This window comes from Ornithorhynchus anatinus, chromosome 8, assembly GCF_004115215.2.
Source record: "Ornithorhynchus anatinus isolate Pmale09 chromosome 8, mOrnAna1.pri.v4, whole genome shotgun sequence".
NCBI classification, from domain to species: domain Eukaryota; kingdom Metazoa; phylum Chordata; class Mammalia; order Monotremata; family Ornithorhynchidae; genus Ornithorhynchus; species Ornithorhynchus anatinus.
In genome coordinates, this window is record NC_041735.1 from 58350783 (window position 1) to 58494961 (window position 144179).

The following is a 144179-nucleotide window of genomic DNA, read 5'->3' on the forward strand; positions in this document are numbered from 1 at the left end:
TATTGTAGAGGTGAAACCGGCAGGTCTTGGTAACGGATAGGATGTGTGGGGTGAACGAGAGGGACGAGTCAAGGATGACACCGAGATCGCGGGCCTGCGGGACGGGAAGGATGGTCGTGCCATCCACGGTGACGGAGAAGTCTGGGAGCGGACCGGGCTTGGGAGGGAAGATGAGGAGCTCAGTCTTGCTCATGTTGAGTTTTAGGTGGCGGGCCGACATCCAGGTGGAGACGTCCCGGAGGCAGGAGGAGATGCGAGCCTGAAGGGAGGGGGAGAGGACAGGGGCGGAGATGTAGATCTGCGTGTCATCTGCGTAGAGATGGTAGTCAAAGCCGTGAGAGCGGATGAGTTCACCGAGGGAGTGAGTGTAAATGGAGAACAGAAGAGGGCCAAGAACTGACCCTTGAGGAACTCCAACAGTTAAAGGATGGGAGGGGGAGGAGGCTCCAGCGTAGGAGACCGAGAATGATCGGCCAGAGAGGTAAGAGGAGAACCAGGAGAGGACAGAGTCCGTGAAGCCAAGGTGAGATAAGGTATGGAGGAGGAGGGGATGGTCGACAGTGTCAAAGGCAGCAGAGAGGTCAAGGAGGATCAGAATGGAGTAGGAGCCATTGGATTTGGCAAGAAGGAGGTCATGGGTGACCTTAGAGAGAGCAGTCTCGGTAGAGTGGAGGGGACGGAAGCCAGGTAGATCCCAACTGAAGTTCTGGACCAGCATATAGTAAGACTAGTACTAATAATAGTATTTACTAAGCACCTTCTATGCAGAGAGCACTTTGCTAAGCACTGGGCTCAGTTCAGAAACGGTTCCTGCCCCACTTGGCCTCGTCATCTAAGAAAGGTGGAAAACAGGTATTTTATCCCTGTATTTTATTTTGGGGAAACAGCATGGCCAAGTGGATGGAGCCAAGTTCTGAGATTCAGAAGGAAAATCCTGGCTCTGCCACTTGTGTGCTGCGTGACCTTGGGTAAGTCACGTCACTTCTCTGGGCCTCAGTTACCTCAATTGTAAATGGGGATTAAGACCATGAGTCCCATGTGGGTCAGGAACTGTGTTCAACTTGATTAGCCTGTGTCACCCCAACACTTAGAATAGTACTTGACATATAATAAGGGCTTACCAAATACCATCATCATCATCTCCATTTTACAAATGAGTAAACCGAGGCGCAGAGGAGTTAAATGACTGGCTCAGGGTGACCCATCAGGCAAGCGATGGAAGTTGCTGTGGTGGTGATCTGAAACTCCCCTCAAAAGTTGCATCTATCTGCTGTCAGTTTCATCAGGTCACCTGTGAACCTTTTGTGGGCACTTAGAACAGTGCTTGGCACATTGTAAGCGCTTAACAAATAACATTAAAAAAATGATAAAGGTAGGAAGGATCCCAAATGGTGAGGCGCTTCACCAGGCAGTCGACCTATACTGAGTGGGCCATGTGGCCAGCATGGAGGCCCGTAGGGGAGTATTCAGGTAGCTGCCGGGTGGCCAGATAAAATGAGGCACAGCCCACGGAGAAAGCAGAACAACCTTTAAACGACTTCAGAAGCAGACTCAAGCAATATAGCGGGGCATTGTGAGCTGGCCCGAGTCAGGAGATGTGTGGCTGTCCTGAAGCACGGGCCTCGGGAAGATCAGAACGGAAGGGGGTAATAGCATCAGGGTATCAAAGGGCTGTTCTTACTGCTCACCCTGTGGTAGAGTGTCAGTGCTGATGGACTTTTCAGTCCTGTGTGTATGTATGGGTAGAATTTCACCCCATTTCCCGTATACCAAGACTACAACTACGACTATTACTACACCCCATCCACACACACCCCAACCCACATTCTGTCTCTCTGGCCCTCTTGCTTTCTCTTTTGTGCTCCAAGTACTTGAGCTTTCAGGCCTGTGTGATGGATGGGGGTCTCCTCAGCCATTCTCCAGGCTGAAATAGCTCTCGGGTCACCTAAGAGCCTCTTGATGATATATGCAGGGTTTGAAAGCCCTCCAGTTTTACCTTCCAGGAGCTTACAAAAGTTAGAGAGCCTCTCAACAAGCAAATCCCATTTCTGTACTTGTTAAGCCAATTCCATTGTCCCATAGCTGCCAGATGTGCACTTAGCCTGTGAGCCTCAGTGAGCCTGGGATTGTGTGTCCCAATGGACTAACATATCTACCCCAGTGCTTAGAACAGCACTTAATAAAGATCCTAAAAAATCACCCAGGATTGCAAGAGGGTCATTTGGAGTCCAGCCAGCCAAGGGAACTTTTGAAGTTGGCAGAAGGAAGCATGGAGGGGTCTTATCTTCCTTTCCCTCCTTTGGCTTTCCAGGCATCTGTTTCCCTCTAAAACAGAGTATTTATTATGAAAATGGAACAGATAAGAGTTAAGTATCAAAAATAAAAATCCCCTTATCCAGAAGCATCTTTCCCTTTCCTCTTACACATTTTCTTCCCTCCCAAGGACTCTTTCTACTTTCTTACAAACATATATCTGTAATTTACTTATTTATATTAATGCCTGTCTCCCCCTCTAGACTATGAGCTCGTTATGGGCAGGAATGTGTCCATTTGTTGTTGTATTCTCCCAAGTGCTTAATACAGTGCTTTGAGTAAGTACTCAGTAAATACGATTGAATGAAGGATTGAATAAATCCTTGTGCACACATTCCTCCAGTCCTTTCCCCTCAGCCTCTCTCAGGAAATCTCAGATTTCCAGTTACCCCCTCCAGATCCTTCCCTTTCGGATATTAGGGTGAAACTGCTGCCAATCAACACAATGGTTTATCCCACTCAGGACAAAGCACTTAGTACAGTGCTCTGCACAGAGTAAATGCTCAATAAGTACCATTAATTACTACTGCACTGCCATGGGCATTACCCTTCCCTACAAGTGATCTCAAATGGAGACAAATTTTAAAACCTTTTTTTTTCCTTTTTAACAAGAAAAGTAAAACGGGGTCATGGGTGGAGCTGATCGGGGGAGATTTCCAGAAAGAGCTGAAGTGATATGGAGGGACTTTTTGAAGGGTTCTTAGCTGGAGTCTTCTCTGGAGTCTTGGCTGTTGGTTTTTTTGAAATCGTCTCTGCATTTGGCTGCTTTTGCCGCCACTGCCAGCGGCCCTCCCTTCTGGGGCTGCAAAGCTGAGGGACTGGAGGTGAACCTGGGCGGGCTGCGGATGGGGACATTGGTGATGGGGAGGAGGGGAGCTGCACGACACCCCCCGCAGCCGCTGCTGCTTCCATCGCCACTGGTGATGGCAGGAAAGGAAGGGGGAGGAGGCTTCTTTTTCAGGGATCCTAGTCCCTGGACCCAGACCTGGAGAACCTTTCTCTTGGGTCCCATCCCTAGAAGCTCTCAGTCCTAACTCTTAAAATGCCAGAGAGGCTTCTTCTCCCCAGTGTATTAGCCCCCTCATCTTTGTCTTTTCCCACTGAATCCCTGTGGAGCCACCAGCCAAGTACCTGGTATTTAAGCAGATGAAAGGCCCCTCTGGGAGGGTGTCCTCAGTAGTGCATTTCTGTCTGACCTAGCAGGGTCTGTTTCCCCCAACCCCACGTCCACCTCGGGCGGGGTAGCTTGTGAGTCCCTCACAGCCTGTTATAATTTGTGTCATATAATATTCCCCCTCTAAACTGTAAGCTTGTTGTGGGCAGGGAGTTGTGTCTGTTATATTGCACTCTCCCAAGTGCTTAGTGCAGTGGTCTGCACACAGTAAGTGCTCAATATATATGATTGATTGAATGTCTGGTGCATATTGCCTCAATGAATTAAATTATCACAAAAATGAGTAGTTCTCAATTTTTTATAATTTATTTTATTATTATTATTATTTTTAAATTAGGCTGTCTTATTTTTTTGGCTTAACCCACTCACGCTTCCCGGCTCAGATGGTCAGCCCCAGACTGGGGTATTTCATGGGAGGCGAACCACGACAGACAGAGGTGGCGGATCCGATCTGCCCGCCATGACCTATCTCCCCCAGACTTCAAAATTTAATCTTAAATTTGTTAAATATATGTTACCCACCTCTGAGGAATTTGTTTCTGCTATAGTCCAGTTTGGGAAAATTGATAAATCAATTTTGACTGAGTAAAAATGTTTTTCTGGTATCAAAATACATTTGTTGTGGAAAAATTTCTCCTCTTTTTCTACCCCAGCTATTTTCTTACACAAAGAAATAATGGTACTCATTAATGATTTAAAGGTTCAGTGAAGCACAACTTCAACCATGCAGCACAGCTTTTTCTATTGGGAAACAACAGTGATAGACCAACCAGGCATGTGACAGAGTGGGGCGACTCTCCATAATCAGAGGCTTAGGGAAGATTCCAGCAGGACGGATTTGACAGGACCAGGCTAAAGCTCTGGTGTCTGTAGCAGGGCAGAGGAAGCCTTTTGAAAAATAATTGTGGTATTTGTTAAGTGCTTACTCTGGGCCGAGCACTGACCTCTCAGCATGGGGTAGATATGAAATGATCAGGTCACAGTCCCTGTTCCACAAGGAGCTCACAGCCTAATGGGATCCTCCTCCATCCCAAGTGTACCTCCTTTCTCCGTGTCCCAAACATGCACACATTGTGTTTATATAATAATTATCATCAGTAATGATGATGATTATGGTACTTGTTAAGCGCTTACTATGTGCCAACCACTCTTTTAAGCACTGAGGTAGATACAAATTCACCAAATTGGACACAGTCCCTGTCCCACATGGGACTCACACTTTTAATCCCCATTTTATAGATGAGGTGACTGAGGCCCAGAGAAGTTAAGTGACTGGCCCAAGGTCATACAGCAGAAAATGGCAGATCTGGGATTAGAACTCAGGTCCTTCTGATTCCCAAGCCCGTGCTCTATCCACTATAGATGGATGGCATGGCTGCCACTATAATAACTGTGGTATTTAAGTGCTGACTCTCTGCCAAACACTGGATGACAGGATCATCGGATCTAGACACATGCTCCTTCCCTGACACTGCTGGGTGGGGAGTAGGGTTAGAGGGAGTACTTTTTAGAAGTAATAATAATGATGGTATTTGTTAAAGCGCTTACTATGTGCCAAGCCCTGTTCTAAGCACTGGGGTAGAATACAAGGTAATCGGGTTGTATTAATAAGCACTTGCTGTGTTTAGAGTGCTTCACGGTCCCTGCCCTTCGGGAGCTCGCAATCCTGCAGTGGCCACTATTGAGCTAAGTAAGCGCTCAATAAATAGGACTGACTGACTGCCTGACTGGAGGGGAGAGGGTAGCAGTTGATGAGAAGCAGCGTGGCCTAGTGGCTAAGAGCACGGGCTTGGGAGTCAGAAAGGACCTGAGTTCTAATCCCAGCTCTGCCACTTGTCTGCTGTGTGACTTTGGGCAAATCTCTGGGCTTTAGTTACCTCATCTGTAAAACGGGGATTAAGATTGTGAACCCTAAAAGGGGCAGGGACTGTGTCGAACCCAGTTACCTTCTATCTACTCCAGTGCTTAGTGCAGTTCCTGGCACTGTATTGTACTTTCCCAAACGCTTAATACAGTGCTCTGCACATAATAAGTATGATCGAATGAATAATCCATGAAATACCATAATTATTATTATTAGTCGATGTTACTAAGATGTAGTTGGCCCTTCTATTGTAATTATTATAGTTTGTTGGGTGCTTTCGGGCAGGGACAAGAGCGTGTAACTGCACAAGCCTCTAGCTCTCTTTTCTGTTCCTCTGTGCAGGTTCTCTGTCCCGAAGCCTCAGAACTGAGTGTCATCCGTCAGTCCTGATGGGAGACTCCATTCATTCATTCGTCCATTTTGTGGAGGGCACTCGGGAAAGGGAGGTGCGGAATATTTCAGCTATGGCCCCTTGCCCACATCGAGCTCCCGACCTAAAAATGGGGGGGATTGATAACCCAAAAAAGTAAAGGACATGACAAACATGAGAAGCAGTGTGTCCTAGTGGAAAAAGCATGGGCCTGGGAGTCAGAGGACCTGGGTTCTAATCCTGGCTCTGCCAATTGCTTGTGGCGTGACTTTGGGCAAGTCACTTCCCTTATGTACCTCAGCTTCTTCAATCCCCAAATGGGCATTCAATACTTGTTCTCCCTCTTACTCAGACTGTGAGCCCCATGCAGGACAGGGACTGTGTCCAGCCCAATTAACTTGTACTTGCCCCAGTACTTGGAACAGTGTCTGACCCAGAGTAAATGCTTAACAAATACCTTAAAACACCCCACAGCAAAAACAATAAATGAACAACAACGAGCGCTGCAGTACATTCCTAGAAGTCAGAGGCCATAGGTTCTAATCCTGACTTTGCCTCTTGTCTGCTTTGTGACCTTGGGCAAATTGCTTCGCTTCTCTGTGCCTCAGTTACCTCATCTGTAAAATGGGGATTAAGAGTACGAGCCCCATGTGGAATAACGTTCTGGTTCTTTATGCTCCAGCAGGGTTAATCCAATTCCAACAGCTTTGACCTTTCCTGCTTTCTAAGAGTCGGGAAGGCAGGCTTCTGCCCATCCAGCTCCAACAGGAGGGGGGCCCGGTTGGGAGATGGAGCCACTCCGTGCCTCGGATGAACTGGGGGCCTCACTGAAGGCCCTGGCCTGAGAACAACCGTCTATCTCCCGCTCAGGGATTCAAATGGCCCTCAGAGTTCAAAACAACACCAGGTGCTGCAGAGAGTGGTTGCAGCCAACCACAGACCTTAGGGCAGTCCTTCCTCGTTCACAGAGTGGAACTGACAGCTAATCTCATCGCATTCTTTTCAACAGCAGCAGTAGCAGCATCCTGTCACATGTATAGACATAATCGTCAGAGGCAACTTCTTCAAATGTGAAGGACAGTAGTTTCACTACCTTTCTTAGTGGGATGTGGATATTGCTTTTGCCCAGACCTGCTTTTTCCTAGCGCTCAGAGATATAAATCAGCATGTCTCTGAGCTACAGATGAACTCATTATCCTCCTTATCTAAGGCTGGACTTTTCTGGGACTGAAGGAGAACTACAGATTCAAAGCTGGAGGGATAATGTCTTGGTCTCATTCTTGTCTTTCGTGCCATGGAACCTCCTGTATTTCCTCTTGTGAGCCCCTGCTCCCTTTGAGCTGTTGCTAGCGTGCCCTGTTAGAGCTTCCGCCTAATCAGATCTCCGTGTGATCTCGAGAGCCTGGGGGTCCTAGGCCAAGCCTGCGTGTCTGGATGGGTCAAATTCCCGTCTGAACCCAATAAGCTTGGGTCTGCTTCAGACGGTTCCCTTCACTTGCCCCAAACTAAACATTTAGGTAACCCCCAATTTAATTAACTGTCTTTCAAGATGGTGGCTCACTGTAGTTTGGGACTGTACTGTGAGGGAGAGTTGGGTGGTTCTCTTAGTGCTGTGGAGGTGACAGTGCATTCTGGGCCTTGAAAAAGAGCCTATACTTGAGCAAATGAACCAACCTGACTGATATATACAGTAGAGATTCTTGGCAGCCATTTAAAGGCAGTTCTTTTAAAAAGAAACTGGTCATTTTACTTGAGTAGGTCTTCTAAAAATGTGCGATAGGGCAGGTCAGACTCCCAAATCTTATCAAGTTAGTTTAATTCGGGTTGAGACCAGACCTGAGTCAAATCTTGAAAATTTAACCTGTACAGAAGGTCCGTCCATATCCTTTTTACCACCTCTCCATTTCTTCCTAATGTTTTTAATTGAGATTAAGACTTGAGGGAGAGAATTCCCAGGAGGAAGCAGCATGGCCTAGTGGGGAGAGTCCAGGCTTGGGAATCAGAGGGCCTGGGTTCCAATCTGGGGTCCTCCACTTGTCTGCTGAAAGACCTTGGGCAAGTCACTTGACTTCTCTGGGCCTCAGTTTTCTCATCTGTAAAATGGGGATTAAGATGCCATGTTCCCTGTATTCTTATTCAATCAATCATTGATATTTATTGAATGCTTACTGTGTGCAGAGTACCCAGTACTTGTGAGAGTACAGTACTAGAAGTTGGTAAACACTTTCCCTGCTCACAACGAACTTACAGTGTACAGGAGGAGGGAGACATTAATATAAATACATATTTGGCACCCTGCTTTGTCAGATGCTAAACCTAAGAAAGACTACTAGTTGTTTAAATCTGCCCAGCTTTAACTGCAGTACTACTCTTCCATCTGGGTTGTGTTTGGGAATGCTCCGAAAATTCTCCAGTCCTGGGATGAGTTGGTTAAAAACACTTCTCTTAGTTATTCACACCACCAAAATTTCATCTGCTGTTATCCCAGCCATGTTAGAACTGAAGCTGAGTTTAGTTGGTTTAGTTGGTTGTGCGAAACTTTAAATGGGAATTTTACCTTTAACCAAGAAAGATTATCCTAAGGTAAAGATTTAGATTTAGTTTCACGTACAGAATCCTTGCTTGGAAAGGCTAAAGCACTGTGACATTCTCTTCATTAGTAGATCTAGCACCTTATTTTGAACAACAAAATAGAATGAGATTTTTCTCAAGAAGAAAGCAAAACATATTTATAGTTTAACCATCCTAAGACACCATCATATCCTAGGTGTAGTTGAGCAAGTATATTGAGAAGCCGCAGTTTCACTGATTGACAGTATGAATTCTTTCGTTTCATGACATCGTGCTACTAAAAAATCCATTAAGTGGGGTTTCTTGACCAGAAATTTTCATTTTGTTGTGGAAGCCACAGTTTGCATTCTTTGTCATAAGTAGCTTAGAATTATTTAGGGACTAAATGAGCCTTTTGTGCTTTATGCAAAATCATTTTGTAGCATCTAAGTGCTTTTCAAATTTCCTAAGTGTTATTTCTACATCAAACATCTCAAAGATGTCAGAGACAGATAATAATGATGAATCAAAAAGTATTCAAGAGTTCAAGTGCATTATCTCCTGTGACAGCCAAGAAAATTCAGGGATCGCTGAAATTTCTTTGCTCAGGGAGCAGCAACCTTGTCTCTGTTTCGTGGACAAATTTCAGGATGCTTTTTTGGGAATTTTCTCCAAGGCAGTGCTCAGCATTTTCACATTAAATGTACAATTAGAGAGCTGAGAAACTCTCTCTCCGGCACTGTTAGCTGCCCTGGTGGGAAGATAAGTTTGAGTTGCTCTGCCCTGGGTGATTTGTCACAATCCAATAATCCACTGGATGTGACTTCTCCTCCAGGAAAGCTATCCATCAGCTGTCATAAAGAAAATGCCCTGAAATGTAAGTGAAAAATCTTGTCACATAAAATTTGGGAAGTGATTTGATCCCGTGCTCAGAGACAGGACAGTATGAATTGTGAGATGGAAACCCTTACCATTAGGAACAGGACAAGACAGCTCCTTGTTTGCAGGGATCCTGACTACCAACTTCTATTGTTATTGCACTCTCCAAGTGCTCAGTGCCGAGTTCTGCACACCAGAAGTGATAGATAAATACTGTTAATTGATTGACAAGCCTCCCAACTCACAAACCTTTTTCAAAAACCTTCGCTCCTTCGCAAAGGTCCCCTGTTGCCAACTCCAACACCACCTCCCTCCCTAATACCCGGTGATCTCACCAGGTATTTTATTGGTGAAATTGAAATGTTCACGAATGAACTTTCCAAAATTATCCCTCACAACTCTACAGCTGCTTCTTTCTCTGGCTTTCCAATTGTTCTCAAGAGAAGGCCTCCTGCTTGCTTGTTAAACAGACTCCTTCAACTTGAGCAATCTCACCTTATCCTCTCTTGCCTTTTAAAAATCACTTACTTCCACACTCCCTCCCCTCCCTCACTGCTCTTTTCATCCTCTCAACCTCTGATGGCTTCCTCCCCTCTGGCTTCAAACATGGCCAAATCTTCCCCATATATAAAAACTCTCTCTATCCCATGACCCCCTGCATCCATCATCCTATCTCCCTTCTTTCATTCCTCCAAACTCCTGGATTTAGTACACTTGCTGCTTTAATTTTTTCTCCACCAATTCTCTTCATGACCCATTTACTGTTCACTAAGCCTGCCCCTTTTGTATGGTCACCTCCTCTCTGCGGCTGCTACTTTTGACACTGTGACGCACTCCCTCTTCTTCACAACAGTATTATATCAGGACTTTGTTTTACTGACCCACTGCCAACCTGGGTCTCTGCTTAGATTGTTAGCTACTTCTGGGCAGGGATCATGTCTACCAACTCCATTGAACTCTCTCAAGTGTTGGTAAGCGTTCAGTAAATGCCACTGATTGATAGATTGACTCATCTCTCTGACAGGTTGGCTCCTCTTCTGCCTCTCATTCTCATACTGTCTGGGTCCCCTACTATATTTTCTCTGTATTCACTCTCTCAAAGAGCTCAGTTACTCACATGTTTTCAGCTAACCCATCTGTGTGAATAACCAATTCTCTCCTTGCCCCCTCCAATCTGGCTTCAATGCCCTTCACTCCACAGAAACCACCTTCTCAAAGGTCACAAATTATCTCCCTTCTGCCAAATCCAATGCCTCTATTTTGTCCTAATCCTTTTCGACCTCTCAGCTGCATTTGATGGTGTACCGCCCCCTTCTCTTGGAAACATTATCCAACCTGGGCTTCACAGACCCTGTTCTCTCCTGGTTCGCCATCTATCTCTCTGGCCACTCATTCTCAGTCTGTTTCACAGACTCCTCCTCTACCTCCAACTCCCTGACCCTCAATCTTCAGTTCTGGGTCCCCCTCTATTCTCCATCTACATCCACTCCCTTGGAGAGATCGTTCGCTCCCATGGCTTCAACTACCACTTCTATGCGGATGATAACCAAATCCACAGTACAGTCAGTACCGTCAGTTCACCATTGTTCCCAATTACTGTTGTTCATCCAGAGCTGCCAAAAGGGCCTTTCCAGTAGCTTGGTGGTACCAAAGAATGAAAGTGTACAGTACAGTGTTTCTGTTCCACGATACTATACTGATCAGCAAAGATGTGGGGTGTTCTTGTAGTCGCCTCTAGACAGAATGGTGGTAGGACCAGAATTGGGCTAGTGGTCAGGAGAGGAGGTCTTAGAACAAAGTTTTTGCTGCTGAGGAGAAAGTCAATCAGTCAATGACCTTCCTCAAGGTGTTCTGACAGCAATGAAGTGTAGAACTGCTGGGTGGTGGGGAGGAGGTGGCTTCTTGGCCACCCTAAGCTATTCTGAGAGCAGGAAAATAATAGAAACATCATGGAGTTTCTGTCCTGCCAGGTAGCAGAGATGGTAGTATTTGGGATCCCCGTCTCCTGGAACTGGGGTGGGTGGTGGGCGGGGGTGGAACTTTAGGGCCAGGACAAGGAGGATGGTGGCATAGCAATGGGCCATGAGGATGGGCCCAGTGCTTCAGGTAACAGAACCGGTGGTTTGGGGCCCCTAAGGCTGGGCTGTTGTGGGTAGGGCCAGGTGGTTCATGGCTCACGATGGGTGGATGACTCGGTGGCTCCAAGAGGCCTGAGGTGGCGCAGCTGTGTTGCTGTCGGCCCTCGGAATCTCCCAGGCCCCGGGGAGTGGTTTTGGGGCAGCCGTAGTTAGCTGGGATCTAGGTGGGCTTTCTCTGGGAGCAGGAGTGAGCAGCACACTGAGCACACTCACTCCTCTTCGTGGCCCTGGCACTCACGGGTCCTCCCACCTCTGGCTTTACATAAGTCGTGGCTGCCGCAGCTAGGGCCCCAAGATGGTAAGACCGCACCATTTCCTTCCCTAGGGAGATGACTGGGCCTCCCTGACCCACAGCACTTATGTACATACCTGTAATTTTATTTCTTTGTAATGATGTCTGTCATTGTTGTCAGTATTGTTGTGCCGTACTTTCCCACGCCCTTAGTACAGTGCTCTGCACACAGTAAGCACTCAAATATGATTGAATGAATAAATGAACCTGCAACTCCAGCCCTGATCTCTTTCTCTCTCTGCAGTCTTGTATTTCCTCCGGCCTTCAAGACTTCTCTACTTGGATGTCCTCCCGTCACCTCAAACTTAACATGTCTAAAACTGAACTTCTTATCTTCCCACCCACACTCTGTCCTCCCTGTGACTTTCCCATTTCTGTAGTCAGCACCACCATCCTTCCTGTCTCACAAGTCCATTAACTTGGCGTTATCCTTGACTCGTCTCTCTTACTCAACCCACATATTCAATCCATCACTAAATTCTGTCGGTCCCACCTTCACAACATCGCTTAAAAGCTGCCCTCTCCTCTCCATCCAAACCGCTACCACATTAATCCAATCACTTATCCTGTCCCGCCTTCATTACTCTATGAGCCTCCTTGCTGACCTCACATTCTCCTGTCTCTCCCCCCTCCAGTCCATACTTCACTCTGCTCCCCAGGTAATTTTTCTACAAAAACATTCAGGATGTGCTTCCCCACTCCTGAAGAAGCTCCAGTGGTTGCCCGTTCTCCTCTGCATCAGAGAAACTCCTCACCTTTGGCTTTAAAGCACTCAGTCACCCTATCCCCTCGTACCTCACCTCGCTACACTCTTACTACAACCAAGTCTGCACTCTTCACTCTTCTAGTGGTAACCTTCTCACTACCTCAATCTCATCTATCTCATGGCTGACCTCATGCCTCATCCTGCCTCTGGCCTGGAACGCCCTCCTTCCTCATATCCAACCAACAATTACTCTTTCCTGCTTCAAAGCGTTAAAGAAGGCACATTTCCTGCAAGAGACCTTCCCTGACTAAGCCATCTTTTCCTTTCTTCAACTCCCTCTTGACTTGCTCCCTTTATTCATCCCCCCTTCACAGCTCCACCGCACGTATGTTCATATGTGTAACATATTAATGACTGTCTCCCCCTGTAAACTGTAAACTTGTTGTGGACAGAGAATGGGTCTGTTATATTGTACCCTCCTAAGTGTTTAGTACAGTAATCTGCACATAGTAAGCTCTCAGTAAATCCAAATGATGACTAACTTACCAAATCTAGCTCTCAAGTCCTGACCTCACATCTAGCATGCAATCCTGCATCTCCTCTTAGGTCCAAGTCATCTTCACTTCTATGGCCCTCTGACCCCTCAAGCTCAATATGTCTAAAACAGGTCTATTCATCTCTTGGGCCAAAACCAACTCTGTCTCCTAACTTTCCCAACTCAGTCGATAACAATACCACCCTCCCTGTCCCTGAAGCCCACAACTTTGGGGTCATTTTTGACTTTGTCTTTTAACTCACAACATTTGACATACTGCTAAATTCTGCTGGCTCTTTGGATACAACTGTCCTAAGATATCATTCTTCCTCTCCTCCGAGCAGCTACCGTCTTGGTAGGAGCTATGGTCATGTCTTAGGTAGACCACTGTATCATCCTCCTCACTGTTGTCGTGGCTCCAACTTCTCTCCCTCCAGTCTGTACTGCCAGCTACTTCTTCTTGAAATGTCCTTCAACAACCATCTCTACAGTCTTCAAAACCTTCTACTTCAAACAAAAGCACCTCACAGTGGCCTTCAAACCTCTCCACAAACTCACCCCTCTATATGTACCTGCTTTTTGCACCCACTACTCCCTACCTCACTTCATTGGTTCATTCATTCAATCATATTTATTGAGTGCTTACTGTATGCAGAGCACTTTACTAAGCGCTTGGGAAAGTACCATATAGCAATAAACAGACACATTCCCTGCCCACAACAAGCTTACAGTCTAGATGGGGGAGACATGCATCAATACAAATAAATAAATTACACATATGTACATAAGTGCTGTGGGATTGGGAAGGGGGTAGAACAAAAGGAGTAAGTTAGGTTGATGCAGAAGGGAGTGGGAGAAGAAGAAAGGGGAGGGCCTAGTCTGGGAAGGCCTCTTGGAGGAGATGTCCTTTCACTAAGGCTTTGAAGGGGTTGTGGGGAATAATGGACAGGGTTCATTTGTTCCTTCCAAACTAACCTTCTAACTGTCCCTTGTTTTGGAATCTCCCACCTCCCGTCCCATTATTCATTTTATTTTCCTGGCTAGGAACTCCCTCGCTCCCCAAATTCATTCACTGGTATTTATTGAGCACTTAACTGTGTAGAGCACTATACTAAGTGCTTGGGAGAGTACAATGTAAGAATAAACAGACATATTCCCTGCCCACAGCGAGTTTACAGTCTAGAGGATGAGCTTGCAATCTAGAGGATGGGCTTACAGTCTCTGAAAGACCTCAGCCCTCCCCATATTCAGAGTCCTCCTGAACTCTCACCTCCTCCAATAAGCCTTCCCTGATTAACTCGCAACACCCTAAACTATATAAACCAATCAGTATCTTTAGCACATGAGTATTTATATCCATTCTCAGCACTTGTGTATGCCCATTCAGTTGTGCATTCCGTGATTTATTTTGACTGCTCTCTTTGTAACTATTTTCTGTATTCCCCATTAGAGTCTAAGCTTCTTAAGGGTGGGAAAGCAGTCATTTCTTTGTTTTGTACGCCAAGCACTCAATAAATACGGTGCACCACCCGTCTGTTTCTACTACCTTTGCCCAACTGAGGGTACGAGGCTAATCTGGAAAATATCATTAGCAGTTATTTACGTGAGCACAGTGAATAACAACGTGTCTTCTGCTTGTCTTCTATTCTGCTTCAGGCACCTTGAAGGGCAATGCCAAATCCAGGTCAGCTCGCCTTTTTACCAACTGTATTAGCATGAAGATTGCAGTCCCCCATCACATCTCTGCACCGTGTCAGCAGCAGGTGGCTTTTATTTGCTAGAGCTCTCATTAAGGTGGGTTATGGGTTTTTCCTTCATTCCACCTACCTCCCTCAACCTTGTCAGAGAGGCAGCAAGAATGATAAGAATGAGAAGAAGCGTGGCCTTGTGGCAGGAGCACGGGCTTGGGAGTCAGAGGACCTGGGTTCTCAACCCGGCTCTGCCACTTGTCAGCTTTGTGACCTTGGGCAAGTCACTTAACTTCTCTGTGCCTCAGTTACCTCATCTGAAAAATGGGGATTAACACTGTGAGCCCCACTTGGGACAACCTGATTACCTTCTATCTACCCACTGCTTAAAACAGTGCTTGGCACATAGTAAGCACTTAACAAATACCTTAATTATTGTTATTATTATTAGTATTATTATAAGGCTGGTACCTTTGCACCAACCAGATGCCTTGAGCCCAAAGAAGGGCATAAGGTAAAGGAATCTGGGGAGGAGGTTGGATTTACACCCTTTATTCACCCTACCCTTAGCCCCCACAGTAGTTATGTACATATCCATAATTTATATTAATGACTGTCTCCCCCTCTAGACTGTAAGCTCCTTGTGGCCAGGGAACGTGTCTACCAACTCTTTTATATTCTCCCAAGTGCTTAGTACAGTGCTCTGCACATAGTAAGGGCTCGAATGCGATTGATTGATTGATTGATTGAGTACTGCTTGCTGGGATGGCTAGTCCAGGCTCTGGACATTAAGGAATCATTTCATATTATCACCCAAGTCTTTGTTTCAGTAAAGATAGTTCTGCTGTTCCTCCTCTCTGCTCTACCAGAAAGAGACCTTGGCTCTATGATGATTAGTTAATATGTGTATGTGTGTATGTGTGTGTGTGTGTGTGTGTGTGTGTGTGTCTGGCACATAGCGCTTAAATACCATAATTATTATTATGTGCTGGCAGGAAGGTGTACAAAGGTATATCTAGACTGTGAGCTCATTGTGAGCACGAATGTGTCTGTTGTTTATTGTACTCTCCCAAGCACTTAGTATAGTGCTTTGCACACAGTAAGCACTTAATAAATACAATTGAATGAGTTAATTAATTAATATCTATGGGAGAGTGGGGATGGGGAGCTATGTGGGAGGGAGGCCTGGGTAAGAAGCAGCATTACCTACTAGATACAGCATGAACCCAGCAGTCAGAAAGACCTAGGTTTTAGTCCCGGGTCTGCCACTTGTCTGCTGTGTGACCTTGGGCAAGTCACTTCACTTCTCTGTGCCTCATCCTTAAAATGGAGATGGTTGGCCTGGGTCTAACCTTATTAGCTTGTATCCACCCCAGATGTTAATACAGTGCCTGGCACATAGTAAGTGCTTAACAGATGGCATTAAAAAAAAGTGGGGAGGAACATAGGGGGTAGTACAGTGTTCTGCACACAATAAGCACTTGATGAATACCGTTGATTAGTTGATTAGAAGTTGAAGTCTTGAAACTGCAGGGATATAGTTTAAAAACTTGAAACTCCTTTTTAATAATGATGGCATTCTGTAGAGCAAGGGATCAGACAATCCAGGAACAGTGAATTTATTGTGTTAAAAGCAGCCATATGAGAAAAGAAGATAAGTTCATAGGTCCCTTTGTAAGTCCAAAATATTATTATTATTATTTTTACTTTTTTGAGGTCATTCTGGGTACACTGTCTCTGTTAACTCCTCCTTTTATGATAGCCCGTGACAATTGGATGTGAGTTTGAGGTTAGGAAGAAGGGATCCTAGGGGAGTGGTGGATATTGTTGATATTAAATCTTTTCAAAGATGCTTATGAGGAGTTTTGCCTTTTTGAAATGCTAATCAGTGCACATCACTCCCTCTAAATCTCTAATGGTTACTGATTACTTCTAATAAAGAACCCAAATCAAGGTTAATTAGACTGCCCCTATAATCCTCTGTGTAATTAGCAAACATTTAGCCTGAGGTAGAGCATTTTGAGAGGCGGCATCAAAGAAATGGAAAAGAACAGGGGGTGCAGTGGCCTGCAGAGGCATTGATTGTGTTGAGCCTGGGAACCTCATTGCCCTAGCCGGCCCTGCCAGTGGGTAACTTGGGCTTGTCCCTGGGGTCTGAGACTACCTCTCTCCCTCCTTCCTTTCTTCTCCCTCTCCCCTCTCCCCCTATCCTCCTCCCCAGCAACTTCCACCAGGCCCTGGGCAGGGAGCTGAAGTGCAGCGTGGTGGTTAGGGAGGTGAGGAAAGAGAGATTTGGAGTTCTGTGGTACAGGGCGCAGAGAAAAGTTGAAAGGATTGTCTTCTTTGGAATCAATCGATGGTATTTATTGAGCACTTACTGTGTGCAGAGCACTATTCTAAGTGACTGGGAGAGTACAGTTGAACAGTTAGATACAGTTCTCGTCAGAAGCTTATGTTGTAGCCGGGGAGATGGCTATTAAAATAAATTGCAGATGGGGGAAAACAAGAGTATCATATGTAGGGAAGTGCTGTGGGAGTGAAGTGCATATGGAAGTAGAAGGGGCATGGATTTAAAGGATTAGATGATTCCATTTCTTCCCTCTTTACACGGCTGCACTCAGGTTGACTGTCCTACATCCTCTCTCCTTTACCCTCTCCTGCTGTCCCCCTGCTGTATCACTGCCCCCGGAACCCCAGTATTAGCCAGGGGCCTGGAGTAGTGGATGGTTGCAAATTTGGAGTGGGTGAATGATCTGATTAGCCCCACCTTCCTCATCGTGTCAGTCATTCCCTCGGCCATTCTGGCCATCCGTGGGTATACCTGTTTGTAAGTGATTTAATTATTTACTTTGGAAACAAAGCTTAATAATAATACTAATAATGGTGTAGGTTAAGCGTTTACTATGTGCCAGGCACTATACTAAGCACTGGGGTGGATACAATCAAATCAGGTTAGGCACAGTTCCTTGTTCCACTTGGGGTTCACAGCCTCAATCATCATTTTACAGATGAGGGAACTGGAGCACAGAATAGTGAAGTGACTTGCCCTAGGTCACACAGCAGACATGTGGCGGAACTGGGATTAGAACCCATGACCTTCTGAATCCCAGGCCAGTGCTCTATCCACTATGCCATGCTGCTTCTCCTGTGCATACATTAGGCCCGTGCCTGGAACATACATTGGGCCAGCTGGAACTGCTGTTTTACTCTATTATACTGTAGGCTCTCTAGTGCCTAGTATAGAGAGGTGTGTTGAGTCAGTGGTTTCGGGGATGAGTCGGTGAACCCCTTTTTTCCCCAAAGGAGCCAGTAGGAGTGATGCGCTCCTTACCTTGAAAATTGTGAGAAAATAGAGGCAAAGCACCCAATTGATGGGGATGCGTAAAAATGAGAAAATACTTGAAGAATCCGGATGCCGTAGGTGGCCATAGCTGTCAGTGGGTTAAGAGACTAATGTAAAGTGAGTCACCCGGGGGTGTGGTTGGCAGCTGTACAGAGTCACTTGCCAAGTGGAGTGCTAGAACATGCTAGACAGAAAAGGTTTTTTAATCACTGTTTCTATTTTGTATTAAACACTCTATTCACCCCGCTTCTTGTTCCTTCTGCTGCTATTGAAGGTTTTAATCATGCAGTTACACTCATCCTGAAGCGTAGGATCGCTAGGAAGAAATTTTCTGCAACAAATTAGCGTGAAGCTGCGTGGTTAATAAAAAAAAAAAAGACGCTGATAATCTACGAGCAGATATCTCTTACATTGTAGAATACTTTGATTTGGGGTATTAACCTTCTTAAAATGTTCTCATGGAAAGTTTTCACGGTGAGACTTTAAATTTTGAAGTCGCCTGGTGCCTATGAATTTCCATTGCTCCCCAAAAGAAATTCTCTGTTAAGTTTAGTAAAAATCTTAAAGGTTTTTTGAACTTATTTATTATTGCCTAATGGTAGTGTACCTATTAAAGTCATCCTTCCGTGCACTTCCTATCAGTGACTCAGTAGTAGACACTAAGGGCTATTTTTTTACCTTATTTCAAGCTAATTGTATTATTTGTTTTATAGAAATAATTTTGCATTGTTCCAGAAATTCTGAGTCATTGAAACCTCATCTGGAAAACATTGTATGTGTGTTGCAATACCTTTAAAAATGAGGAAAAATAATCCTTCAGATACAAATTTTACTTCAGTTTAGTTATTTTATTTCCTTTAAATTTCAGTGAAATCGTCATTCATTGAAAGTGGCAGCACATTTATTTACTTCTTACTTTTCCATTTTAAATAGAAGGGCAACTATTGCAGAAAAAGTACATTGAATTCTTTTCTAAATGAGTATCTTTGTCACTTCAGCTGGCTTTGGGAAGAGGGGCGGGGCATAAAGAAAGATAATGTACTCCACAAGTCACCAAAAAAGCCCACACAGAATCGAATATTCTGAAAGTGTTCAAATGGCTGCTTTACATTTCCTTATTTAGTATGGTATGTGATACACTCTTAAGTCAACCTTTTCAGTACATTAGAAATGATAGACACTTTAGGAGACTGAATAAAAAGATTTTCTGGAACTGGGATGGGACAGTTACTTTTAGAGCTGATGGATTTTTTTTGTTTGTTTGGATTAGCTTGAAGTTTTTGGAAAGTGCTTTTAGTCTCTGCACTAGTTCAGTGTGCTTGGCTCATTGTAATGTACTTCCAAGTGATCAGGATAACATTATGACTGTACACTTGGTAAATAATAATAATTATGGTATTTATTAAGGGCTTACTATAGAACAGGCACTGTTCTAAGCTTTGGGGTAGATAGATGATAATTGGGTTGGACACAGTCGCTGTCCCACATGGGGCACCCAGTCTTAATCCCCATTTTACAGATGAGGGAACTGAAGCACAGAGAAGTTAAATGACTTGCCCAAGGTCACACAACAGAGAAGTGGCGGAGCCAGGATTTGAACCCATGACTTTCTGACTTCGAAACCTATGCTCTATCCACTAGGCCAAATGCACCTTGAAATTAGAATTCCCAGTTGCACGCTAGAGATTTGGAAATGAAGATTCAGCATATAAACCTGCTTTTACTTGGGGTTGCCATTTTCAGCCACTGGGACTCCCTCCGAAGCAGCTGGAGCTAGGGTGCCTGGCCTGGTATGGCCCAGTTGATTGTAAACTCACTGTGGGCAGGAAACATTTCCGTTATATCGGACTCTCCCAAGTGCTTATTACAGTGCTATGCACACAGTAGGCACTTAATAAATATGATTTGCTGACTGACAGATATGTTTGCTGCTGCTGCTCAGGTGGTAGTTTTGGAGGGAGCCCCTGGCTCTGTACCCAAGTCCTACCGAGTCTGGGTTCAGAAACTGCCGGGCTAACTCCCATGTCCCGGACTCTTTAGGGCCCACTTGCAGGGCACCATCTCTTCCTCCCCAGCACTCCTCCCTCCATGGTCCCTGCCTTCCGACACCCTTCACTTCTCTTCTTCCCAAATCCTTTCGTGTTTGCTGATGTGGGTCTACTTTCCTCTCGTCACCCGATCCATTGACGTACCTAGGTGTACCTCACCAGCCATTTTGGTTTTGTTTGTTTGTTTAAGGAACGGCAACTGGGTAAACTTTGGTTTTTCGACATCAAAATATGTTCACACACTCCTTAAAGATTAGTAGTGGGACTGGCCCTAAAGTTTCAGAGCTTTCCAGTCAGAATTGGCTCGTCTGCTCCCCATATTTGTGGTGCTCATGAGAACTTTTGTTCCTTATGGTTGTGCCTTTCCTCTATGGTCTACCCTGTTGACATCCAGGAGAGTGACGGTAGTGGCACTGGCCTTGGAAGCTGTGTTGAGAGTGATGGGTGCCTGTGTCCCCTTAAAAAAGCAGGTTAGGAAGAGGCATGCAATGGTACCCCTGATGTTATACAAAGGGTTTTTGTTATATCCTTAGAATGGCTTTGTGAAAACTTATTAATACAAAAAGACTTTATTTCACTCTAATTTTAATAGTAGCTGTTAATTCCCTATTGCATGGAAAGCACTGTACTAAGCATTGGGAAAAAGTACAAAAGGGGGAATTTGAGCCAGTCCCTGACCCCCAGAGGGGTTCACAATCCAAGACTAAGGTTGGTGGGTGGTAGAGGTAGTAGGAGAAGCAGCGTGGCTTAGTGGGTAGAACCCGGGCCTGGGAGTCAGAAGGACCTGAGTTCTAATCCTGCCTCTGCCATTTGAGTGCTGTGACCCTGGGCAAGCCACTTCACTTCTTTGGACCTCATTTACCTCAGCTGTAAAATGGAGATTGAGACTGTGAGCTCCATGTGAGACTGGGATTGTGTCTAACCTGATTAACTCGCATCTACTCCAGCTCTAAGAACAGTCATTAACACATAATAAGTGCTTAACAAATACCATCATTATTATTATTAAAGGGACAGACCCACAAGGAAAGGTAAAACAATAAAAGCATCAACACTACATATTAAATGAAGATATGTTTTTCATTTCCAATGAGATTATATTGTACTGGGGAATTCTTAGGATCCCGGCTCTACAACTTGTCAGCTGTGTGACTGTGGGCAAGTCACTTAACTTCTCTGTGCCTCAGTTACCTCATCTGCAAAATGGGGATTAAGACTGTGAGCCTCACATGGGACAACCTGATGATCCTCTATCTACCCCAGCGCTTAGAACAGTGCTCTGCACATAGTAAGCGCTTAACAAATACCAACGTTATACTTATTATTAAACTTAGCACTGACACTGTGAAAATTACTCCAAGGGAATAAAGCACTTTTGGAAATGGCATGAGCTCTTTTCAGGCCTCTAGACTAGAAGCATAAAAGCAGGCTCCTGGTGATTGGAAAGAGTTAACCAAATTCTAAATTGCCTAATTTACTCTGAGCTTTTGTACACTGGCTCATAACGTAGGAAGTTGGTTGTTAGTTCTAAGAACTCTTGACTTAAATTGGATTTTAAAACTGAAAGTGAAGAGACATCCTCCTGGAGGAAGAAAAGTACACATAGCCGACCAGTCTACATAGGCCACCAGAAAAACTTGAGTAGGGATGGAAGGAGTTCAAATCAGGTTCCTTCTCCCTCCCTCCCCCAATTTGGTTTACTGAGAACTTGAATTTTGACTTTGGTGTAATTTATATTTCCTCGAACGTCTGTATTTCATAACCAGCAGCCTGGCTGGTTCCCTGGAAAGACCTCTGCCCTTAGAATCAGAAGCTCTGTCATGACCCTGCCTGTTGGGGCGATGTCTCAGTGGTGACCAAGTGCTTCACAGTGCTTTGCACACAGTAAGTGTTCAATAAATACAATTGTGTGAATGAATGAATGAAAGTTTCTAACCAAAGAACCAACTAGGGATCTCAAGGCAATCTCTGGGTTATGATACTGCAGGACAGGATCAGACACTACGTTTTGGCCACAAAAGGGCCCTTCACTGAAAAGGCCTTAGTGGGCACCATGCCATGTATTGCTTCTCTGCCCACCTAAATTCTCTTGGCACCCTGGGCCCCGGCAGGAAGAAAACTAAAAGGGAAGAGCAAGTGTGCCCGTGGCATTGTGTAAATCACTAGCACAAAAATCAATTCCTCTGCACAGGTTCCTGGTCCTTAAGTCTAAGGATGAAACCTCCTCCATTATTTCCAATGGGAAGCTTCATCCTCATCATCATTTCCGAGGCTGTGTATGAAGCTTCTTCATGTCCAGTTTGTAAAAACCCTTGCTGTAATGGTGCCAAAGCCCTATGTCATTCTTCTCCAGAGATGATTGGCGAGGCCAAGCTGAAAGGTAACAGTGGCAGCACAGTGTCAGGGCCGATAACCTAGAGAGGAAAACTGGATCTTGAAAGCTAATTGTTTTTGCTTCAACTCGACTGTAAAGCAGTGACAGATTGGTGAATTGCTTTGCAAGTGGGTTGATGTTAGCAGAGTGGACGGAAGGAACACTTCGAGAGGTGTTGAAGAGACAGCGTGGCATTTGGGTCCTTCGCCTTGAAGGGGGACTGTGGAACCGTGAGAGAGCAGGCGTGACCTTCAAGCTGTCATCCATCTAGGAGTCGGAGTTTGTGAGGGCTCGAGGGAGGGAGTGGACACAAGATAAGCTATTCCCAATTTTTTCAGTTAGTTTCCTTTTGCATAATATATTTAATCAAAATATGTGGTTTCAAAGCTGTCATATTTTTCAAGTTCCAGATAGCTTGCAACAAATCAAGACCCTTCGGTTAAAGGACTCTTCCCAGGAGTCGATCATTTTTTAGAAGGGGGCACTGCTTCCTAATTCAGAATTTAAAATTTGAAATTTCCATTAGTGCCTAATTCTCAGTGAATTTAAAAACACTCTTCATACAGATGGTCAGGGCTCCTAAGTTCATTTTAAGAATTTCCTCCTTGTCTTTTATTTAATTTAAAACCAGTGACTATACTTATGCCTTGGGGGTTGGGAGGCCCCCTCTAGACTGTAAGGTCCTTGGGTTCAGGGATTGTGTGTGACCAACTCTACTGTACTTTCCCAACCACTTAGTACAATGCTGTACACCCATAAGTGCTCAAATACCATCGACTGATTGATAATAACTTCTTTTAAAGAATCAGGTCCACAGTCCCACTCCTCCTATAATTATGCCCTATGTTTTTTCACCCAGGCTGGCAACTTTTTTCTTAATATCCTTAAGACCTGCTAGTGTTTTGATGAGAAATTGCTAGACAGCTTTTTGTTATTTCAAATATTTCCTTTTTTGGTTTTATAATAATCCCTTCCGAGAATTTTACCTTTTAGCTTCTTTGAGTTGTGTAATTCTCTGGGAATTTATATAGCTCCACTTGCCAAATGAAACAAAAGAAAGTGGCAAATACAATTTAGTACATTTCTGATTAATAAAATGACTGTTCTTTGCATTTGTATGTTTTTAAATCTATCTTGATTTTTTTCCCCACACATTAAGTTCTTGGTAATTTTCAGTGTCCTTTCAAGAATTTATTGTTTTTGGCCAGTGTGTGAACTGCACATTATCTTTCCCTCTTGTGAATGTTAAAAATTATTTATTGGATTGTGGTTTATCTAGGTCGATTGTCACTGAGTTAAGAATTGAAAAAATGGGTCAGATCTCCTTGAGGCCCCTTCTAAATTAACTTTAAATGAGCATGACTTGTTCGTTTTTTCATCCTGTGCATTTATGGTCCTAGGAGTTTTGGCTTCGGCTTGTTAATGCACGCTGATCTTATTAAAAGTTAAACAGATTATGTTTGATATTTGGCCTAGTAGTATTTTAGCTGTAAGTAGGCTATTTGCATTTACAAGAGTACTTCTTTCTTTTAAATTTAGGTTGAAGGGTAAGAACAGATGCTGGAAGATGTTCACGTTGGACAAAAGGGATTGTGGGAGGAGTGGCTCTCAGAGTTCAAGGTAACATTTATTGTTTAATAGGAACCCAGCTTCAGCATTGAATGTTTTGCTCTCAATATAACCCTTTGAAAAGATATGTGTAGTATGACTCGTCTTGTCTTATGCTGTCAAGTCGTCTCCACCCACGGCAACGCGTGGACACCTCTCTCAGAACGCCTAACTCAACTGCAGTCATTCTGGTAGTGTAGCCATAGAGTTTTTCCTAATAAAAATATGGAAGGGGTTAAAATTGCCTTCTTCTGCGCAGTAAACTTGAGTCCTCACCCCTACTCTCTCCCATGTCGCTGCTTGCCCATCCACAGGTGAGTTTTGACTTATAGCAGATTGCCTTCCACTCGCTAGCCACTGCCCAAACTAGAATGGAGTGGATATGCCTCTGCTTGACTCTTCCTCCTGTAGTCGCGACCAGTAGAATACTGGAATCACTCCAGGTGCGACCCTGAGAGGGGCGTAAGTATGACAGTTCACAGAAAATTCTAGTCTGGATGGGTTTTACAAATGGCATTCCTTTTGATAGGCAACCTTTTAGTCTGCTAAAGTGGTCTGCTAAGAGTTTCTTTCTCATTCCTTTTCTCTTCCAATCATATTTTTCCTTTCCTGGGAGCCAAAAAAAGGCTTTGAGCCTTGCATCATATGGAGGGAGGAAATCTTGTCTTATGCGTCGAGTGTTCTGACCCATAGCGATACCACGGACACATCTCTCCCAGAACACCCACTCTCCATCTGCAGTCATTCTGGTAGTGGATCCATAGAGTTTTCTTGGTAAAAATACGGAAGTGGTTTACCACTGCCGCCTTCCACGCAGTAAACTTAAGTCTCCGCCCTTGACTTTCTCCCGCGCCACTGCTGCCCAGCACGGGTGAGGTTTTGACTTGTAGCAGATTGCTGTCTACTTGCTAGCCACTGCCCAACCAAGATTGGAATGGGTAGTCCTTTGCTTGACTCTCCCTCCCCATAGCAAGGACTGGTAGAGTCCCTGAAAACTCTCCAGGTGTGACCTGAGAGGGTGGGGAAATAAGAGAAAATTACGGGGGGGGGGCGTGCCTAGCAAGGCAAGGAGATGGTGGAGCACCATCCTAAATTTGGCTGGTTGCCGAACTTCTCTCCCCTCTGGCCCCAAATACTTTTCTTTAATGGCATTTGTTAAGCACTTACTATGTGCCAGGCACTGTCTGGGATTGATACAAGCTATTCAGGTTGGACAAAGACCATGTCTCCCATGGATACATAGTCTTAGCCACCATTTGCTGATGAGATCACTGAGGCACAGAGAAGTGAAAGTGACTTGTCTAAGTCACATACCAGGTAAGTGGCGGAGTCCGGATTAGAACCCAGGTACTTCTGACTCCCAGGCCTGTGCTGTTTATCCACTAGGCGGGCTGTTTGGCTGGTACCACTCTGTGGGCCCCTTCGCCAGTGCTGCTGCCTGCTTACCCTTGGCAGAGGCAAAGGAGCAGCCATGTTTCAGTTGTGGACCTTTTGAATTTTTTTGCTAGCATTTTGGCTGCATAGTTTTATACTTTGAAATGCTTTCTTTCTTTGTCATTTTAATCAAGCATATCTCTAAGGAGAATTAGAGACTTAAACTAAAAATAAGTATTTCAATGTTATCTCTAAAGAAAAGTAGTTATGCCTTAAAATTTTTGGGGGGGGAAATATTATTTTTACTTCCATGTCTCTCTCAGATTACCTGTAGTGGTGTATATTGGGCTTAGTTAGAAAAGGGCCCATCCTGCTCATTCTTTCTGATTGCTAGGAAATCTGTGAATCAATTCAGTGGTATTTGTTGAGCACTAACTGTGTGCAGAGCACTGTATTAAGCACAGAGCCGGCAGGTACGACCCTTGCCTATAAGGAGCTTTATTCTACAGGGAAGACAGACATGTAAAGTAGGTTAGTGATGGGGATAGTTTATACACCTGTTATATAAGCGATTTAAAATGAATACAATTATACAATGAGGGTGATTGGCGGTTGGTTTGTTTTATTTGTTTATTCTCTCTCCAAATTCCCACTCTGGTTAAATGCCAATTCTCCTTTAACCATCTGTCAAATGAAACTCTAACTTGAAACATCTGGTTTCCTTTTCATGTGTTGCACCACATGGTTTCTTATCATTACTTTTAAGATTTCTTATTTAGTCTTCTGAACCTCGAGAGGGAAAAAATGGTGAGTTTGTGTGAAAGATCAGTACAGTATAGGCGAACAGAGGTGCCAGGAATATTGAATGTGCTGTAATTGTTTTAAATTGGCAAAATGTAGTAAAATTTCAAAGTACAGTGAGCCTTTTTATATTTCATTCCCCTGTAGTAACATGGGAAAGATCATTGTCTCTTTTTATTAAGATCATTTGTCTCTTTTATTAATGAGGACCTGGCATTAAGAACTGATGTGATATGCCCAATTCAGAATGCTAGTCAGGAATGGCAAGGAAGTAGAGTCCTTTCATTCAGCAGGAAGGCCCAAGTTCTGCCTGTCAAGAAAGTTGTGCCTTTGTCTTTGGTTATTATTTTTTCAAAAATACTTTCCCATCAAGATGACTTTTACTATTATAAACTGAATACAAGAGGGTGATGCCAATTGAGTTGACATTGTGCATAAAAGTATTATAATATTTGTTCCACTTACAAATCAGATTTCAAATGCTCTAATCACATTTGATTTAGAGTTGGCATTCAGTTTGTTAGCACATTTTCAAATTCAAGGATTAGGATTATGCTGATACTTCTATTTTTATTTGACAATCAGTCTCTTTCAATAAACTCATTCATTCCATTGTATTGAGTGCTTACTGTGTGCAGAGCACTGTACTAAGCGCTTCGAAAGTACAATTTAGCAATAGAGACAATCCTGCCCACAACGGGCTCACGGTCTGTGTTCCCTGGGTTACGGTACTGTGTTGATTAGATCGTTAAATGAAATCCAGTTTAGTGATCTTTTGTTACGTGCTTTGAAATATTTGACAAGTGCTAATCTCCACCTTTTGTAAACATTACCCATTAAAACTTCTTTTTTGTTGCTGGGTATGTTGTGGAATGACTCAGATTACCTAGTATTCTGGTAAACAAATTCTGCTCAAGAAGATGTTAAAAAATCCCACCCTTCTCTGTAATGAGAAATATGTGGTATTTTATTTGCCAGTTGAAGTTGTGATGGCAGTTACTTCATTGTATATTAGGTAAATAGCCTCTCGTGGGACAGGGACTTGTGTCCAAACCTGATTTGCTTGAATAAGAATAATGAATAATATGGTACTTGTTAAGCGCTTACTGTGTGCCACTGGTTCTAACTGGTAGGGTAGATTTAAGTTTATCAGACTGGATGCAGTCCCTTTCCCTCATGGGTCACCAGTCTTAATCCCCATTTATACGATGAGGTAATTAGGCACAGAGAAGAGAAGTGACTGCCCAAAGGCCACACCGCAGGCAAGTGGCAGAGCTGGAATTTGAACCCACATCTGACTCCCAGGCCCATGCTCTACCGCTAAGCACGCTGCTTCTCTACCCACCCCACCCAGTGTCTGTACCCACACCAGGGCTTATTACAGTGCCTGACACATAGTAAGAGCTTAACAAATGCCATAATATATCTCACTGTTCATCAAAACAAATGAATGAAAGACTATTTTTTGATGAAAATTAAGGTTCTCCAAAAGTTGGGGAAAACCATGCTCTCTCTAGCCACAAATATGTAGAAGCACATCTCTGTAAAAGAAATGGAAAAGACCATTGTCCTAGCATTTAGAGTGGCTGCAGATCATCAGTAAGGGCTGGGGAATGTTCCTCCCTTGGAATACTGCAAGTTCCATAGCAGAGGCAACCCAAGCCTTCTATTTTAAAAAGAAATGAAATTCAGAGCCATTTTTCTAACCAAGGTAGAAAGATGGGAGATTAGCTCATGTGGCATAGCTCTACACCTTTAGAGAACCTGAATTGTTGGTAAGCAATCCAGCAATTCTTCAATATGGGTAAGAATTATGCCATTTAATTTTGGTAGAATCCTGAGATATTCCTGGGATTCAGGGAACTGCAGGCAACATCTTAGCTGTCCTACTTACTGAAAACCAACAGCTGTAGAATCAGACCTCTCCTCTCCATCCAATTGCTCTCAAGCTGCTCCAAGCACTTATCATATCTCACAGTGACTCTTGCGTCAGCCTCCTGCTGACCTCCTTACTTCTTTTCTTTCCCTTCTGCAGTCCCTATTTCATGTGCTGCCTGGATCATTTTTCTAAAAAAAAAAAAAGTTCACACCATATCTCCCCATCCACAAAAACCTCCGGTGGTTGCCCACTGAACTCCACATCAAACAGACGCTCCTTACCATAGGCATTGTCCCTCAATCAGCACTCTACCTCATACCTTATCTTGCTGATCTACTACAACCAAACTGCACATTTTGCTTCTCTAACAACCACCTCTCTGTACCTCGATCTCATCTATTCCACCATTGGCTCCTTGCCCACATCTTCCTTGGCTTTAAAGTCCACTAAAATCATATCTCTTCCAAGATACCTTCCCTTCTAAGCCGTATTTTCCCCTACCACCCTTCCCCTCTGCGTATCTTACCTTAAGCACTCAGATGCTTACCACTTAAATGTTGATATTCGTTCCGCACTGAGCACAGCACTTACGTATTTAGACTTACACTCTACCATTTTTTCTATCTGTAATATATTTTAATGTCTGTGGTCCCCTCTGGATTGTAAATTCCTTGGGAACAGGGATCCTTCCTACCAACTCTATTTTACAGTACTCTCCTAAATGCTTAGAGCAGTGCTCTGTACAAAATAGATGCTCCAAAAAATACCATTGATTGAATAGAGAAGCTATTACCAAGGTCTTTAAAAATCCTGCAAAATGCTGTATGTCTTCTTCATGAGCAACTTCACCCTTTTTTCTTGTCTGGAGAAGATTTGTTCCAACCCTTGTCAAAGGGAATAAATAAGATAACCTAAGGACAGGGAAGCAGCATGGTCTAGTGGGAAGAGCATAGGCCTGGGAGTCATAAAGACCTGGCTTCTAATCTTGGCTCTGTCAGTTGCTTGCTGTGTGACCTAGGGCAAGCCACCTAACTTTTCTGCACCTCAGTTACCTCATCTGTAAAATGGGCATTAAATCCAGCTTGCTCCAAATTAGACTGTGAGTCCCATGTGGGACAGGGACTGTGTCCAACCTGATAAACTAGTATCTACCTCAGTGCTTAGAACAGTACTTGACACTTAAAAAATACCGTGAAAAAAGGAAGCTGTGCACTTTACATGCTTCCCAAGCAGAGATATGGCTAATTGTAACCTTGTTGTGATTTGAAGGTGATGGCATCAAGTTACCTAAACCTAAATAGTTGAATTTCAGCAAAGATTATTGAAGGCCTTGGTGCCTACATTCACTCTTATCCCAGAAGCCTTAGATGCAATCAGACTTACTATTCAAGACCCCTAGGAAATCCCACGCAATTCCCACAGTTCTACATAAATGTTTAAGTGCAACTGGAAGGACAAGACTTAGAGTCAATTTAAGAAGGCCTAGTGACATTTTGAAGGAAGAATAGATTCTGTTTTGACAAGGGAAGAGGAAAAGGGTATTCAGTGAGGGAAATGGCATCGCCAAAGGCACAGATATAGAAGCGTAATAAGGTCTGTCCTATAGTGTGTGTTTTCACTGCACATTTTTTATAGAAGTTGTTATGGCATTAGGGAATGCCCCTTTGACAAGTTACTTCTGGTAGAAAAAACAGGATCGTGACCAAGTGGATAGAGCACAGGCTTGGGAGTTAGAAGGATCTGGATTCTAATTCTGCCTGTACCACTTGTCTGCCATTTGACCTTGGGCAAGTCGCTTAAATTCTCTGTGCCTCTGTTACCTCGTGGGGATTATTAATAACAATAATAATAATAATAATGTTGGTATTTAAGCGCTTACCACGTGCAGAGCACTGTTCTAAGTGCTGGGGTAGATACAGGGTAATTAGGTTGTCCCACATGAGGCTCACAGTCTTAATCCCCATTTTACAGATGAGGTAACTGAGGCCCAGAGAAGTTAAGTGACTTGCCCACAGTCACACAGCTGCCAAGTGGCAGAGCCGGGATTCAAACCCATGACCTCTGACTCCCAAGCCTGTGCTCTTTCTACTGAGCCACACTGCTTCTCTAAGATTGTGAGCCCCGTGTGGGTCAGAGACTGCGTCCAACCCAATTTGCTCGTATCCACCCCAGCACTTAGAAGAGTGCTAGCAACATAGTAAGCGCTTAACAAATACCACAGTTATCATTACGTGCTGTTGGAAGAAACTGTTATGCACATGCATATCGTGTTGGGTAAGGTGCAAATATTATAATGTGTGTTTTCCTTCAGAAGAGGTTCTTCAAGAGCACAATCACCCTGTTATAGAAGAAGGGAATTTGCCTGTTACACTGTTGTGTCATACTCTCCCAAGTGCTTAGTTCAGTGCTCTGCACACAGTAAGCACTCAGTAAATGCAATCGATTGACTGAAGAACTGTCTATTAACTTGGTTAGGAGTGCAAAGCATAAAAGGGAGAGCCATAGGAAAAAAGTGAGGGACAGTTGGGGAAGGGAGCCCATTTGGTGGATGGCTTTGAAGCGACTGATTGGGAATGTCTACTTCATCTACCTTGGTAGGTGATTATCTCAATTACTCATTCTATCCTCAGAATAATTTGAAGGCTTGAATAGGAGAAGGGAGTGCATGGAAGAGGCAGTCAGTGTTGGTGAGAATGTGTGGCAGCGGTATTCACTGGAGGAGGGTTTTCCATTCAGTTGAGAACATAGCACACCCCCAATTACGACCACTCTGCCGTATGTGGAACTTGGGGATGTGTCCCGGGCTGTTTGCCATCTTATCCCAATGTGTCTAAGTTCCACCCTGCTGTCAGTTTGCTCTCTGTCTGCATTTCCCCTCCCCCTTCCTCGCCCTCCCCTATTTCTGGCAGGCATTTTATTCAGCGTGGTATTTTGGTTCTTTCACATTTCATGCTAATGTTTGTAGCCGCCACAGCAGCTGCCACCACCACCGCCCCGCCTCCCCCGACTGCCTGCTGCTTAGCCCTGAATGCCCAGCATGGCTAAAGCTGTGGGACAGAGACAAGGACAGACTGGAGCTGGGTGGTCAGGAGAGGGGTTGGGGTGCGGGGAGAGAGTGGGAGTCTGCTGCCCCCTCCCTCTCCACATCCAGGCCTAGGCTTTCCTCATCTCTGCCCTCTAGACGTAAGGTCCTCTAATGCTGTCTCTCTACCTCGAACTCGACTCTCTCGCCATGGACCTCTCATCCACATCCCGCCTCCTGCCTGGAACGCCGTCCCTGCTCATATCCGACAGACAGTGACTCTCCCCCACTTCAAAGCCTTACTGAAGGCACATCTCTCCAAGAGGCCTTCCCTGACTAAGCCTTCCTTTCCTTTTCTCCCACTCCCTTCTGCATCACCCCAACTTGCTCCCTCTATTCATCCCCCACCCTCAGCCCCACAGCACTTATGTACATATCTCTAATTTATTTATATTGATTTATTTTAATGTCTGTCTCACCCTCTAGCCTGTAAGCTCATTGTGGGCGGGGAATATGTCTGTTATTGTTATGTTGTACTCTCCCAAGCACATAGTACAATGCTCTGCACACAGTATGTGCTCAATCTATACGCCTGAAGTGAAGTGAAATGACTGTAAACTTTGTCACATCTTCTCCGAGAGGCCTTCCTCGATTAAGCACTCTTATCCCCCAGGTCTCTCTCCCTTCTGCATCATCTATGCACTTTGATCTGTGACCTTTGGGCATTTAATAACTGCCCCACCTTCAACCCCACAGCCCTTACATGCATGCCTTTAAATTATATATTATAAATTATTTTTGTATATTGATGTCTTCCTCCTTGTTAACTGTAGCTCATTGTGGGCAGGGAATATCTGCCAACTCTTTTGTACTCTCTCAATTGCTTAGTACAGTACTCTGCACATAGTAAGCGCCAAATATATAGCATTGATTGATTGCCCCTGTGGCTTTGGCAAAGGAGAAACAGCAAGGTGGAGGTTGGGTGGGCAGAAGTAGGGGGTGGAAGCTGTTGTCATGGTGTTGGGAGAAAGAACCAAAATATTGTACTGAACATTAAAATTTAGTACAGAGGGATTATTGGGGATGGGGGCAGGGAGGGAGGAATAAATTCAAGTTTTGGAGAGGAAAATAGAAAAGCTGTCAGAAACAGAGGTTTGGTAAAGAGTGGGAAGGGGAAAATGGGAGTGGTGCTCTGCACACAGCAAATGCTCACTAAATACCATTCATTCATTCATTCAGTTATATTTATTGAGCACTTACTGTGCGTAGTAGTTGATTAATTGCACTCATCAGGTCTGGAAGCTCATCTCAAACAGTGTATTTCACCTGGTTAGCGCAGGGAGAGTTACTGAGCTAATCAATAGTATTTATTGAGTGCTGACTGTGTGCAGGGCACCATATTAAGCACTTGGAAGAATACATCAAAACAGAGTTGGTAGACTCATTCATTCCCTGCCCACAAGCATCTACTAACTCCTTCACCTCAGGGCAAGCATTAGGGTTGGTACTCTGTGTTTTCTTGTTATGCGTTGTGATATCTTAGTATTTTAATAATTTTGAGGGAATTTCTTTTCAAGAGTTTGTGAAAGAAAAATGTAATATTAATATTGTGATTTTATTCTTTTAATTCCTTTAACAAAGATTAAACAATATTTTAGCTAAATTTGCTGTTTCAGTTGATAGCATATAAAAGAATTTCATATGATTTTTTTTTCCAGTGGTTCTTGAACAGATCCTTATTTATAGCATGTAAATACATGGGAAAATGAACCATGTGATACACTCATTAAATGCCATCGATTGATACAGCCGTTCACTCTACAGTCACATTTCCGAAGACCATAAACACATTGTCTTCCCATATTTTTCCGTAGATTATGGATCCTTCTGGTCAAGATCCCATTTGCCATCTGGAAGTGGATGCCCTTTGGGTATTTTGAATTTGCCAGTCCATTTTTTTAAATGCTTATGGTGGCCACAGCTTAAGTGTGGTAATAGAAGAGCTGCCCTTTCTTCGAAGAGAATGTTCCCTAGTTCTGGGAAGTCTGTATTTTGTCTCATACTCAGAATAGCAGAAAAGACAGATTCTGGGCATGACAGAAGGCTTTTATATATGCACGTTCATTTGAGAAATTGAAATTATGAAATGAGTGGTTGGCCATTGATCACATACTTAGCTAACATGTTATGTGCCCATCTTCTCTTAAAATGGAATGGGTTGTGTATCTGGAAAGATAATGTAAAAGTTGTGATGTCTCTTTTTCACTTGAGACTTTTTTCCTTTTTCTCTTACCAAGGCAAGACTAAAAATAAAGCAGCATTAACATGCCAGATTTTGTTTTCAGTCACAACAGCTTATCTAAGATGAGGTTAACAATTATACATTTTCTGTTTGTTTTTAGACACTACCGGAAACCTCTGTATCAAACTATGCCAACAATTTGAAAGATAAGAATTCTTTGGTTCCGTCTTTATATAAAGTTATCCAGGAGCCACACAGTGAAGTAAGTATACTGGCTACTGTAAAAAAAATTCAAGTCCCCTTGGGCCTCAGATCATATGTACTTTCAGATGGAATTGTGATCCGAGTTAGACCTCCCAGGGGGCATTTGGCTGCAGTTTTCCTGGTGGAAGAATTGTAGGGTGGGAGGATTGCAAGGGAGACTAGCTTCAAGTTACACTTCTCTCCTAATGCGGACCCTATTTACCTAATACGATCACAGGGTACATTCACTATTTCTTAGAGGTTGCATTCTACTTAGGCATTCTGTTCAGTGACCCAGGATCCTGGAAATCTGCCTGAACTACTAGGTAATCCTTTTTGGTTTTGAGGTTAATGATGATGCTATGGATCAAATTTAAATTTTAAATAGCACTTTTTGGTCCTTATATTTCTTTCCCCATTCTTCTCACACGAACATAAGCAATACCGAAGACCATGTGCCCCAATGAGACAATGGAATGGAATCTTGTGTCATTTACCAGTTAGTTCCCATTTTTCAGTGAGAGCTTCTGGGTTCAATTTGAGTTTTTTGGGGGCCATCACTTCTTGAGGGATTTTTTTCCCCCTGTTTATAGATGTTAAAATCTCTTTGGGTCGTCATACTTCATGAAGACTACTTTGTCTATCCAATGAAATCTTCTTTGCATTTTGTTGTTTTGGGGAGATGATGGGTATTTTGAAAGATTATGCTTCACTGTGAAACCCTTGTGCCTTTTCATATGTGTTCTGATTTGCTTCCTTTGATATAAACGCCACTTTTCTGGATATGACTAAGCGCTCAATAAATACAATTGAATGAATTCTTTAAAAAAAACCCTGAATTATGCATGAGAAGTATCTTTACAGTTAAAATGATTTCCAGAAATATTTGAAGACCTGAAGCAAACCGTCATAAATATCGGAACTTCTTTAGATACCACATAAACCGAGGAGTCATTTTATGGTTCAAATATAACAGATTCCCTCTATGTTGTGATATATCCTTCCTGTGTGCTTTAAAAGAATGCATGTATGAGTATGAGAGCACCCCCTAGGGGTCGATGAATATCATTGTTGATCTTCTGACTTTTTTAAATTCAAGGAATTGACTCTAGTGATTATTAATAATGATAATGATGGTATTTGTTAAGCACTTACTATGTGCAAAGTACTGTTCTAAGCACTGGGGTAGATACAAAGTTGTCCCACATGGGACTTACAGTCTTCATCCCCATTTTACAGATGAGGTAACTGAGATACAGAGATGTTAAGTCACTTGACCAAAGTCAAACAGTTTCCACATGGCGGAGCCGGGATTAGAACCCACGACCTCTGTCTCTCGAGCCCATGGTCTTTCCATTAAGGCAGGCTGCCTCTCGCCTCCTTAATTCTGTTGATAGTACTGTTGTTAAGACAGTCTGATCACTAGTGCTTAAGGAGACACCATTTTTAAAATCTGGGTTTAGGAGTAGATTTATAGCACAACTCAGTTCTTTTCTGCCTCTCACTACTTTCTAAGCAATCTCTTAAAACATAAGGAGAGATGATGGACAGGAGGTAGAAGCTCCACCGGTAAGATGATATAGGCACAGCCTCCAAAGTGGCGGGTCAGGGATTGTGGTGAAGTCCCTTTTGTATGTGAGGGGAAAAAAAGTGACTATTCTAAAAATTTTTGAAATCCCGAAAGTCTCACAGAAAAAGATTGGCAATAAACTTACATACTGTAGCAGGGTCTTAAAAGAAAGTAAAGAGCAGTTGAAGGAATAATGATTATAGAAATCACTGAAACTTCATTTTAAACTTTTATAAATATTGTTGCTAAGCCCAAAAAATAATTTGTTGTTCTGTCAAAGCAGCATATCGACTGTGGTTTAATTATTAGTCTGATGCTTAACTACATACTGTTGTTTTCCCTGGTTCTATATATTTCTGTCAAGGATTATAATCAAAGCTTGTTTGGACTTGTTTTGAGGAGAGTAGCGACAACTACGCACATAATACCATAAACAGAAACAACTCAGAATAATCAAGTCAGTTTTCCAATGTTTAGTGATTGACAGTCCAATACAGTACAGAGTCCAATCATTAAATGCAACATTTGCCTTTATTACTTCACTACCCTAATATTTTGCCCTGATCTAATTGAGGGTAGCTGACAGGTTGATATAACTTAGGAAAAAGAAGGTTAAACTGGTAGTTAAGCTTTTTTTGATTGCCATTTTGACTGAAGTTAGAAATGAGCGATTCAGCAAGATAGTTGGAAGCTGAACTGTGATATTAAAGGATATGAAATAATGTATTGCAGTTGAGTTGTCCCTCTTTATCCCATGCGGGGTAACCTATTCAACTTGGCTTTTTTCCAAACAGAATGAAATTCCTCTATTTGAGAGCATGGGACTGTTACCATTCAAAGAGATTAGAGGTGAAGTGAAATGGGCTGAGAAACTGAGAAATTAAAAAGGAGCTAAGGAGGGAGTGAGGGTCCATGAATGTGTTAATTTGAAATGTTAAAAGTTTATTTTGGGAGATAATTTTGTATTTGGGATGTGGAGTGGAGCAGGCTGAAAATCTGGAGTTCATAATTTGTTGTCCTAACTGTACCGATTCTAGGTCTTTTCATGAACCCTTTGGAAACAAATTATCATTAATTCATTTAGTTCATTCAGTAATATTTATTGCGTGCTTTACTGTGTGCAGAGCACTCTACTAAGCTTTGGGATGTCATACAACAATAAACATACCATTCCTCCCAAATGAGCTCACAGTCTAAAGAGGGAAAAAGAGTTATACCAGACTGACCCTTATCCTAACTGGACATAATAAAGTCATTTTTAGACTTTTCAGAAAAGGGAGGGAACTGGATCTCCCCATCATGCTTGCCTCCCCACACTCCATAGGCTCAATAGGTGAGTTAGGTGAGTCAAGAAGGAGTGGAGGGAAGGAGTGGCAGTTCAGTGACTGGCCTTTAGTGAAAGTGGAAATCAATAAAGGAGATCTTAACTGTGCTTTGCCACAGAACTTTAATGTCTCCTTTAAGTGTTGGGGTTTTTATGCATTGGCTTTTTTTCCTCCTCAAATTTCGTCACTATTGAATATGTATTTGGCGTATTTTTTATTTCCAGAAGTATCAAGCACTTTCAAGTAATCATTTTGTTCAATTTATTTCATTTTATTTTTCAGGCATAACTGGTGTTATGCCATTCTGATGTGTTGTTCTTCATTTGTGTAATAGTAATATTGTTATAATATTGTTGTAAATAACCTAAACGTGGGGTAGATTGAACATATTCGAAAAAATTAGAGTGTTCAAAGCAGGCCAGTCACCTGATACTCCAGCTAAGAATGATAGATAGGACCCAGTCCCTATTTTGTTGTTTTTGGAACTGGGGCCATGATTAAGAGGGATGGCCAGGGCAGTCATATGTCGCAGTAGAGGTGAAATTCTTGGACTGGCGCAAGATGGAAGCGTGTGAAGTGGAAAGGAAGCATGAGTTCTAATTATAACTGCTGTATGACCTTGGGTAAAAATATGTGCTAATTACCTTATCTGTAAAATGGGAATTAAGTGTGAGCCCATGTGGGACATCCTGATTACCTTGTCTCTACTCCAGCACTTAGAACAGTGCTTGGCACATAGTAAATGCTTAAATATCATTATTATTATTATTATTGATTTATTTGATCCTCATGTTACTAATGTGAGATCTCCATTTCACAGGTGAGGAAATTGAGTCACAGATTGGTTAAGTGACTTACTCAAAGACACAGAGCAGGCCAATAGCAGAACTGGGAATAGAACTTGGTTTCCTGATTCCCTCTCCTTTAATTGTTCCATGATACCACATTATCTCCTTAATCATTCGTATAAACTTGTATTAAGATAAATCACCTCTTCCCTTTCAACTCTGTTTCCATCTGACATCATTCTTGACTATGGTCTCGCAACTGATTTTAAGTCCCTGTGTGTTTAATTCAAATTGGTGCATGTACTTTCATTTGATAAATTTGCAATTACAATTTTACAGGATCTGGAATCAAATATTTGACTAATGTCCAAAAAATACATATCAGCTGGATTTGGTCATTGATAATCAAAGCTTTCTTTTGCCCACGGATAAAACACTAAGGAAGTTAATGTCCTAATATGTTTGGCTTCCCTCGGGATTAAATAATTAGAAATTGAATTGAGACAGAAAGACATAACCTTTCAAATTCAAATATTTTCAACATTGCAAAAAAATTCCCAAAATATTATTGACCCTGACCTCAAAAATGGCAATTCTTACTTTCTTATGCACTGTATTGTGTAGTGTAGCCTTCCAGTGGAGATTTTGCAGTGCCTAAAAGCAAAAAAAAAAAATCACCTGTGATTGAGCAGTTACAGTTGCTTTGCCTCAAAAACTGCACTCTTTCGATTTCTTAGGTACTCACAAAGCAAGGAAGCCTTTTCTCCTTAAACATTGTCAATGAAATAAGTATGTGATGTTTGTGTTTAAAATGTTTTTCTTTCAGCTGCTTGAACCTGTCTGTCACCAGCTATTTGAGTTCTATCGCAGTGGGGAGGAACAGCTACTGAGATTTACACTGCAGTTTCTACCTGAATTGATATGGTGCTACCTCGCAGTTTCAGCCAGCCGAGATATGCAGAGTAGTGGATGCATCGAGGCTCTTCTTCTGGGTGTTTACAATTTGGTTTGTATAAATCATAAACATACGTTGGACAGAGAAAATAATTCACCTATTGAAGAGGAAAAGAGACTTCCCTGAAAATTTTAATATAGCCATCAGCCATGTAGCCACTCTCTGTCATAGTCATCCCCTGTTTTTGAAGAGGAAATAAAAGATTGTTTTTGTAAGCACTAATGGCTTGTGCCAGGTTAAGAAGAGGAGGAGGATCAGGATGTGTTAATGCTGTGTGTGAGGTAGTTTCTTCTTTCAAATTGGGGAGCACCAGAGCAGTAAGAGAAGGGTCAGGAAGCACAGATAGACCTGACTGCAGATAGAGGCGCTCACAAGGAAAGTATCTTCACTGGAACTGTGGGAAGGAAGGAAAGAAAGGCATGGTGGTGGTGAATTTTGTCCAGTGCTTATAGGTGCAGGACTTGGGAGAGTGCAGGAGAGGTAAGCCGGGCAGTCCAAGTACCTGCTTACCTCTCTTTTCCATTGCTTCTGTTTTTCTCCTGCTCCTCATAAGTACTAGATTTATTTCCCTATGTAGTAGCCTTTCCCGTGTTTTGGGTTGCAAAAGTATGCAAAAAAAGTGAGGCAATTTTGCAGGTAAATTTTGTATCTACTTTTAACACGGTGAATGTGGATAAATCCCGTCTTTGGTGGATTGGTTCAGGGGGAATAAACTTAGAAAATGGAGACAAAGATTAAATAAGGCAAAGGGGATTTGGAATTTTTTTCTTTGGGTTTATGTAAATTTCAAATAAATATTAACAGTTCATAAAGCTCTTTCCTGTATTTGATTCAGAGCAGATTTAAACCAAACACATTTGAAACCCATGCAACAAATGGGAAAACCCCCAGTTTTAGGCAATAAATCGATATTTCAGTAAAGCTAGAAAATTAACCTAAGTTTCAAATACAAATGGATTAATTATTAAGAGTTTCAGGTCAGTAGGATGAAAATTCAAAGTGTTTCAGATTTTCCATTTTGACCACACAGGGATGTTAAAACATGATTTCACTATCTGGGACTTTTTCTTATGAAGTGGGATTTCTAAAATGTATTTACAGAGTATAATTGAATACACAAGTAGCAGGGGATAAAGACTAACCACATGTTTGAAAGTATTCTTTCCCTTTTTTAATAGGAGATTGTTGACAACAGGGTCATAGCAAAGTGCTGAGCTTTACGATCCCTTCCTTATCAAACATCAGTATATCATGAAGTAAGTAATGGTTATAAAATAAAGGCTGTTGGTGTAGTGTGATCTAGTAGAAGGAGCAGGGACCTGGGACTCAGAGGATCTGGGTGGCTCAGTGGAAAGTGCATGGGCTTTGGAGTCAGGACTCATGAGTTTCGAATCCCAGTCTTGCCACTTGTCAGCTGTGTGGACTGTGGGCAAGTCACTTCACTTCTCTGGGCCTCAGTTCCCTCATCTGTAAAATGGGGATTAAGACTGTGAGCCCCACGTGGGACAACCTGATTCCCTGTGTCTACCCCAGCGCTTAGAACAGTGCTCGGCACATAGTAAGCGCTTAACAAATACCAATATTAATCCCATTTTTGCCAATCGCCTTCTGTGTGACCTTGGGTAAGTCACTTAACTTCCCTGAGCTTCAGTTTCCTCATCTTGTAAAATGGAGATTAAGGCTATGAGCCTCATGTGCTCAGTAAATTCTATTGATTGATAGGGCAGAAAGGGACACTGGAAACAAAATAAGCACCGGTGTGCCATTCCTGGCTTCAGTTATTTCAAAGTGGATAATAGTAATAATTAATAACTGTGGTATTTATTAACCGCTTACTCTGTGCCAAGCATTATACTAAACATTGGGATAGAGAGAAGATAATCAGATCAGACACAGTCTTGCTCCACATGGGGCTCATAGTCTTGATCCCTATTTTACGAATGAGGTAACTAAGGCCCAGATAAGTGAAGTGACTTGCCCAAGGTCGCACAGCAGACAAGTAGTGGAGCTGGAATTAGAACCGAGACCCCTCTGACTCCCAGGCCTGTGTCTATCCACTAAGCCACCCTGGCTTCTGACCTGGGGCCCTGTGGGATACCTCTGGGCTGCACTGGGGGAACACAGTCCACATTGGGCTGCAGTAGGAGCCAGAGACTTGCTACTGCAGCTCTGGTTGAAATGCTTGGCTCATCCCTTCTCTCTTCTAGACTATAGAGTCGTCGTGGTAGGGAATGAGTCTACCAACTCTGTTATATTGTACTTTCCTAAGTGCTTAGTACAGTGCTCGGCACACAGTAATCCATCATTGGTATTTATTGAGTATTACTATGTGCAGAGCACTGTACTAGGTTCTCAGGAGAGCACAATACAACAGAATTAGCGCTCAGTCAATGCAGATTGATTGATTGGTTCTCTCTACCCCACCTACACGCATCGGCTCATCCTTTCAGAAACTTTCAGCGCCTTGCCCTGGGCCCAATCTGTGTCAGTTTGAGTCAGTTTTTACTTTAGCCTTGCCTAAATACTACCTTGCTGCAGAGATTTTCTTTAGGATGCTCCTCCACAGTAGTATTTGAATTCCATACCGTATCATGGGTTGCTTTTTTTTTTTTAAGTAGTAGTCTTGAGAAATCCAATCATGCTCGGTCTTTTCCGTAGCCTTCCAGCATCGGCTCCATGGCTCTGACTGAGGGCGCTTTATCCCAGCATGGTTTGTCAAAAGTTGTGTACAGTGGACCACATCCTCAAAGGGAAATGTTAACAGCGCAGAACAGGTAAAGAACAAAGTGTTTGCCTAAACCTTAAAGCAATGAATTCTTTATGTGTAGATGTACAAATCATTTGTCAAGCATCTTGTGTAATAGGGCTCCCTTTAGTAGATGATAATTCATGTAAGGACAATTCTGAGGTATAGCTTCAGAGGCCTCGTACTTGACTTTGTCTTGCCTTAAATTTAGGTAGAATCAAGTTTTATAAATATCGAAAGTTATGGATAGCTGTTATTTTGCAAGAATTTCAGTGCAGAAATTATATGAATGTTCTATACTGACTTATTTTCTTCCTTTAATTTTGAGTATAGATGAGTGCCTATTATGTTGTCACCTTAAACCAAGATCTTTGTGGTTTATTTTTAGATTTGAAGTATTGACGTTCCTCTTGTTATGTTACAATGCTGCCTTGACCTATATGCCTGATGTTTCTCTTCAGTCCCTGTGCCAAATATGCTCAAGGTAATTAAAAGTTGAAAGTTTCCGTTGTCGAAATATTTGAATTTGGGATTACAAATTTGGCATTTCTCAAAATCTAAATTAACCCAGCACTTTGTGTAATTTTCTCTTTCTTTTCAAATCGGTAACTTCTTAGCGTACTACATCCAATCAGTACTATTTATTGAGTGCTTACTGTGTTGAGAGCACTATACTAAGCACTGGGACAATATAATTCAATAGATCCCTGTCTACAAGGAGTTTTCAAGCTAATATTATATCATTGTATTTATTAAGTGCTACTATGTGTTAAACACTGCTGTAAGCACTGGGATAGATCCAAGTTAATTGGGTTGACACCTCTGTCTATGGGGATATATGTCCATCTCTTCTGGATCCCGTTTTATTCTCCATCATTCACTCCCATAGTTTCAACTACCATCTCTACACAGATGAGTCCCAATCTACATCTCCAGCCCCGACCTCTCCTCCTTCTAGATCTTCTGTAGACTTCCATTTCCTCCTGCCTCAGGACATCTCTAATTGGGTGTTTTTGCCAACACCTCAAACTTTAAAATGTCCATGTTCTCGCCCAAACCCTGTGCCTCCCCTTGACTTTTCCCCAATACTTTAGGCAACTCCACCATCTTCCCTGTTTTATAAGCCTGTAACTCACTCACATTCAACCACATATTAATCTGTCCACCAATTCATGTTGATTCTACCTTCACATCATCTCTAGAATAGATCCTTTCCTATCTATCGAAAGTACTACCAAGCACATCTAAGCACTTCTGATCTCCATGCCTTCTGCCTCTCTTTATTCTAGTCCACACGTCACTCTGCTGCCTGGGTCATTTTTCTTAAAAAAAAAAAAAAATACCAAACAAAACAAGAAATATTCAGCCTATATCTTCCTCCTTTTTCAAAAACCTCCAATGGCCACCCATTCCACTTCTGCACCAAACATAAACTCTTTATCATAAGCTTTTAAAGCCCTCAATCCAGCTCTTTCTCTTAACTCACCTTGCTGATCTGCCTTTCCTTTCTACCCATCACAGGCTGCTCTTCTCTGGTCAAAGGAGTGGGGTGAAGAGAGCAGTGGGAGGGGAGGCTAAGCAAAAACTAAAACTGTTTTTCCTTTTATCCTTCAATCCGTAAGATAGATAACAAATGACAATTGTTGCCACCCATCTCCCCATGCACTGACAGTGGGATGAAATGCTCCATATATATGTGTGAGGAGGTTGACAAAAGAAAGGGAGAGAGGAAAGAGGATGAGAGCGAGGGAGAGAAGAGACTTTGCCTTTAAGCAGGATGCCATGATGGAGAGATCCAGTCCTGAGCCTTGGATTCTTCCTTTTGAAATGTAAATCAGTTTTCTAAACCGTCTAAAACCTCAACCAGACTGAGGATTGGACCAGCTAGTCACCTAAGTTACACAAAGAACAGTGCTATGTATAGCATTCCTGTCTTCCGAGGCATTAGCAAATATTCCGCAAGTAGATGGGAACATTCCATTACTCAAAGCACTTTGCAGGAAAAGCCCTAACAAATCATAAACAAATAAATAAAAAGAACTTGCTGTTTGTGGTAGCGCTGGGGAATAACACCTCCTCCCCAGTGGCCCCTAGCCAGTACAAACATGTCTTTTTTTTTTTTTCCCAAGCGCTCTCCAGGCACAGGGTATTGCTGCCAAGCACCTGAGTTTCTGCTTAGCCTAAAGTCAGGCACATACCAATGTTAAAGGGCAGGATTCTCTGAGACTTAGTCGAGTCGCTATATTGCATTGAGCACGCTCTGGTTCTCGCCAATCCTATTTCCTCTCAGCTACTTGTTTCCAGGAGTGGGGAAAGGAGGACAGGACCTCTCCCCTGGATAACAAGACTGGGTTGTTAGCAAGGGTTGGGACAGGTCGCCCTTTGCAGCTGGCTTAGCAGCTGGCTTTAACAGCCGTTCAGGCTCCCCAAGGCCACTCCAACTCCCTGGCAAAGAGCCGTCTGGTGGACAAGTGGTCATCTGCATGCTGGGAAAGTTCGTCATTCCTCAAGGGCCTGTGTTTGGGCCTCAGTCCCAGGCCACTACAACAGGAGAGAGCTGGGGATAGTTTGGGTCCTCCACTCGGGGCTCATCCCAGCTACCGATCAATCTTATTTATTGAGCATTTACTATGTGCAAAGAAGTAGAACCCAGATAGAACCCACTAGAACGCAAATGCATCAACAATGACTGCCTGCTTTTGTCATTAAGTAAGTACTCCAAGTGCCTGCATTTGGGGGAAGAGCGAGCGCTAGAAGTTTAGTGAACACTAGGATTTTTACAATAATGATTTAATTGTTCTCAACAGCTTGTTAGATTTACTTTGATAGCTCTTAATTAGCCATAATGTTATCTACACAAGATGATGTCACATTTTACAAGCAACATTCACAATGACTGATGTTTTGCAAGCCTGCTTTCCTGTGTGGTTAAAAAAAATCCTGTGAATATTTTTACAACACAATTTAATATATTTTGTTGTTTTTCCCTTGTGTTCTCTTACTGATTACAAAAAGATAAGGAACTGCTATTCTTTTTCTCTTACATCCCAGTAAAAGGAGTATATTAAATATCCAAATAAGATATCCACATCTTATTTGACTAGAAAATAATAGCTAGAAAGTATTTCATAGCTTCTGTGAGCTCGTTGTGGGCAGGGAATGTCACTTTTTATTGTTGTATTGTACTTTCCCAACTGCTTAGTACAGTGCTCTGCACACAGTAAGTGCTTAATAAATATGATTGAATAAATGAATGAATAAACCATGTTTCAATAAAAAATGAGTTTATGTACTTTTTTACCCATTGGCAGGGAGGATGGAAGAATGACTTTGGATTTTTAGCAAAATTAGAGACCAGAACAAGTTTATACTTTTAAAACAATTTTGACTGAAGCAGTTGAAAGCCTAGTTAGTTGAAACTCATTTGCCTGTTAGGAATTAGAACCAAAGCTGATCAGACATTTTCACTGAAACAGCACTGCATGTTCTTGAAAGCAAACAGCAGCAGGTGAAGGAGGTGGGTGGAGGGAGGGAATCTGGGAGACTCTGAAACTGGGTCGAGGAAGCTGAGGTGAGGCCTCTCTCCTCTGCCTGTCTCTTGGCTTCCCCCTTTGCTTCTCTTTCCACTCTTCCTTACTTTCCCCACTCCCGCTTCTTCCCTTCTCTATGGAAATTGAGCCGTCAGCTGGGGTCCCAATCACCAGTGGTATTTATTAAGTGCTTACTGAGTGCAACACATTGTACTAAATTCTGTACTAATGGAGTAGTTAGATACAGCAGAGTTCCTGTATAGCCAAGCGTACGCATACCTTCACTAGCTGTATCTAACTCCTCCATCAAGTGGTGAGTGCAAAGGATGGGCGGAGAGCAGAGTGGGAGAAAGGAAAATTGTTTGATGGGGGAAACCACATTGGCCCTGGAGCAAGAAGTCTCCACTAGCCTGGGAGAATGGTGCAGGAGAGGCAACAAAACCTCCTTCTCACCAGACCAGCCATTTCCGGGCCCTTTTCATTTCACGAGAGCCGAATGCCAGCCTCTTCCAGGTTAATTAAATTCAGCACTGTATTAGACCCTAGGTTCTCAGGGAAAGGCAAATGCCTGGTGAATATAGTAGCCCAACAGCCCAGCACTTCTGTACATATCCGTTGTTTTATTTGTATTAATGTCTGTCTCCCTGCCTCTAGACTGTAAGCTCGTTGTGGGCAGGGAATGTCATTGTTTATTGTTGTACTTTCCCACATGCTTAGTACAGTGCTCGACACATGTAAGTGCTCAGTAAATATGATTGAATGATGGAATGAATCAACCTTAGCTATTTCTTCATCATTTTTCTGCTAAAAGAGAAGCAGTCCTTGTGCCTCAGTTTAGCACCGTGCCCGCAAACCCCCCCACCCAACAAACACACATAAAGTGGGTCCTCGATCTATTCTCTGGATCTGTAGGATCTGCTTTCCAGAACCTGACGTTCAGTGAAATTTGTTTCCACCGGGGTGTATCCCTCTATGGGAAATGGAACCGCAAGGATAGAAGATTCCCTTAATCATCCGAGATGATTCCCAACAAGGAACTAAGGCAGCTCCATAAGAATGACTGGGAATGTGGCATTGATATTGACCTTATCTTACCATTTGATGTAAAGACTAGCTTAAAGATATTGAAAAACTTCTGAGACGCTCAGGGAGTTGGACTTTATATTGGAGAACTGCTGATTGACTACAATTGTAGAATCGTGGAGGAACTGGTAAAATAACCAGTCTGGGATGAAGTTGAACTGTGTCGAGTTGCTCCAGCAGCTGCTGTCTGTTTCTTTAAGCAGTGTCCCTTTCCTCACCCACTTTTTTGCTGTTAGCACCCTGTCTTTTTTCTTTCTCCTTGTCTATCCAAGCTTTGCTGGAAACCAAGGAACAAAGAAAGGCAGTAAAACGGTAACGTGGCACCCAGAGTGATTACCAAGTATATCCGTGATAGACCATTTTGCCCAAAAAATCTGAGGATAGTTCAAGTTGCTATGTTTACCTTGGCTCAGTCTAGTGTGCCAGTATCTATTGCTGGAAAAGTCCAGCCAACAATATGGCAAGAGGAGTGACCAGAACCTAGGGAGATGCCAATGCCATCGGTAGTGGCTCCTCCCAGATCCAAATACTATTATTATAATAATTATGGTGTTTAAGAGCTTACTATGTGCCAGGCACTGTATGAAGCGTTGGAGTAGATACAAGATAATCAGATTGGACGGTCCCTGTCCCTCATGGAGCTCACAGTCTTCATCCCCAATTTCCAGGTAAGATAACTGAGGCCCAGAGAAGTGAAGTGACTTGCCCAGCATCACACAACAGACAAGTAGTGGAGCCAGGATTAGAATCTATGACCTTTGACTCCCAGGCCTGTGCTCTATCCAGTACGCCATGCTGCTTCTTTATATGACAAAGGTGGCAAGGTGGAATCCCTGCAAGTGAACCTCCTGTGATATAACTCCTACCACCGTGAGATTGATTATTGAAGGACAAATTCTAATTTTGCACAGTCATGTGGGTTTTTTGGAATTCTTAGAGAGTCTGGTGGTTTTGGCAACTTTACTGCTGGGCACCTACTCCACTGACATACAAGGGCCAGGATTTGATGTGTGCTGAATCTCCCTTTGGCTGTAGCATTATCAATAAATAGGTGTGAGTCAACCCTCTATCTTAGAGAATGAATCGTTTTTTGTGGAGCCTGTGAGGAACTATAGGAGAAAAGGAATCTACTTCCAGGGAACCATTGACAGCAGAGAAGACTAGTTTAGTTACCTAGTGGAAAAATAATAAACAAAAAACCAGGAGGCCAAGGGGAGAAAGGAAGAAAAGCACTGAAGAGGGAGAGATTAGAGTTTCCACTTTGAAGATTAGTGAATTCCATTTAGATTCTTCACAATTTACCCCCAAGTGGAAATAAAACTCAACTAAAATTCCAAATGAAATTTGAAGAGGGAGCTACTCTGAGTTTATGTAACATTGATGCCTCTATCTGTTGGTCAGGTGCCAAACATACTGACAATCACCGAGTAGCATTTTCTCTCTTTTTTTCAACACGGCAAGGAAATTAGCTAGGTAAAAGGGATACCCACTCTAAACACAGTATCGTGCTATTCGAGCCTATATTTTAAATGGGTGGTTTTTGTGCATTTCAAGAAATTTAGGACAAGTGTCGGTCAATCCAATGACCTTTGAGAGATAAAAAGTAAAAGTAGTGGTTATCTGTATTCTCAGATTAACACGGAAAAATTAATCTCAAGCAATGTCTTGGCAAATACATTACCCTCCAAAGGAGTTGTTTTTCACATGTTTTTGAGAATCTCAGGGACAGCTGTGGGGGAGCACACTGTGAATTTAATGCAGATGCTCATGTTTTTGCATTCATACGACTAGGGCCTTATGTTTGGATTTTTCAAGAAAAGTCAGACGGCTCTAGGGGAGAGCATAAGGGAGAAACAAAGTAGTCAGGCAGGGCCATTTGGCTGAGACTAGTGAGTCCCATGTGTGACTGGAACTATCCCACCTGATTACTTTGTATCTACACCAGGGTTTAGAACAATGAAATACATGTACATATTTTTTGTTCTCTTTATTTTATTAATGATTAATATATATCTATAATTCTATTTATACTGATGCTATTGATTCCTATTTGTTTTGTCTTGTTGTCTGTCTCCCCCTCTTCTAGACTGTGAGCCTTTTGTTGCGTAGGGATCGTCTCTATCTGTTGCTGAATTGTACTTTCCAACCACTTAGTACAGTACTCTGCATACAGTAAGCGCTCGATAAATACAATTGAATTAATAGAAATAGAAATTATAGAAATCACTTAAATACCACAGTTATTGTCATTGTTGTTATTACTCTTCACTTTATGGTTATCCCGCTCCTTCTGCTCGTAAACTGTGTGCCCCTAGAGGGGCAGGAGCTGTGTCTAATTCTCATGTGTGTATTTCTTTTTCTCAGCATTTAATACAGTGCTCTGCACCCGGTAGGTGCTTAATACTACCACTAAAGTACTCATATACATATCCATTTCCCCTACTGTAATTTATTTTAATGTCTGCCACCCTGCTAGAGTATTAACTCCTTGAAGACTTCAAGGGCTGAGGTTGTTTGTGTCTACTAACTCTATTGCACGCTCCCATTCAGTCATATTTATTGAGCGCTTACTGTGTGCAAAGCACTGTACTAAGCCCTTGGGAGAGTACAATGTAACAACAAGCAGACACATTCCAGCCCACAGTGAGCTCACAGTCTAGAGGATAAATTCACAAGCTCATAGTTCAGTGTTCTGCTGGGATTATGCACTCAGTAAGTACGACCGACTGGTCAACACGTTATTTCTTCTTGGGGCCAGCCTACTGGTAGGTCCAAAAAATGTGAAAGAAAGCACCTGTTTCTTTACGACAGTGAAGATGTCTGATTTGTCAGTAGCCAGTATTAGAGGTTTTGATACATATATCTTCTGCTACAATTCCACAAGGAAGGACTGGAAAGTGATAAATTGAAGTTGTGGAGCATAGTCTTAGAAGTAACATTTATTAAGCACCCACTGGGCACAGTGCACTGTACTAGGTGCTTGGGAAGTACAGATTAACAAAATGACCCATTTATTTCCCTTAAGAAGCTTACATCCTATTAGGGAAGAAAACATAAAAATATTACCAAGACTGTCAAATTGAGCGGACATAGGTACCTAAGTACAAAGGAATGTGTAAATAAGTTGTAAGTGCTAGAGATGGCTGATGTACCTTGAGAGCAAGATACACCTAGAAGCTGTATTGAGAAGCAGCGTGATATAGTGAATAGAGCATGGGTCAGGGAGCCAGAAGGTCATGGGTTCTAATTTCGGTTCTCTCACTTGTCTGCTGTGTGGCCTTGGGCAAGTCACTTCACTTCTCTGTGCCTCACTTCCCTGATCTGGAAAATGGGAAATAAGAGTGTAAGCTCCATGTGAGACAGGGATTGTGTCCATCCTGATTTGATTGTAACAACAAAGCACTTAGTAGAGTGCCTGGCACATAGTAAATTGCTTAGCAAATGACACAATTATTATTATTAATAATAAGGATGGGTTGGGCAATAACAGTATTTCATTGTCATATTTATTGAGCGATTCCTCTGTGCAGAGCACTGTACTAAACTATTGGGAGAGTACAATATAACAATAGACACATCCCCTTCCCACAACAAGCTTACAGTCTAGAGGAGGAGACAGACATTAATGTAAACAAATATATACTATTTGTTAAGCGCTCACTATGTGTCTAGCACTCTTCTAAGCTCTGGGGTAGATACAAGCTAATCAAGTTGGACACAGACCTTGTCCCACATGGGGCTCCCAGTCTTAATCCCCATTTTACAGATGAGGGAACAAAGGTCCAGAGAAGTTATGTGACTTGCTCAAGGTCACACAACAGGCAAGTGGCAGTGATGGGATTAGAACCCAGGCCCTTCTGACTCCCAGGCCTATGTTCTATCCACTAGGCCATGCTGCTTCTCTAGATTGCAGACAGTAAGGTAGAGGAATCATGGTCAAAGAGAGCAGATAGGTAAGGTGGTGCCAGATGATGGAGAGCCTTGAAGTGTATTTATTATGAGTTGTTTTTGTTTGAGCTGGAGGTGCAGGAAGCTAATAGAATGTTTTGAGGAAAGATGTGGGCAGAGCAGGAAGATAGTCCTTGTGATATGATATGGGTAAGAGGGGCAAGTGGGCTGGAGTCTGGGAGAGGAGCAAAGAGTGGGAAGAGTAAGCAAAGACTTCCTGTTGCCTTTTAAAAAAGTTTAGCAATAATGATGATGTTGATGATGATGTGTTCAGATGACTAACAGCTTTGAGTGACCAAAGGCCATATTACTTTCAGTCTGATTCTACGTCAAGGTTGTGAGATTTTTATTGCTAGAATAGCTTTTAAATTGAAAATGCAGTGCATTATCTCTGAACTCGAGGGAATTATAGGCAACATAGCATCCTCTGACATATTTTAATTTTCCTTTTAGAATTTTAATTCTGCCATTCCTCACTGAGAAATATGCTGTGTGCCAATTATTCTTTTAGAAGTATCAGTATATTTGAGCACCTACTCAAGTATTTTGAGTATATTCAGTATATTTGAGCACCTACTGTGTGCAAAGCACTGTAGGAAGCACTGGGGAAGAAAACAAGTATGGTAAATTAGGCATGGTCCTGGCTAATAGGGAGCTCACAATCTAAGAATAAAGGAGAGGGCGGAGTTGGCAGTGGACAAAGAAAGATTGAGATGAAACACTGGGGCCTAGTGAATAGAACACAGTCCTGGACGTCAGGAGGACCTGGGTTCTAATCCTGGCTCTGGCACTTGTCTGCTGTGTGACCTTGGGCAAGTCGCTTCACTTTTCTGTGCCTCAGTTACCGCATCTGTAAAATGGTGATTAAGACCGGGACAGGGACTATGTCCAACCTGATTAGCTTGATGTACCCTAGGGCTTAGTACAGTGTCTAGGACATAGTAAATGCTTAAAAACCCCCAGAATTATTATAAAGCTGGTCAGTGTTTCTACCCAGTGGCTTTATAGCCTGCATTGGTTAGGCAGTACACACAACAGACTTGGATGAGCGTGGTGACTTTTTGGCTTTGAGTAATCGAGAGTATATTTCGAGCAGTATTTGACTCCTGGGAACAAGATGGGTTGACCTGTTAGCTCATTGTGGGCAGGGAATGTGTCCATTACATTGTTATAGTGTACTCTTCCAAGTGCTTAGTACAGTGCTCTGCACCAAGTAAGCGCTCAGTAAATACGATTGACTGACGGACTAACCCACCAAGATGAGTTGTTTTCTGCCTAGGGATCAGCATTTCAGGAGATCCAGGATCATTCTGGACTACATAGACCCAAACTTCGAGTTGGTCTTAGAGAAAGTTCCTGGAGTATATGTAGCCCCCAACAAAGAACATAATAATAATAATAATGTTGGTATTTGTTAAGTGCTTACTATGTGCAGAACACTGTTCTAAGTACTGGGGTAGACACAGGGTAATCAGATTGCCCCTCGTGAGGCTCACGGTCTTAATCCCCATTTTGCAGATGAAGGAACTGAGGCACAGAGAAGTTAAGTGACTTGCCCACAGTCACATAGCTGACAAGTGGCAGAGCAGGGATTCGAACCCACGACCTCTGACTCCCAAGCCTGGGCTCTTTCCACTGAGCCTTGCTGCTTCTCTATCTTCGGTTTACCTTTCTTCAGTTCTCTCTCTAACATCTGGCTAATCTCTCTGCTCTGTTTTCTCTATCTGTCTCGCTCATCTGCCACTTTATCTCTGTTGCTCTCTCCTGACTTTCTATGTCTCACCTTCTCCCATCTGACCTCTCTCCTTTCTCACATCTTACACTTCCCAAGCTACTGCATTCTGGCCTCTTTCTGGGATTCGATGTTTGAAGCTGTCCCGAAGGTGTAGTGTGACACCCCGCCTGACACCGGTACCTGTCTCAAGGAAAGGTATATCCTGTACACAGATAACTTGTCCCCTTTGGAAATGACATCCCGACATGTGGAATCCCATAGGGCTAGAAACACTTCCGGAATGAATTCAAAGTGTAGGCAAGGGTGGTTAACAGTCTGAAGTAGGAGGTTCAGTAGAGGTAACATGAAAATGATCAGCTCCTTCACTATTTCTTTCACTAATCATACATGTAACACCACAGAACTCACCATTCAGTAGGTAGCAAATATAAGCTGGATGTCTTCAGGTTTTAACCTAAGTGGTTTTTATATAGCCAAGCTGTTTCTTTTCCTTTAGTGTATTTAACAGAATGACTCAGATTCTGCGATAGACTATTTCGAATCATTTGTGCTTGCATTTTTTTCAATCTGATTAAAATTGTGAAGAACATGAATTTGGACAAGGATGGCAACTAAAGAGAATGGCTGCTTTGTGAATTTTTGGTTTCTGATAAAAACATTAAAAGTAATTATTTGCTGAAAAATGTTACAGGATTGATTATCTAAATCGCCAAGACTGTTAACACAGTGTCTTGATCTCTCTAGAATTTGTGTCTGTGGATATCCGCGGCAGAGTGTAAGAAAATACAAAGGTGTCAACAGCAGGATACCAATTTCTTCAGAATTCATGGTGCAGATGTTAACAGGGATTTATTTCTCTTTGTAAGTGTGTCATGAATGCAAACTGTTTAGAATCTTTGATACTTTTTTGAAAGCTTGGTCTGTTATAATTCATAAGTAGAAGACTTCTTTTGAGGGTAATATCTTATGTGTTAAATATTACTGAATGTGAAGAGTTACGAAATTTACTTTGATCACTGTTTTCATCTTCAAAAAAGTTTTTACCATGTATGAATAATGTGACTGTCAAAAGGAGGGATTATCAAAGTCAGATTTGTATCAACTTGAGTTTTATCTTGCTTCATCCACACTCAGTGTAACAACAGAATAAGGTTTAAATATATGTATATATATTTTTCCATTCTGCTGGCTTTTTCCACAGTCCCAAAGAGTACCAAATGTTTACCTGATTCAGAAAACCTTAGCTTTTCCTGTCTGAACCTCCTTGCTTCTCAGAAAAGGAAAAAAAATACTGAAATTTTTTAACATGCAAAAGAATATCATTCATTTACAATAAAGTAAAAAGAGTGAATTTCTAATTGGGCTAAGATTAGGGCTGATTTTCCACTGCATAAGGATGATAGTGAACATCAGACTTATGAGTGTATAATGACAAGCTCTGAATATTTATCTTTCCTCTTTGACTCCCCTTGTATTCTTTGGATTTGGACTGTTACGTGCCATTTGAGCAAGTGAACGCTGAGAAGCTTAATTAGGCTTTAAATATTGCCATTCCTCTTTACCAGTGATAAAACCCTGTCAACCTTAGTAACAAGTTCAAGCTCATTTTTCACAGTGGCTGTATTGGAACTAATCAGTCCAACTGACAAGAACACCAGTGGTTTAGAAAATCTTCTAATGGTTTGTTTTTCTTTGCTATGGGCATTTATTATACTTCAGGCAGGAGAAAAAGAACTGTCTAAAGAGCCCAAGGTGAAAAATGGTTCTGTTCTTGTGCCTCCTCCACTTCCTAGAATTAGGAGAATTTACTGGAATCCCTCCTTGTAGGAGCATAGCAACTATTTTGATTTGGTTTCATAGTTCAACTGTGGCACCGCCTGGTTATCGATCAGTCAATCAGCACTTTCTTGAGCACTTACTGCATGTAAAGCACTGTACTAAAGCACTTGGGAGAGGACAGAGAGATAATGAAAATGAGATTGTGGAGACATGCTGTATAGCTACAGGTTGGTAGTTAACCCAAAGTCTCCTTAGCTCCCAAGCCTATCCCAGTTCTGCTCTCCAGCTCTAAGATGGTACAGGAAATGAAGCTATCCCAAATGTAGAGTTTCAGTAGTAGTTGTTATAGTTCATTCATTCATTCAGTCGTATTCATTGAGTGCTTATTGGGTGCAGAGCACTGCACTATTGAACGCTTGGAAGAGTACAATACAACAATAAACATTCACATTCCTGCCCTCAAGGAGCTTACAGTCCGATGGGGGCGAGTAGCATTTATTGAGTATCCAATGGGTGAAATATGTCAATCAGCTCACCCCCTACGTCTTACCTCACTGATTTCCTCCTACAGCTCAGCCTGCACAGTTCACTCTTCTAGCACCAACCTACTCACTGAACCTTGGTCTTGTTTATCTCCCCACTGAACTTGTGTCCATGTCCTCTGGCCTGGAACTCCCTCTCCCTCCACATACAACTACTGACCACCACTCTCCCCACATTCAAAGCCTTATTAAAATCAATCTCCTCCAAGAGACCTTCCGTGATTAAGCTCTCTTTTCTCAGACTCCCTCTCCCTTCTGCGCCACCCATGTTCCTTTTGAGCACTTGATATTGACCCCACCCTCAACCCTTCCCCCCAGTACTTGCATACATATCCTGGGCAGTGCTCAATGCCACAATTATTACTGTTATTAATAATAATAATAATGTTGGTATTTGTTAAGTGCTTACTATGTGTAGAGCACTGTTTTAAGCGCTGGGGGAGATACAGGGTAATCAGGTCGTCCCACGTGAGGCTCATAGTTAATCCCCATTTTACAGATGAGGGAACTGAGGCACAGATAAGTTAAGTGACTTGCCCACAATCACACAGCTGACAAGTGGCAGAGCCGGGAGTCGAACCCATGACCTCTGACTCCGAAGCCCAGGCTCTTTCCACTGAGCCATGCTGCTTAATATTATTATTATTATTATATTTATAATTCATTTATATCAATTAACAAATTAATTATATGAATGTCTGTCTTCCCATCTAGACTTTAAGCTCCTTGTGGGCAGGGAATGTGTGTGCCAACTCTTTTGTATTGCACTTTCCCAAGCCCTTAGTACAGTGCTCTGCACACAGTGAACGGTCAATGAATACCATTTATTGTCACTCCACCCTCAGCCCCATGGCACTAGTGTGCGTATCTGTGATTTATTTTAATTAATTCATTTATATGTATTGAGCACTTACTATGTGTAGAGCACTGTACTAAGCACTTGGTAATGCCTTCCTCCCCCTCTAGACTGTCATCTTCTTATGGATAGGGAACATGTCTACCAATTCTCTTGTATTGTGCACTCTCAAACGTTTAGTACAGTGCTCTTTGCACAGTAAATGTTCAGTAAATACCACTGATGGGTGATTAGAAAGTAGAAAACAAAATGACATATTCCTGCCCAAAAGGTGTTTCCACTCAGATGGGCTCTATTGGACCCAGAGTTGCACCTGACTCAGTAACGTAATCATGGTTCCTGGTTAGACATCTTTGCTCATGATTTCCTATTGTGGACATATGTTAGAACCTTCTGGTGGTCATCCTGGCAGTGAGGCAGTTGCAAGACCTCTGCCTGGCAAAGTCCCATAGCCTTATTTTACTTGCAGTAAACCAGACAACTGTGGAAGCAACTTTTATTTCACCACTGCACCCAGATCCAATCTTTATTTATGAAAAGCAGCATGGTGTGGTGGATAGAGCAAAGGCCTGAGAGTCAAAAGGTCATGGCTTCCAATCCCAGTTCTGCCACTTGTCTTCTGTGTGACCTTGGGCAATTTACTTCACTTCTCTAGGCTTCAGTTACCTCATCTGTAAAATGGAGATGGAAAATCATGATAATTATGGAATTCTATTATGTCATCTATCATTTCTGCTGTTGCTGCATATAAACAATTATTTATGTGGTTGTTGAGGATGAATAATAGCAGTCTGCCTCCTAGACTCCATTCCAGCAGATTCTAACCCCTTTACTTACTACCTAAAATGCTAAGGGCCTAAATTTTGATGGTGAAAGGTTCTATGATGTGAGAGCTGTGTTTCATACTTGTTAGGTCCAGTCTTAAATGACAAGGTGGTCTTGGTCTGTGGAGGTGACTGTAATTTCTCCCCGTTTTGGCTTGTTCTCCCCCTTGATACATAAAAAAATTACAAGATACATTTAACTGCTTTTGGAATAATGAATATCACTTTGAAAAAGTCTGGGTAGACTTCCAGATGACTGTCAGAATGTTAAAGGATAAATATTCAAAATGTTGCAAAGCATTCTGGTTGTGTGGTTCCTGTTAGACGCTGGTTGTTGCCCTAGCAATTTGGTCATAAAGCCAAGATATATATTTTTTACACTTTAAACACTGAATGGCTTCGAACGCTTTGTGTTGCTTTTTCTGATTTTTCCATCCTTTAAACACAGAACTGTTATTTCAGAGCCATGTAAGTTATAAATGATCTTTGTTGCTGTTAACAGGCCGACCGATTTATCAGAAAGGAAGTCTGAGTTTTAAACTGAAGATGTGGCAGGCAAGGAGTTGATAAAATCAGTTATTTTCCTTACAGAGGACAAAAACACATTTGGCCATTGTCTCTAATTACAGTATTTTGTCTAGTTACAGAGATTACCTAGTAAATGTTTACCTTTCTGAATTTGATTTCTATAGTTATAATGGCGAATGGGATTTGGCTCATAAAGCTTTGGATGATGTTTTATACAGAGCCCAGCTGGAGCTGTATCCAGAACCTCTTTTGGTAGGTGCTGCAGCATATTCTTGCATACAGTTTTAATCCAGATGTAATGAATATTAAATTAGAAAAAGGATCACTAGTCCTTAATGGTTTATGACTTCTGTTTTATGAAAAAATATGATTCATATGTCTGAAAAGAATAGACATAAAGATTTTGAGGGCATCAAGAAAACATGTTGAACTGTGGTTTTAAATCATAACTTAACTTGTAGTTAATTGATACTAACTTGTAAAATGTACCTTTTGGATGTCAAAAACTTTAACTGCTTTTTTTCTTCCCAGGTTGCGAACGCAATAAAGGCTTCTTTGCCCCAAGGTGCCATGAAATCTAGTAAGGAAGGTACAAGATGTATTCAGGTTGAAATTACACCTACTTCATCTAGAATATCAAGAAATGCCGTAACCAGCATGTCAATTAGAGGGCATAGGTGGAAAAGACATGGTAAGAAGACCTTTTCTTTGGCAAGGGCGTGCTAGTGACAAAGCACCTACCGAGCCACATCTGCCCCACTAAGTCACTCCTCTGTCCAGTGTTGCAGAAGCACAATATTGAATACTGGAGAAATTAAACTATAATAGGACATCAGAAATGGAGGTTATTTTTGGATCAGAATGGGTGCTGCGCAACACCTGTTTAGGAAACTGATGAATTTATAAGAGTAGGAAATGTTGAGGGGCTATATGTGCCATCATAGAGAGCTCGTGGGGAGATGTTTACTCAGAATCAAAGGTGGCTCTTTGGAACCAGGAGTCAGAGGAGGGTAGAATAATCCACCCCAGATAGGTTCCGGGGCAGATAGAAAATCTGAGGTGTGGCCCAGCCTGGGTCCTACTAATGTCATTCATTCAGTTGCATTTATTCATTCAATCATATTTATTGAGCGCTTACTGTGTGCTTAATGTGTGCAGAGCACTGTACTGAGCACTGGGGCGAGTACAATAAAACAATAAATGGACACATTCCCTGCCCACAGTGATGTCCCTAATAGGAGCTTTTCAGGGTATCTGTTCTGGCCCCTGGGGCGAGGGGTGGGGAGAGAAGCCTGGCCCCATGTAGAGAAGGGAAGGAAGAGTCCTCAACAAGAGAACAAGAACAGAAAGGCAGTGTGGCTCAGTGGAAAGAGCACAGGCTTTGGAGTCAGAGGTCATGGGTTTGAATCCCAACTCGGCCACTGGTCAGCTGTGTGACTTTGGGCAAGTCACTCAACTTCTCGGTGCCTCAGTTACCTCATCTGTAAAATGGGGATTAAGACTGTGAGCCCCACTGGGACAACCTGATTCCCCTGTGTCTACCCCAGCGCTTAGAACAGTGCTCGGCACATAGTAAGCACTTAAATACCAACATTATTATTAACAAAGTTGTATGTCCAACTTTACTAAGTGAATGTCACCAAAGGTCATTTTGTCTTTACAGTGCTTTACATTGTTTAAAATTAGTGACTCAGATTTTTTTTTAAAACATTTCAAACAGTAAAAGCAAGGTAGTATTTGCATTAGCAAGAAAAAACCTTTCAGTTTATAAAATAGACACCATTTTTAACCACTCTGTGGATTAATGCAGTTACTTCTCATAATGACCTAGATACTTCGGAGCCAGCATTTTTTGGCTTAGAAAATAATATTGCAATTCTCTAGACAAAGGACTAGTGTTACAGAAGGAGAGGAAACAATTAAATTGTAAGGGTTTGTATATTAAAGATTGTATTTGTAATCATGGGTGTGTATAATTGTCACCTCAAAATCCTGTCACTACTGGAAAACTCATTTTTGAAACTGTCAGGAACTGTTTTTGGAAAGTGCAAAGTCTTAAACTTTAAGTTAAGTGGATCTTGCAGAAAAGGCAGATAGATTTAAACCCTTTTTATTTTTCTTGTTTCTTTTGTATTAAATTCATTGGGCATAGTGAGAATGAAGGGAATTGGAAATTAGTACCATATTGGAAGTTTCCCCAACAACAGAGGACTTATCAGTGTTTTTCCTTAACACTTGAACCAATCGGGAATGTTTGAAGCTAGTTCTGTTGAAGTGTAAAACTATACACTAAAATAAGTTGGTTTCCAGAACATGCTACTTTCTATAAAATTTTATATTTATAACCACAATTCTAAACCTTTAAGAAAATGAGAATGTGTGTCTACTTTTTCTTCCTGTTATGGAGAAATTTTCAGATTTTCGTGTTCAATTTTATGTTCCTTCTTCCATTTTCCATTAATATCTTTAGTATGTTTTTATTCCAGTCTCCCAAAATTGGTTCACAATAGGGTGTATTCTTCTAGTTAGAATGATCATGGAAAATTTTCATTTGCCATCATTTAAAAATGTTTTTCCAAGCTAAGAAGAGGACATGGCTTCAGGCAGCTTTCATGCTCACTTGGGTATTTTCAATCTCAGAGTTGCAAAAAGCCAACTGTTCTCAAAACCTATTTTTTGATATAATAAAAAATCATTGGCCAGGTGACAGGGATTGCTGATATTCTAATAGAAAGACTCCTTTACTAGAGAATAAGCCACATGATTTCTAATTTTCCTTGCGTCTTATACCACGTCATCTTTTTCAGTAGTTTTTTCATCAGTGTTATTCAGGTCTTTGTTATTAACTCACTACCCAATTTTCATGCAATTGTATTTTGCCTATTCCATTGTCTGCTGCATTTGTTCTCTCAGATGAATTATTTGACTTCATAATTTTACTTAAAAACAGGTATTTGAGAAATTTTCATTATAATATGCCATTGCGATTTTTGACCCTCTTTAAAGCCACAACTTGGAAATCTATCTGTTATACTGGGACCTCAGGTGAATTTTCACTTATTTTCATTTGTGGGAAGGGAGGAAAACCACTTCTGCTGTTCAGCTGTTTCAAGAGTAGCTTTTCCAGCCAGCCGCAAATTGAAAGGGGATCTCTAAGAGTGAAAATCAGACAAGGGAAGTGAAATTTCTGCAAGAGACGGGTAGAGGCAGAAGAAAAGAAGAAAAGAAGCTTGAGAAATATTAGGCTTGGTGAATTTTCAGAGAAAGGGAAAAAGCCAATGGATTTAAAAATGCCCAGTAGAATTGAGACTTGCAGATGATTTTTGCAAAGTCAGGCCTTTTTCTGAAATGAACTTTCTTTCCTCCTTTTTCAACCATGTCACCCTCTTGAAATCCTTCAATGGCTCCCTGTCATCATCTTCAGTTTCAGGACCCTCTGTCACAGCTACATAACATCTTTTTACTCTTTTCTCACTCCTTTGGTTCCACCAGAGCCAGTCTCCTCCCTGGCTTCTTGCTGAAATTTTTCCTTTCTGCTTCCACTTATTTTCTTACATCGGTCTCCATCTTGAGCAAACTTCAAATATGCTGAGCACTATTGGTCATCTTTTTCAATTACCACTTCCTCCACAGTGCTACTTCTGATTTTCAGACTTGCAAATAAATTTTAAAAAGTTACCATCCATTTTCATAGCAGTCAGTTGTCAGTCCAAGAGGTTCACAGGTAGTAAAACTAAATGGAATTTCTTTTCTTAACTGTTTACTCTGCGTAAATCATCACTTACCTTCAGAGACTAGTAATTTTGCTTAGCTAGACTGTGCGCTCAGGCCCCATTTTTCTTCCTCTCTGCAACTGCAGCCATCGTCTAATCCAAGAGAATGTGAATACAGCAGGGGTTATACTTGATGGGCCTTCAGTGCAAAGGAAATACTAAGTTCTCCAGGTAGGATGGGCAAAGGAAGCATTTTTCAGAGTTTGATACACGTCCTTGCTTAAGGAGGAATGTGAGAAGGGAGGAAGATAGCCCAAAAAAATTAAATAATAATGTTGGTATTTGTTAAGCGCTTACTGTGTGCAGAGCACTGTTCTAAGCGCTGGGGTAGACACAAGGGAATCAGGTTGTCCTGCGTGGGGCTCACAGTCTTAATCCCCATTTTACAGATGAGGTAACTGAGTCACAGAGAAGTTAAGTGACTTGCCCACAGTGACACAGCTGACAAGTGGCGGAGCCAGGATTTGAACCCATGACCTCTGACTCCAAAGCCCGTGCTCTTTCCCTGAGCCACGCTGCTTCTCTAATGTTGGTATTTGTTAAGCGCTTACTATGTGCAGAGCACTGTTCTAAGCGCTGGGTAGATACATGTCTTGAGTACATCTTGGTATTAGTTCCTCAAATTCTTAATAACATAGTTTTTCTGGGCCAATAAGGAGGTATGCATAAGGAATCACATTTTCAGCAAAAGAACCCTCAATTTTCTCACCTTGCAAAACGGGGCCTCAAAACCTGTTCATCCTCCAATTTAGACTGAGCCCCATATGGGACAGGGATTGCATGTGAACTGTTTATCTTGTATCTACCCCAGCCTTTAGAAAGTTGTTTGGCACAGAATAAGCACTTGATGAGTACCACAATTATTATTACTATTATTGATATTAAAAGTATCCTTTCTCTTTTGTGCTCATGAAGATTAAGATTCAGTCAAAATTGGAGCCAGTTTGGTATCAGTCATTCCCAGTTTTATTGGTGTTTTGTTTTTGAGGGTTAAAGATTTACTTCCTAAAATTTGTTTTTGTCAAGATGAGAAAATGGCTTTGAGTAAATTATCGCAAAGACAAAACCTGTGGCCTGAAGGCAGGAAATTTTGAATCGTACCTTCATTCATGCTAAGTATAATCGGGATTGGGCTAGGATTACTTTAAGGATCTTTGAAAGGATGTTTAAGTAGAGAGACCCACACGAGAGCAAAAGACAGATTTGAAATTTGTTATAATTCCTTCCATTATCAAATATTACAGGGAAAGTAAGAATTTTCTTTTTCATAACTGGAACTTGACTGGAAAATGAGCACTGTGAAATTCTTGAGACTACTTAATTACCTGGCATGTTGAAGGTATCACAGTCCCAGAAGATGATTTAAGCTTTTATCACTTGAAAGAATAGTACTGTGAAATGCAGACTAGGTTTTTCGGGAGGAAGGAAATTGATGTTTGCACACAGGTAAAAACGATTATTTCCTCCTAAAATGATTAAGCAATAATGCCACTGTCTGTGTTATTAGAGCATAAGGGCAAGGAGAGTCCCCGGGAGGGACAAGGGCCTGGGGACAACGGGGCCCGGGAGTCTTTTCAGTCGGGGTTGGTGGGCAGGGGTAGTGTTTTAAGATTTGATCCTTAAATCTCTTCTTCCCCTTGACTGACAGACTAGGGCCCTTCCTTGTCCCTGCGCTCGACAAGCGCAAATCTGAATGACGAAGAGGGAAACAATTGGTTGGATCGTGCAGGCAACTGCTCCCCTCGACCCCCACTGTTCCTAGCTGCGTCAGACCAAGGATTCCCATTCCTGAATTAGCTTGCGGCAACAATCGATCAGAGCTCTTGATGGTTGAACTCTTGCTGTGTGCAGAGCCCTGCACTAAGCACCTGGGAAATTTTAGTACAGTAGAGGTTGGTAGACACGATCCCTGCTCACAGAGAAGGGAGGAAGAGAGCAATTAAACAGGTTCATGAAATAATTGGAGTAGAGGTTGTGTGGCCCTGCATCTAATTTAAATTCATTTGGTTTTGTAAAAGTGGACCTGACAACTGGGTAGTTAAAGCTGGTTTGTTAGTTGAGAGAAGAAACATCATTAGTAGTAATGATGTTAAGTGTTTGCTGTGTACAGAGCATTGTACTAAATGCTGGGAAAAAAATGCACAGGTGAAAATTAGCCTTGGTCCTGACCCTCAAGGGGCACACGGAGACTAAGGGAGGGAGAAGGGAGGGGCATCAGACACATAAGGAAGGATGAAACATTAGAAATCCAAGAACAGTATAAATGACAAGAATGATGATACATAGAGCAAGAGAACTCCTTATGGCTCAGAATCCAGTAGCCACAACCACAACTCGTCCAGCATTCTGAAAGTCGAGACATGACTCATGCAGCCCCTGCTTCCTTTCCCTCCCAGCAAGAGGAGAAGGGGTCAGTGGGAGTCTCAGCGGAGTGAGAAATGAGGTAGCATTTGAAGCACACTTCTCTTCAAAATTGTTGATGATTTGCAGAGATTGGAGTTAAGCTTTCCCATGTGCCATATGTGGAGTACAATTTGAAAGTAGGAGGTATATTAGTGTTGAGCTGAACAAGCCTGAAATATTACAATGAGAAGGTGATTTTGATCGAAAATAGTTTCAAAAAGCCTTTAGCTGAAAAATATTTCATAAGTATTTTAGGACATTTCGACAAATAGGAAAGTGAGTGTGCATCCCCGAAGGATGACTGCTTTAGTCAGTTAGCATACACTGTCAGGGCAAGGCATACATTAGTAATGAACAAATAAAGCTATTTCATCAAGGATTTGTGGAAATGATATAGAAGGCTTAAAAAGTATAAGTATTTTGAGAAGCTGAAAATTTTAAATTTGTATTCAAAGTAATTATTTGTGACTTAGTTGTACACTGTGGTTGTGCAGTGCTAATTCTCAAAAGTGTTGGCCAAACATACTTACTCCAAAGATAAATGAGCTTCTTTTTCCTTTAAAAAGAAGTAAAATCCTAGTCATCACTCATGAGATAGAAACCTTATTTGATACACCCTGTTCTTCGATGATGTGTGTTTACACTACACAGTTTGGCTAGGATGAGATGGCAGAATTAAGGAATGTTCTTCCAACATTATGTGTCTCTCTGGATCCAGCAAGACATGGTGTCAAAAAGAAACAGTTGTGTACATATTCAGAGCATTCGACACAGGGGAAGTACTACAAGGTGAGTTCTTAATGCAGGGTTCTTCAAGATCACAGCCTCCACATTCTAGGAGGACAGGGTGTACTTTAAATTAATGAGTCACCAGTATTTATTGAATGCTTACTGTGTGTAATGTACTCAGCATTTGGGAGAGTACAATGTGACGGATCCCTGCCTACAAAGAGCTTGCATCTAGTCATTCCTTATAAAAAAAACAGGTTTTAAGGGACTCAAAATCTGATCTCATGTGTTTCACCAAAAAGAACCAAAGTGGCATCTTTGACGTCTGAACTTGAACTCAGTGACTCCAACTCTGATTTGGTTGCTACTGGAAGAAAAGGACATTTTTAGTCATTGAAGGAAAAGGAAGTTATCACCATACTGTCTGAGGAGGAAGCAACAACTTCATAGTCAACATAACCCGTATTTTGTAATAAACATTTTAGTATTTATAATGGTATTTTTATAGAGCGTTTAGAACTACGGTATATAAATGAGAATTTGGTTTACTGAAATATTGTTTTTATCAAGGATCTGCAGTGGGCCTGGGGTAGGCAGTTTTTAAAGACCATTTGGAAACTTCAATTTGTATTCCACTGCAGTAGTCTGTTTGGGTGTTTTTGTTTTGTTTTTTTCTGGTGCATATAACATCTGTGTTCTGCTTCCAGCCATCTTTTTTGGTTTACATCTATTAACATTCAAGGTGGAAACTTGAAGAGTGTCCCTCAGAATTTTGACTAGCAGTAGTCTGTCGAGGTGTTCCCCAAGCAGGGTCTTCTTTTAGAGTCCTGGCTGAGTCCACCTCTCTCACTTGTAATAGTGGATCACCCTCTAGAAGCAGCGTGGCTCAGTGGAAAGAGCACGGGCTTTGGAGTTAGAGGTCATGAGTTCGAATCCCAGCTCTGCCACTTGTCAGCTGTGTGACTGTGGGCAAGTCACTTTCATTCAATAGTATTTATTGAGCGCTTACTATGTGCAGAGCACTGTACTAAGCGCTTGGAATGAACAAGTCAGCAACAGTTAGAGACAGTCCCTGCCGTTTGACGGGCTTACAGTCTAATCGGGGGAGACGGACAGACAAGAACAATGGCAATAAATAGAGTCAAGGGGAAGAACATCTTGTAAAAACAATGGTAACTAAGTAGAATCAAGGCGATGTACATTTCATTAACAAAATTAACTTCTCTGTGCCTCAGTTACCTCATCTGTAAAATGGGAATGAAGACTGTGAGCCCCACGTGGGACAACCTGATTCCCCTATGTCTACCCCAGCGCTTAGAACAGTGCTCTGCACATAGTAAGCGCTTAACAAATACCAACATTATTATTATTATTATTTAATACAAGTCCGGGCACATATTGCTTGGCATTTAACAAATACCATAAAAAAAATATGAGGTTCCCGACATCTGTACTTATGTCAAAATATACGGTTCCCTTTCAAATGAAATTGTGTTGACAAAATTTCAAACACTACATGCTTGAGGCTCACAAGCCAAATTTGGTCCTTCTGACTATCATGGTTCCCATGCCTAGGGGTCTTAGTTGTGAGTCAGTGTTACAAAACTGTCCAGATGGAGAGCCAAGAGCACGAGCTTGGGAGTCCGAGGACATGAGTTCTAATCCCGGCTCTGCCACTTCTCTGCTATGTGACCTTGGGCAAGTCACTTAACTTCTCTGTGCCTCAGTTCCCTCATCTGTAAAATGGGGATTAGAAGTGTGAGGCTCACATGGGACAGCCTGATTACCTTGTATCTACCCCAGCGCTTCAAACAGTGCTTGGCAACATAGTAAGCGCTTAATAACATATTATTATTATTATTATTATTAATAATAATAAATTCAGCCACTTTTTTTTTCAGATGTTGACCAAGGAGTGGAATATCATTTTTAACTTATCTTAATTCTTTAAGCACATTTACTCTATTTCAAAATCTCATGTAAATTTAGCATGACTATTATTGTGGTGCTTTAAAATTTTCTGTTTTTCACATTCTGGAATTCTAATTTTATGATTCTTAATCTCTATGTTCACATAATGTATGAAAACTAGTATGACCCTCGTGTTCTACCTTGCTCGCTATAAGTTAGTCATATAATATGCTGGCTTTTTTTGTAGTTTTCATAATAATGGCTATTATATTATCTCAGTTTGTCCCCTTAAAATAATGCTAAATGCTGAAATAAACCTTTGCTTTCTAATAAGTTCCTTCATTCTGACATTAAGTGGCAATTGTATTCCATTAGAATCAGGTGATGGAAGATTAATGAAGCTATAATAAGTGAAGCATTATAAAGTTGCTTTATGACTTTAAAGGACTCTTAACGTAGCACAGTCTTTAATAATTATTCACCAGCAATATTTTTAAAGCCAATGAAAGCATGATTTCCAGAATATGAAAGCATAGTTTAGCCCTTGTAAAATTTGATTTATTGAAAATAATAATAATAATGTTGGTATTTGTTAAGCGCTTGCTATGTCCCAAGCACTGTTCTAAGCGCTGGGGTAGATACAGTGTAAGCAGTAGACAATGAAACTGTGTGATTTTTGCAGTATAAGAGGTACATTTTTAGTATTAGACTATCATGCCAATGCTAAGCATTTTGGAAAAATGGTTGATAATTGCTCCTAATGTCCAGGTAGTTAGAGTCTCCATTTCCTGGAGTCTGAAATTCATTTATGATTACAACAGAAAAAATTGAATCAGTAGTGAAATGTACTCTGTTTTCTTAGCAACTTACTTTTCAGGTGTGTGTACTGAAGGATATGGAGGAGCAGCAGTGGTGTTTTTTGTGCAGCGTTTTGGTCTTTTTTGTTTTGTCATTTTGAATTGAGGTATGCTGTCCAGTTGTCTCCAATTCTATCCAAATATTGAAATGATGTACAGTTAAAAATGGAAATTTTGGCATAATTCATAACACTTCAGTCATCCAGCTTTGGTTTTGCGTCTTTTTATTTTTCTTGTTTCGCATTTTTGTTTTGTTTGTTTTCAGCCATCATTTTGTCTTATCATCTTCAATTCTAGAGCAACCTGACAACAATAATGACACTACTGAATTGGGCATCCTTGTCATTCCTGAGATTAGTATCACAAATGTGGCCGGAGAGAGAACCGGGAATGGGGAGAAAAGCAGAGCACTATCAGAGAATGATGCTCAGCATATGCAGGGTGGACAGGAAACAGCTACAGACCCTAGAACTGAGAGCAAAGGCATGCCAGAGATCAGGAGGCAAAAATCTGTAAGAAAATTGATGGAGGATGGAATAAACTCACCTGGCAGAGTGCAGTTTTAGCAGAGCACTTTATAGCTGCACTCCAAGGTACCTGATGGTAGAAGGGTCACTGCTGCATGTTTGAAGAGAAATTGCACAATTGCAGTGTTTTTTTGCATGTCATCTAATAATATCAAAATGCATGGATTTACTCCCAGCACCTTCTCAATGAATTTTCATGCTACCTGGAATGGAGGGCAACAGGCCAGAGCAAATTTGGGAAGGAAAGCTTGTTTTCTGCCTTCCATTTTTGAGATGTTACAGATGACTATTTGTCTGTGGTGATAAGGAAGGCGTGTATTTCACCTTGTGATAAAAAATGATTTCAAAGCACTTTTCATTTTTTTCAGTGGGCATCTTTACTGAAGGGAAAAATACCATTTAAAAAAAAGAATATTTGAAATACCAAATGAATGGTAATGATCATTACAAAAACCCTAATCCAGAAGGGAACCTTGGTTTTGTGCAGTCCTTCAAAGATGAGCGCTGAGGAGATTGCTAAAGGCCCACGAATCAGGGTTGAATGTCTTTGGGCACTGATCACCAACCACTTGTTATTTATCAAGAGGGTTTTTTCTCCTAGGTTCTGTGGGGTATTTTTCTAATCTGCTAATCTTTTGCATGAACAAGAGGAGAGCTCTCTTTTTAAAACACCATGAAATGTGATTGTGGCATGCTTTTTTGTTCAATGCTGCCCTAATTGCTATCATTTAAATCACCTTGAATTATTTCCCTAATTTGGCATATTAAGTGATTGTTTTGATTCATCCCTTTGAAATTGCACTGTAGTAGGCCTTTTGCTTTCGTGGCTTTAGACTGGAAAGTATTTCACTCTAAATGGATTTTGTATGAATTATGGGATGTGAATAACTTCTAATGCTAATGGATTTTTGTTGTTCCTTTGTTTAGGTAATACAGATTTAACAGTTCAAGAAGAACTCATGGAAATCTCTGAAGTCGATGAAGGGTTTTATTCCAGGGCTGCATCCAGTAGCAGCCAGTCTGCCTTATCAAATAATAGCTACAGTACCACCGGCAAGGCAAATTTAGGAAAGACTCAACGAAGGTCTGGAGGAATCAAAGGGGGAAGCAAAGAGAAAGAAGTCCCTGGGGAATCCTGCAGAGAGCATTTTGCCCGAAAACAGACACAGAGAGCCGTGAGTGAGAACCTCGAGCTTCTGTCTCTGAAGAGGCTCACTCTCACCACTAGCCAATCCCTGCCTAAGCCTGGTAGCCACAGTCTGGCTAGGACAGCCTCTACCGTTTTTAGCAAATCTTTTGAGCAAGTCGGTGGCGTTACGGTTCCTCCTAATCTGGCAACTCCCGTGAGTGTGGATGCCAATAGGTTTTCTGCCAGTAGTCTGCAGGAGGAGAAACTGATGTACGTATCGGAAAGAACCGAACTTCCTGGCCCAAACAAGCACCCAACCGGTCAGCCGAGACCTCCAAGCATCAGCATCACTCTCTCAACAGATTGAATTTGGACCAGAAGCAATGGTTGGGGGTAATCCGTTGTTCCTGCCTGAAAATCAATCCCCATTTCACCCATCTCCGCTGTCAGCGGGAATTCACAATGTCTTTAAAGCCTGGAGGTCTGCCTGTTTTTGATGGAAACGCTGACTGGATTCCCTAAAGTTGAAATGTGTTTTTGCAGTTTTCCCAGACATGTTTTGAGACTTTTTTTCTTCTTTGCTTGTGTCCCCGGAGACAGGCACTTGTGGCACTTAGTTGTGGCAAAAATCACGTGAGGTTGTGTGACTTTCCATTTTGCTCTTTATAAGTGGTATATATGACCTTCAGAGTGAAGGGTTAAATTGGTCATGTTGACGAAGACTGAGGCAATTGTGAGACTTCAGGAATCTTTCTGTGCATTTAGCCAGCTTAGAGTTAGTTGTTTTTGTAGCAGGGCCTTAACCATAAAACAGTAGCAGCCCTGCCATTTTTGTTGGCAATAGGCTAAAGATCAGGGAGAAAGGAAGAACAGAAAGAATTTAGGAATTGTGGAATTTGGGCAGAGCCTTCTGAAGGAAGGTAGGAGTTGTTGTTGTAGAGAGCTGTGAAGTACCTCTCCCAGCCCCCACTGCCCAAACTTCTGTCTCCCGACTCCTTCATACCCTTTCCCTTCTCACCTCATTGTGGTCCCCTGGAGCAGCAGCCAGTCTGCAGTGGCGAGTGGGAGAAACTCCATAACTTGTCTCTCAGGGCAGGGCCTGGTTGGGTTACGGAAAATCTTGCTAATGCTCTGTTAAGCATCAGGTGAGAAGCAAACTCTGTGAAGCAGAAGCTGTTTAAGGTTTGAAGACAGGCTATTTAAGATTAGAACATTGATAATTGTACAGAGCATCCATAAAATGCCTCATTTCTCAGTATTAGGATAGTGTAAGATGCCAGGAGATAGGTGTTGTTTTACCTATTGCTATCATCTGTGAGCGAGATTTTTAATTCTGAGAACTTGTAGAGCCAGTAAGTATGTTGCCTTTCAGTGTTCGCTCTAGGTGGAGCACGTACAAATGCCTTCCGTTTCCTTTGAGACGGAGTGGGACACACGTTGATGAAATGCACGCTTCCAAACACCTCCTTTTGGAATTTCAGTTTGGATTCATTGAAAATGATGGGCATTCACCACCCTAGATGGCTGGATTATCAATATGAACCATGCGACACCCCAGCAAAGGAAAGCAAAGCAGGAGAGCTTTGGTGATTTTGATTCTTGAAAATATTCACTTCATGTTCAACTAAAAGAAGTTAGGTAAATGAAAGCTCTGTAATTCTGGAAAAGAAACAAAAGTTTGCCAAGGAAAATAAGGATGTCGAAGACCTACTGAAGAACAAAGAAAATGTGTCCGCATTTTAAATTGTTTTTACTGTTTTGTGTTGTTTAAAAAAAATTGAAATTAGAAATCTGAATGTCTAATATGTCCCACTCTGTTTCCTCATGTTTCATTTGTATTTTTGTAACTGAGTTGATTTAAGAAGCCTTATTGTTACATCTCCCACAGACACAATTATAAAATATTCAACTAATGAATATGTATACTTGGCAGCAGTTTCTCACTTAGCGCCTTAGCCTTTGATTTAAAAGAACGTTATGTGTGTTAGAGGTCCCCAGATCATGGCTAAACTCTTTCCCTCAGTGGGCTACCATTAGGCATCGGGCATGAGGAAGGAAAAATTAATGTTGCAGCAAAGAACATGAGTGGGCCTGAGAAGAAAGTAAATGGAGCTGTGTTTTTGGCTGTAAAGCCTCTCTGCTGTTCAGTGGCGAGAAAAGCCTATTTGTCCCTTACTCCCAAACCTCTTTCCTTTGGCACCCATGGAGAAGGGAAGTCGGGAAGAAGAGGCCTGCAGCTGCGTCCCTGGAGACAGGCCAGAGTCTTACAGTCCTGTTTACAAGTCATAAATGTAAGACTCATTGCTTAGGGCTGCCAAGATCTTTGTGGATTTTCACTGCAATTTTGGTACTTCAAAACTTGGTGGTTAGATGGTTTGCCAAGCACAGTAATACCTTTGGAAATTAGCCACCGTCCAGGAATGTGAGTAGCTCTGGGCTGGACCTCTTCACCCTGCTGCTGGCCGGCCTGGATTCCCTCCCTGTCTGACCCTTAGAGCAGCACAGGAGACAGGTAGGGAAGCGGAGGGTTGGAAAGGCTGTCGTCTTTGTCAGGCGGATGTGCTGACTTTAGGGTCTCCAAAGATGTTGGAAGGGGGACTTATAGTTCCAGGCTCCACAAATATGTTGTTGTGCTCTATTATACTTTCCCAAGAGCTTAGTACAGTGCTCTGCACATAGTAAGTGCCCAATAAAAATCGACGGATGGATTGATCGTGCAGCATGGCACAGTTACCATTCAAGCCAAAAAAAAAAATGTACAGACAGTTCCTTTCCAAAGAGAAACGGTCCCATCCATATGTGGCCATGCAAATTAATTTTAGGGCCCATGTAGGGCCCCCAACTAAGTGTTATTGTAAGTTCTGTTGACTTTCTTAAGGAAGGAAAACTAGCAACTCGTCTTCATTCACAGCTACCAGAATGTGAGTATCCTTTAGTAGTCGTTTTACCCTTTCAATCTGGATAAATTATTTTGTGGTATTTCCAAATGAGAATTCATTTATTAAGCATTGGTAGACAAGCCAGTGAACTCAACAAGGAGAGGAATCTCTTCTAGATTATGCAAATTAGAGATCAAGACCAGGATTCTAATTCTGGAAATCAAATAACATTGGTGGATAAATGAAGTATCTGCAGTGTCAGAGTGGGCAAGTGGCTCATCTATTCCTCAGGCTTACAAATCTATCACCTGCTCAGTGCTCTCCCTCTCGAGTTGAGAAATGAAGTATCCATTTGATAGTACTCCACAATCTTTTCATCATTCTCTACCCTCTTCATCTTGCTTCTTTATTTCTCTCTGTGGTGGAGCAGTCACTAGGCAAATGAGCATTGCAAACTCATAATTTTGATTTCATGCAAAGTATAAGAAATTATATACATTTTTTAATTAACAAAAAAAAAACCCTATTCTGTAAATGTATGCTGTAGAACAAAAGGCCTGTATTTGGATTGTAAAGTGTGTGTGTGTGTCTCATAATAAGGTTCTCCAAGTCTCCCTAGGGAGGTATACTCTTTGTTTTTAAGTAATTTGCCCATTAGCTTTCAGCCTTTTTAAACACTGACTCTCAAACTCTTCATATCCACTTTAAATGTATAATTTTAGACAGAAATTAAATATTGGAAAGTTTTTGAATAACTGTAAAATGCTGGGTGGCTTTAGCAGTAGTAACATTTATTGAACACCCTCTTGGTGGTGCACTGTACTAGGTACTTGGGAAATACAAAATAACAGTGTGACACCTTCACTGCCTGCAAAGAGCTGACACTGTAATGGAGGAGATGGACACAAAAATATTTGCGAGTACAAAATGTGATAGCTGTAGCATTAAAATACATCCTGGATTCCTCATTGGGTTTGTAAGTTGGGGAGGATTGAGATCCATGAGGTGGTTAGTTGCTGTTTTGGATCCCAAACGTAGCCATATGACCAATAAGTGCTCCTATCTAGTTGAGAAAGATTGGACGCGAAGTCCAAACTAGGATCCTGTGTTTGATATGTCAGGGCCTGAGAGAACATCTAGGCTTTCCCCCCTTTCAACCCTGAAGTTAATAGTTTGTCTACTCTTCCCCCAGCTACCATAGAACTGTAGGGAACCCCAACTGCAAAACAGCATTTTGGAAGCCCACAGGACTCCTTGGGAAAGGCAGAGGCAGAATGGATTGGGAGTGGAAACTTCCAGCGGCTCAGGCCGCTGTAAGTGGGGGTGGGGGTGTCAAGATTCCCCATTTTGAGGCATCTACTGGCCCAAAGCCCCACTCAGGGTTCCCAATATAAAACCCTATCCCTTTGTGAGCAGTTTGCTTTTGTGAAGTTGCTAAAGGTTATTTGTTCAGAAGCAGCATTATCTTCCCCACCCTTTTCAATTATGAAATAAGTGCTCTTCAGACATTACTCATTTAAAATTTTTAAAATTGATTGATTTTAATTAAATGGAAATGGATTTTTTTCAACAAAATAGAGATTTTTTTCCCAGTTTTAACAGGATTACTTATTCTTTGGATGAAAAACATTTTAATATTTAACGTGTTAAATTGATTAGTGGTTTGGAAAAGAAAATGGATCCCAAGAGATGTGATTTCTTTTTAAAAGCTTAAATAGGTACTATAAAAGTAGCTGAAGCTGACATCTAAAGTAAGACTCCACTTAAGTGAAATGTTTCATGAGAAACGTGAACATTTCAAATCAGTATTTTTCTCAATTGAAATAAAAATATAAGCAGGGAAATTCCTCAGAATTAGATAGTTAATAGAGGTTCATTTTACATTTGTTTTGAAGTAACTTTGGTCTAAGGAGAAAATCATCTGTTGACATTTCATAATTAAAGATAGAGAAAAAAAATATATTTTTTAAACCTGGGGAAGAAAATGGAGAGTATTGCTCTTTGATTAGTATGGAGCATTTTCAGGTCTGTCACAGTGAAATTACATTCAATATTGCTAATTGTTTCATATTGTATTTAGATATTTTTCAATTCCCAAAATAGATGCGTAATATATTTTGTTTTGTCTTATTGTAACCCATTGATAACATGTCAGTTTCTCAATTCCAAAAAGCTTACAGCAATGACAATGTGTAGGACTTTATATTCTTTGTGTTGTTTAATCCGTTTTAAATAGAGGCTCAGTAGAGTTTGCTTTAGGGATACCAACATCTTGTTTTTATGACGTTTTTATTGGTCAACTCAAAATCCTGATTTAAAATATCTCTGTTGCTTTTTCTTGTGTAACTGCGGTTGTGTTTGGTTCTTTATCCTTTTTTCCCATTATGCAGCGGTCCTAATTTTTACATGGTAAATAGTTTTGCTTTTAAATTCTCCACTCAGAGTTTACATTCCTGAAGTAGACACCACAAGTTGGGTTACTTTTATGAGCTACCTACATTTTTATGGCCATGGAAATTAACTGGAGATTAGTTTTTTGCAGTTTTGTACACTGTGTAAATGTTTTCGGTATTTACTACTTTATACGGTAGCCTTGCGTCTTGTTCTTAACAGATTTGTTGAAATAAAATTTGATGTAAATAAAATTGCTTGTTTCTCAGCTCACATTCTCATTATGATGTAGTATTAGCCTGAATCCATTAAAATGACTGAGTTTATAGAATAATGATGGAGGGGAGGGAAATTTTGAGTGGGGGTTGGCATGGTAGGAAGGAACGAGTCTTTCATACTAAATTGGAGGAGTTGAGTGGACGATGCCAAGCCAAAACAGGGTTGAACTTTAGAAGTTTATGTGCAACATAAGGATGTGATTTAGTGGGAGGAGATCGATTGAAATAATCTTGGAGCTGTTGAAGGTAGTTGAATGAGCAGGAGAGATGAGCCTGAGAATGAGAAATCATGGAACTGGAAGTTATTTTTTACAGTGTCAACTTAGAGGCGATAGATGATGGAGGCACACGATAATACTGTTCTTCAAGCAGAGACATGAATCAGGACACTATAGTTGAAATGCTAAGATTTCACATTAATAGACCTGTCTGCCACTATAACCATTTTGTTGACTTGCATATGTGTCTAGAGACAACAGTAACTAATATTTTTGTAAATCGTTGCAGAAGTATGTGGATGCTATGGCAAAATATAGCTTTTATATAGCTTTCATCTCGAAGTGTTTTACAGATGTTGAGTGAGAGTGAGTCCTCCTGGGGAGGTTCATTTATTGAAGGAAAACTGTAATGTGCTAAGTGGGTTCTATGCAAACTGAAATGAACAATCAATGCTTCTCCAGCACTGGGTAATTTAATCACAGAATTGCTGACAAAAGGTGAGGAGGGGATGGGAGGTAGAAGGAAAGTTGGATGTCTCATTAGGAAGATTCCATATCTGTTTTAAAGATTAAGGGAAGCAGTGTGACCTAGTGGACAGAGCATGGGAATGCGAGTCAGAGAACAGAGTTCTAATCCCAGCTCAGCCACTTTTTCAGCTGTGACCTTTGGTATTTGGGCAAGTCCCTTAACTTCTCTGTGCCTCAGTTATCTCTCTCTAAAATGAAGATTAAATCCTCCTCTCTCTGATTTAGACTGTGAGCCCCAAGTGGGATAGGGGCTGTGTCCAGCTTGATTATCTTGGATCTACCCCAATGCTTAGTACAGTGCCTGGAAGATAGTTAGCACTTAATAAGTATGGTAGTATATTTAAGAAAACCATTACTCAAAGGTTTTACTATCTACCCAAATTGATGCCAGAGGAATTAGCATCATAGTCATCGTCCTCCCTCTGCAAATTGCTATTCAGAACAGAAACCCTTCAAACCTAAATTTTTAAAAAAAATATTTATGAAGCATTTACTATGTGCCAGGCACTGTACTAAGCACTGAGGTAGAGACAAGATAGGTTGGACACAGTCCGTATCCCACATGCGGCTCACAGTCCTAATCCCCATTTTACAGATGAGATGACTGAGGCACAGAGAAGTGAAGTGTCCTGCCCAAGGTCACACAGACAAGTGACCGAGGTTTGATTGAAAGGGGGCAATGGAAGCACAAGATTTATTTTTACAATAAAATGCAATTCACAAATATATTTCCTAGGATCTAAGTGAGTCTGATTGCATTTGGATTTACTGATGTATATACATAACTGTCCTTCGTATTCAAAGATGTTCCTGATGGTGAAAGCAGATGGGGTTAAAAAGAGGGATTGTCTCTATCTGTTGCCGAATTGTACTTTCCAAGTGCTTAGTACAGTGCTCTGCACACAGTAAGCGCTCAATAAATAAGATTGAATTAATGAATGAATCCAGTGGTCAAGGAAGCATTCCACTTTATGCACCTGTAAAGATCATCCTTTACCACTGTAGATGTATTTGTCATTTGTGGCCACTTGTTCCTTGTGTTTTCCCAAGGCCCCTATTCAAAGAGAGTAACCGTTCTGATTGCTACAGGCCAGACCAAGGTAATCTCTTTAAGCAGCGTGGCGTAGTGGAAAGAACATGGACCCGTGAGTCAGAGGACCTGTGTTCTAATCCCTGCTCTGCCACTTTGCTGAGTTATCTTGGACAAGTCGCTTAACTTCTCCGTGCCTCAGTTCCCTGATGTGCAAAATGGACTCAGTGCCTGTTCTCCCTCCTACTTAGAGTGTGAGTCCCATGTGGGACCTGATTATCTTGTAGCTACCCCAGTGCTTATTTCAGTACTTGATATATAAGCGCTTAACAAATACCACAATTATTATTATATCCCTCAACAGCGCATTGCTTCACTACAGTGTCCGAGACTGTACTTCATGATGATTTAAAAATACTTTTCCCTGGCCTTCTACTTGCGTAGGGTTCTCAATTCAGTTCTCCATTCATCAGCTGCTTAGATATCCTTCCGTCATTCATTCTCCTTATATCAACTTCCTGGGGCTTTGTGATGGACATGTCCCAGTACTGGTGAGTTGACTGTGTTCCAGGATTTCATTTCTGGTGATCTTGTCATGCCATCTGATGATGAATACTGTTTAAAGGTGATGCCGATGAAGTAGTGCTATAGACTGGGCAAGACAGAATGCAGATTGAAAGGTATCTATTGGGCCAATACTTCAAATTTATAAAATCACTAGTCCTTTCTAGTTGAAAGCAGAAGACATACTTAAGTTTAGAAATGGGGGACGAAAATTTGGGAAAAGGAAATTTTCAGGAAACATGGAACATTAGTCCTGAATTCCTTCTTCCCCTGCCTCACAGCACTTATGTACATATCTGTGATTTATTTATTTATTTATACTTAATGTCTGTCTTCCTCTCTCCCCTCCCCCCGCAGACTGTAAGCTCTTTGTGGGCAGGGAATATGTCTGTTTATTTTCATATTGTGCTCTCCCAAGCACTTAGTACAGTACTCTCCACCCAACAGTGAGACCTCAGTAAATATGATTGAATGATACATACTATATGTCAACCAAGAAGGAATCGAGATACCATCCTTATCTGAACATCTCCAGAACCTTTAGTGATTTTTTCCTAGCCATGGATCTTCCCTACGTGAGAGACTCTGAAGAACCAAACTTTTTTAAGTCGAAGAGCAACTGGCAGAAGATGAAAACCTGATTCTTTTTAGGTAAGTATGTGAGGACTGTGAACTCATTGCTTAAATAATGAAATCCACATAACACTTGGGCTTTTTTTGACCTCACATTCAAGATCTTTGCCCATCCCTCACTGGCTCGCACTGATGTTTTTCACTTACAGCTCTTACTCTCTTCACTTGGGCAAATGCATCCTTGGTCTTATTACCTTTCCACTTCTTCCTCATCACTTTCTTCTTGAAATCTTTTGTAGTGCATTTCTGTCTGGAGCCATCTTTGTATCTCTGCCTCTTCTTTAACTAATACCCTCTTCCACTGCTTTCACTGCTTCCAATTTCCTTCTAAAATTTCTCCTTTCATGCAGTCATTCCTTAATTTCTTACTATACCCTGTTAGTTGACTTGGGTGAAGCAGGATATGCCCAAGAGTCAAAAGAAAGAAATATAACACCTTAACCTCAAAAAGCAAACAGGAACAACTTTTCCCATTAATCAATCCTTTGCTTTCTTATGCTTGTTGAATTTTAATTTATATCAGGAGATCTGCATTTCTTTGCTTTATATGGTTGTTGCTCAGAATCTAATTATAAGTAGAGGCATGCTATTTGAAAAGTAGGGAATGTCCTTTATCTTATAGTATTTTGTTAAATAAATAGCTGCCCCTGCCTTGAATGAAGTGTATTGTGGAAGTCTATTTTAATTGCAGTGCTGTCCTCCCTGAGGTTTGAGAAAATTATCAGTACATTTGAAATTGAGGATAGTTCAGTGTGCTTTTCAGAGGAAGGAAGCAGATCAAAAACCAGTTTTCTGTGAAAATTCCTGGTGCTTCTTCTATTCTAAGCACAATTTCCAACTGTTAAAGCTATTGGGTGTGTCTGAATCATTGAGCTTACATTATGAAATAGCCTCCTGCTGGCTTGAAGATAGCAGCAGTTGTCAATGATCCTCTTGAAAGGCTAGCATTCTTGCTGAGATCAAACCGATCTAATTATCTTGCAAAATGGCCTTTTAAGAACAGATAACTATTTATACTCTATTAAAGATACCCAGGAAAGAAATTTCAAAACCTGATCTCAAGAGAGGCGACACGTACCTTTTAGTATAGAATCTATTTTGCTTGTGAACTCTTCTGGTAAGACAGAAGAAGAATGTGTGGTTTTTGCAGGATTAATTAATGTTTTCTTCATACTTACGTGAGATAAGGGATCGCTGTTTACTGGCTGGCTTGAAAATATAAATTTAATCCACTTTTTCTTTGCCATTAAAGGCAGCAAATGACAATAAAGCAAAAGCTATTGGAAAGAAGGATTGTTGTAATGATGATTTTGAAAAAAATCCAAGTTATTGGGATCAGTGGATCAGTCACTAATCCTGGATGCTACCAAAGGACTTCGGGGTACCTGTAAGAACCAGGAGCCAAGCTAGAGAGGGACTACCTGTCTGTCAAGGAGTTGCTTTTGTATCCTTGTGTTTTATACTGCTTTTGGGCTTTATTGTTTTATTTTTCCTTATGTGTATATTGCCAACTCACCCCTCTTTATTCTTAGATTGTGAGACCTTTTGGAACCAGAGACTATGTTTAATTTTAGCCAGTATATTTTTCTCATTTCTTAGTGGAGTATTTTGCACACAGTAACTTGGCAAAAATTATTGCAGCTGGCCAGAGTCCCTTGATATTTCTGCTGCTGTTCCGTGGGGTTCTGTAATAGAACCTGTCACTATCACTTTAAACATATCCCTGAGGAAAAAGAATTCTTGTGGGGATTTCCTACAAAACTGTCCCCTTTTTCTGTCTCAATATTATTGTCCTCAGAATTTGAGCATCTGCCATGTGCAGGGATATTTCTTTCTCTCTCCCCATTTAAAGTGTAAGCTCTTTGTGGACAGGAAATCTGTTTTGTGCTTCTCTTATGTCTCCCAACTGCAGTGGAATGCATACAGTAGGCATTCAGTAAATACCATTATTACTGCAGATGCTACTTCTAGGTTCTTGGCAGTAGAAGGCATGCTCCTCTGATTGCCCTTTGGAGTTTACAATCTACCTGGGGGAGGCAGGTAGACACCCAGTACTAGCATCACCAGCTGAAAGTGGTCCTCACTGAAGGTAGCAGTTTCAAAACAACAACAATAAAACACTTCTTCCTGGAGAGGGTAGTAAACGTGGAATTTGTTCCCACAGGGAGTCGACAACTGAAAATATCAGGTTTGAGAGAAGTTTTGATAGATTTATGGATGGGTGGGGGTGTCTGTAATGGCTACTAGAGGAAAGTATGTGGTGAAGAGGAAAGTTTGGGGTGTTGTCTGTCCATAATCATGAAGCTGGATTTCCAGGAGGGCAGCCATCACACAGTTCTTCCCAAGTGTCCCGGTGCTGCTCTTCTAGCAGAATCATGCTCAGGACAGTCTGTTTGAATCAGAAATGGCAATACTCATGGTCTTCTGTTCTTAGACTGAGACACCAAGACCCCAACCAAGCGTTGCAAGGAAATCATAAAGAACCCAAAAAACAGTGAGGCATAAACAGAAAGAATAAAAAATTGCATTAGAGAAAGACCAAAACAGAAAAAGAAAAAGGGGGCTTGAGAGAAGGTGGATGTGAGAGCACCTGGCTAGTGAACTCTTCTGGTAAGGCAGAAGGATGTGTGCAGAGAAGGTGAGCTGAGAAGAGGGAAGGAGGAGGTTGAGGAAAAGAAAATGGGTTAACAGCCATTAACCTCATTTGGAAATCTATAACTCCTCAAGGGATCTAGTAGTAAGGATCCTCTTCATTTTCCCTCTTCCTTGTTCATCCTGGCTCTTCTCTCCTTCCCATCCTCTACAGTTAGGGCTGAGAGCATGTTGGAGGGAAGCATTTCCCATATGAAAGCCATCCAGTTCCAAATGCATCATTAGGATAAGTGCTTGTTAACCAATCCATCGATCGAATGTATCATGTTTGTGCAGAGCACTGTTCTTAGTGCTTGGGAGAGTACAGCTGAAATTATCAGACAAGATTCCTATCCTCAAAGATCTTGCTAACCTAAGTAAATTACAGTTAGGAGGCAGTAAGATATGTAACTAAGTGCCAGAGGAGGCTAAATGTACCAGTGGGCAATAACTCCCAGCAGTTTCACCAGTAATACCAAACCCAAAGTGATCTAATTCCTGTAATTGTCACAAAATGTCTTTGCTGAGAACAGAAGATGTAAATTCTGGCTTTTCTCATAACATTATCCCAGGATGGTAAATAAACTAGCCTAGTCATTTATTAGAGTATAGAAATGAATATTATTTACTGCTGATTTTTAACAAAAATCCAAATCTTAAGATGTGGCAGTCTAGAAATAAGTCTCCTTTTTAGTCACCACACTATATTGGCTGAGAAGAGAAAACTACATTTATTGGAATTTGAGTGGTGGGGGCAATTAAAAGTGAGATTATTTTTGAAAGAGCAAACTTTGGAACTGTAAGAAGAAAGATTTTTAAATGTTCCCAAAAGCCAATTTTTTTTTGCAAGTGAAATCAGACTAGTGGATAAGCCCATTAGGATTATGTCTAGATGAATGTAAATATATTAGAGTCTTTCAGTTTATTTACAGTTCAGAAACGTAGGCCAAAGTGATCAATAAAATGTCCTTGAAACCACCCACTCTTGTAGGCAGAAAATTTGGCAATGCCTTTGTTGAAGCAGCAATACAAGGCTCCTCCACCACTTAGTCACTCTTGGCCTGTTGCAGCTCAAGGCTGTTTCTATGGCAAAGTCTTACTTCCTACTCTTGGCACTGAAAAAGGTGATAATTATTATATGAAATATGTGCAGGTAAGAATGTGTTTGATATACGTATGTTCAGAGTAAGGTATAATTTTATTTCAACCTTATAAGGAAATATTTTCTCTCCTCTCCTGCTTTTTCAAAGACTGCCCCATTAAGTGAAGTTACGGTTCACAGTATTCCTAATTTTTGTGATTTATTTTTTTCATTTTCTACCTAAGTAATAATGAATGGTTGTGGAGTAGATAATGTAACCATGAAGGGAAGTGGGTATATATTTAAATTTTATACTGTGGAAAAATTAAGATCCTTTAAAATTAAAACTGAGATCCTTTAAAATTAAAAGATAGCAAACATGGAATTAAATTGAGGGGAGGAATGAGAAAGAGAACACACACCCATAATTTTGCCAGATCCCGTGTAACTGCCCTTCTATACATGTAACTGGCCTATTAGAAAGAACCCAGGCCTGGGGAGTCAGACAACTTGGGTTCCAATTCCAGTTCTTGCCTGCTTTGTGATCTTGATCATGTCACTTCCCTTCCCTGTGCCTCGGTTTTATCATCTATCAAATGGGGATTTAGCACACATTCTCCCTCTTCTCTAGGTTGGGAGCCCCATGTGGGCTAGGAACTAGGGCTGATCTGATTAACTTGTAACTACCCCTGTGTTTAATACAGTGCTTGGCACATAGTAAGCACTTAACAAATACTACTATTATTATTAGTCTATTGTGAAAAAAATAATTTTCTACTTATTTTCTTTGAATACACTGTAGGTTTTCCAAAAATTAACTGCCTTTTGCTGGCTATAAAGGAGAGGAAAATGTTATGAAGTTTTTGGTTTTCTAGGGTTGTGAACTCCCTCCTCACCTCCGCCAAACTGATTCTCTTCCCCTCTTCAAAACCCTACTTAAAACTCACCTCCTCCAAGAGGCCTTCCCAGACTGAGCTCCTCTTCTCCCTCTACTCCCTCTACCACCCCCCCTTCACCTCTCCGCAGCTTAACCCTCTTTTCCCCCCATTTCCCTCTGCTCCTCCTCCTCTCCCTTCCCATCCCCTCAGCACTGTACTCGTCTGCTCAACTGTATATATTTATTACCCTATTTATTTTGTTAATGAAATGTACATCGCCTTGATTCTATTTAGTTGCCATTGTTTTTACAAGATGTTCTTCCCCTTGACTCTATTTATTGCCATTGTTCTTGTCCGTCTATCTCCCCCAGTTAGACTGTAAGCCCGTCAAACGGCAGGGACTGTCTCTATCTGTTGCTGACTTGTTCATTCCAAGCGCTTAATACAGTGCTCTTCACATAGTAAGCACTCAATAAATACTATTGAATGAATGAATGAAAAGTCCTAAAGTAGGACTTCCAAAACCACTGAGTTCTCTTGGATTAACTGAAAAATAGCCACCTCCATGATCCCATAATTCAGCTGAAGGCCATTGAGAAACCTCGGGTGGGCGTAGGGGACAGATGGGATCTGTCATCCCTCGACAAATGCAGGAAGCTACAGTCTGCCACAGCATCCTCCCCTCCAGGGAGCTGGCTGTCCATGGGAAGACCACAGAACAAACATGTTCCTGCCTGCAGATTATTTAATTTACTCCACACCCTATCTTTGCAAGACAAGGGCTGGGGAAGGGGACAAGATGTAGTTGCTACCCTCCTTTCATCATAGATGGTTCATTCATTCATTCAATCTCATTTATTGAGTACTTTCTGTGTGCAGAGCACTGTACTAAGCACTTGGGAAAGTGCAATTCAACAATAAACAGACAATTTCCCTACTCACAGCGAGCTTATGGTCTAGAGGTTTGAGGCATTAAGAGGCCAAATATTTGCTTTGGTAACTGAAACAGGAAAGCAAAACAAAAAATGAAAATATCATCTCCATACTCCTTGTCTAGAATCAGGTACTATAGAATCAATCATATTTATTGAGTGCTACTGTATGTAGAGAACGGTGCTAAACTCTTGGGAGAGTTGGTAGACATGTTTCCTGCCTACAGCAAATTTACAGTCTAAAGCCCACTGCCTGCCCTCCTTTTTTGCCCTAAGGAGTTTTTACAATGGAGAAAGTGATCTTCGCTCAGCACACCCAACCTCTTTTAGTTACCATTTACCCTCACAACTGCCTTGGTTTTTGAGTATTCCTAAAAATAGGAAATCCCTCAGGATCACACCTGGAGAGTTTGCAGTTTTCTACCAGTCTCGACTACGGGAGGGAGAGTCAAGCAGAGGCCTACCCATTCATTCCTAGGTTGGGCAGTGGCTGGCGAGGGAAAGGCAATCTGCTATAAGTCAAAACTCACCTGCAGTTGGGAGCATTGACATGGGGGAGAGTTAAGGGCAGAGACTCAAGTTTACTGCAGAGAAGAAGGCAGCGGTAAACCACTTCTGTATTTTTACCAAGAAACCTCTGTGGAGTTGCCGTTGCAGGCGGAAAGTGGGGCGTGTTGGAGAGAGGTGTCTGTGGAGTCGCTGTGGGTTGGAGACTACTCGACAAGAAATAGGAAAACTGACATAACAGGAAATGAGTGTCATTGTGGTACCAGCAATAAAATTCAGGTCTCTTCTAGACCTTCAAATTGCACCTCTGACTGTGCTTTACAATCTCTGACTATAATCATAAATGGATGTAGTTAACCCCCTAAAAAGTTGTTTACTCAGTTTTTTGTAATGATATTTGCTAAGTGCTTACTGTGTGCTCTAAGGGCTGGGGTAGATACAAGGAAATCAGGTTGGATACACTCCCTGTCCCATATGGACTGTCATAATCCCCATTTTACAGATGAGGTAACTGAGACACAGAGAAGTGAAGTGACTTGCCCAAGTCACACAGCAGACAAGTGGCAGAGCCGAGACTAGAACCGAGGTCCTTCTGACTCCCAGGCCCCAAGTCCCATTCCCGTCCAAGTGTCAGTCCCTAAAGGGTGGCAATCTACTTCAGAGGTGGACGAAGTGATCGAAAGAATTTTCACATATTTCCCTGGAGAATGAAAAATGGTGCCAGTATACAATTTGAAAATAGCTTTTATGTTTTTGTTAGGGGCCAGCAGGGGAACTTGCCTGAATAAAGACCCAAATGATGTGGATTCCGTGTCTTGCTGCAGCTTGCAAACCATACAAAAATGTGATCTTGCCTGTCAGAAGACTTCTCTTTAAAACAGATGATCAAGTACCCAGCTGCCTGCAAGAACAGAAACGGTTTGAAGAACTTGGAATCATTTAGGATATTTGAAACCCTACTGATTTCAAACGTGGTTACCACAATAGGGTGACCGAAGCAACCAACGGAATAAATTGTGCCTCTCAAAGCATCCCTGCAATACTGGTGTCTGAAACTTGCCCTTCAAGCCCATTTTAAGGTGTTCCTGTTTTCAAGTTAGACAGTGATGAAACACAGAGAATCACACAAAGGGGACTACCTGGGGTTGAATTTATGATTTTTGAATGATGAAGTCAGATTGACTTGGAAAAGGAAAATCTGGCTTTCAAATCTTTTCATAGCTCAGAACTCTTACCTTTTTTACACAGTGGGGTATAAAATGTAGATTACTTGTGACAGAAATACTCATGAAAGCCTATTGAAGTCATACAGAGATTGGGAGGAAAATTCAAAGAAATTTGCAGGCAGGAACAAAGGCACGGGGAAAGCTTTGAACCTCAGAGTGGTCTTACATGGAAAGAAACATTTCTGCAAGTCAGGGGCTCACGTCATCTGAACAAACAAAAGTAATGCCTCTAAGGAGGTGAGCTAGTGGCTGTGAACACACGATAGATCTTTTCCAGCAGTCATTATACAGTTCTTAAAAATTTAAGTCATTTTTCTGGTAATTTCACGTGTGTATTCTGTAAAGAAGCACTCTTAAACACCGTGGCCTAGTGAATAGAGTTTAGGCCTGGGAGAAAGAAGGACCTGGGTTCTAATCCCAGCTCTGCCACTTCTTTGTGCCTCAGTTACCTCATCTGTAAAATGGGGATTAAGACTGTGAGCCCCATGTGGGACATGGACTGTGTCCAACCTGATTAGCTTCTATCACAGCACTTAGAACAGGGCCTGGGATGTAGTAAGCGCTTAACAAAAAGAAACCAAAAGACAAAAACATTTCACTGGCCTTGAAGCAATGGAGGCTGAAAATGAGAGCAACAAAAACTGCTTATTCATTCTACTTATTCAATTTTATACTCTTCCTGAAGTATTGTTGAAATGTCAGTGGGGCAAATTTAGTTTGAAAGACTTTTTTCATAATTTTTACCTCACCTGTCAACAAAAAAAGCATAACATGGCAGTGAAAACCTTCCCACAGCTACAAGATTTAATTAAAGATCAAATGAACGGTGGAGCTAATGATTTGCTATAGAGCTACAGAGTGGTAAGAGCATCTGTTTATGATTTTACAGTAGCGCTAATAAATTCCTTCCCATCTTGTGTTCTTTGGCACATACTTAAATATAACTCTGTTTTCATTTAGTGAAAACTATATTTGGGTCCCCACAGAAGAGGATCCACCACCCATTTTCTCAAATTCTAACCGTGTGACACATTTCCTCCTTGTTTTGATTGCCAAAAGTTTCAAGTTGGAAAGATAATTCTTTGAGTAATATTACAAGTGCATTGTGTACAGAGGATTGTACTAGCCACTTGGGCGAATGTAATAAAAATAATAGAAACAACTCACACCCTCAAGTTTACAGTTTACTGAGGGATACTGATAGACAATCATTTTATACATGCAGTAGGAACAGCAGGAAAAATATAGCTGCAACTGGTAATACCAAGAGTATGGGAAAATTAATATTTGAATCAGTCTCTTGGTATTTATTGAGCTCTTACTATGTACAGTGGACTTTACTAAGCACTTGGGAGAGCACAACAATTAGCAGACACACACCTATAATGAGCTTATAGTCAAGATGAGGAATGGAGTACAAAAATTGATTAACATAGAAACTAAACATGACTTGGAATGACCCACCCAGGGTTTTCAGGAGGGATTTAATAGCTGTGGTCTGGTGGATTGAAGGGACTGATGATTGATATGTGGGGAAGGTCACAGGTAGGAGAATTGAGAGCCAGGAACAGTAAGAAGGTTATCTTGGGAGAAGAAAATATACAAGCTTGAAAGGAGCAGATATGTAAGAATGTTAGAGTGGCGGAGGGCTTGGCAACCAATGGTGAGGAATGTCGACGTTGAGGCAATGGGCTATCGTCGGAGGTTTGTGAGGAGCAGGATGATGTGTTCTTGATATTGTTGAGGGGATTGGCAAGTCTTCCTTGTCTCTGAATGCAGAAATTGCTTCGTTTAGGAAAGAGGAAAACAGAGACGAGAATGCAAAGTTGAACTTGGATGAGTCGTCTTCATCAGAATAAAAAACATTTGTGTGGAAATAGACCAGTCCAAACAGACTAGTTCATTTTGTCTACAGCTGTGAGGTTAAGGAGGGATGCACTCAGGAAAACCTATCAGCTGCCATGACAATCTTATTCATTGAGCATTTACTGTGTACAGAGCACTGGTTCAAGTATGTATGGGAGAGTACAATAAGAGTTGGTAGATACATTCCTTGCCCACAACAAGTTTACAGTCTAGAGGACCTATCTAAGCACATATTTGCCACATTTGCAGAGGGTGAGTATATGTCTAGAAAAGCATTTTGCTGATCAGGGAAAGCCAAACATTAGTGAGGACTGCACCAAGAAGACAAGGTTTCTATTTTTGGAGCCCCACAGCACTAATAATAATAATGATGGTATTTTGTTAAGCACTTACTATTTGCCAAGCACTGTTCTAAGCACTGGGGTAGATACAACCTAATCATGTTGGTTACAGTCCCTGTCCCACATGGGGCTCATACTCTTAATCTCCCTTTTATAGATGAGGTCACTGAGACATAAAGTTAAGTGATTTGCCCAGGTCACCCAGCAGACAAGTGGCGGAGCCAGAATTAGAACCCAGGTCCTTCTGACTCCCAGGCTTGTGCTCTATCTACTAGGCCATGCTGCTTCTCTGACTAGCACCCTCTCTTTGGAGCCTCAAGGAACCTCATGACTTAAACCCATCTGCTCATCGACCAGAGTTTCAGACATTGCTCCTGTTGCTCTGGGGTAAATGGTGGAGCTGGGTCCTGAACCCAGATCCTCTGACTCTTAGGTCCATGCTCTTTCCAATAGGCCATGCAGTTCAGAAAGAAAATATAACTTAAAAAAAACACAAGTAAAGAAATGATTATTTCGGATCTAAACTGGCGAACTGAAGGCTTGAGAATCTTTGGCACAATATTCTAATGCATAGTGTGTAGACAAATGGAAGGAGCATGGGCCTGGGATTCAGAGGCCCTGGGTTCTAATTCCAGCTCCACCAATTGTCTGAGGTATGACCTTGGGCTAGATACTCAACTTCTCTGTGACTCAATTTCTTCATCTGTAAAATAAGGATTCAAAACCTGTTCTTCCTCCTACTTAAACTGTAGAACAGGGACTGTGCCCAACCTGATTGTCTAGTATCTTCCCCAGTGCTTAGTATGATGTTTGACACACAGTAATCACTTAATAAATGCTATAATTATTATCAATTAATTATTATGGTGACACTGAAAATAGCTCTATCTGACTCACTCTAGTCATAGTGCTTACATTAAATCATTCATTCAATCGTATTTATTAAGCGCTTCCTGTGTGCAAAGCTCTGTACTAAGCACTTGGAAAGTATAATTTGGCAACAGATAGAGGCAATCCTTACCAAGCAACGGGTTCACAGTCTAGAAAGGGGAGACAGACAACAAAACATGTAGACAGATAAATACGATTAAATGAAATCAGAACAACAACAACACAGCAACAACAAAAATCCAGCAAGGAACTTCTCAGCCTTTTTCTTCTTTTCTGCTATGTCCATACAAATGTGAGTGATACACATAACTCTCTCAGGATTGTCTAACGCATTGCATTTTCCCAGTGGATTAATTTACATAGCACAGAATCATCCTAGTAACGCCACATTGTATTTGCCCGTCACTATGACAGAAACTGCTAGCTTTTCTTTTGAAAATGAACAAGAAACATTTGCCCCCGCCCCCCCCCCCCCCGCCAGCACTTTCCACACACTGAGGTACGTGTTAGCAGGCGCATGTGTAAATTTCTTAAATTGATCACTGTGCTGCTTTGGAATTCATCTTTCCATACTTTCTCAGTAGTTGAGTGAAAAGCACATCCAAAAAAAGGTAGAACACATGCAGATTTTCATCTTCTATGTGCATGGTAAGTAAAAATATTAACATTTTGAAACTTCCATCTGTAGGAAAATGATTAGAAAAATGGAACAAATACTCGAGAAGTAATGTGATATATTAATAGCCTTCCTTAAAGTTTTAACTTGCATTAATGAAAGAAAACATCATAATTTTGTCCTTGGGGAAAATTAAGGGGAGAAAATGAGTTGCTAATGAAAGAACTGTTTATAATTCAGTTGTTTCAGACCTGGTGGGTAATATGGATAATTTAATCTGTATAAATGCTGTCTATTTTGTGGTGAGATTACAACTATTAGCACCCTTGGTTCTGACAAACTAAGATTCCTTTTCTTTTGATACTAGTAATATGCCTCCAATTGTAGATAGTAATTACATTGACTTTATCCTAAGCAATAAACCCCTTATGCTCAATCACACACTTAATCTCAATTAAAGAAATGAAGTATAAACCATTTTTCAGGAATCCAATTAGAGTAGAGCTTGGGCACCCAATTTTTCATAATTTTATAGCAATACTGTTCTGGTAATTTGATTATAGTTTTCAAAATTTACCTTTTTTTTTCATAGTATGCAGCAATGCCGGAAGAATTAAATGACCTAGAAGACTCTGGAAATAAGGGGAAGCCAACGGAATCTGCAGGTAGAGTGCAGAATGGGAGAGAGAAGATTTTTTTTTGGTAGGTCTCCAGGAAGAAAAGAGAATGGTATAATAATGATGATGATGGTGATCATAAGTGATAATAATAATTATATTTGTTAAATGCTTACTACATGTCAAGCATTGTGTTCTAAGTGCTGGGGTAGATAAAAGGCAATCAGGATTAGGCCCAAGCTCTGTCCCACATGGGGCTTATAGTCTAAATCAAAGGGAGAGAGATTTGATCACCATTTTACAAATGAGGTAATTGAGGTACAGAGAAGTTAAGTAACTTGCCCAAGGTCAAACAACAGGCAAGTGGCAGAGCCGGGATTAGAACGCAGGTTTCTGACTTTCAGTCCCACGGCCTTTCCACTTGGCCATGTTGCTTTTATTGAATAATAGACCTATTGGATAATTTTATTGACTAGCTTTTCTGTGCATCATTTTAATGAGTGTGGATTCTGAGAGAAATTGCAGCAGTTTCTCAGCTTGTTGGTAACATCAAGCTGAAATTTCAATTGTGTAGATCTTGAAGGATTCAGTTAAGTAGAGTGGGTAAAGACATTTTGAATGTAATTGTGAGCACCTGTATTGTAAATTGATTTCTCTCATTTAAAGCCATTTAGCATTGGAAGCCATCTCTAGACCTCCTCTTTTGGAATATTTGAACATCTGGTATTTCCCTATTATTGATGGAGGATGTAGAGTTTTAAACCATTTTAATTTAATCAATATTATTATGTTGATGAAGGGTATTGAATATAAAACACATTTTAGTTGAATTAATATTTTTATTCATTCAGTCATATTTATTGAGTGGTTACTGTGTGCAGAGCACTGTACTAAGCCTTGGGAGAGTACAGTACAACAATTAACAAACATTCCCTGCTCACAGAGAGTTTACAGTCTGGGGGCGGGAGTCAGGCATCAATACAAATAAATAAAATTACAGATATGTACATAAGTGCTGTGGGATTGGGAGGGGGGAAGAGCAAAGGGAGCAAGTCAGGACGATGCAGAAGAGAGCGGGACATGAGGAAAAGTGGGGCTTAGTCTGGGAAGACCTCTTGGCGGAGATGTGCCTTCAATAAGGCTTTGAGGCTAGGGAAAGTAAATGTCTGGCCGATTAGAAGAGGGAGGACATTCCAGGCCAGAGGCAGGGCGAGGGCTAGGAGTTGGTGTCAGACAGGTGAAATCAAGGCACAATAAGAAGGTTAGTGCTAGAAGAGTGAAGTGTGCGAGCTGGGTTGTAAAAGGAGAGAAGCCAGGTGAGGTAGGAAGGGACGAGGTGATTGAGTGCTTTAAAGCCAATGGTGAGGAGTTTTTGTTTGATACAAAGGTGGATGGGCAACCCCTGGAGATTTTTGAGGAAGGGGGTGACATATCCTGAAACATTTTATAGAAAAATGATCTGGGGAGCAGAGTGAAGTATGGACTGGAGTGGGGAGAGACAGGAGTCTGGGACATCAGCAAGGAGGCTGATGCAATAATCCAGGCAGGATAGGATGAGTGAGGGTAGTAACGTGATAGCAGTTTGGATGGAGAGGAAAGGGAGGATTTTAGTGATGTTGTGAAGGTGAGACTGACAGGATTGGGTGACACTGACTACTCATCATTGAATTGATGAAATATTATCTCATCTAATATTATATATTCAGATTATGTATTGGTGTTCTGTGTGGCTATTGAGGGTTTGATTGGTATAAACATGTGAATGTTAGAGATAAAGTTAACTCTAAGATAAAATTGTCCCTAGTTGCAAAGAGGCTGATGAAAACACACAATTATGCAGCACTGAATGCCCCAGTGGGAATATGATTGTCAGGGAAGTGAGAGATTGGCAAACCACTAGAACTTTAATCAGCTTCTTTATTCAATTTCTCAGTCCTGAAGTCTCAGGATCTAGGCCCATCGGTCATTCACAACAAATGACTCCATCATCATTGAAAGCTCATTCCCTTTCCCTAATTTGTAAATAAAAATACTAATACTGTAACCATTTTCCTGTGGGAATCCCCAAAATTTTATAAATGTTATCACTAATGATACATTAATGTGGGATAGCTAAGGGAGTTGGTTACATTGCCTAAGTCTCACTTCCTGAAAAAGAGATGAGGATTGAAGTCCAGTGGGATATTCCAGGGATACAAACCCCAGACTTTCCTTGAAGGAAGGAAGAAAGCAAGCTGTGGAATGGTTAGGGTGGAGTGAGGAGGATGGTTCTAGAGACCTATATGGTTACAATATTTAATACCTGTTCTGCAGTCTTGGGTTACCTAGAATTCATCCAAAAAAGTCTCCTTATCTAACCTGGCCTGCAACTTTGCTACTGATGCTCACAGATACCTGTGGGTTGGTCTGGGTAAGAAGTGTTTTTTGGTGCCTGAAGAAAGGACATAAGCATAAGGCAGCTACCCTGCTTCCTTCCCTTCAGAGCGGTGTTCCTGGCTGGGACCAAGGCTAAGGAGGGGCATTTGGGAGTGGAAGAAGGGTGGGGGTGGGAGGAGGGGAAAGGAGGGGAAGGCTTTGGGGGGAAGAAATACAGTCCTCAACTTTACTTCTAATCATACTAATGACAGTTGTGGCCTCCAAGCATTCATTCATTCATTCATTCATTCATTCTTCCACTCAGTCATTTACTTGTTCCTGTCTTTACCTGCACCTGGCCCAAATCAGCCCTACCCAAACCCACCCCCAACTCCAGGTCCTGGTATTGATTATCTGAGCCACATCCATAGGTCAGGTCAGGCCAAGGACTGGGAGGACTGTGGGGCGGGGGTTAGTGCTTAACAAAAAGCACTATGATGATGATTAGAAGGCACCTCTTCTAATAAATGACAACTGTGTCTAATTATGAACACAGTATAATAGTATAAAGGCAATATGCAGACAATAAACAATTGAAAATTAGAAAGTGAAAAAACCCCTATGCTTCCAAATATTAGATTTTTTTTTTAGAGATCTGACCTTCTTCAGCTAAGTGAGAGTTTATTGCATAAACCTGGAACTCCAACCTGGATTTAAAAAAAGCCTGCCTCTCGCTAGAGTAAATCAGTGAAACAGTCCAGGCTTTTATTGAGTGTTTACTGTATACGGAGCACTGCATTAAATGCATGAGAGAATACATTATAGCAGACTCGGTAGCCATATTCCCTGCTCTCAGGACCTTACTGTCTAGAAGCAGAGACAGATATTAAAATAAATTACAGATATGTACTTAAGTGCTGTGGGCCTGAAGCAGGGTGAATATCATGTACTTAAAGAAAATATATCCAAGTGCATGGGCCACAAAGAAGGGAGATGAGGGCTTAGTTGGGGAAGTCCTCTTGGAAGAGATGTGAGAAGCAGAGTGGCTCAATGGAAAAAGCACAGGCTTGAGAGTCAGAAGTCATGGGTTCGAATCCCAGATCTGCCACTTGTCAGCTGTATGACTGTGGGCAAGTCACTTAACTTCTCTGTGCCTCAGTTACCTCATCTGTAAAATGGGGATTAAGACTGTGAGCCTCACGTGGGACAACCTTATTACCCTATATCTACCCCAGCGCTTAGAACAGTGCTCTTCCCATAGTAAGCGCTTAACAAATACCAACATAATTATTTAAGTAGGGCTTTGAAAGTAGAGGGAATGGTGGTCTTTTGGATATGAAGGAGGAGGGAGTTCCAGGCCAGAGGGAGAAGTGGGCAAAGGGTCATTGGTGAGAAAAATGAGATCAAGGTATAGTGAGTAGGTTGGCATTTGAGGAGCAAAATGTGTGGGCTGGGTTATCGTAGGAAATCAGTGAGGTAAGGTAGAAAAGAGAGAGCTGATTGAGTGCTTTGAAGTCAATGGTAAGGAGTTAATTTTGTTATGAGAGTCATCTCTGGAGGTTCTTGAAGAGTGGACAGGTTTTTTTCCCCAAAAAATGATCTGGGCAGCAGCTTGAAGTAAGAACTGGAGTGGTAAGAGACAGGAGGCAAGGAGGTCAGTGAGGAGGCTGTTGCAGGGGTCAAAGTGGGATTTGATAAGTGTTAGTATCAGCGTGGTAGTATTCTGGGTGGAAAAGAGTGGATTCTAGAAATGTTGCGAAGATAGGACTGACAGAATTTGGTGGTAGATGGAATATGTGGGTCAAATAATAATAATAATGTTGGTATTTGTTAAGCCCTTACTATATGCAGAGCACTGTTCTAAGCACTGGGGTAGATACAGGGTAATCAGGTTGTCCCACGTGAGGCTCACAGTTAATCCTCATTTTACAGATGAGGTAACTGAGGCACAGAGAAGTTAAGTGACCTGCCCACAGTCACACAGCTGACAAGTGGCAGAGCCGGGAGTCGAACTCATGATCTCTGACTCCGAAGCCCAGGCTCTTTCCACTGAGCCACGCTGCTTCCCCTGAGAGGTCAAATGAGAGGTCAAAGGTTATGGACTTTTGAGACAGGAAGAATGGTGGTGCTGGCTACTAGAGATGGGTTTGTCTGCAAGGTTTGGATAGGAATATGAGTTCTATTTTTGATATGTTAACTTTGAGGGGTCAATGGGACATCCAAGTAGTGATGTTCTGAAGGCAGGAGGAATTGTGAGACTGCAAAAAAGGAGAGAAGGCAGGGCTGGAGAGGTAGATTTGGGAATCATTAGTGTAGGGATGGTAGTTGAAGCCATGGGAACAAATGAGTTCTCTAAGGAAGTGGGTATAGATGGAGAATAGAAGGGGATCCAGAACTGAATCTTGAGGGACTCTCACCATTTTGGGGTGGGAGGCAGAGGAGGAGCCTGAGACAGACTCTGCAAAGGAGTGGCCAGAGAGATAAGAAGAGAACAAGGAGAGGTCTGTGTCAGTGAAGCCAAGGTTAGATTTTTCCAGGAGGAGGGGGTGGCCTATAGCACTGAAGGCACCTGAGAAGTTGAGGAGGATTAGAATAGAATAGAGACGGTTGGATTTGGCAAGAAGGAAATCACTGGTGATCTTTGAGAGAGCAGTTTCAGGGGAGAGACTATTCTGTAGGCTGTATACAGTAAGCTTGTCCTCTGGACTCTAAGCTTGTTGAAGGCAGGGAACAAGTCTACCAACTCTGCACACAGGAAGTGCTCAATAAATATGATTGCTAGATTGAGAAAAGGGAGGAAGCCAGATTGCAGAGAGTCAAGGAGAGGAAGTGAAGGCAATACATGTAGACGACTCACTAAAGGAGTTTTAGGGGAATGGTGGGAGAGGACAGGGAGATAACTTGAGGGACTTGTGGAGTCAAGGGAGAGTTTTTAAAGAGTAGGGGATACGTAAGCATGTTTGAAAGCAATGGGGAAGAATCCATTCTTTTATCCTGCCTCAATTACTGCATCAGCCTCCTTGTTGACCTCCCTCTCTCCAGCTTCTCCCCGTCCAGTCTATACTTCACTCTGCTACTGAAATAATTTTTCAAAAAAAAACTTCCCACTCCTCAAAAGCCTCCACTGGTGGCCCATCCATCTCTGCATCAAACACAATCAAATAATCAATCAATTGTATTTACTGAGTGCTTAGAGTACTATCTTAAGCGCTTGGGAGAGTACAGTATAACAGAGTCAGCAGTCATATTCCCTGGACAAAACAAGCTCAAAGTCTCCTCTCTAACCTCCCAGACCTACTGCCACCCGGCCCACACACTTCACTCCTCTATCAGCACTCAGAATAGATCCCAACACACAGTGAATTCTCAACAAATACCATTCTCATCCCTAACACTGACCTACTTAATGTGACTCAATCTCACCTCTCCCTCGCCATCACCCCTCCGCTTAGGCCCTCCCTCCTGCCTGGAACTCCCTCTCCCTTCCTTGCTGCCAAACCACCACTCTCCCTGACTTCAAAGCCCTACAGAATTTGTACCTCCAGGAAACCATCCCATGCTAACCTGTCATCTCTCTCTACCCTTGTTCTCCCTCCTTTCAGTGTCACCTATGGACTTGGTCCATACTCACCCCTCCCCCTCTTCTCCTCCCCTCTTCTCCCACTCCTCTCTACGTCACCCTGACTTGTTCCCTTCATTCATCTTCCCTCCCATCCCCACAGCTCATATATATGTGTCTGTGGTTTATTTATTGATATTCAATCGTATTTATTGAGCGCTTACTTTGTGCAGAGCACTTACTTAAGCTCTTGGGGGAGAGTACAGTACAACAATAATAAACAGGCAGATTCCCTGCCCACAACAAGCTTACAGTATTGGTGTCTGTCTCCCCCTCTAGACTGTGGCTCATTGTGGGCGGGGAATTTGTCTGTTGTACTCTCCCAAGCGCTTAGTACAGTGCTTTGCACCCAGTAAGCACTCAATAAATTTGATTGAATGAATGAATGTACACAGAGGGTAAATACAGCTTCCCCAATCTATAATTTATTTCAACATATGTTTCCCCCATTAGATTGTAAAATACTTGGGGCAGGAATCTCAAGTATCAGCTCTACTGAACTCTTTCAAGTGCTTAGTACAATGCTCTGCACAGAGTAGATGCTCCATAAATTCTATTGATTGACTGACCCATTCCCCTTAGCCAGCTAACAATTTATAATATTGAAATTTCCTCTCTTTCTCTGTGTGTGTGAGTATGTATGATTCAGAGCCAGCTTGAACTACCTCGCGAGTCCAAGATTTTTGATTTATGTAAGCTGTGCACTGTCTCTGTGGGTAAGAGAAATAAAAATAAAATCCATTTATTTAGAACAATCAAGAAAGTCACGGTTTTAAGTATAATCCGAATTTTTGAAGTCTTGACACTGATCTCTTTCTCAATATCCAAATTCTCACTGTGAGACATATTGTGTTCTATTTTGCCAGCGAATAAATTAAACCCTGTTTGTTAGGCATTTTGAAAAGTTCATTAACTATTTTAGGACACTACAGAATTGCTCCAAAGTTTCCCTGTTCTTACTTGAAATGGTTAATCTCCTCCCAAACTACCCAATTTGTTACCAGAATGTACTTTAAGGAGTTAAAAATGTGTTTTGTCATCTGGCAAAAATATGGTATCCTGGCTTTATAGTTTTAAAAACCTCAGCAGATGCTGTGTCTTTGTTTGAACATGCATCTCTTTATTCGTTATTCGATTCCATAGCTGCAGGATTTTAATATGTTTTGCCTTTGCTGCCTTGCAGGGAGACCAAATGTGGCACTTCGCCATTTTTGTGTTCCTGATAGAATTATATGGACATAATCTTCTTCTAACAGCTGTTTTCGGTTTAGTGGTTGCTGGCTCTGTGTTAGTATTTGGCTTTTTAATTGGAGACTGGATTGACAGAAAACCAAGAAATAAAGGTAATCCTCTGTGAAAAAAGTGAATACCTAAACGATGAGCTATAGGAATACTTCTCCATCATGCGTTTCTCATGGATTGTTCACTGGATAGCACAGCTAGGCTTCGCATGATTATTCTACAAATCATGCATCTACTTTAAAAAATCCATTTTGACACAACAGTTAGGTTCCATGCAGCCTAGGTTTCAGCATTAAGTCCCTGGAAACTTTCTACTTTTGAGTTCCCCGATGCTAATCCTCCTATAATATATTTGTGGTACTGTACTTTATGAAAACTTCTGATGTGTAAAAGTTGTGTCTGTGTTTCCACCAGGCAATCTGTGTAAACTAGGTATTCAGCTCTGGGGACTTACCTGGTTACATAGATCTACCTATAACCTTTGGCAGGTAACATCTCCCTATCCCACTTCTAACCAATCCAGAACCGAATCCAGGATTTTCTCCAACTTCCTTGTCCTTTTAGTGAGCAAATCTTTCACTGCTAGTCAGCAAAGTAGCTAATGATTCTGACCCTGGAGATGTGGTGAGGTAGTGTCAGCACTCAAGGCACAGAAGATTGCTCTAACCTACACCTTCCAATTTTGGAAAACTAGGGTTTGTGCCAACCACCAAAAGAAACCCATATTATTGTACTAGAAAATTGAGAAATCTGTTATTTAGAGCACAGGTTTTTTTAATTCATCCAGTGTCTTCACCTTTCCCTTTCCCTGAATGTATGCCCTTGATTTATTGATAAATCCAACCTTCTTTAATATCAGAAGGCCTTCATTTAAAAACAAAGTATTGCATTTTGCTTATGGTTTAAAGATCTTCCTGGGTGGCAAAGAGATTTGGCTACGTTAAGACAAAGTATTTGTGTTTTGCCTTTAAAACTTGTGCAGTGGATATTGTGTTAATGATAATTGTTTCATCTCACAGTTGCTCATGCATCATTATTCGTTCAGAACTCATCTGTCACTGCCTGTTGTATAGTACTTATGCTGGTATTTTCTTACAAAAGTGAGATTGAACAAATCTGGCATGGCTGGCTTACTGTAAGTGATTATTCAACTGTTTCTTAAACAGCAAAATGAACTTCAAAGATGTATGTCATTCATTCATTCAATTGTATTTATTGAGCACCTACTATGTGCAGAACACTGTCCTAAATTCTTGGAATGTACAATTCGGCAACAGAAATAATCCCTGCCCAATAACAGGCTCACATTATGAATGTACATAAGTAAAGCATAGGTTAATCTGATTGCTAATACCTTAGAGGCACCTTATCTTTCTGTGTTATCCCATTCCACCTCTAGTTTCCGAATGGTAACCTAAATATGATACAAAGGAAGCAGGGAAATAGCACTTCAGGATTGACACAAAATATCAGATATCATGCTGATCAGTGTGAGCAGGATGAAAGTGCTTAAGTCAACAAAATAAAACTTTCCCTCTTCTACCCCCAACATTAAACCTTTTCCTGAAACCTTTAAGACCATGTAGATTTGTGAAGGAAAAGTCAATTGAGTAAAAATTGGAACATGTGTTTGCTGAAGTGTCTTCCTGGATTCCAATCTTTATTTTCAAACCACTCCCAATAGGTGGTCTGTTATGCAGTGGTAATCATCTTAACAGACCTCGCCAACGTTGCCAGCACAGCCCTGACAATTACTATACAGAGAGACTGGATTGTGGTTCTCAATTTATTTTGTTAATGAGATGTACATCCCCTTGATTCTATTATTGCTATTGTTTTTGTCTGTCTGTCTCCCCCGATTAGACTGTGAGCCCGTCAATGGGCAGGGATTGTCTCTATCTGTTGCCGAATTGTACATTCCAAGTGCTTAGTACAGTGCTTTGCACATAGTAAGCACTTAATAAATATTAATGAATGAATGAATGAACAGGAGACGATAGAGGTCACCTGGCTGGTAAGCGATTTCATACCTGACCTAGGAGTCACTGTGGACTCCTTAGGGACCAGAACTTGTCTTTACTATTTTGCACTTTCTCAGGTGCTCAGTACAGTACTGTGCATTGATCAGTCAATCAGTCAATCAGTGGTATTTCTTGAGCACTGACTATGCACAGATCACTCTACCAAGTACTTGGGAGAATACAATACAACCAAATTAGCAGACACGTTCCCTGCCCAAAACAAGCTTACAGTCTGGAGCGGGGAGACAGACATTAATATGAAAGACAGACATTAATGTCAAGGTCACACAGTCTTAATTACCATCTTACTGATGAGGTAACTGAGGCACAGAGAAGTTAAGTGACTTGCCCAAGGTCACATAGACAAGTGGGAGAGCCAGGATTAGAACCCCAGTCATCTGAGTCCCAGACCCATGCTTTTTCCACTAGGTCACACCACTTCTCTAAGTACTCCTTGAACATTAAATGAATGAATGAATAAATCAATGGCATTTATTGAGAACATACTGTGTGCAGAGCACTGTACTAAGCTCTTGGGAGCGTTCAATATAACAGTATACCAGACAGTCCCTGCTCCCAATGAGCTTACAGTGTAGAGAATAAATCAATCAGAATAAATCTGAAAAATATTTTATTAACTGGAAACATGTTATAAATGCAGATTCTCTTTTTCAAATGATGCAGAGAACTAAGAGCTAGCTCAAAAGCAATATCTTAGACTAAATTTTCAGAAAAACCTCATAAATTTACGGATGGTAAATCTGTGAGTGTGCACATTTTGGGGGGTGGAGTCAGAATGTCTAATTGTATGTACTCAAAAACCCTAAACTATTTGAGGGTTTCAAATATACTATTTAAGGCTCTGTCTCTATCTCTTTTATACTGTTTCATTTTGTTCTAACAGTCTTTACTGAATGCCAGAAGGCAGATGTTACAGCGGTGCTCACAAGGTCAGCAACAGCAATCATAGCATTCGTGGTATTCTAACTCTGGTATGGAACCACAAAAGTAACACATAAAGTGGATATATATTTCCACATAACCCTCTAGACTGTAAGCTTGTCATGGGCAGGGAATGTTTCTGTTTATTGTTATACTGTACTCTCCCGAGCACTTAGTATATTGTTTTGAGCACAGTAAGCACTCAAATATGATTGAATAAATGAATATTGTACTCTCTCAAGTGCTTAGTACAGTGCTCTGAACACACTAAGCGCTAAACAAATATGATTTAGTTGAATGAATGAATGAATGAATGAATGAATGGACCCCAGCCCCAGGAATAACTCGATTGACTAATCGTTCCTAAATGGCCCTGTAACCTAACTCCAGCCAGTTATCGGCACCTGCAGTAGGAGCAGGTGGCTGGCGAGGAGAGTGTTTGTTCCAGGATAGTTGTGGCAAGCCCTTACCTTTCCTTAGCTCGCTCAAAGCCTGACCTGATCCAGTTGCCTCAGGATTCTAAGGACAGGCAAAAATGCTACTTAATTCTGGTATAACAATAATTGTGGGATTTGTTAAGCACCTACTAGGCACTCTACTAAGCACTGAAGTAGATACAAGGTGATTGGGTGGGACACAGTGCCCGTACCACATGGGGCTCACAGTCTTCATCCCCATTTTACAGATGAGCTAACTGAAGCACAGAGAAGTGAAGTGACTCACCCAAGGTCACAAAGCAGACAAGTGGCAGAGCCGGGATTAGAAGCCAGGTCCTTCTGACTCCCAGGCCCGTGCTCTATCCACTAGTTCACACTGCTTCCACCCACTCGTCTCCTGCATCTGCCTCATTTGGTGGGCCACTTCTGGACCCTCCGAGTACAGACCTCAGTCTAACAGGCACTGGGGTCAGCCGGCTCTCAAGGTCTGAATCCTTCCTGTCCTGCACTCAGCCCTAATCCAAGAGCCAAATCCCCCGCCGACACTGACAGTGAAACCTATCCTCAGTCACCTCCTGACTCTGTGGCCCCGGCCCCAGCACTACCAGGAACTGAGATGACGAGGATTCTCACCCTAATGAACTCTCGTCTTGAAGTAGTTTATTTTAAATGGTATTTGTTAAGCACTTACTATGTGCCAGGTGCTGTTCTAAGGGCTGGGGTAAATACAAGGTAATCAGGTTGGACACTGTCGCTGTCCCACATGGGCCTTAAAATCTTAATCCCCATTTTACAGATGAGGTAACAGGTGGAGAAGTGAAGTGACTTGTCCAAGATTACATAACTGGTCCTTCTGATTCCCAGGCCTGTGCTCTATCCACTAGGCTACGCTGCTTCTTCTCCTTGGCCAGGCAAATGTGTTTCCCAAAGGCAAACCCCCTTCAGTAACCTCCCAAGTGCTTGCATAGTACAGTGCTCTGCATAGAGTAAGTGCCCAATAAACACCATTGATTGATTGATTGAAGAGTTTTCTGCTCCTTAACAGACGCCTTGAATGCCAAGGCTTCCAATTCCCCACCGAGGATAGAGCTTTGGCTAACTGAGCCCTTTCTCTGGCAGTTTTCTGCCTCCATCAACCAATCATTTGGAAGATGGTGAAGTTCGGTACTAGATTCCATTGAACAAGTCATTATCAGAAGTGAACAGACTTTGGGCAATTCCATGGCAGCGGGGTTCAGTTTATTGATAAGAGAGGCTAGAAGCTCTAACTCATATGATATCATTACTTGACTTCAATTGTTCTTTCATATTGTCAGATGTCAGCAGACAGGAGTTTTGGTCTCAGCCTTTTTCTATCCTTGGTCATTCCCATATGCTATTCCTTTGCATCCTGTGAAAATTTAGGCCTCAATTTTGCAATCTTATCTTGTCTGCTACTGCTGTAACTATTGGGCAGAGTTTGCATACAAACGTTTGGATCATAACTGTCCCCAGATGTATATTTTCTAGACATATTAAATGGACTCATTTGAGGTTTGAAACTGCCCTCTTATGAACAGCTAGTATCTGTTCTTCCTCTGTTCAGGGAAGCTCCTGCTTACTACTGCCTTATGATTTTCCAATTATTCCCAATTTTTACTAGCACAAATGTAGAGGCTTTTTGGGAGAATCTGGCCAAATTGTTAATCCTGAAAGAATTTATAATCTATAATCCCCGTTACCACTAGCTTTCGCTGGATTTTGGCTGGATTGATAATGTGGGTACTGAATTTACACAATCTAATAATGAACTTCCTAGATCACTAAATAAATCCCCAAATACTGGACTTATTTGAGATTGAGACACAGAGGGACAGGCAGAACTTTTATGAAGTTCAAAAGATCAGACTGTAAACTCACTATGGGCAGGGAACAGACATGTGTCTCAAGTGCTTAGTACAGTGTTCTTCACACAGTAAAACTTAATAAATACGATTGACTGCCTAACTGACTAGTATCTGTTTAATCTGCTAAAAAGATTCAGACTCAAATCCTGATTCCCCATTCAGATCACATTCAATTTGCTCAATCAGCAGTCTGGGTAAATATCCTTACACCTATGAAAAGTGTGTCAGAGACAAAAAAGTCAGTGTAGATGACTAGTATACTGGTGTAATAGCTCGTATTCGTGATCTGACCTCATGGCATAGCTATATTTGCAAAGAGAACCTTAGAAATGTGTCATTTTCATTATGACTTGCTAGACACATTTTTACTGCTACTTCTCATGGACTCTTTATTAAATTAATATGTAACATTTAAAGTCTCAACATTAATTAATTATGTTATATAACATCCTGCTGGTGAGGATTAAGCTTGATATTATGACTGATGAGTAAAGCATTTAAATGAAATATTTTACTATAAGATGCATTTTAATAAATATGCATTTACTTCTACTTTTAGGAATGAATGCAACTGTCAGAAGAATGGATCAAGTCATCAATATTTTTGCCCATCTATCTGTGGGAGAAGTTATGACATGGGCATCTAATGTAATTGGTTGTGGTTTCATCCTGAGTTGGAATGTGGTTTCTCTCCTAGTAGAATTTACATTTCTTTCTAAGGTATATCAACTAGTTCCCCAGTTAACTTTAAAACCTCATCAACAAACAGGGGAATATTCTCTAGAAAATCAACTGGAATTTAAGAATATTCAAGGTAAACAGAACATACTCTCTCCTTTCTTTTGATTTCCTCTCCATTTGCCTCTACATTTTTTGTAGCTTTTTGCTTCCTTCTGCTTTTTGGTTATACAACTGGCAAATCTTCATAAAACTAATTAGGCCACCACTTAAAAGTTACCTTTCACTTTATGCCTTTTGTTCTGCTTATTATAATTTTCTTCAGTGAGTTCTTAAAATCCAATATTTCAAACCAGGCTATTTATTGGAAGCAGTTCTTGCCTAAGCTCGTCGAGGGCAAGGATCGTGTCTACCAACCATGTTATAGTGTATTCTCCCAAGTGCTTAGTACAGTCCTCTGCATACAGTAAGCACTCAATCAATATAATTGATTGATTGCCTTCTCGCTCATATGATGAATGTGATTAATCACTCTCATTTCTAAGCAGCTTCAGCAGAGTCATTCATTTTAGGATGCAGTTCCTCCTAAAAAGCTGCTACCCATCTAAATCCCTACCTGCTTCCTTCGCTCAGCTAATATCGGTCCACCTTGACCAACACACATTCCATAATTTGCTGCTCCGGCCACTTCGAAACAAAATACCCGTCTCTCTTCATCCATTTTCATTAGGGTACAGCTTCCACTTTCCAAGCCTGCCCCTACTTGTTTCTGATACTTCTTTTTCTTCTTTTTCACGACTTAGTACTTGGTATTTGAAATACATTTTCCATGAGACTGTAATTTTCAGGAAAATATAATAATCATTAATATTCTAAGGATTTGATTTTTTTAAAGAAATAAACAAATTCTACCTGCCACGGTTCCCACTGATATCACTGTTCAAGTTCCTAACAGAAGTGAAATACATTGGGGAGACTGTAACTATAGTTCTGATCGTGACTGTTTGGAATACTGAACTCTGAATCCCAAGGAAGCTGGAAGCTGCTCCTCTGACCACAGCACCCAATTGCTCTTATTCATTTTCCATGTCTTGTTGTTTTTGTGTTTTAATTGTTTTAGGCTTATGTTCATTCATTCAATAGTATTTATTGAGCGCTTACTATGTGCAGAGCACTGTACTAAGCGCTTGGGATGAACAAGTCGGCAACAGATAGAGACAGTCCCTGCCGTTTGACGGGCTTACAGTCTAATCGGGGGAGACGGACAGACAAGAACGATGGCACTAAACAGCGTCAAGGGGAAGAACATCTCATAAAAACCGATGGCAACTAAATAGAATCAAGGCGATGTACAATTCATTAACAAAATAAATAGGGTAACGAAAATATATACAGTTGAGCGGACGGGTACAGTGCTGTGGGGATGGGAAGGGAGAGGTGGAGGAGCAGAGGGAAAAGGGGAAAATGAGGCTTTAGCTGCGGAGAGGTAAAGGGGGGATGGCAGAGGAAGTAGAGGGAGAAGAGGAGCTCAGTCTGGGAAGGCCTCTTGGAGGAGGTGATTTTTAAGTAAGGTTTTGAAGAGGGAAAGAGAATCAGTTTGGCGGAGGTGAGGGGGGAGGGCGTTCCAGGACCGCGGGAGGACGTGACCCAGGGGTCGACGGCGGGATAGGCGAGACCGAGGGACGGCGAGGAGGTGGGCGGCAGAGGAGCGGAGCGTGCGGGGTGGGCGGTAGAAAGAGAGAAGGGAGGAGAGGTAGGAAGGGGCAAGGTGATGGAGAGCCTTGAAGCCTAGAGTGAGGAGTTTTTGTTTGGAGCGGAGGTCGATAGGCAACCACTGGAGTTGTTTAAGAAGGGGAGTGACATGCCCAGATCGTTTCTGCAGGAAGATGAGCCGGGCAGCGGAGTGAAGAATAGACCGGAGCGGGGCGAGAGAGGAGGAAGGGAGGTCAGAGAGAAGGCTGACACAGTAGTCTAGCCGGGATATAACGAGAGCCCGTAATAGTAAGGTGGCCGTTTGGGTGGAGAGGAAAGGGCGGATCTTGGCGATATTGTAGAGGTGAAACCGGCAGGTCTTGGTAACGGATAGGATGTGTGGGGTGAACGAGAGGGACGAGTCAAGGATGACACCGAGATTGCGGGCCCGAGAGACGGGAAGGATGGTCGTGCCATCCACGGTGATAGGGAAGTCTGGGAGAGGACCGGGCTTGGGAGGGAAGATGAGGAGCTCAGTCTTGCTCATGTTGAGTTTTAGGTGGCGGGCAGACATCCAGGTGGAGACGTCCCGGAGGCAGGAGGAGATGCGAGCCTGAAGGGAGGGGGAGAGGACAGGGGCGGAGATGTAGATCTGCGTGTCATCTGCGTAGAGATGGTAGTCAAAGCCGTGAGAGCGGATGAGTTCACCGAGGGAGTGAGTGTAAAGGGAGGGAGTATGTCTGTTCCCAGCCCCCTACCTCCCCTTTATTCTTCAAATAAAGAATTGGGGACCCTGGAATCTAATAATAATGTTGGTATTTGTTAAGCGTTTACTATGTGCAGAGTACTGTTCTAAGCGCTGGGGGAGATACAGGGTAATCAGGTTGTCCCACGTGAGGCTCACAGTCTTAATCCCCATTTTTACAGATGAGGTAACTGAGGCACAGAGAAGTTAAGTGACTTGCCCACAGTCACACAGCTGACAAGTGGCAGAGCTGGGATTTGAACCCAGAACCTCTGACTCCCAAGCCCGGGCTCTTTCCACTGAGCCACGCTGCTTCTCTTAATGCTCTATCTAATGCTCACCTGTGTTCCTTTTCCCAGTGCTTAGTGTAGCGCATATTACTCACTAGATGTTTAATAAACACCATTACACACATCAGTAAATATTGATGGTTATAAAATGCATCCCATTCTTCCATATTTACTAAAACCTCTTCGGAATTTTTTTTAGGAGAACTTCAAACTTGCTCGACCAAGGATGAATTCATTAGAAAATCCAGACTTCTGGAAAGGAGAAAAGAAAATCAATCTAGCCTTGAAGTGCAATGGGTTTCTCTCTCAAGATTTCCTCTTCGCCTCAGAAAAATGCAAAGGATGTTTCATACATGCACTAATGGATGGAGAGCACATTACAGGCAGACTGTCTTTTTAGCTGGTTTGGGTGTAGCATTCTTGTATACTCAGTTTTGATTATATCTTTACAGGATATGCCTACACTCAGGGAATTGGTGGTTCTCTAGTGTACTCATGGCTGTGTCTGCTGTCTCGGGCTTAATGGGCACAATTCTCTTTACTAAACTATGGAAGTGCTGTGGCCTAGCCGATACAGGAATCATACCCAGCTGCATCCATGTAAACTGTTAAATGTTTTGTGTGTTTTCAGTCTTTGCTCCTGGAAGTCCTTTTGACTTGGGACCTTTTCTGTTGGCATAAATAAGAACTCTTCCTTAAATCAGAAGACACAGCAGAAGACTCAGATCGTCAATTACCGTTTTCAAATAAACATCAATCAACCTATACTTCCGGACCCATCATCGATTCACTGGATCAGTGATACCATCCTGTTTGGTAGTGTGGAAAAGCAGAATACCCAGAATCTTACATCTCAATCACCTTGCTCTTCTTAGGAGTAATACTGGCAAGAATTGGTAAGCAATATATTAGCTGTGTCATGCGTTATGGTTTTACTTGATGGATAAGAAGTTGGTGTGCAAAGATCGAATCACACTGGTTCATTTTGAATAAAATGTATTTGTGGAATATGTTTAGTGCTTACTCTATATCAAGCACTGCCCTAAGCACTGAGGTAGATATAAGGTGATCCGTCAGTCCTTGTCCCATTTGTGGCTCACAGTCTAAATCGGAGGGAGAGCGGGTATTGAATCAGATGAGGAAACGGAGGCATGGAGAATTTAAGTGATCCACCCAAGGTCGCAGCAAGCATATGACAGAGCTGAGATTAGAACCCAGGTTGTCTGACTCCCAGGCCCATGCTCTTTCCACTATGCTACAGTGCTTCGGTCTAAGATGACTGGCATTATGTTAGCACCACTATTGCCCAATCATGACCGGAATTCTTGCCCCATTGCCAAGAAACACTACTCTCCACTCTCCTGGGCTGAGTTAATAATCCCTGCCCTGCTCAACCAACCCATGGGGCCCTCTCATGTGAACAGCCCAGGGAACCAAGGGTTGGGTGGGCCGCCACAAGCTTCCTAATGACCATCAGTGACTAGTCAAGTCCTGATACTGTGCTGTGCTACTGCATGAAATGTCTAAATGAGTTAGCTCCATAAATACAAACACTGCAAATTTCCTGAACACTGTGTCTGCCTCTCACAATTAAGGGAGCATTACTAGTACATGTTTTGCCCCCACAGAAAATAATTCAGAACTTGTAAAAAATAATCTATTTGAATAGGTCCCATGATGGATTAAAGCTAGTCCTAGAGATCTTAAAGTTGTAAAATGATAGTATTGGTATTTGGTATTTGTTAAGTGCTTACTACGTGCAGAGCACTGTTCTAAGCGCTGGGGTAAACACAGGGGAATCAGGTTGTCCCACGTGGGGCTCACAGTCTTCATCCCCATTTTACAGATGAGGGAACTGAGGCACAGAGAAGTGAAGTGACTTGCCCACAGTCACACAGCTGACAAGTGGCAGAGCTGGGATTCGAACTCATGAGCCCTGACTCCAAAGCCCGTGCTCTTTCCACTGCGCCACGCTGCTTCCCTAAAAGTAATAATAATAGTAATAATGTTGGTATTTGTTAAGTGCTTACTATGTGCCGAGCACTGTTCTAAGCACTGGGGTAGATACAGGGTAATCAGGTTGTCCCACGTGAGGCTCACAGTTAATCCCCATTTTACAGATGAGGTAACTGAGGCACAGAGAAGTTAAGTGACTTGCCCACAGTCACATAGCTGACAAATGGCAGAGTTGGGATTTGAACCCATGACCTCTGACTCCCAAGGCCAGGGCCTTTCCCCTGAGCCACGTATGTGAATGATCTGAAAATTAGAGAAACTTATATAACTGTAAAATTTAGAGACACAATTCAGTTCTTTGACAGGTGTACCTACTGTTCCTTCAGAAAAGGGGAGGGAAAGCACCTCTATGGGATTCATTCCAATCAATAAACAAAACTTCACTATACCTCTTTTCATTTATTAAGGCCTCATAACCCAGTTTAGTGGGACTGGAAAAATGAAATAGCCTTCAGAGTTTTATCGTGTGTAATTTAATTTTTTTCTAAATCTTGTAATATTCATGAGTATTTTCACCAGATGTGGGTTCAGTGAAGATAACTGGTCCCCTGGAATGCTCGTGAAAAATAATTTTAAAAATTCAATCTTAGCAGATACACTTAGCAGATAGGCCCAGTGTTCTACACAGAATAAGTGCTCAACAAATATTACCAATTGAAGTTAGACATGGCACACTAGGTTAAATCATTTGCCCATCCAGCCTAGTGTTCAGTCTCCAAAGAACTCTTGAATGAAGGGTGTAAGAGTTGCCTTCATGGACAACCATTCTCATAGTAGGGGAATATGGCTTTTCACATCCCTAAATGTTTCACATCCTTAATAACCTACGGAGTTACTAGAACTATTGCATTGGCTGAGGATGGAAAGAGTAAGGAGAGGTAATTTTGTTTAGAGGTCAATTTTTTGCTCCTCTGCTCTTTACTCCCCACCCTGACCCTCACCTTTTGTTCTTTTCCCTTGTTTCTCCATGTTCATTCATTCATTCAATCATTTATTGAGCACTATGTGCTGAGCCCTGTACTATACTAAGTACTTGGGACAGTAGAGTACAACAATAAACAGACATGTACCCTGCCCACAGCGAGCTTACAATCTAGGGAGGGGAGACAGACATGGCTTAGTGGAAAGAGCATGGTCCTGAGAGTCAAAAGGTCTTGGGTTCTAATTCTGGCTCCGCCACTTGTCAGCCGTGGGACTTTGTAAATCACTTAACTTTTCTGTGCCTCAGTTATATCATCTGTAAAATGGGGATTAAGACTGTGAGCTCCATGTGGAACAACCTGATTACCATGTTATCTACCCCAGTGCTTAGAACAGTGCTTGGCACATAGTAAGCGCTGAACAAATGCCATCATCATCATCATCATTATTATTATTATCAATACAAAAAAATTACAGATATGTACATAAGTGCTTTGGGGCTGGGAGCTGGGATGAACAAAGGGAGCAAGTCAGGGTGAGGCAGAAGGGAGTGGGAGTAGAGGAAAGGAAGGGCTTAGTCTAGGAAGACCTCTTGGAGGAGATGGGCTTTCAGGAAGGCTGTGAAGCAGGGGGAGAGTAATTGTCGAATTTGAGGAGGGAGGGCATTCCAGGCCAGAGGCAAGATGAGAGCTAGGTATCTCCCGTGGCTCAGTGGAATGATCCCGGGCTTGGGAGTCAGAGGTCATGGGTTCAAACCCCGGCTCTGCCACTTGTCAGCTGTGTGACTGTGGGCAAGTCACTTCACTTCTCTGGGTCTCAGTTACCTCATCTGTAAAATGGGGATTAAGACTGTGAGCCCCATGTGGGACAACCTGATTCCCCTGTGTCTCCCCCAGCACTTAGAACAGTGCTCTGCACATAGTAAGCGCTTAACAAATACCAACCAACATAATAATAATAATAATAATAATAATGATGGTATTTGTTAAGCGCTTACTATGTGCCAAGCACTGTTCTAAACGCTGGGGTAGATACAAGGTCATCAGGTTGTCCCATGTGGAGCTCACAGTCTTTGTCCCTATTTTACAGATGAGGTAACTGAGACACAGAGAAGTTAAGTGACTTGCCCATGGTCACACAGCTGACACATGGCGGAGACGGGATTAGAACCCACGACCTCTAACTCCCAAGCCCGTGCTCTATGAGAGACCAAGGCACAGTGAGGTTAGCATTAGAGGAGTGAAGTGTGCATTTAGGCCCTCCCCTTTTCACCTGAAGGGAAGGATAGGCACATTGGAAAAGAAATAATCAACTTTTTAAAAAATGTCATTTGTTAACCACTTACTCTGTGCCAGGCATTGTACTAAGTGCTGTGGTAGATACAAGTTGATCAGGTTGGACACAATCCCTATCCCATTAGAGTTTACAGTCTTAATCCGCATTTTACAGATGAGGTAACTAAGGCCCAGAGAAGAGGAGTGACTTGCCCAAGGTTACACAGCAGACAAGTGGTGGAATCAGGATTAGAACCCAAGTCCTTCTGACTTCTAGACTCGTGCTCTATCCACCACTTATTGGATGGTGCGAAGCACTGTACCCAACACTTGGGAAAGTTCAAGGAGTTTACAATCTAATAGGGGAAATTCAGTAACAAACAGCACAAAAATAACAACAACAAAAAGAAAAGCACTGGTACACTGATGCCAGGATTGAGGGTGGGGGAAAGTGTTTGTTCTTCTTTCTCCTCCAGTCTGGACGGGCCTCGTTGGAATCGGTCACGACCTCCCCAATCGAGGGTCAAAGGGCTGTGTCCGGTGGGAAGGACGGAGGGAGATGCTGCCCCTCCCACCCTTGACCCAGGCGCTAGGAAATTACAATGCTGCAGCCAGTTTCCTGCCATCCCACACCCATGGAAAATTACTGTCTTGCTTTTCGATATCTGCCCAAACCGTTCTTTGTATATTCACTTCTATTTTTAAAACTGTCTATGCATAGGCTTTTGGTCCTTTGACCTGACGGTGGAGAACATTCCAGGAGAATGTTACGTTCCAGAATCGGAACGTGGAACAGTGAACAGAGTGCAGAGTTCTATGAACTACTTGATGGATCTTGTCCATTTCATACTGGTAATCCTTGCCCCTCAGTCTCAAAAGTTTGGTCTTCTAGTGTTCATTCCCATTTTGTTTGTAACAGTTGGGCATACGGTGAATTTTTTTTATGCAAGAAAACATAAAACCAGAAAAACGTCTCTACAGAAAAAGGAAAAACATAGTGGAGCCTCTTTAAACTGAGCAGTACACAGCTCTTCCTTTCCCAAAACTTCCACTGGAATCCTGAGAGATTTTTATCCACATTTTAAGCACATTTAAAATTTCAACTTTTTTTCCCACTATGGATTAGTGATTGCTTGCTACTGCAATTTGAAAGATTAACTTAAATATGTGTCCGACTAAGAGCTCTTTTTATGACAGGTTACTTCTACAACTCAACCTCAGGGTAAATGTCAACAGGGTCCTATATCATTTTAGAACAGAAGTTTTCTCCTTGGAAGATAAAAGAATTTGAATGTGAAAAATATTGCAGAGGATTCTTTAGCAGCCAATCTATTAAAATACTCGGGCCACTTATTGTTAGGCTTTGGAGAGTTCTTTGGAAAGAATGACAAGATTTATAGATTCTGTTGCAAATGCCCCCAAATACCATAGTCCCCACTTATATATTACAAATGATAGCTTGAAGATCAAGGTAATCTTTTAAGATGTCCTCCAGTCCAATGTCTGGATAAGTAAAACTGCATCAAGCCTCAACTACCATCCCAATACTAATTTTTAGTTCATTATTGTAGCAGATTTTTGGATTAGATGCTCAGTGCAGATAGTTTGAATGAAATCTATTTTTCCCTTTGTGGTAAAAGCTTACTTGCAATGAGAAAGCATTCTCCTTTTGGACAACTGCATTCCTTTCCAATTTTTAAAAAATTTTAAATAACCCCAACTTCCTTATCACCAAATCAGTTTAAATATCTGATGAGTGAAACTGGTCTACACTCTATGGGGAATAATCATTTCTCAAACATTGTATTAGAAGTTAAAAATGTGCTCTTTAAAAAAAAACACTATCTGCAACTTTTATTGTTCAAACAACTACCATGATGCACGAACAAGCTTCTGAAATGTTAAACCTTGCACATGAATAACAAATCTTTATAAGTAAGAAAAGTGTTAGCTTTTCCTTTACAGTTGATTGTAATTTTTAAAATTAATACTAGGTGTCCTTCGTTTGTGACATTTCAAGTTATGACAGTGTGGTTATGTTTCTAAATTTACAATCTACTCCAACTTTACAGTACATCACCCTTCTACCCTTCTTTATGCACTAGCTGTGGGAACACGGGGAGACTCATGAAAGCCATGGGGAAACAGTTTTAAAAGCTATGATGGAGACAGAAAATAGAGGCAAAAGTTTAAAGAGGGCAGATGGCGAGAGAGTTGACATGTCCATTTTACTTCGGGTGAAGTAAAAAGTGGGTTACCCTGCCATGGAATTTCTCTGACTAATAGCATTAATGATTCATAGGCTGAAGAGAACAAACGTTAAATGGGAGGGTGAGACGGTTAGCTGTGGCCCAAGTGATGAGTGTGACTAGATGAGCAGGGGGAGATGAAGACACATAGGCAGATCAGGGTCAGTTGGAAGAGCAATGAAGTTTATAGTTGGGGGTTATGATTTGAACAGGTAGTAACCTGAGCAGGTAAATGATACAATCGATAAACATCTGATAAAGATAATTCTTGTTACCATGTGAGCAATAAACAGGAGCAGAGGAGAAGCGAGAGGCTGGAAGGCCAAAGAGCTTGTTGTAGTAATCCAGAAGACAGGGGACCAAAGCCTTATTTAGGATGGTGACTGGGGTGATGGAGAGGAAATAGCAGACCTATGAAATATAATCAGTCAATAGTATTTATTGAGCATTTACAGAGTGCTTGGGAAAATTCAATGCGGTAGAGTTGACAGACACCATCCCCGCCCACAAGGCTTACAGAAAGGAGAAATAGTAGACTATAAGGACATGTACATATGGGCTGGGTGGCTGGAATGAGTATCAAAATACTTAAGGGATACATGACCCTACTACCCTTCCTTTCCAAAATCTTAGAACGAGTCGTCTACAATCGATGCCTAGAATTCCTTAACTCCCATTCTCTCCTAGACCCCCTCCAATCTGGCTTCCGTCCCCTCCACTCTACCGAGACTGCTCTCTCCAAGGTCACCCATGACCTCCTTCTTGCCAAATCCAATGGCTCCTACTCCATTCTGATCCTCCTTGACCTCTCTGCTGCCTTTGACACTGTCGACCATCCCCTCCTCCTCCATACCTTATCTCACCTTGGCTTCACGGACTCTGTCCTCTCCTGGTTCTCCTCTTACCTCTCTGGCCGATCATTCTCGGTCTCCTACGCTGGAGCCTCCTCCCCCTCCCATCCTTTAACTGTTGGAGTTCCTCAAGGGTCAGTTCTTGGCCCTCTTCTGTTCTCCATTTACACGCACTCCCTCGGTGAACTCATCCGCTCTCACGGCTTTGACTACCATCTCTACGCAGATGACACGCAGATCTACATCTCCGCCCCTGTCCTCTCCCCCTCCCTTCAGGCTCGCATCTCCTCCTGCCTCCGGGACGTCTCCACCTGGATGTCGGCCCGCCACCTAAAACTCAACATGAGCAAGACTGAGCTCCTCATCTTCCCTCCCAAGCCCGGTCCGCTCCCAGACTTCTCCATCACCGTGGATGGCACGACCATCCTTCCCGTCCCGCAGGCCCGCAATCTCGGTGTCATCCTTGACTCGTCCCTCTCGTTCACCCCACACATCCTATCCGTTACCAAGACCTGCCGGTTTCACCTCTACAATATCGCCAAGATCCGCCCTTTCCTCTCCACCCAGACGGCTACCTTACTATTACGGGCTCTCGTTATATCCCGGCTAGACTACTGTGTCAGCCTTCTCTCTGACCTCCCTTCCTCCTCTCTCGCCCCGCTCCGGTCTATTCTTCACTCCGCTGCCCGGCTCATCTTCCTGCAGAGACGATCTGGGCATGTCACTCCCCTTCTTAAACAACTCCAGTGGTTGCCTATCGACCTCCGCTCCAAACAAAAACTCCTCACTCTAGGCTTCAAGGCTCTCCATCACCTTGCCCCTTCCTACCTCTCCTCCCTTCTCTCTTTCTACCGCCCACCCCGCACGCTCCGCTCCTCTGCCGCCCACCTCCTCGCCGTCCCTCGGTCTCGCCTATCCCGCCGTCGACCCCTGGGTCACGTCCTTCCGCGGTCCTGGAACGCCCTCCCTCCTCACCTCCGCCAAACTGATTCTCTTTCCCTCTTCAAAACCTTACTTAAAAATCACCTCCTCCAAGAGGCCTTCCCAGACTGAGCTCCTCTTCCCCCTCTACTCCCTCTGCCATCCCCCCTTTACCTCTCCGCAGCTAAAGCCTCATTTTCCCCTTTTCCCTCTGCTCCTCCACCTCTCCCTTCCCATCCCCACAGCACTGTACCCGTCCGCTCAACTGTATATATTTTCGTTACCCTATTTATTTTGTTAATGAATTGTACATCGCCTTGATTCTATTTAGTTGCCATTGTTTTTACGAGATGTTCTTCCCCTTGACGCTGTTTAGTGCCATTGTTCTTGTCTGTCCGTCTCCCCCGATTAGACTGTAAGCCCGTCAAACGGCAGGGACTGTCTCTATCTGTTGCCGACTTGTTCATCCCAAGTGCTTAGTACAGTGCTCTGCACATAGTAAGCGCTCAATAAATACTATTGAATGAATGAATGACCAAGTGCACAGTCAATGTACGGGGGGAGGGTGAGTAGGAGAAATGAGGGTTTCAGTCAGAGAGAGCCTCTTGGAGGAAATGTAATTTTAGGAGGGTTTTGAAGGTGGAGAGAGTGGTGGTCTGTCAGATATGAAGAGGGAAGAAGTTCCAGGCCTGAGGGAGGACGTGGACAAGGGGTCGGTGGTGAGATGGAAGTATGTTGCACAGACCGACATTAGAGAACTGAAATGTGTGGGATACACTGTGGTAGGAGTTCAGCGAGGTAAGGGTAAGAGGGAAATAGCCGTTTCTCCTTTGTGCTATGATTTGTTGCTAGAATAACTAAAGCAACAGTGGGAAACTCGTGTACACTAATTTCTGGGTATAAATACAGTTATGCTCTCATAGAAGAATGATTATGGCATTTATTAAGCATCTACTATGTGCAAAGCGCCTCAGAAGATGATCAGATTGAACCCAGTTCCTGTCCCAAGTGAGGCTCAGTCTAATCCAGCAGCCATAACCCAGTCTAGTTAGGCAGTTATTCTAGTTCTAGATATTGTATTACATGCTCAGTAGTGCTTGGTATGGTGCTCTGCCCAGAGTGAGCGCTCAATAAATGCCACTGATTGATTGCTAGGCAGTCCTCAGGAGATTCTGGGCTTTCAAAGGGTAAATACCAAATGAATCCTACTGTATTTTCAGGATTAGGTTGTCCTGCAGATAGAGATATGGAACTACTGACAACCCATGACAATTCTTCCCAGGTTCATTAGTAAGGATGAATCTCCTCAACCCCACAGCATTCAGGTGCTGTACTCGTCCGCTCAACTGTATATATTTTCGTTACCCTATTTATTTTGTTAATGGATTGTACATCGCCTTGATTCTATTTAGTTGCCATTGTTTTTACGAGATGTTCTTCCCCTTGACGCTGTTTAGTGCCATTGTTCTTGTCTGTCCGTCTCCCCCGATTAGACTGTAAGCCCGTCAAACGGCAGGGACTGTCTCTATCTGTTGCCGACTTGTTCATCCCAAGCGCTTAGTACAGTGCTCTGCACATAGTAAGCGCTCAATAAATACTATTGAATGAATGAATGAAAGGTGCACATTTATAAATTAGGCATCATTTATTCATATTAATGTCTGTCACCCCCTCTAGATTCTAAGCTCGTTGTGGGCGGGGAATGTTATCTACCAACTCTGTTGTACTCTCCCAAACGCTCAGTACAGTGCTCTGCACACAGAAAGTGCTCAATAAATATCGATGAAATTCATTCAATAGTATTTATTGAGTGCTTACTATGTGCAGAGCACTGTACTAAGCGCTTGGAATGTACAATTCGGCAATGAAATATCACTGATGTTGACCAGAGCTGACAGTGAGAAACAACAGCCAGGGCTTGGCAAGACATTGCTTCCGGAGGTGAAAGAACAATCAAAGATAAGATTACTGTTTACAAGAAGAGAGAAAGGAGCCATAATGGTCTGCTAGGAAATCAGCATTTTATTGCACTAATTAGTACTTTAGCTGATAAACTCCAACTTGAGTAAGTCAGAAACATACTTCCGAAGACCAGTATGGATCATTTGGCTGCTTTGATTTATCTTTAAGAATATATATCACCAGATCCACCAGAATCCTATTCCCTACCAGAGAAGAGGAGGTTTGTTTGGCTCAGTGGAAAGAGCCCGGGCTTGGGAGTCAGAGTTCATGGGTTCGAATCCCGGCTCTGCTACTCGTCAGCTGTGACTGTGGGCAAGTCTCTTAACTTCTCTGTGCCTCAGTTCCCTCATCTGTAAAATGGGGATTAACTGTGAGCCTCACATGGGACAACCTGATTACCCTGTATCTACACCAGCGCTTAGAACAGTGCTCTGCACATAGTAAGCGCTTAACAAATACCAACATTATTATTATTATTTTAAAAGGATCATTAACAAATTGCCCTAATTCTATAAGCAGCCTGCCCTAGTGGATAAAGCATGGGCCTGGGAGTCACAAGGTCATGGATTCCAATCCTGGCTCTGCCACTTGTCTGTTGTGTGACTTTGGGCACGTCACTTCACTTCTCTGTGCCTCAGTTTCCTCATCTGTAAAATGGGAATTGAGACTGTGAGCCCCATGTGGGACAGGGACTGTGTCCAACCTGATTTGCTTTATCCACCCCAGCATTCATTCATTCATTCAATCGTATTTACTGAGCAATTACTATGTGCACAGCACTGTACTAAGCGCTTGCACTTAGTACAGTGCCTGGCACATAGTAAGCACTTAAATGCCATAATAATAATTATTAAATATCATAAATTGTAATCCATCATGCCTTCGGTTTTAGAACTTTTTATGAAAACATGACAGTTTACAGTACATTTCTACATTTATTCTCTCCAAATAGAATGGAAAGATACATACACTTACAATTTACTAATGACATGCTACAACTACACCAAAATTCCAAAAAGCATAAAAGCAAATATGACCCTAATGCTCTTTTCATTGTCATTCATCACTTCTCCTTTAGGAAGAAGCCCTTCTAAGACAATTACCAGTTAAGTTTCTAGTTTGCTTCATTATTATCCAAGATTTTTTCACTCTGCTTAAATATTTTAAAGGAGGAATCCATACAACTGCGTGGCCTAGTGGAATTCTAATCCTGGCTCCATATCTGCTGTGTGAACATGAGCAAGTCCCTTAACTTCCCTGTGCTTGTTTCCTCATCTGGCAAATGGGGATTAAGATTGTGACCCTCATATGGGACAGGGACTAGTTTGCATCTACCCCAGTGCTTAGTACAGTGCCTGGCACATAGGTAAGCACTTACCATTAAAAAAAATAATAAAAACTACCATAAGGGATTTTCATGATGCCTAATAACAAAGACTGCTAGACTCCTTACATATGGCATTCCAACAAACCCTAGGGCATTTTCAAATGGTTCCGAGCTCATTCAGTGAGACAAACAGAGGCCCAGAATGTTCCCAGGATCCTGCTCAGTGACAAGCTTCTGATGCTATCTGTGCAGATAGCATCAGAAGCTTTCTTGGGTGATGTGGTCCTGTAGGTTTTCATAGAAAGACAAGTCTGTTCTAGAATTTCGACTTTTCCCAAAGCAGATCTGAACCCACAGAAGTCTTGAAGACTGCAGGCGGACAAAGTAGCTTCCAAATGTAGGCTGTAAGCTTTCTGTAAGCAGGGAACTCTACTCTCCCAAGCACTTATTAGAGTGCTCTGCACACAGTAAGAACGCACTAAATACCACTGTTTATTCCAGTAGAAAAATCACTTGTGCATCCCATGGGCACTTTAATGTTTTTTTGCCCTCTTCCCTAATACGGTCTCAATTACATTTATGGAGACTACAGCACATATAATTGAGAGAACAATCCATTTTCCATTTCTTATCCACAGCTTGCAGTGGAAAAAGAAAGGATCCTTTCACATCACTCTCCTGTGTATCACTTTTATTTTAGACATTTCCTGACAGGTTTATCAGGAAATCCCTGGGGCTAAGGTTTTAAATAAAAGTAGGAGACTTGTGGCATCTCAGCGAAGGAGCCATTAAACTCTAAGAGATGATTCTTTTTTCAGATTCTTATGGCCAAGCCACATGGCAGGGGCCGTGTGTGCAGATTAGAATCCTGACATCTCCATCCTTCCTTCCCACCTTCCAGTCGCGGAGTCTGCCCTTCAATTCTGGAATGATGTCTGGTGCAGCTTCCTGGCCCCCTGTCCAAGGTGGTAACACTTTGCCTGGTCTGACGCGCGGGGCTGACTTTAAGAGACACCCAGCCAAGTTTCTCCTCATTCTCCTAGGACACCTCAAAGCTGCCATTACCGATAGTTTGAGCGTACCATGGTCTGTAGCGGGCAATCCTTTTCCTAAATGTTGGACAAGCTCCTTTTGGGCAGGGATCATCTATACTCACTCTTGTATTGCATTGCCCAGAGCACTTAGCACAGTGCCCAGCCCACAGTAAATACCACTGGTTGATTGGCAAGGGAAAGGGTAAGGAGACTTGAGATGGAGAACTGCAGTAAGGTGGGCGGTGGAGCAGAGTGAATTCTTCAAATCAGTATAGATTAGTGATATTGGCACCCTGCCACATACAAATAATTACAGTATTTAAGTGTTTACTATGTGTCATGCACTGTCCTAAGTGCTGGGGTGGATATAATTTTACTTTCCAAATTTCCGCAGTAAGCGCTCAATAAATACGATTGAATGAATATAAGCAAATCGGGTTGGACAGTCCCTTGTCCCACATAGGGCTCGCAGATTCAATCTCCATTTTACAGATGAGGTAACTGATGCAAAGTGAAGTGACTTGCCCAAGGTCACACAGCAGACAAGTGGCAGAGCCAAGATTAGAACCCATGACCTTTTGAGTCCCAGGTCTGTGCTCTATCCAGTACGCCATGATGCTTCTCTAGAGATCGGCAATACACCCCAAAGATGTGTGATGACCACAAAGCAACTAATGTTGAAACAGGCCCTAGTATAAAGGAAAATACAAATACTGGAAATGTTTCAGTACCATAGTACACGTACCAATCTAATCTGGAAGATGCTTCTGGTTTACTGATGCTTCCCTCACTTCTGATAAAACAGTTTTTAAACACCACACAGGAATAAAACTGGTAAGGTATGGCGTTACAAGGTAATTCACCAAAGTTGTGTAGACTACTGCTATCATTTGCTATAAGCTAAAATTCACCTTTCCTGAAAATGAGACGGCAGTATCTTCAATGTGTTTAGGACTTTTTGAACATCCTGTATGTTGCCCAAGAGAAATCTTAATATCAACTAGTTTATGAACTGATGAATTTGAATAAGGTTACTGAAATTCTTTCAATCTTAAGAATGTGAAAATATGACACCACTAATGCTAGGAATAAAACCCCATGGTTACAAATTTAGTGCAGGCAACAATATAGTTTTTGCAGGCCGATGAAAGCGTGAACCAAAGTCCACGGCACTCTGCGCCCCTTGCAGCAAAGCGCACTGGGCCTTAAAGCATCTGGTGAACAGGAGTCAGAGCTGCTCCCAAGACCTCATGGAAGTGAAGCTTGGGTAACCCCAAGGGTTGAGTTGGGCAGAAACAACAAAAATAATAATGTTAATAATGTTGGTATTTGTTAAGCGCTTACTATGTGCCGAGCACTGTTCTAAGCGCTGGGGTAAACACAGGGGAATCAGGTTGTCCCACGTGGGGCTCACACTTAATCCCCATTTTACAGATGAGGGAACTGAGGCACAGAGAAGTTAAGTGACTTGCCCACAGTCACACAGCTGACAAGTGGCAGAGCTGGGATTCGAACTCATGAGCCCTGACTCCAAAGCCCGTGCTCTTTCTACTGCGCCACGCTGCTTCTCTAAAGCAAAGGGTACAAACAAAAAGGGTACAAGTCCAAACCTGAGCAGGTTTGGACTTAGGGAGGCTGGCACTTTCACCAGTGCTGACTGGCTATTGGGTTCAATTGATCAGGGGGATTTATTGTGCACTTACTGTGTGCAGAGCACTGTATTAAAGCACTTGGGAGAGTATAAATAATACAAGAGTTGGTAGACATGTCCCCTGCCCATAAGAAGCTTACAGCCTAGAGGGGCAGACAGTCATTATAAAATAAATTATGGATATCTATTTAAGTGCTATGGGGTGAAAATCAAGTGCTTAAAGGGTAAGGATCTAGGTGCATTAGGTGACACTGAAGGGAAAAAGGATATGAGGGCTTAGCTCAAACTCTCTTCTATACAGGGGGCCCTGTGACACACCTGCCCGTATATATGGATGCAAGGCTTAAGATGCTTACCGATTCCTAATTTAATAGCCCACGGGTCACTGCTTTAAAAAAATCAGATCTTATAATACTGGCAAAGCAGGTAATCAGCTCCTACAGTGCTCTAGGGTGACCAAAGCCCTAAAACATGATTACCAAGAGAAAGTAATTCGTGTGCACGTGACCGATAATTTTATTCGAAACAAAAGAACTCCAGCATTTGTAAGTTTTGATAACGAAATCATTTTATTAGAAACAATACACTTAGCAGTTACAAGATTTTATGCTAATCTAATGTATGTATTTAAAAGAGTCCTACTTTAACCATAAATGATCAAACGCCAACGATAAACATGCATCCAAAGCCAAAATAAGTCTCGAGAGATTAAGTATATTTTGTACTAGCAATTAAATACTTCTAAAAACCAAATGCTTCCTTTTACTGTGGAAATAGAGCTCTCAGGAGCTCTATCAAGATTCTTAGAGAAGCTCAAAAAATACCTCAGAGATTCACTTGCATTTGATCAGGAAAATTTATTTTTAATACATTTTCTAAAAGGCCTGTTAAAAGTGATTATGAAAACAACTAGCACTCTTCCAGTGAATGGCAATTTGCTGAGTATTGTGAATGTAAAAGTAGTTACTTGGTTTTAATTTTTGTGCTACTACTGCAAGATACTTTAGATGCACGAGAAAAGAAAGCAGAACCTTTTTGTTTTTCATGACTGTGAAAGTGGAATAGAAAAAGCAATGTGAATCTACCACACAGGAAGTTGGGGGATTGGATAAGGCATGACATATAGCATTGGTCAATATGAAAGAAGCTAATGAACATTCCAGGAAGCCTCAGAATCTAGAATTCCAACTATGACTATTCTTTCAGAATTTTATTAGATTGCTTATTTTGAAGGAGACTTGTGTTTGTTTTAATCTAGGAGGAAGAATTTGAGCAATCTCTTCTCATCAAAATACCTTATCCGCTGTCAAGTGATTTAAAAAAATAATCTTCTTTACAACTCAAGGGGCCAACCCTAGAAAGAACACAATACTGCATTAGCCAGAGATAAAGGTTAAATTATAAGCCATAAAAATGTACTTCAAGAGTAATAAATACCAGCATCACATCTGAAGTTTGCACTTCAATCATACTGATTAAGCACATATTGTGTGCAGAGCACTGAACTATGGAAAGAACAACAGTGTTGGTAGGCATATTCTCTGACCATACTTCTTTGTTTAATCCTATGCCTATGATGAACAGGTATTTAACCCCCATTTTAAAGATAAGGAAAATGAGGCAGGGACCTTAACTGTCTTGTCCAAGGACACATACGAGGTAAGCAGTACCTCCCCTCTCTAAACAGTAAGCTCCTTTTGGGCATTTCTATCAACTCTGTTATATTCCACTCTCCCATTAGTACAGTGGTCTGCACACAATGTACTCTCAATAAATATGAATGAATGACTGAGTCTACTTAGGGCTCCAGCTGGTCTAGAATTTTATAAGGCCAACATAAAAATATATGTAAATATATCTTTGGCCTCAGCTAAATCCTTTAACCCATCAGAGCACATTACTGAGATATGCCCAATCAGATTATGATTTTCATCCTCGGCCAACACTCTATTCAATTCAACATAAACTGAATTCTGGTGATTCTTACCTTCCAAAATAAAATCAACATGTGCATATTTCCAAAGATGAATCTGCAAAATAAACAGTAAGCATTATTTTTTTTGGGACACAGTAATTCAATTAATCACACAATGAAATATATGTACATATATTTTTGGCCTCAGCTAAATCCTTTAACCCATCAGAGCATATTAGTGAGATATGCCCAATCAGATTATGATTTTCATCCTCGGTCAACACTCTATTCAATTCAACATAAACTGAATTCTGGTGATTCTTACCTTCCAAAATAAAAATCAACATGTGCATATTTCCAAAGGTGAACCTGCAAAAGTAAACGGTAAGCATTATTTTTTTGTGACACACTGATTCAGTGAATCACACAATGATGCTTAAAGGTAACTTTCAGGGAAAATAACTCTTGAGGGATGGATCTGAGAGGAATTATATGCGTGCTCTCCAGCCATTTTTGTCCCTGGAGTGCATGGGAGATGTGGCAGGAAGTGAATCCTGGCCCCTGAACCCTTCCCCAGGGTCAGAAAACAGATTGCCCCCAATTTGCCATACTACAGATGGTGGAGCAGTTTAAGTTTACTGTATTCTGGCATTTCCTCTATAATACCGAAACCGTGCCAAGAAAAAACATACCTTTTAAACCAGAAAGTTTGTAAAAATCCACTCTGCTGTCTTACAAGCAGTTTCTCTAAGTTAATTAAGATGAGGCATTTAACAAAGATGATTTACAGTAGTAGACAAACAATTTACAGTAGGAATTCCTCAAGTAAATCCTATTTATTTATTCTCAAGATTGCCTTCAGCTTTTCTGAGTAATCCTCAACTAGTTTCTTGTATCTACGGGTTAAAGCTCTTGTTTAATCACCTAAACCCTTCATTATTTCCCGGCAGGCTGGATTCCCAAAAGTGCTTTGCTTTTACATGAATCTTACACAACAAAGAGAGTAGGAGTCTTGAGACCTCCATTTTGCATGCTCGTTAAAATTCACGGGCTTCGAGTATATTTTCACATGTTCCTTGGAGTTGAAAGTTGTATGCTCTGGAGCTTCTGGGTATCAAGATCTTCTTGGCACCTAGGATCTTTCAGCAATTTCTCTATAAATGATCTTGGCTGAAGCACAATGAATGCTACCACACCACTAAATTCCTATTAATTAGTCCACGTCATTAGAGTTTTATCTGTATTTGCTCCCGGTTCAGATTTACAAAGCTTCGATCAATTATTAATCTCTACATGAATAATTGTAGAGAAGGGAACTTGATCATTTCCCAGCCCTTTTTAAAATCAAGAGTGATTTAAAAAGAAAAACAGGAAACAGCAAAGGGTCAAGGGAAACCGTTTCACATGTCCAAGCAGTAAGTGTGTGTGCGGGGCAGGGGAGGAAATTTAGCCCAGTAGTTATTTATAATAACTGTGCCATAACACCTTCATTTGTGAGAATCTATGAACTCATGAGCTACATGATTTCATCCCTCTAGGTGGTAGGTTAGGGAAGAGCTGGAATGGAGAAGCTGAGGCACTGGATGGCCGGACTGGGCCTAAATCCAGCTCATTTTATAATTATAATTGTATTTGTTAAATGTTTACTATGTGCCAGGCATTGTACTAAGCGCTGGGGTGGATACAACCAAATCGGGTTGGACACAGTCCCTATCCCACGTGGGGCTCTCAAATCTTAGTCGCCAGAGAAGCAGCATGGCTTAGTGGAAAGAGCCTGGGTTTGGGAGTCAGAGGTCATGAGTTCGAATCCCAGCTCTGCCACTTGTCAGCTATGTGACTGTGGGCAAGTCACTTCACTTCTCTGTGCCTCAGTTACCTCATCTGTAAAATGGGGATTAACTGTGAGCCTCATGTGGGACAACCTGATGACTCTGTATCTCCCCCAGTGCTTAGAACAGTGCTCGGCACATAGTAAGCACTTAACAAATACCAACATTATTATTTTACAGATAAGGCACCCGAGGCCCAGCAAAGTGAAGTGATTTATCCGGGGTCACATAGCAGACACGTGGAGGAATCGAAATTGGAACCCAGGTCTCTATGACTCCCAGACCCGTGCTCCAGCCACTAGGCCATGCTGCTTCTCATGCTTCTTATGAAACATGGCCACGGCAGGCCTTTGGAGAACAGGTTAATCTCTCACACGAATTCCAAAGCTGGCTAGGGCCCCGGTGGGACTCAGTTTCCCCAGAGGTCAGGGCAGCCATCCACGTGGGCCAGGCTGGAGCCCGGAGGGGGTGAGGCGACTGACCACGAATGGGACAGATCCTCCTTTGGGGTTCTGTCATTCAATTCAATCGTATTTATCGAGGGCTTACGGTGTGTGGGATGTTGCACTAAACGCTGGGGGGTAGGGGAGAGAAGGGGAGTCCAATATAACAGACACATTCCCTGTTTATTGTTGTACTGGACTCTCGCAAGTGCTCAGTACAACGTCCCGTACGCAGAAAGCCCTCGATAATAATCAGAATGGTTTTTAAGCACTTACTATGTGCCAGACACTGTACTAAGCGCTGGGGTGGATATAAGAAAATCGGGCTGGACCCAATCCCTGCCCCGTGTGGGACTCAGTCATAATCCCCATTTTACAGATGAGGGAAGTGGGGCGCACAGAGAAGTAAAGTGACTCGCCTAAGGCCACACGGCAGAGAAGTGGCTATCCTATCCCCACAGCACATACTTATATGTCTGTAATCTACTTACTTATATTAATGCCCATCTCCCCCTCTAAGTCATGAGCTCGTCGTGGGCAGGAGTGTGGCAGTTGTTACACTATACTCTCCCCCAAGCGCTTGGTACATTCGTTCAGTCCTATTTATTGAGCGCTTACTGTGCGCAGAGCGGTGGACTAAGCTGGAGAAGCAGCGTGGCTTAGGGGAAAGATCCCTGGTTTGGGAGTCAGAGGTCGTGGGTTCCAATTCCGCCTCTGCCACTTGTCTGCTGTGTGACTTTGGGCAAACCATTTCACTTCTCTGGGCCTGTTGCCTCATCTGTAAAAATGGGGATTACGTCTGTGAGTCCCACGTGGGACAAGTGGGTCACCTTGTATCCACCTAAGTGCTTAGAACAGTGCTTGGCACATAGTAAACGCTTTAACAAATACTAGCATTATTACTACTTCTAGACTGTGAGCCCGTTGTTGGGTAAGGATTGTCTCTGTGGTCGAACTGTACTTTCCAAGCGCTCAGTCCTGTGGTCTGCACATAGTAAACGCTCAATAAATACGACTGAATGAATATTTTCCTAGCGCTCAGTCCAGTGCTGTGCACCCAGGAAGGGCTCAATCAATGAGAAGCAGCGTGGCTCAGTGGAAAGAGCATGGGCTTTGGAGTCAGGGCTCATGAGTTCGAATCCCAGCTCTGCCACTGGTCGGCTGTGTGACTGTGGGCAAGTCACTTCACTCCTCTGTGCCTCAGTTCCCTCATCTGTAAAATGGAGATTAAGACTGTGAGCCCCACGTGGGACAACCTGATTCCCCTATGTCTACCCCAGCGCTTAGAACAGTGCTCGGCACATAGTAAGCGCTTAACAAATACCAACATTATTATTATTATTACGACTGAATGAATGGTACTTTCCCAACGCTCAGTCCAGTGCTCTGCACCCAGGAAGGGCTCAATCAATACGTCTGAATGAATGGGTGCAGGTGTCGGAGCCGGGCCTTGAGCCCACATCCTCCTGACGCCCGGCCTCCAATCTACAGGGCCTTGCCGCTTCCCGATCAATGATGAATCGATAATCAATGAAGGGGAGGGAGCGGGCGGGGAGGCGTTCATTTCATTCATTCCATCGTCTTTCCTGAGCGCTTCCTGTGGGCCCAGCGGTGGACTGTGAGCCCGTCAATGGGCAGGGACTGTCTCTATCTGTGGCCGATTTGTCCATTCCAAGCGCTTAGTGCAGTGCTCTGCACATAGTAAGCGCTCAATCAATACGATGGAATGAATGGACTGAGCGCTGGGTACGTAGAGTTGGGCAGCGGGGGGAGACGAGGGCTGCTCCCCACCGCTCTGCAAACCACGTGCGGCCCCCGCTCGCCCGCCCGCCCGCCCGTCACTCACCCGCAAAGGCCGGGGCTCCGCGCTCTCCGCCGAGGACCGGCAACGGCAACGAGAGGGAGGGGGGGACACAGAGGAGGAGAGGAGGGGACAGAGGAGGGGGGACAGAGAAGGGGGGGGAAGAGAGGGGAGGGAGAGAGAAGGGGGGAGGAAAGGGGGGGAAAAGAGAAAAGAGAGGGGGAGAGAGAAGGGGGGAGAGAGAGAAGGGGGAGAAGGAGGGGGGAAAGAGAAGGGGGGAGGAAAGGGGGGAAAAAGAGAAAAGAAAGGGGGAGGGGGGAAAAAGAGAAAAGGGGGGAGAGAGAAGGGGGGAGGAAAGGGGGGGAAAGGGGGAGAGGGAGAGAGAAGGGGAGGGGGGAAAGAGTAAAGAGGGGGGAGAGAGAAGGGGGGAAAAGAGAAAAGGGGGAGAGAGAGGAGGGGGGAAAGAGAAGGGGGGAGAAGGAGGGGGAGAGAAGGGGGAAAGAGAAAAGGGGGGAGAAAGAGGGGGAGAAGGAGGGGGGACAGAGAGAAGGAGAGGGGAGGAGAGAGGGAGAAGGGGGGAGAGAGGAGAGAGAGGAGAGGGGGAGAGAGAGAGAGAGAAGGAGGGGGAGGAGAGGGGGAGAAGGGGGAGAGAGGGGACAGAGAGAGAGGAGGAGAGAGGGGGGAGAGAGAAGGAGAGGGGGACGGAGGAGAGAGAAGAAAGAGAAGGAGGGGGGGAGAGGAGAGAAGGAAGGGGGAAGAGAGAGAAGGAGATGAGGAGAGGGGGAGAGGAGGGAGAAGGAGGGAGGACAGAGACAGCGGAGAGGGACACGCTGCTGGGCGCGCACGTGGCCGCCCTGAGCACGCGCCCCTTGCAGCCGGAAGTCGGCCACCGCCCCCCTCCCCCCGGCCCGCGCAGGGCGGAGAGCGGTCCTGGCCCGGCCCCGCCCCTCCCAACTCCCAGCCGCTCCCCTGCCCCCTGCTGGCCGAGGCCCGCACTGGCGCTCTCCACACAGCTGGAGCGCAGGCGGTCCAGTCATTCATCCATCCATCCATCCATCCATCCATCCATCCATCCATCCATCCATCCATCCATCCATCCATCCATCCATCCATCCATCCATCCATCCATCCATCCATCCATCCATCCATCCATCCATCCATCCATTCTATCGAGCGCCTACTGTGGGCAGAGCACTGAGTACTGAGTCCTCAGTGGACTGAGAGCTCAGGGTACTGAGCACTTGGGAGAGTACAGTACAGCCATAAAGACTGACCCTTGGGTCATTCCGATCTATCGAGGGCTCACTGCGTGCAGACCACTGAGGGGGAAATTGGAAAGTGGGAATTGTATTGGAAAGTACAATTCCGGCAACAGATGACAATAATGATGATGATGATGGCATTTGTTAAGCGCTTACTATGTGCAATGCACTGTTCTAAGTGCTGGGGAGGATACAAGGTGATCAGGTTATCCCACACGGGGCTCACAGTCTTCATACCCATTTTATTATTATTATTATTATGGTACTTGTAAAGCACTCACTATGTGCAAAGCACTGTTCTAAGCACTGGGGTAGACACAGGCTAATCAGATTGTCCCACATGGGGCTCACATTTTTTAATCCCCATTTTTACAGATGAGGTAACTGAGGCACAGAGAAGTAAAGTGACTTGTCCAAGGTCACACAACAGACAAGTGGCAGAGGGGGATTAGAACCCACGACCTCTGACTCCCAAGCCCGGGCTCTTTCCACTGAGCCACGCTGCTTCTCTGACGATAGAGATAATCCCTACCCAACATCGGGCTCACAGGCTAGAGGGGGCAGGAGCCCGATCACCACTTTAGAAGGATGACCAGGGAGGCCTGATGCTGCTGCTGCTGCTATTTGTTAAGCGCTTACTGTGTGCCAAGCACTGTTCTAAGCACTGCACTGTTCTCATTCACCTACTAGTAACAGCTGTGAGAGAAGGGAAGTTCGTGGCTTAAAATGGGAGTGTTTCAACTGGGTATCCTTGAAGGAAAAGAAAAGAAGACTGGATCTTGGTGAAAAGTGATTGCTGGGTGCTGGGGACATGGCTTTTTAAAAAAAATAGTATTTGTTAAGTGCTTACTATGTGTCAAGCACTGTTCTAAGCACTGGAGTACATAGGAGATCATCAGGTTGGACATAGTCCCTGTCCCAAATGGGGCTCAGAATCGTAATCCCCATTTTACAGATGAGGTGACTGAGATACAGAGAAGTGAAGTGATTTGCCTAAGGTCACACAGCAGACAAATGGCAGAGGAGGGGTTAGAGCCCCAGCCCTGCTGACTTACAGGCCCAGGCTCTAGCCACTAGCCCATGGTGCTTCTTTGTGACTGAGGCAAGAAGGGAGCTTAATTATCACCTTGTAATAATGGTATTTTAGGGTTTATGTGTGCCAAGTATTGAACTAAATTAACATCAATCAGATCGAATGCAGTCCCTGCCCCACATGGGGCTCACAGTTCACTAAGGAGGGAGAACAGCTACTGAATCTGCACTGTAAGCTCGTTGTGGGCAGGGAATGTGTCTACAAACTCTGTTACACCCTACTGTCCCAGGTGCTCAGAACAGTCCTCTGCATACATTAAGTGTGATTGATTGAATCCATATTTTATAGATCAGTAAATTGAGGCACAGTGAAATTAAGTGACCAGCCCCAGGTCATCCAGCAGGCAGGCAGGTGACAGAGCCAGGATTAGAACCCAGGCCAGTGTTGTTTCCAGTAGCTCATGCCGCTTATCAATATTCAGGTAGTTAGCATTACCCTATTTATTTTGTTAAGGAGATGTACATCACCCTCATTCTATTTATTTGCTATTGTTTTAATGAGATGGTCTTCACCTTGATTTTATTTATTGCCATTGTTCTTGTCTGTCTGTCTCCCCCGATTAGACTGTAAGCCCGTCAAAGGGCAGGGACTGTCTCTATTACCGATTTGTACATTCTAAGCGCTTAGTACAGTGCTCTGCACATAGTATGTGCTCAATAAATACTATTGAATGAATGAGTGAATGAAGTGAGCTGTTAAGGGGAAGCCTCAAAAGAGGGTGGGAGATGGTTTATGCTCTGGGTCCTTCCACCTCCCTGCTTCTCCCCACCTCCCTGCCCCAACCCACCTAGATCTCCTGTGCTTCTTTCCAACTACTGCAGGTCCCTGGTTTTCCCATCCTTCCTACCTCTGCTTCCCACTCTGGTTCCTCCTCCCATCCTTTCTTCCCAACTCCGCTTGAGCCCTCCTCCTTGCTGCCTGGCCACAGCTCTGCCCAGGCGGACCCAACTCTCCACATCTGACTCGGGATCTGCTCCTTAGGATCGCCTCCTAAGGAGCCTTTCGTCCACTGCCGGCCTGTTCTTGCCATGGCCTGAACTCACTCCCTGCTGCTGCCTCCACTCCTGTTCTAACTGGTCTCCAATCCCTTCTTCTTTCCTTGACTCGGGAACTGAATCCTTGGCTACTCATTGTTCCTACCACCCAGGAATGCTCCTCTGCAGGGCCTGGATTTTTAGAGATGTGAGCCTTGCCCAAGTTCAACAGACAGGGTCATGCTTTCTCAGAAACAACAGTGGGCTCTCACTCCATCGCAACCCCTGGCTATTCTTCCAGAGCCCTTTGAACAGCTGGACCCAGTCAGTCTGCAGATGCCCTATCAACCCAAGAAACAAGATATTCTAAAATGAGCAGCAGCCTGATTTTTCAGCTGGTCCGTAACCTGCTGGTATAGATACGGCATTGGTTGCTCTTATGTCCAGCATTTAAATTTCCAACTCTGCCTTGGCTGCGGCTTGTCTCAGACCACATGCCTGTGTTCAGAAGAACCTCTGGGGGAAGTACAACTGCCCTAGAGCAAGGTTAGAGTAACTGGGGTCCCTCCAGAGAAAGCTTTGGGTTTGAGCAAACTTGGTGTACTTCTGCAAAATGACATCATCAAGTTATGTTGTACTCCGTGTGACATCGCAGACATCTCAATGTCTGACACTCTTAGGTGGTGTCAGTAGACTGTGGAGTTTAAGACTGTGAGCCCGTCATTGGGCAGGGATTGTCTCTATCTGTTGCCGAATTGTACAGTGCAGGTGCTTAGTATGGTGCTCTGCACATAGTAAGTGCTCAACAAATACTATTGAATGAATGCATGTCAGTAGTCCCCTAAGAGAGTATTGGAGATTTGGTGGATGTAATAAGTACAGGAAATTTAGAAAATCAGATTTTGTACTGTAATATTAATAATAATAATAATAATGTTGGTATTTGTTAAGCACTTACTATGTACAGAGCACAGTTCTAAGTGCTGGGGTAGATACAGGGTAATCAGGACTGTAAGCCCGTCGATTAGACTGTAAGCCCGTCAAACGGCAGGGACTGTCTCTATCTATTGCCGACTTGTTCATCCCAAGCGCTTAGTACAGTGCTCTGCACATAGTAAGCGCTCAATAAATACTATTGAATGAATGAAGGTTGTCCCACATGAGGCTCACAGTCTTAATCCCCATTTTACAGATGAGGTAACTGAGGCACAGAGAAGTTAAGTGACTCACCCAAAGTCACACAGCTGACAAGTGGCAGAGCTGGAATTTGAACCCATGACCTCTGACTCCCAAGTCCGTGCTCTTTCCACTGAGCAATTAACTAGGAGGCTTACTCCATTCAGAGAACTATAATAAGTGGTTGAGAGTGTACGAGAGAGTTACTATTACATGATCCTTGCCTTCAAGGTGCTTACAATCTAGTGGGATGTGCATGAGTTTGTATTGCATCTTGATTTTTTTCCCAAGGTGTTTTTCCATTAGTGATCTCATTTGGTCTCTGCAGCTCCCCTGTGAAATAACATGGCTGGAATTATTCTTCTATTTTACAGGTGAAAAAACTGTGCAGTGAGAGTGACTTGTCTGAGGTCACAATAGGCCAACTTATTCCCAGACCTGTGCCCTTTCCACTAGACCACACAGGGCATTTGCTATTTTTTCCTCTGTCTATATATATATATATATATATATATATATATATATATATATATATATATATCACATCTTCCTCAGCTTTCAATAGAGTGCTTGGCACATAGTAAATACTTTAAAATATAATTATTATTGTGGCAATCCTAACCTTTCCCCTTGGGCAGGGGAGAAAGGGTACCTAAATATGTGAAAAATGCTGGGTGTCCTCTTTCCTCACTTGTGAATTTTATCCCTAAGGAGGAGAATTGGCATCACTCAAACCTCTGCCTGGCACTATTTTAGGGCATGCTAACTTCTACAGGCTAATGACAGTCCTGCCACCTGTGTATCCCAGCTTAAAATCAGACATTTGCACCCGCCCCCCAGTCAATCATTGATTACCTGAATCAGTCAGTCAGTAGTATTTGAGTATCTTCTCTGTGCTGCAAAGTAGATGTGATATCTGCCTCAAACAGTGAGTGATCTAGCACTATAAATACAGATGGAGGAAGCATAAAGATATGGACATAATTGCTATAGGGAGCAGGGAGCTGAGTACCCATGTGTTTGTTTAGGTGGTTGGGGAATTTAGTGGGGTGGGTATATGGTGTGGAGAAGAGCTTCATCAAGGAAGGTATCCTAATGAAGATGAGATATTTTCAAGAGTCTGTATCAGTATCCTTAGACTTTAACAGGGGTGGCTGTTTAACCAGCTTTATACCAGACATCCGTGTTTCAACTATTACCCTCTGTGGAGGTAGATGGCAAAGGGATGTTTGGTATTCTTGAATGCTGTCAGATTCTGTAACTGCAGAGGTCAAATACTTTCATCTGGAATGTGCCCTTGGTACAGTGTTCTGCATGTAGGAAGCCCTCACAAAATACCGTTGGTTGATTCTAACCAGCCTTGCTGACTGTGTCAGCCTCCTTGCTGACCTCCAGGCCTCCTCTTTCTCCCCACTCCAGTCCATTCTTGACTCTCCTGCTTGGATCATTTTTCTACAGAAACGCCCAGGACGTGTTTCCCCACTCCTGAAGAAAATCCTGTGGTTGCCCATCCATTCTTCGCACCGTTGGCTTCAAAGCACTCAATCATTTTGCCCCCTCCTACCTCACCTCACTATACTCCCACGTCTCTCCTCTAATGCTAACCTTCTCGCGGACCCCAGATCTCGCCTCTGAACCCTTGCCCACGTCCTGCCTCTGGCCCTGGAACACCCTCCCTCCTTAAATCCAACCATTCCTCTCCCACAGCTTCAAAGCCTTATTGAAGGCACACCTCCTCCCAGAGGCCTTCCCTGACTGACTAAGCCCTCTTTTCCTCTTCTCCCACTCCGTTCTGTGTCACTCTGACTTGCTCTCTTTATTCACATCCCCCCCCCCCCTTCCAGCCCCACAGCTCTTATGCACATAGCTGTAAATAATTTATTTATATTAATGTGTGCCTCCCCCTCTAGACTGTAAGCTCATTGTAGGCAGGCAATGTGTCTGTTTATTGTTATTTTGTACTCTCCCAAGTGCTTAATACAGTGCTCTACACCCAATAAGTGCTCAATAAAAACAATTGAATGAATGAAAATATAAAGAATCAGCGTGGCATAGTGCCTCGGCCTGGGAGTCAGAAGGTCAAGGGTTCTAATCCCTGGTCCGCCACTTGTCTGCTGTGTGACCTTGGGCAAGTCACTTAACTTTTCTGTACCTCAGTTACCTCCTCTGTAAAGTGGGGATCAGGACTGTGAGCCCCATATGGGACAGAGACTGTGTCCAACCTGATTTGCTTGTATCCACCCCAGTGCTTAGTACAATGCCTGTCACATAAGTGCTTAAACACCCTAATCATAATAATTATTATTATTTTAGTTGGTCTAAATTTGCATCTCCCTCATCATCATTTTTAATGGCTCGGGATCCTCATTTTTTGCCCATGCACTGCACAACACATATTTTGAAGGGTTTGCTTTTCCTAGGAAGGGTCAGACAACCCCTTTAGACTGTAAGCCCTTGAGGACAGGGATTGTCTCTCTTTATTGCTGAATTGCTGCTTCTTGGCACATTCATTCATTCAATAGTATTTATTAGAGAAATATTAGAAGAAATAATAACTAGTATTTATTAGAGAAGCAGTATGGCTCAGTGGAAAGAGCCCGGGCTTGGGAGTCAGAGGTCATGGGTTCGAATCCCCACTCCACCACTTGTCAGCTGTGTGACTGTGGGCAAGTCACTTCACTTCTCTGTGCCTCAGTGACCTCATCTGTAAAAGGGGGATGAAGACTGTGAGCCCCACGGGGGACAACCTGATGACCCTGTATCTACCCTAGCGCTTAGAACAGTGCTCTGCACATAGTAAGCGCTTAACAAACACCAACATTATTATTATTGAGCGCTTACTATGTGCAGAGCACTGTACTAAGCACTTGGAATGGACAAATCGGCAACAGATACAGTCCCTGCCCACTGACGGGCTTACAGTCTAATCGTAGTAAGTGCTTAGCAAATGCCATCAAATATGTGGCTCAGTGGAAAGAGCCCGGGCTTAGGAGTCAGAGGTCTTGGGTTCAAATCCCAGCTCTGCCACTTGTCTGCTGGGTGACTGTGGGCTAGTCACTTCTATTGCTATTTATTTATTGCTATTGTTCTTGTCTGTCCGTCTCCCCCGATTAGACTGTAAGCCCGTCAAAGGGCAGGGACTGTCTCTGTTACCGATTTGTATATTCCAAGTGCTTAGTACAGTGCTCTGCACATAGTAGTAGTATTGGTATTTGTTAAGCGCTTACTATGTGCAGAGCACTGTTCTAAGTGCTGGGGAGGGTATTCAGGTTGTCCCACGTGAGGCTCACAGTTAATCTCCATTTTACAGATGAGGTCACTGAGGCCCAGAGAAGTGAAGTGACTTGCCCACAGTCACACAGCTGAGCAATGGCAGAGCCGGGATTCGAACCCACGACATCCGCCTCCCAAGCCCATGCTCTTTCCAGTAAGCGCTCAATAAATACTATTGAATGAATGAATGAACGAACATGAGGCCTCAGTGACCTCATCTGTAAAATGGGGATTAAAACTGGGAGCCCCACGGGGGACCACCCGATGACCCTGTATCTCCCCCAGCGCTTAGAACAGTGCTCGGCACATAGTAAGCGCTTGACAAATTCCAACAGTGTTATTATTCAAAAGGGATGAATGAATGAATGAAGGAACGAATGAATGAATGACAGTAGGCCTTTCTCGCTCAGAGGCCTCTCCCCCGCACGGCGCGACAGTTGCCTGGCGGAATTACGACGGGCGCAGCCGCGCTTTACGGCGCGTCATGGCAGCGCGGCGGCGTTGACGGCCGGCCCTGGGAACGGCGGGCGGCAGGAGAAGGACCGGCCGCCCTCGCCGCCATCATCATCGCCATGGTGAAGCTCAGCAAGGAGGCCAAGCTGCGGCTGCAGCAGCTCTTCAAGGGCGGCCAGTTCGCCATCCGCTGGGGCTTCATCCCCCTCGTCCTCTACCTCGGTCAGTTGACTTGCCGCGGGGCGGGGGGAGTCTGCGGGGCGGTGCCTTTCATTCATTCATTCGTTCAATAGTATTTATTGAGCGCTTACTATGTGCAGAGCACTGTACTAAGCGCTTGGGATGAACAAGTCGGCAACAGATAGAGACAGCCCCTGCCGTTTGACGTAAGCGCTTAACAAAAACCAACCTTATTATTCATTCAATAGTATTTACTGAGCGCTTACTCTGTGCAGAGCACTGTACTAAGCGCTTGGAATGGACAGATCGGTAACAGAGACAGTCCCTGCCCTTTGACGGTATTAATAAGGGGATTTGTTAGGCGCCTACTAATAATGTTGGTATTTGTTAAGCGCTTACTCTGCAGAGCACTGTTCTAAGCGCTGGGGTAGACATAGGGGAATCAGGTTGTCCCACATGGGGCTCACAGTCTTCATCCCCATTTTACAGATGAGGGACCTGAGGCCCAGAGACGTGAAGTGACTTGCCCACAGTCACACAGCTGACAAGTGGCAGAGCTGGGATTCGAACTCATGACCTCTGACTCCAAACCCCGTGCTCTTTCCACTGAGCCACGCTACTTCTCTATGCTCCAGGCACTGTAATAATCATCCTGTTGGTATTTGTTAAGCTCTTACTTGGTGCAGAGCATTGTTCTGAGCGCTGGGGGAGAGACAGGGGCATCAGATGGTCCCACGTGAGGTTCACAGTCTTCATCCCCATTTTACAGAAGAGGTCACTGGGGCACAGAGAAGTGAATCATGATAATAATGTTGGTATTTGTTAAGCGCTTACTATGTGCAAAGCACTGTTCTAAGCAGTGAATAATAATGTTGGTATTTGTTAAGCGCTGACTAGGTGCAGAGCACTGTTCTAAGCGCTGAGGGAGATACAGGGTCATTAGGTGGTCCCCCGTGAGGCTCACAGTCTTCATCGCCGTTGGACAGATGAGGTCATTGGGGCACAGAGAAGTGAATAATAATAATAATGTTGGTATTTGTTAAGTGCTTACCATGTGCAGAGCACTATTCTAAGCGCTGGGGGAAATAGAGGGTCATCAGGTTGTCCCACGTGAGGCTCACAGTCTTCATCCCCATTTTACAGATGAGGTCACTGGGGCACAGAGAAGTGAATCATAATAATAATAATAATGTTGGTATTTGTTAAGCGCTTACTATGTGCAGAGCACTGTTCTAAGCAGTGAATAATAATAATAATGTTGGTGTTTGTTAAGCGCTTACTAGGTGCCAAGCACTGTTCTAAGCGCTGGGGGAGATACAGGGTCATCAGGTGGTCCCACGTGAGGCTCACAGTCTTCATCCCCATTTTACAGATGAGGTCACTGAGGCACAGAGAAGTGAATAACAATAATGATAACGTTGGTATTTGTTAAGCGCTTACTATGTGCAGAGCACCGTTCTAAGTGCTGGGGAGGGTATTCAGGTTGTCCCACGTGAGGCTCACAGTTAATCTCCATTTTACAGATGAGGTCACTGAGGCCCAGAGAAGTGAAGTGACTTGCCCACAGTCACACAGCTGACAAGTGGCAGAGTGGGGATTCGAACCCATGACCTCTGACTCCCAAGCCCGGGCTCTTTCCACTGAGCCACGCTTCTCTGGAAGAATCCAAGTGCTTAGTTCAGTGCTGTACACATAGTAAGCGCTCAATAAATACAACTGAATGAATGAATCTCTGACTTTCTGACCCCCAGGCCCAAGCTCTAGCCACTACAACATGCTGCTTCCCCAAGCTTGTTCTCTCCCAAGCGCTTTATCTTTGCACACAGTAAGCGCTCAATAAATACGATTGACTGAGTGAACGATGGGCCCCGGCCGGGTAAGGCGAGGTGAGGGGAGTCTGCAAAGGCCCGGGGATGGCGGGGTGGCCGGGTTGCCTGGCTTATTGGAACAGTAATAATCATTGTGGTATCTGTTAAGCGTTTACTGTGTGCTAGGCACTGTACTGAGCGCTGGGGTGGATACAAACAAATCAGGTTGCACACAATCCCTGTCCCACGTGGGGCTCACAGTCTTAATCCCCTTTTTACAGATGATGAGGTAATGGGATCCAAGGAAGTGACTTGTCCAAGGTCACATGGCAGATAAATGGCAGAGCTGGGATTAGAACCCATGACCTTCCTACTCTCCATGCTGCGGAAGGTCGGGGCCAGGGTCAGGCCCCTCACCCCGACCTAACCCAGTCGGAGGACTGTAAACGCTGTGTGGGCAGTGATTTTCTGTCTTTATTACTGAATTGTACTTTCCAAGCGCTTATCACAGTGCTCGGCACAAAGTAAGCGTTTAATAAATACAAATGAATGAGTGAATGCTCTGCACACGGTAAGCGCTCAGTAAATACGATTGAATCGAATGAACGAGGAGGAGGGGAAACAGCCTATTTTGTGTCTTGGGAAACCGCTTCCCTCTTCCACCAGCTCCCGTCTTAATAATAATAATAATGATGGTACTTGTTAAGCGCTTGCTATGTGCCAAGCACTCTTCTACCCGCGGGAAAGAGTTCTAAATGATAGGGTTAATATTAATTAATGCATGTTAATTAGGCTGGACACAGGCCTTGTCCCGCATGGGGCTCACAGTCTAAATAGGCGGGAGAATAGGAGAACTGAGGCACAGAGAAGTGCTTAGGGTCATATAACAAGCAATTGGCAGAACTATGATTAGAACCCAGGTCCTCTGACCCAGGCCCATGCTCTTTCCACTAGGCCATGCTGAGTCTTGTTTCCTGGTCTGCAGAAGGGTACGTGGGTATGATGCTATATTTGGCTTGGTGCCTGCCCCTCAATATTGTAATGTTTTATTTTTTCAAATGAGCAATTTGAACGGTCCAGATTCTTTGGATCTCTTAAACCTGCCTTCTTATAGTATTTAAGCCCTTATTATGTGTCCAACGGTGTTCTAAGTGCTGGGGCAGAAACAAGTTAATGTAGGTTGGCCACAGTCCCTGACCCACATAAGGCTCACAGTCTAAGTAGGAGGAAGAAAAGGAGAATTGAGGCACAGAGAAGTTAAGCGACTTGCCCAAGGTCACACATCAAGCATTTGGCAAAGTTGGAACTAGAACCCAGGTCCTCTGACTCCCAGGCCCATGCTCTTTCCACTAGGCCGGGATGCTTCTCTGTTTGCGACTACTGAATGTGAGCTTCTGATGGGCAGGGAACGTGTCCATCAACTCAGTTGTATTGTACTCTCCCAAGTGCTTAGTACAGTGGTGTGCATTCAGTTAACACTCAAATACCATTGACTGATTGAAGATAAGGTCACTGGGTGTGAACAGCAGAAGGTAAATCCCAAAATGGACCGGTGATTAATAATGTTGGTATTTGTTAAGCTCTTACTATGTGCAGAGCACTGTTCTAAGCGCTGGGATAGATGAAGCAGCGTGGCTCAGTGGAAAGAGCACGGGCTTTGGAGTCAGGGCTCATGAGTTCGAATCCCAGCTCTGCCACTTGTCGGCTGTGTGACTGTGGGCAAGTCACTTAACTTCTCTGTGCCTCAGTTCCCTCATCTGTAAAATGGGGATGAAGACTGTGAGCCCCACGTGGGACAACCTGATTCCCCTGTGTCTACCCCAGCGCTTAGAACAGTGCTCGGCACATAGTAAGCGCTTAACAAATACCAACATTATTATTATTATTATTATTACAGGGGAATCGGGCTGTCCCACGTGAGGCTCACAGTTAATCCCCATTTTACAGATGAGGTAACTGAGGCCCAGAGAAGTGAAGTGACTTGCCCACAGTCACACAGCTGACAAGTGGCAGAGTGGGGATTCGAACGCATGACCTCTGACTCCCAAGCCTGGGCTCTTTCCACTGAGCCATGCTGCTTCTGGGTTTTCCAAACAGAAGATTTACGCCATTTCCTACTCTTTCATTTGAAATCCACTGGACCTCGAATCCCATCATCAGCCAGTGGTGGGATTTAAGTGCTTACTATGTGCCAGGCACTACAAAGCAATCAGATCCTCATTGCCTAAGGGGGAGGGTGAACCAGTGCTTACTGTGTGCAGAGCACTGTGCTAAGAGTTGGGGAGAGAAGAGTATAACAAACACACATTTCCTGTCCACAAAGCTTACAGTCTAGAGGGTCTAGTGGGGAAGGGTGCAGGGGAAAGAGACGAACACTAAAGGGATTTACAGTTAGGAAGAAGGAAAAGCAGAATTTGGAGGACATGAGTTAGGAGGGGCGTGGAAGAACATGGTGATAGAGAGGGCAGTTAATTTATATCATCCTTCTAACAAATAATAATAATGGCGTTTATTAAGTGCTTACTATGTGCAAAGCACTGTTCTAAGTGCTGGGGGGCATACAAGGTGATCGGGTTGTCCCACGTAGGGCTCACAGTCTTAATCCCCATTTTAAAGATGAGGTAACTGAGACACAGAGAAGTTAAGTGACTTGCCCAAAGTCACACAGCTGACAAGCGGCAGAGCAGGGATTAGAACCCATGACCTTTGACTCCCAAGCCCGGGCTCTTTCCACTGAGCCACGCTGCTTCCCGTAAAATAAACAAATTGTCCCACGTGGGCTCACAGTCTTCACCCCCATTTTACAGATGAGGGAACTGAGGCCCAGAGAAGTTAAGTGACTTGCCCAAAGTCACACAGCTGACACATGGCGGAGGCGGGGATTAGAACCCATGGCCTCTGACTCCCAAGCCTGCGCTCTTGCCACTAAGCCAAAGCAGTGTGTGTAGTTGTCCTTCTTAGTCCAGGAAGATTTCATGGTGGTGAAGTTCACCTATGAAGCCGTGTTTGGCCAAAAAGGCCAATGTAGGTGACCTGCATTCCTGGCTACGCTACGTTGTCCACGCAAGAAGGGTCTTGTGTTGTGTTGCATTATTTAATGTTTGTGGCACCTGACACTGTGCCTCCGGGTCTCTTTCCAGCCCTAATGTGTGGCCTAGTGGAGAGAGCCCGGGCTTGGGAGTCAGAGGTTGTGGGTTCTAATCCCGGCTCTGCCCTCAACTGCTGTGTGACCTTGGGCAAGTCACTGAACTTCTCTTTGCCTCAGTTACCTCATCTGGAAAATGGGGATTAAGACCGTGAACCCCAAGTGGGACAACCCGATTACCCTGCATCTCCCCCAGTGCTTAGAACAGTGCTTGGCACATAGAGCTTAACAAATACCATCATTATTATTATTATAGAGCATGAGCTTGGGAGTCAGAGGACCTGAGTTCTAATCCTGGCTCTGGCACTTGTCTGCTGTGTGACCTTGGGCAAGTCACTTGAGCCTCAGTACCCTCAGCCGTAAAATGGGGATTAAGACTCTGAGGCCTGTGTGGTACATGGGCTTTGTCCAACCTGATTAGTTTGTATCTACCCCAGTGCTTAGGAGAGTGTTCAACATGAAGCGCTTAACAAATACCATTATTATTATTCTAATTATCTTGGACACAGTCCCCGTACCACATGGGGTTCACAGTCTAAAAATAGGAGAGCGAACAGACATCGAATTCCCATTTTACAGATGAAGCTGAGGTACAGATAAATAAAGCGTTTGCCCAAGGTCGCAAAGCTGGGATTAGAGCCCTTGTCTCCTGACTTGCAGGCTCATGCTCTTTCCACTCGGCCACCCTGCTTCCTCCCGTTTTCAGCAGTAATGCCGCATTGTGTGAGACTTTGCCTCCCATGTCCTTTGCCCTCCTTTCTTTTGGCTTCCCAATTTCATCTCCCTCCTGGAGCAGCTGTTTGGGTATTCTGCTGTTGTTCCTCTTCTCGGGTCCCACCCCGCATAGCTCTGTTACGGTGAGCATAGCTTCGCTACCAGGACTGTGGCCCGTGAGCAAAATTGGAGGAACCGCTCAAGGAACTGGATTTAATCCCGGTTGCGCAGCCACAGAGAAGGGTGGAACAACTCTTCAGCTCTGACGCTTAGTTTTGTCCAGAGCCCTGATATCACACTATCATACACCCAGTTTGACAGTCTGCCTGAAGGATGTGCTGTCCTCATTGATTTTTATTTTCTATTTCCCTGTCCATCATTGCATTGTTGGTTAGTATGCAGCCTAGGTAGGAGACCTGGCACAGCTTTTAACTCTGTTGCCAGAAAGATTATCGGTTGTGTGTCCGACTACCTTCGTGCAGACTGATACGTCACCTTCGTTTTCTTTAGGTGTAATGCACCTGGGACACTGTAAGGATTTTCTCCACATATTTCTCGTCCTCCAGTGGTTTTGTGGATTTCCCAACTGTATTGTTTCTTTGCCCTGTTTCGATACTTTCATTCCACATGTTGATTGATGTAAAGGATGCGCGTCTTTTGTGCTATGGGGTCGTGTAAATTGTGGTCTTAGAACAAGGGATAGTAATAGGAGCTGCAGCATGTAGATTGATGTTGAGTTCCCAATTCATTCAGTAGTATTTACTGAGCGCTTACTATGTGCAGAGCACTGTACTAAGCACTTGGAATGTACAAATCGGTAATAGAGGGAGACAGTCCCTGCCCTTTGACGGGCTTACAGTCTAATCGGGGGAGACGGACAGACAAGAACAATAGCAATAAATAGGATCAAGGGGATGAAAATCTCATTAAAACAGTAGCAAATAAATAGAATCAGGGTGATGTACATCTCATTAACAAAATAAATAGGGTAATGAAAATATATATCATCATCATCATGGTATCTTGATGCGGTGTGCTCCACTCAGTGCTTGGGATAAATGGTATGTTTACAAATGGTATATGGGTTTTTCTTTCCTGGTTAAATGAAACAGAGTTTATTAGAAGAAGAATAATTATGGTATTTGTGAAGCCTACTCTGTGCCAAGCACTGTACTAAGCGCTGCGGGGAATACAAGATAATCAGATTGTCCCACTTGGGTCTCCTGACCTTAATCCCCATTTTACAGATGAGGTAACCGAAGACCAGAGAAGTTAGATGGCTTGTCCAAAGTGAAACAGCAGACAAATGGTGGATGGGGATTAGAACCCACATCCTCTGACTTCCAAGCCTGTGCTCTTTCCACTAGGCCATGCTGCTTCTCTATTATCTGAATCCCATTTCGGTTGACAAGATCTAAGCAAGGTGACACTGACAAATCTGCTGGGTTTTTTTTTTATTTGGACCAAAATTAAAATTAGCTGGGAATATATTTTACGTCATTGAGGCTTTTTTTCCCCCTTTTCTAGGCTTTAAGAGAGGAGCAGATCCTGGAATGCCTGAACCAACAGTTTTGAGGTATTTGCAAACTTCTAAACATTTGAATGTTTAAAAAGGAAAGGAAAGCAGCCAACGAAGTTGTGATGAAACAGTGCACTTAGCTTTGAGCCACTAATGAGGGAATAATACCTCTAGTAATGGTCCATATTGTGCCTGCAGGCAGAATTGCCTAGGAAAGGAGGTAAGACAGTTAAGTGTACATATTCCTCATCAATCAATCAGTGTTTTTTAATTGAGTGTTGGTATTTGCTAAGCGCTTACTATGTGCAGAGCACTGTTCTAAGCGCTGGGGTAGACACAGGAGAATCAGGTTGTCCCACGTGGGGCTCACAGTCTTAATCCCCATTTGACAGATGAGGTAACTGAGGCACAGAGAAGTTAAGTGACTTGCCCACAGTCACACAGCTGACAAGTGGCAGAGCTGGGATTTGAACTCATGCTTACTGTGTGCAGAGCACTGTACAAAGTGCTTGGAGTATAATATAACAGAGTTGGTAGACACATTTCCTGCCCTGTACTAAGCACTTGGGAGAGTATAATGCAACAGAGCTGGTAAAAATAAATAAATAAAAGTCAAGCCAAACAAACAAAACGTCCAGTTTCCCCAAATATTTATGGAGAAAGCCTAACTTGAGGCACCAAAATAGTATTAGCCTGGATTGGGCAATGTAGATGGTAAGTGTGATCAAGTCAGACTTCGAGCTCATCTAACTCTACGCTGACCTCTCGACCATGTCCTGCTTCTGGCCTGGAATGTCCTCCCTCTCATATCTGACAGTTACTCTCCTAAAAACAATTACTCTCCTACAGACAATTACTCTCTCTTCCCCTTCAAAGCCTTATGGAAGATACAGCTCCTTTAAGAGACCTTCTTAGACTAAGTCCTCATTTCCTCCCCCCCGCCCCTTCTGCGTCGTCCTGATTTGCTCCCTTCATTCACAGCTTCGCCCTTTCCCCCCTCAACATTTACGGACATACTTAATTTAATTACTTTAATATCTATTTCCACCTCTAGTCCATAAGTTTGTTGTGGGCGGGGAATTTGTCTGTTATATCGTTCTCTGCCAAGTGCCTGGTACAGTGCTGTGCACAAAGTAAGCAGTCAATAAATACAACTGATTGATCAAAAGAGAATTGTCATTGTTGGTCCCGGGCAGCTGTAACCACTCTGATTGGTAAGGATGACGTACTCGGTAAATACCATCGATTGAATCGATAGTTTCAGTGTGTGTAGGTGAGGACTTTTTTTTCAGTGTACTATATTTAGGCATTTCAGTATACATAGACTCAAGCAGTCTGAAGATACAGGTCCTAGTTTTGGAAAAGTTTTTCTTTTCAGACTTAATTTATTCTTCCTCTTCTCCCCAAACGTTTCAGCCTACTTTGGGGATGAAAGACCATTTGACCATCGGGACTGGAAGCAATCAAAGGACAGGAAGAAAATTGAAGGGGTGCACTCTGACCAGAATAAAGACACTGGACATTTCATAATTTCAACAGCTGGACTGTGTATTGCCTCTTTTTCTGACGTACTTATGGCAGAGTGAACTTCTGCTGACTCATTTGCAACAGAATGTATCTAAATAAATACTTTCAATCATGGTTTTTTGCCTCTGTCCTTTTTGGTTTCGCTCCAAGGTATAGCGGCTGAAGTTATCGAAAACCCTTTCCCTAAATTTTGAGTATTTTAGGCCAGTGTTTCAGGGGGCAGCTTGCAACTGGAAACAGGAAATCGCCAACAAACTGGAAAGAAAATCCAAACGAAGCTCTCTTCTTCAGTGACCAGTCCCAGTTCCCCGTTGCAGCATAGAGTTGGGAACTCATTTAGCACACTCAGTGCTGTGCCAAGGGAGCTCGGTTGCGAAGCCGAGGTGCAGCGGGCTGTCTGCGGGTAAGCATGTGGGGGGTGGTGGTGGAATAACATTCCCACTACTGGCAGAAAGAAGAGCTGGGGATTTTGGTTCTGGAACACTTGGGGACTGGGGCACAGTTCTTGCTATTAGTCTCACTACTATAATATTTTTTTCCACTCTCCCCTTTTCCCTTTATTAGGAACAAAATTTGTTAGGATGAAGGGGAACGAGTTTTCATTTAGTGAAGAAGAAATTCAGAGGAAAAAAAGTCTTCATTGGGTGAGCTTCAAGGACATACTTTATTTTGAAGTCAGCAGAGTAAGGGTTTGGCATATTTGATCTCTCAAGCTTCATATTTTATGAATAAAATCTGTTAAAAGGTGCTAATTACTAGCACCACGGTGGGTGGGGAAGACTGTTTCATTCATTAAATCGTATTGAGCGCTTACTATGTGCAGAGCACTGTACTAAGCGCTTGAAATGTACAATTTGGCAATAGACAATCCCTGCCCAACAACGGGCTCACAGTCTAAATTTCAGGCACCGAAGAGAACATGAAAAAGGTCTCCTTGGTCCCCTTAGTGGATTTTTTTTTTTTAAATGGTGGACTTCATTTTGAATGGCAATGCTGTTTTCTCTAGCTGAAAGGAACAAAGGTATATCTAGGTCCATCTGTCAGCGTAAGTAGGGGGAAAAGATTGCAACTCACTATGCTTCTCGAAAGTGAGGGACTATTTTGTGGCATAATGCCTCCTAAATCACAAAAACAAGTCATACCGTTATTAAAAGGTTTCCCAATTTGTCTCAATTATAACTCAGTTCATTGGTTAACTAGTATCTGTAAAAAACTTTGGTTAATAAACATGCTACCTTTGAGTCTTTACTTTTCAAATTTCAAATTATTCAACTGTTTTGCTCTAGGTTGCAGGTTAGCTTTGTGAATTGTATAAATGCTAGAGCTAAGCTTTTTTTTTTTTTTTTACATGTGAAGGGAGTATACTCCGAAACATGACACACTCATCATCATTTAGTATTTATTGAGCTTCCTTAGAGTAAAGAAAAGATGAAGCCACTGCTCTAATCTAATAGAATCATTTAACCTAGTACCACTAAGTATCATGAATAATACTAAGTGTCTTGTTTATCTGGAAAAGCAGAAGTGCGTGATCATAGCTCAGCCCAATGAAATAATATAATTCCAAAACAAGACATGGGAGTTATTCCACCGTAGCTGCCTATTTGTCCAATTTAAATGAAATATGAATTCCTGTTGTCTAGTTTGCAGAAGGAACGAGATAAAATATGCTGTCCATATGAAGTTGTCAAGACAACACTAGGTGTTATAAAAGGCAGTTGCATCTGATTGCTTAAGTGACTATGTAAGTATATAAGTTTCTATAAATCTACACATTTACATGTTAGCTGCCTATGATTATGAAAGCTATGCTCAAGCTCTAGCAAGCTGCAGATGATGGAATCTTAATCGAGCGTGTACATTTTCAATTGCATTCTTTAAGTAGGCTTAATATGCCACGTACAGAATGCAGTGCTGCTTATAAAATGCCATCTTTATCAGTGGTATGGAGTGCAGTCCATGAAATCAAGTGCCATTTCTACTGTTGACTAAGGTTCCTTGTCCTCAAATTATTTCCTTAGGAAGTACTCTCAAGGCATTGTACTTGAGTTGTTTTTGAACTGCACCTGGAGTGAGATGAGAGATTGCTGATTTGTATTGGTTCTTTGTGTACCAAATTGAACTGGGTACATATTGACATCAAATTCTAAAATGCTTTGGAAAGGACTTCAAAGATGGCAGAAAAAACCATTCTCTTCATCGCAAATCAGCTTGCTAAAAGTAAATTACTGCCATTTAAACATGTAACGAAAGGCAAATAATTTGAAGGGAGAACACTGCTGAAAAGTTCAATTTTCTGGCATTCAATATACACAGAAAGTTATACATTCTCTCAAGATTAGTTCTAAAGAGCAACCTTTGGAAATCCAAAAGACTGCTTCTGCCCCTTCAATTAATCAGTGGGACTTATTGACCACTTACTGTGAGGAGAGCACTCTAATAAGCATGTGGGATAATACAGTAGAGTTGGACAGGATCCCTGCCCTCTAGGAGTTTGCAATCTAGCCCATCTTGAATACAGTTGCTAAAACCCATGTCGATGGTGCATTATTTGTCTTTTGTGGTGTTCCTGTGTATGCAAAACTACATACCTGGAGTCCCAGGTCCACGTAACATTGATGAAAGTTGATTAGGAAAATCACTAGCCTCATAACTTAGAAAGATGTTGATGTATGTCATGCAGAAATGGGTGTTGCTTTGTACCTCTGAAAGAAACCCTTTTAAGAGAAGAATGAAATGGGTGTTTTATAGTTTGGTGGTGGACTATTGCAGCCCAGCAGGTGGAGTGGAAGAGCAGCATTTACATTCTTTTGCAATTCTAAATGTTCAGAATAATGCAACTTAGTTTTTCATCCCTAAAATGTTTGCTCTTGCTTCTGGCTCGTCAAAACCCCTGGGATATTAATTCTTCAAGTGGTTAAATGTTCCCTCCCTTTCAAAGAAAAGCAGAAAATAATACTGTTGCTGTTATTAACAAGAGTAACAACAATACTATTTAGTGGTATTTGTTATTATGGCCAAGCGCTATATTAAGCATTGGGGTAGATACAGGATAATGAAGTTTGACACAGTTCCTATCCCACATGGGATTTAAAGTCTAAGGGGGAGAGAGAATGGGTATTGAATCCCCATTTTACACATCAATCATCTTAATTGAGCACTTACTGTGTGCGGAGCACTATACTAAGCACTTGGGCGCACTATACTGCACACAGTGAGCTTACAGTCTAGAGGAAATGAGGAAACTGAGGCACAGGAAAGTTCATTTGTGGATGGGGAATATGTCTGCCAATGCTTGAACTCTCACAAGCACTTAATAAAGTGCTCTGAACACAGTAAGTGGTCCATAAATACCAATAAGTGATGGATTAAGTGACTTGTCCAAAAGTTTGCTATACAATTGGTTTCACCCACCAAACTACACCTTTTCTAGGATAGCAAAGTGGGCATTGTACTGGATAGTGAATGGACTAATTTCCAAGTCACATAAAGTGTGCATTAATTTTTAATAGTTAACCTACATTGCATGCTTTATGGAAAGAGAACGAATACAAAATTCAGCAACCTGGAACCTACTGATCCATGGGTCTCATGTATTCTTGTGAACTAGTGAGAGTTTTAGTGCAATCAAATGAACTCAGTATTTTAATGCTAGAAAAATACAGTGGAGAGATTGAGAATTTACGGTCCTCTAGACTGAAAGCTTCTTGTGGGCAGCAAACATGTCTACCAACTCTGTTGTATTATACTCTGTCAAGAACTTAGTATAGCGCTCTGCACACAGTAAGCCCTCAATAATTGCCATTGATTGATGGAAAAGAATCTCTGGACTTCATTCAATTGTATTTATTGAGCACTTACTGTGT

General features: G+C 42.6%; 3 protein-coding genes, 1 long non-coding RNA gene and 2 other non-coding genes across 6 annotated transcripts; 3 read left to right on the plus strand and 3 right to left on the minus strand.

Annotated features, from left to right (window-relative positions):
• The first annotated feature begins 5746 nt into the window (after nucleotides 1–5746).
• On the plus strand, nucleotides 5747–72535 carry FAM126A (family with sequence similarity 126 member A). The gene is given in 13 exon segments (XM_029070454.2): nucleotides 5747–5797; nucleotides 14478–14615; nucleotides 23814–23894; nucleotides 33361–33462; nucleotides 37953–38136; nucleotides 39263–39320; nucleotides 39322–39337; nucleotides 40740–40855; nucleotides 41216–41311; nucleotides 51868–51984; nucleotides 55817–55904; nucleotides 56184–56343; nucleotides 66780–72535. Coding segments are annotated over 11 exon segments (1569 nt in total). The 5' UTR covers nucleotides 5747–5797; nucleotides 14478–14615; nucleotides 23814–23831; the 3' UTR covers nucleotides 67349–72535.
• Nucleotides 72536–79139: 6604 nt separating this feature from the next.
• LOC100083237 (solute carrier family 40 member 1-like) lies at nucleotides 79140–109311 on the plus strand. Its single transcript, XM_029071408.1, has 10 exons — nucleotides 79140–79286; nucleotides 87064–87136; nucleotides 93714–93778; nucleotides 94246–94405; nucleotides 95324–95439; nucleotides 95989–96086; nucleotides 96290–96318; nucleotides 100150–100404; nucleotides 107928–108058; nucleotides 109201–109311. The coding sequence occupies exons 1-10, from the start codon at nucleotides 79140–79142 to the stop codon at nucleotides 109309–109311; spliced, it is 1185 nt and encodes a 394-aa protein (XP_028927241.1).
• Nucleotides 109312–117790: 8479 nt separating this feature from the next.
• Nucleotides 117791–120734, minus strand: LOC120638563. Its single transcript, XR_005660272.1, has 3 exons — nucleotides 119442–120734; nucleotides 119189–119231; nucleotides 117791–118555 (listed from the first exon to the last, which is right to left on the minus strand). It is a non-coding gene; the product is annotated as an uncharacterized LOC120638563 (long non-coding RNA).
• Nucleotides 119063–119143, minus strand: LOC114814107. The gene has a single exon (XR_003761849.1). It is a non-coding gene; the product is annotated as a small nucleolar RNA SNORD93 (small nucleolar RNA).
• Nucleotides 119376–119462, minus strand: MIR1370 (microRNA mir-1370). The gene has a single exon (NR_034765.1). It is a non-coding gene; the product is annotated as a microRNA mir-1370 (primary transcript).
• A 10698-nt stretch (nucleotides 120735–131432) lies between the features above and the next one.
• TOMM7 (translocase of outer mitochondrial membrane 7) lies at nucleotides 131433–140427 on the plus strand. The gene is made up of 3 exons (XM_029070127.2): nucleotides 131433–131642; nucleotides 138795–138843; nucleotides 140203–140427. The coding sequence occupies exons 1-3, from the start codon at nucleotides 131540–131542 to the stop codon at nucleotides 140216–140218; spliced, it is 168 nt and encodes a 55-aa protein (XP_028925960.1). The 5' UTR covers nucleotides 131433–131539; the 3' UTR covers nucleotides 140219–140427.
• The last annotated feature ends 3752 nt before the right edge of the window (nucleotides 140428–144179 follow it).

Coding starts and splice junctions, on each gene's coding strand:
- LOC100083237 (XM_029071408.1), top strand. CDS start 79,140: ATGCCTTTGTTGAAGCAGCAATACAAGGCTCCTCCACCACTTAGTCAC. Junction 79,287..87,063: donor ATTATATGAAATATGTGCAG/GTAAGAATGTGT, acceptor TTTTTTTCATAG/TATGCAGCAATGCCGGAAGA. Junction 108,059..109,200: donor ATCTTGTCCATTTCATACTG/GTAATCCTTGCC, acceptor AATTAATACTAG/GTGTCCTTCGTTTGTGACAT.
- TOMM7 (XM_029070127.2), top strand. CDS start 131,540: ATGGTGAAGCTCAGCAAGGAGGCCAAGCTGCGGCTGCAGCAGCTCTTC. Junction 131,643..138,794: donor CCCCCTCGTCCTCTACCTCG/GTCAGTTGACTT, acceptor CCCCTTTTCTAG/GCTTTAAGAGAGGAGCAGAT.